At 43.5% G+C, this 144,179-nt stretch overlaps 2 protein-coding genes and 2 non-coding genes across 4 annotated transcripts in view; 2 read left to right on the top strand and 2 right to left on the bottom strand.

Moving 5' to 3' along the window:
- The window catches only part of Fam186a (family with sequence similarity 186 member A), a 71,660-nt gene extending 28,140 nt beyond the window's left edge, over positions 1-43,520 (top strand). The window contains exons 8-12 of the mRNA XM_051190158.1: positions 1-147; positions 3,510-3,702; positions 4,835-4,983; positions 6,139-6,321; positions 43,379-43,520. The exon at positions 1-147 is cut by the window's left edge and continues 960 nt beyond it. Coding sequence (XP_051046115.1) covers positions 1-147; positions 3,510-3,702; positions 4,835-4,983; positions 6,139-6,321; positions 43,379-43,520 — 814 coding nt within the window. The remainder of the gene's footprint in view (positions 148-3,509; positions 3,703-4,834; positions 4,984-6,138; positions 6,322-43,378) is intronic.
- LOC127226259 (U6atac minor spliceosomal RNA) lies at positions 21,508-21,632 on the bottom strand. Its single transcript, XR_007834870.1, has one exon. It is a non-coding gene; the product is annotated as a U6atac minor spliceosomal RNA (small nuclear RNA).
- A 5,557-nt stretch (positions 43,521-49,077) lies between the features above and the next one.
- Lima1 (LIM domain and actin binding 1) lies at positions 49,078-141,026 on the top strand. The gene is made up of 11 exons (XM_051189893.1): positions 49,078-49,179; positions 80,657-80,798; positions 96,041-96,086; positions 102,405-102,875; positions 113,772-113,856; positions 114,866-115,014; positions 119,046-119,153; positions 124,054-124,111; positions 126,317-126,426; positions 135,592-135,725; positions 138,225-141,026. Exons 2-11 carry the CDS (start codon positions 80,680-80,682, stop codon positions 139,228-139,230), a joined length of 2,286 nt encoding a protein of 761 aa, XP_051045850.1. The 5' UTR covers positions 49,078-49,179; positions 80,657-80,679; the 3' UTR covers positions 139,231-141,026.
- LOC127226246 (U6 spliceosomal RNA) lies at positions 106,828-106,929 on the bottom strand. The gene has a single exon (XR_007834860.1). It is a non-coding gene; the product is annotated as a U6 spliceosomal RNA (small nuclear RNA).
- Positions 141,027-144,179: the final 3,153 nt, after the last annotated feature.

Below are 144,179 nucleotides of genomic sequence, written 5' to 3'. Positions count from 1 at the left end.
ATTAAATCAGGCACAAACTTCTGGACTCCCTTCACAGTACCACACCATTGCCAGGAATCTCATAATTGAATTGCTCCATTTGAATACAGTTCGCCTGGGGTATCTGTTCCGCAAGTATGTTGCCTATAGGCTGATCCAGCTTGCCAGGTAAATATAATTATTATACATACAACTTTCTGGTACAGTCCTGATAGTTAAACACCTTCCATCACTGCCTACAATTCTAGTTCATGTTTGTCAGGCCACATGCTCTAAATTGTTTTAGTTTTTATTTTATGTGTATGGGTATTTTGTTTGCATGCATATCTTTGTGTGTGTGTGTGTGTGTGTGCTCAAGGAGGGTGCTGGATCTCCCGAAACAGGGGTTAGTTGTGAGCTATGATGTGAGTGCTAGGAACCAAACCTGAGTCCTCTGGAAGAGCAGCCACTGCTCTTAACCACTGAGCCATCTTTCTAGTCCCAGATCACACACTGTAATTTTCTCATTAAGGATCTGCAAGGTGGAGGTTTAAGATCATAAAAGGAAATCAGCTGTGGTGGCACCAGCTTGTAATTCTACTACCTGGGAGCTGGAGGCAGGAGTGTGTGTGTTTAGCATTCAGGGCTTAGAGGGCATGTGTGGGGGAGTATATGTGTATGTGTTACATGGGGAAGCTAGAGGAGATGGGATTCCAGATGTCTTCCTCTGTCATCCTACACTTACTCTCTCCACCGCATCTCTCACGAAATGGTCACACTAGGCTGGCATGGATGACCCGACCCCTTTCCCTACCAAACTCCACCAATACTGGGATTACAGGCGTGCACAGTATGCCTGGCCTGGTTTACCTATTTATCCTTTTTTTTTTTTTTTTTTTTTTTTTTTTGAGATAAGGCTCACCCTGAAGCCTATGCTGGCATGAAATTCACTGTATAGCCCAGGCTGGCCTCCAACTCTCAGCCTTTTTGCCTCAGCCTCCAGTTGAGTAGGAGCACAGACATGGGCCATCAGACTCAACTCTGCATAAATTCTGAAGTGGGAAATGGCAGGTTATAGACAAGGTGTTACCATAACAACTCTATTGGTTTTTTTTTTAATATCAGAAAAGGCCAGGTCTAGTGGTCTATACCTGCTATTACAACCACTTTAGAAGTAGAGGCAGAAGGACCAGGAATTCAAGGACAATTGTCAGCTACTTAGTGAGTTCAAGGTCATCCTGGACTACATGAGACTGTCTCTAAATTTATCAGTCGATCAATGAATTAAAAGTAGGGGTCTGGTATGGTGGTGCGTGCCTTTAATCTGAGAACTTGGGGTGCAGAATCAAGTAGAACTGAGTTGGAAGCCAGGCTGGTCTACATAGTGAGTTCTAGGACAGCCAGGAGATCTTGTCACAAAACAGAAAACCTTTCTTTGTTTTCCTTGCACATAAGTCTTTGGTTCACATCTTTCTACTATGAGATCTGGGTCTTAGGTTCTGTTTTGTTTTGTTTTTAACCTACCTAGTTACTTGGTCACTACTTATAAAATAATCCACCTAATCTACTGAGGGAATTTCAATATATATCTACTATAAATTCTTTGAGTTTTTTGGTTGTTGAGACAAGATCTTGTGTAATCAGGATGACATATACTCACTATGTAGTCCATGCTGGCTTCAAATTCATGACAACCCTCCTGCCTGAGTGCTGCGGTAACAGCTACCATGCCCAGCTAGCCCTCTTACCTCCCAATTTTTAGAAAATACTTTTAATAGTTTCTGTAATCAAACCCAGATAGATAAACTTTACATATTTACTGTTACCCCTGTACAAGTGGAAAAAAGTTAAATCTAACATTTCTAGATCAATAACACCCAGGCTTTAAAAATGTTTTAGTTTTGTTAAGGCTAAGCTAGTGTTGTCTGCCATCACATTAACATCCCAGCCCTTCTTTTCCTTCAACTTTAATTTATTCTATGAGTATGGATGTTTTGCTTGCATTTACATCCTTGTCCCATGTGCATACCTGGTGCCCACAGAGCTCAGAAGAGGGCATTGGATCCTCTGCAACTGGAGTGACAGATGGTTGTGAGCTGCCATGTGGGTGCTGGGAATCAAACCCATGTCCTGTGCCAGAGTGCTCTTGTCCACTGAGCATCTCCCCAGCCCCTTTCGTATTTAAGGTCTTCTAAATTGTCCAAGCTAGTGTCTTGCTGCTTGTTTCCAAAGCAGCTGAGACTGTTTAAGGTTAATTGCTGGGATTACAGGCATGTCACTAAACTGAGCTGCTGCTGTCCCAGAAAAACTCCTCTTAGTCCTAGTCACCTTCCTCTTCGTGTGTGTGTGTGTGTGTGTGTGTGTGTGTGTGTGTGTGTGTGTGTGTGTGTGTACTGGGATTCCCCCCTTTATTTTAAAGCTTAATTGTCACAACCCAGGCTTCTAATAGCAGATTTCTACAAATGATACACATTTGCAATCACAGCACTCCAGAGGCTAACACAAGAGTTTGGGGCCAGCCTGGTCAACATAGTAAGACCTGTCTTATACAGACAAAATGCCTTAAACTTATTGGTAAGGAAAATAATGGTTTGGGGTGATGCCTGAGTCCTCATTGCAGAGGTGAGTGGTAAAAGGGTGTCCTGCCTGCTTAGGGAGGTGCCTGGGTGTAAGGATCTGTCTGACTTTCTCATAGAACTAAAAAACCAGAAAGAAAACACAAACCATACTCCTAAAAGTAGCTGGAATTATAGGTGAGTGTGAGATTTTGTAGTTATCAAACACTAAAACCTTGATTATCTCCACTAAAAATATAATTTCCCCATCTAAGTATAGTACATGATATCTTTAAATTTTTATCTATATATCTACTTATTCACTAATATGTATGAGTGTTTTACCTACATATTTCTGCATTGTGTGCATACCTGGTACCTATGGAGGCCAGAAGTGGGCACTGGATCCCCTGGAATTGGAATTACAACCAGTTGTGAGATACCATGTGGGTGCTGGGATTCAAACCCAGATCCTCTACAAGAAATCTCTCCAGCCCCAAAGATTTTCTAACTTTTAAACATTCGATGTTTGTGTCTTACCTATGAATTGGTTATTACCTCCAGAACTATGTTTACAAATATTCTGAGGCAAAGCTCAGTGGTAGAACATATGTGTAGCATGTGTGAGGTCCTGGGTTCCATCCCTACACAGCACCACAATTTTTGTTTGTTTGTTCTCCAGACACAGCTTCTCTGTAACAGCCCTGGCTGTCCTGGACTCACACTGTAGACCAGGCTGGCCTTGAACTCACAGAGATCCACCTGCCTCTGCCTCCTGAATGCTGGGATTAAAGGCAAACACCACCACTACCTAGCTCAGAAATTTATTTTTACATGGGAATTAGATAAAGGTTTCATTAAACAAGTCCCCTGCCCCCTCTCATACCTCCTAGTAACTCAGAATGATATAGGAATGGAAAGAAATGGAAGTCAGGTTTGCCAAGGTAAGTTTGGGAACTGTATGGATCTAATTCTTGACTTTTTTTTTCTCTCAAGAATCAACATAACCAAACGATTAAAAAACATCAGAAATACTGGGAAAGGGTATGAGACTCAGAACCTCTACATCATGCTGGACAGAATTGATAACTACCAGAAGAAGGTGATGTGGTTCTGGAGCGAAAAGCAGAAGCAGCTAGAGCAGAGGCGGAAACAGTGCCTATTGTACATGACACAGTTCTTCAGCCAGGTAACTCACCCTCCACACCTGCTCTCCAGCCGAGACAAAAACAAGGTGGTTCTACTTTGTTTGAGACATGATCTCTCTACTACGCAGCTCTGGCTGCCCTGGAACCCACTATGTAGACCAGGCTGTGAAGCATAAACAATAAAAATCCAGAGACGTATACTGGGGCTCAAGTGGAAGAAAAGCAAAGCAGACAAGGCACTAGAGAGCTCTCACCTCTACCAGAGCTAAGACCGAAGGGGGGGGGGGTGATCCTGTCCTCAAAGTGAGTGCAGACTGCAATGCTCCCCACCAAACCTCAGACTGCCCTGAGACTGCACTAAGTTCCTGTCTTATATCCTCTCTAGTGCCGAGTTTAAAAGTGTGTCATCCCAAGTGCTGGGATCACATCACCATCTTCTGGAAGTGAAGTAGCCCAGGTTGGCCTTGAACTCACAGTGATATATCTGCCTCTGTTTCCCAAGTGCTGGGATTAAGGGTGTGGCCACCAGTGCCTGTCCTCTACAGTTAACTAGAGGTGTGTAGCTAACTAGTGGTTTAGCTCTGCACTCTTATCTCCAGGCAAGCTTTATTTATTAGATTACAAATAAAATATCACTACATGGCTGGCCTCTAGACCTCATGAGTGCTGGGAGGTACATGCATGGGTCACCTTTGACCATTGGAAAATACAGATATTTACATTATGGTTCATAACATAACAGTAGCAACATTATAGTTATGAAGTAGAAATTAAAATAATTTTATGGTTGGGGTGTTACCACAATTCAAGGAGCTGTCTTAAAGGTTAGCATCATTAGGAAGGTTGAAAACCACTGGGCTAAAGTCAGGGAAGTCAGAATCCAGGTGTGAAGTATGGGTGTTCAAGGACACAGAAGGGCTGTGGTCACGGTGGAGAAGCAAGTTCAAGGCCACACACAGAGTTTCAGGCCATGGTCTCAGCTCCCAGATCCTCTGAAAGGAGGTGGGTGTGGGCACAGAGCTCTGCTATTGTCTGGAGCAGAGCAGACTTTCCTAATGTTCCTGGCTTTTCCTCTCTTTTTCACACTTGACTTGGTCCAGAAGCCTGAGAAATGATACTGTGCTTTCTCTTCTGTGTCTATTAACTTGTTTTTGTTGTTGGTTTTGTTTCTAGCTTGAAAAAGTGTTTAAACTAAATCTTAGCCACCCTGTGCCGGTGGTCTCCAGCTTTAAGAAGATGCCTGATTTTACCAAATTTCAAAAGCCAGTCTTGGACTTATTAACTGAAGACAACAAAAAAACTGACATTTTCAGAACATTAGGGTATGTAGTAGAACAATCTTTCAATGATAAGTGGTACCTGATGCTTTATTATTTTTTAATTAAAAATATTTTAGTTCTGCCAGGCAGTGGTGGCCCTCACCTTTAATCCCAGGACTCGGGAGGCAGAGGCAGGTGGATCTCTGAGAGTTAGAAGTCAACCTGGTCTACAAAGCTACACAGAGAAACCCTGTCTCAAAAAAAACATGATTTTTTTTTTTTTAGTTCTACCCAAGAGCTTTCCTTTCCCCACAAGAAGAGTGTGGATGTACTTATTTCCTTGGTTAATTCATCAAGGTTTATTGTTTTGTTTGTTTTGAGACAAGATCTCACTGTGTCGTTCTGACTGGCCTGGAATATACAAAGATCCACCTGCCTCTGTCTTCTGAGTGCTAGAATTAAAGCTATTGCCATCATGCCTGGCTTAGCAAGGTTTATTTACACATATTTCTACTTAAATATTTAGCATTTAATTTTGAGTTCCTTTTTTTAAAACGAAGCAAGATGACTTAGCAGATAAATGTGCTCACTGGGCATGTCTTTGTGTCTGAGCTCAAGCTCCAGGACCCACAAAGAGGTGGAAAGAGACAGCCATACTACAGAGTTGTCCTCTGCCCATCTCTCCCTCACCTCTACCCCTTTCTCTTAATAAAATAAAGGTGGGTTTTTGTTTGTTTGTTTGCTCGTTTTATTTGTTTGTTTTTCTGGTTTTTTGAGACAGTGTTTCTCTGTGTAGCTTTGGAAGCTTTCCTGGAACTCACTTTGTAGACAAGGCTGGCCTCTAACTAGATCCTCCGGCCTCTGTCTCTTGAATGCTGGTATTAAAGGTGTATGCCACCACCTGCTGGCTCTATCTCTTTTTTTTAAGAAGGCAAAAGCTTTGGAGGGAAAAGATAAACATGGTCTGTGTACTTTAGGAGGCTAAGAAGGTAGTTTGAAAATGGATGGCTAGGTCACAGTAGTGTTTTGGTAATTACATCAGCAAGTTCTGCTTTTCCCTTATCTCTGTCCAGTGGCATCAGCTAAGGCTCCCTGGGGCATGGACAGGAAAGGAAGCTCATGGGTGTAGAAGAGGAAAGGGAAGAAACATGTGTGTCTCCACTGGCTGTGGAGCTCAGAGGAACTTCATCCTTTACCTTATGCCCTTTGACTCTATAGACAGCAAGCTCAGATGGAGGCTATCTGGAATGCTGACCTGTCCACTTCAAGCTACCCAATAACAGAGAAGACATCCTTGAACACACTCTGGGCCCAGCTGGGTGGGTACCCGGATATTCCCAAGCTGCTGCAGTTAGACATTCAGTGGACCTTCAGAAAATCTCTTGCTTCCATTCAGTCACAGTGAGTAAAGATTTGGGTACTCTGGTAACCAGGTCTCTGGTCCTATCTTCTGTGGTCCTAACTTAACTTTCTCTGCAGCACCGAGGAATAATCAAAGTAAGTATATGATGTGAGTTTAGTTTATACTCACAAAATAGTCCAAACAAATTCAACATTGGTCAATGTTTCCCTTTATAGACCTACAGATGTCATCATTTAATGTCAAACAATGCTAGGGAAGGAGATCAGCTTAGAATTCTGTCCTCTTATTTGTTATTGCTGGTACCAGGCAAAGCATGGGGAGGGGTGCTTTTTAACGTTATGATTCAATAACACTACCTTAAATGCAGCTGGTGGTATCTGCCTGCTTCCCTGGATACTGGGAGGCTGAGGTGGTAAGATCAACTGAGCCCATGAGTTTGACACCAGCCTTGGGCAACACAGTAAAGCCAAGTAAAAAAAAAAAAAAAAAAAAAAAAAAAAAAAAAAAAACATATATATATATGCCAGGAATGGTGGTATAACCTTTAATTCCAGCACTTGGGAGGCAGAGGCAGGAGGATCTCTGAGTTTAAGGCCAACTTGGTCTACAAAGCAAATTCTAGGACAGCCAGGGCTACAAGGTGAGACCTCCTCTCAAAAAACAGACAGAAAACACACAGAGAGCTTAGTGTGGTGGCACGTGTATAGCTCCCACACTGGTGACTTGTGCAGCGTAGGGGTGAGGCACTTTTACGGCTCCATAGTTTGAATTCTGTTGAATCACATTCCCATTTAAACCCTAGGAAATTTCCCAGTTTTGGAGTTTGCATTACCCTTTTTCAAGACAGAGAATAATTTAACATTCTAAATGAAGAATTCAGAAAATTGAACTTCTTTCCCTAAAGTAGTTCCTAAGGGGAGTATAACACAAATTCTAGTTGGTATTAATAATAAAAACCCAGAGACAGATATCAGGGTTAAAGCTGAAGATTGGAGAAGCAAAGCAGCCAGCCACTAGAGAGTCCTCACCTCTCCCAAACCTCAGACTGCATCCGACTGCACTGCTCCTCAGACTCACTGAGCTCCTGTCTCCTCCTGCCTTATATTCTTCCCTAGTGATGGGATTAAAGGCGCAGGATCCCAAGTGCTGACTTCACCTTTGTGTGAGTTCTGCTTCTCTTTTAGACTCTATCAATTTCATGTAGCTCAGGATGACCTTGAACTCACAGAGATTTGTTTGCCTCTGACTTCTGAGTGCTGGGATTAAGGGTGTGCCACCAGTGCCTGGCCTCTATAGCTAACTAGTGTGGCTAGTTTTGCACTCTGATCTTCAGGCAAGCTTTGTTAGATCATAAACAAAATATCACCCCAGGGGAGTTTAATTTGTTTTGGTAAAATCCAGGTCCTGAAGTTCAGATGGCTGTCACCATAAAATAAGACATTTACACCTGGGTATCACTCTATAATCTCAGCATTTGGGAAGCTGAGGCAGGAGAATTTACATAAATTTAGCACTGGTCTAGGCTCAATAGCAAGGCCTTGGCTCCAGAAAAATGAAATGACAGAGTTGGGGATGAAGTGCTTGCCCAGCCTATGTGAGGCCCTGGTTTCAACCCTCAGTGCTGGGAAAGAAAAAAAGATTCTCTAATACAAGGCCGGAGATGTGTCTTAATGGCAGAGTGCTTGCTAGTGTGCCCTGGGCCTGGGGTTCCATCTACAGCCCAGCAAAACAATAACAACAATAAATTATGTATGCAATATAAAAACACAGATCATAGCACATGTCTATTATTCCAATACTCAGTAGACTGAGGTAGGTGGACTAAAACTCTGAGGCCAGCTTTGGCTTCACAGTGAAATCCTGTCTCAAAGGCAAACACGGAGACTGGAGAAATGATTTAGTTGATACAGTGCCTGCCACACCAATAGAGAACCTAAGTTTGTATGGTTAGCCTACTGTTTAATAAATTTGCCTTCTGAAATAAAAATTTGCCTTCTCTCACTAGAATGACAAGATATGAGTGCTGACTGGTCCTGGTGAAATAAACATCCAAAAAGGATGTATAACCTACATTGCTACTCGATTGTTTTGACAAAAATAAAATAAAATAAAGGGAATTCCTAACCTAGTTTAGGTCCCTAGCACACATATAAAAAAGCTGGGCATGGCACCAAATGTTTGTAACCCCAGCATTGAGAGGGAGGGTGAGGAGACAAACAGATCTCTGAATCACTTTAACCAGCCAGCCCATGAATCACCGAGCTCCAGGCTCAGTGACAGATGCTGCATCAAATAACATGTTGAGGAAAGTTTCTTTCCCGCCCAGTCCCACAGCTGTTTAGTCCCAAATAAACACACAGAAGCTTATATTAACTATAAATTGTTTGGCCGATGGCTCAGACTTCTTATTGGCTAGTGCTCTCTTAATTATTAACCTATAGCTATTAATCTATGTATCTCCACATAGCCTTATCTTACTGGAGAATGCCTGGCTATCCTACCTTCCTGGTAGCTACATGGCGTCTCTCAAGACTCACTTTCTGCATCCCTCTCCCAGAATTCTCCTAGTCTGGTAGCCCTGCTAATACTTCCTGCCTGGCTACATCCTGCATGTCCATTGGCCAAAACAGCTTTATTCATCAACCAGTAAGAGAAGCATATATTTACAGAATTCAAAAGGACATCCCACATTAGGTGAGTGATCAAGGAAGACACCTGATCATCAGACTCTGGCTCCACTTATCACACAAAACAAAAATTAAAAACTTTTAAAAAGCAAAACCAGATCATATCTATGACAAATACGTGTGTGTTGTGTGTGTGTGTGTGTACAGAGTACACATGTATGTTAGAGCATATATATGTGAAGAAAAGGAGTTGGCTAGACATGATGACACATGTCCATAGTTCCATTATTTAGGGGTAGAGACAGCATGATCAGTACTCAATGCCATCCTTTGCTACATAGTAAGTTCAATGCCAGCCAGTCTTGAATTTAGAATCCCCTAGGAGGTGTTGGGGCGCATCTTTGGGTGTGTCTGTGTGTGAGGCATTGCCAGAAAGAATTTGATGAGGAGAAACGCCCCCTCACTCACGGGGTCGCCACAGAGCGCCCTCAGCACTCTTTTACCCCTGCTTCCTGGCTCATCACAATGTGAGCCCTGGGAGTTTGTCACTCCCTCCTGGCCCTGATGAACCAAACCTTCTAGAACCACAAGCTAAAGAATATTTCCTCGCCATATATTTTTTTCTAGGTATTTTGGTTGTAGCCTTGGGAAGTAATAAACTAAAACAAAGTTTTCCCCAGCACTCGAGAGACAGAGGCAAGCAGATCTCTGTGAGTTTGAGGCCAGCTTGATCTACAGAGAGTTCCGGGCCAGTCAGGACTACACAGAGAAACCCTGCCTTGAAAATTAAACAACAACAAAAACCAGACAAAAAATACAATCAAAATGCTTTAGGACAAGACATATAAAATTTTCTTTGATTAACATCTGCCTCACTTCCACAGGTCCTGATTCAAGATGGACTTAGTGTAATTGAAAGACTCGCAGAGCATAAACCTTCACGCTCCCACTCAGGAAAGGCAACACCCCAGATCACTCATGAGAAGCGGTCTTGATGTAAAAGCATGAGGTCTTTTACATTCCAAGTGCACTGGGGTCCACAGTCATGTGCCACACAGGGGTAGAGGACTGAGGACCCTGAGTACAGAATTGAGACAGCTTTTATAGGGTTTACAACAAAGCCCGCACATCTTAAACCAATCATCTCATAGCATCCAGTGCCCGCGTGGTGCAGACCAATCAATTTAAATCATCCAAGCCCGGCTTTATAGACCAATCAGTTTTCTATAGCCCCAGAGGTCTGCATTTCCTGTACTCACAGGTCCTGTCGTAAATAGCAAAGAATGTGACCTTTTGCTTACTTACTGCCAGGGGACAGGGTCTGGAATTTAAGGTGTTTAGGGCTTTTTTAGACTTCTAGTTTCCTGGGGTCATTGGAAAGTTAGGCTGTTTTTTTTTTTTCCATCCTTACAGAATCTGTATGGTTTCCTGTTTAGACAGACTTAAGGAATTTCAATTTCTTTCCTCTTTTCTCCTTTCCTCCTTCCCTCTTCTCCCCTTTCATTCACATAACCACATATAGACACATACATATAATTAAAATTATAAAAGGATCTTGTTGGCTGGGGGGATAGCTTTGTTGTAGAATGTTTGTATCTAGCATGCTCAAGGGCTTGAGTTCGATTTCCAGTACCACAAGAAATTAAAATGCCTTGATTTGGATATAGTGTTTGTCATGGTTTCAATGATAAATGTCCCCCATTGACTCAGTCTAAGGGTTTTATGGCCAAAGAGTACCTAAGGCATGCTGCAAAAAGCACACCAAGCAACGGCCTTTAGTGATGAAGATGATTGAAGGTGGGTAGGGGGAGTACCTGGTTCTGGAATGTGGGTGGTTCTTGGTTGACTGACACTCAGACTTTAGAACATTTATTTCCCAGCTGGTGGTTCTTTGGGGGCAGGTTTAGGAGGTACAGCCATGCTGGCAGAAGTCTGTCACTGGAAATGGGCTTTGAGGTTTTACAGCAGACCCTATTTCCTATTACTCTGCTTCATGTGAAGCCCCCTGCCTCTCGCTGCCATGCCTTCCTACTGGGATGAACTCAGCCCTCTGGGAACATAAACCCTTTATAAGTAAACTCTTCCTTTTATAAGTTGTCTTGATCATAGTGTTTTATCAAGACACATTAAAGTAACACATCCAGAAGAAGCTGGGACCAGAGAGAGGGCTGCTCTGTGAAGAACCTGACCATGTTTATTGGTTTGGTTTTGGTTATTTTGAGGAATGTGTAAGACCTTGGAACTTTGAACTAAAAAAGAAAAAAAAAAATGAATGCTTTAAACACTGTTTAAAGGAACGTTCTAGCAAGATCTTGGAAGACAGTAGTGCTGAGAGCAATGTGGACTTCAGAGGTACAGCTTAAGAGGATTCAGACGGGAACAATATTGTTCCCTGGGAAAGAGGCCATTCCTGTGATATTTTCACAGAGAATATAGGTGCCTTCTGCCCTTGCACTAAGAACTTGCCTGTGGTAAAATTGAAAAGCAATGAACTAATTTCTTTGGCAAAGGAGGAACTTCAAGAAAGTTGAAACTGTAGTATGGTTGTTATTAATTTCCTTTATGCCAGTCTGCACTGAAAAAGAGCAAGCAGAACAGAAAGAAAAATGAGACACACAGTTTGGAAAGAAAGACATGCCAGGAAGACTAAGGTTGCATCCAGGGCTTGTGTTACAGAGACTGTGATTGTTTAGAAGATTGGTGGCATTGAGGAGAGGTCTGCTCTGCCCTGTAACAAAGGAAAGGCTTCATCAGGGGCAAGACCATACCTAGCAAAGCTTTCAATTTATGAAAGAGAGCATAGAAGGAAAGCATAGTTCAAGTTCAAACTGGTCTACAGAATGAGTTCCATGACAGGCTCCAATGCTACACAGAGAAACCCTGTCTTGAAAAACGAGAGAGAGAGAGAGAGGGAAGAGAGTTTCTGCTCTTGGAAAACAATAGAATAAAAAGCTGCTGCTAATGTGGTTCAAGAGGGTGGGAGTCCATTCCCAGCTCCAAGATGAACTTGGCAATGTTGTCCATGTGTGTTGGCTTTAGGCATGAAAATGGAAGAGCTAAGGGCTTGCATACAAGTCACAAACATGCATTCCTCTCCATTAGTTTTTGTTTGTTTATATGGAGACAGGATCTCTGATCCTGTTATTTTACAGGATAAATAACAATAATCCTAGTTATTTTAACTTTGGGGTCTGAGCTGGACCTGGTGCCACTCACATGTATTCCAAGCATTCAAGAGACTGAGGATCATGGGTTTTAAGACAACGCAGTAAGACCAAGCAGTGGGGAAAGTGGGAAGGGAGGGGAAAAGAAGAGAGGAGAGTAAGGGAGGAGACGGTAGAGGAGAAGGAGAGGAGAAGAGAGCAGAGGAGAGGGAGGAGGGAAGGGGAGGGGATGAGAGGGAGAGAGGAGGTCTTGATCTACAGATTGAGAACCACAGCTTTATTAGGCTTAGGCAGGAGGATCACAGGTTCAAGGCCAGTTTCAGCTACATAGAGAGCTTGAGGCCGTCCTGAGCAATGTAATATCCTGTCTCAAGAAAGCAAACAAAAAATAAGATGAAGGAGAAAATGAAGTTTGCTTTCCAGTCTAACAGCTCCTAACCACTGCCATGTCCAACCCATCAGTCTCTTCAAACAGCAGTCTGACTTTTTGAATTGCATGGAATTTATTTTCTGGTCAAAGTCAGACATGACATGGCAAGTGAAAGAAGCACCCGGGAAGACACCCATCCATTGTGGAGATAACGTCGGGGCAGGAAGCCCCCCGGTCCTGAGCCAGCACCCAAACTGTGAACTTCATCATGCTTCACAGTTTGGGGTTTGGTTTTGTTTCTCTGCTAGATGGGACAGGAGACTAGAGGAAGTTGCAGTTTGGGACAGCCTCTCCCTCAGGCAGTCTATGCTTTGGTCAAACAGCTCTTCTGGGGGCAGACCTTGTTAAGAAATGTGCCCTGGCTCATTTTAAACGACTGTTTGTACCCTCCCCTTGGATGCACAAAGGCAGAGAGAAGGTAGCATCATGTTCTGGCCCCCTGGAGCTTCTTCTCTCACTGAGCCTCTAGCAATCCCGTAATTCCAGCTCAGGTTTCCTCTCCCCGCCTTGGTGCCTACTGGTTTCTGTTCTATTAAATTGTGATTTTCCATATCTGCACCTCCATTTCTCCAGTGTGGGGGACAGGCAGCTTGTCCTGTGACCTCCTCATTTCTTTCTCAGATCTCCATCGGTCTTTTCAGTCTTTCAGGTTTTTACCTGTTAGACAGGAGCCCAGACTTTTCAGTTGCATAACACTCACAATGGGCACTTTTTTTTTTAAAGTATCTTTATTGGGCCAGAATTATTGTCTCCTCAGAGACTATCTCTGCCAACTATGCTGCAGTGGGGTGCTGGGAGACTCTCAGTCAGCAATGTTCAAGCCTCAGATCAGCCTTATTGGTTATGGCACTGTCACTGCACAAAGCTATGGGCATGCTTCTAAAGTTGCTTTTGTTTCACTAAACAAACATCTTTGACAGTTTTCTATGTTAATAAACATAGGGCTGGCAAGATGGCCCAGAAGATAAAGGCACTTGCCACTAAGACAGACTACCTACGTTCCATCCCCCAGACTCACATGGAAACCAACTGGCAAAAATTGTCCCCTGGCCTCCACGTAAACACCATGAAATTCTCTAAGTAAATATTTGTTTGTCTCTTTCTTTCTTTCTTTTTTTTTTTTTTTTTTGAGACAGCATTTATCTTTGTGGTCCTGGCTGTTCTGGCTTCAAACTCAGAGATCTGCCTGCCTCTGCCTCTGCCTCTGCCTCTGTTCCTGAGTGCTGGGATTAAAGGTGTGTGCCACCACTGCCTGGCTTATAATTTAAAAATTAAATATGAACATTTGAATCATTCTGATAGAAATTAAGGTGTTTTCCAACATTACAAATTATTCTGCACCGAATATTTGTGTACATGTCTCAATGTTTATATGATTGTTTCCTTGAGGTGATATCTTTAGAACAATAGTTTCTTTTTGATAGGAAATTTGGAAAATGGTGGCAGGTCCATTCCCTGAAGTGATGCCCACTGTCAAGGTTTTAGCTGTGTTCTAGCTTTAGGTATAATAGCACCTGCAATAGGTAATAAAGCTAATGTCAAGCCCTGTTCCTCCTGGATATGTCTCCCCCTGTGACTCATTAAGTCAGCCTCCTTAACGTGACTTTAACGTAATGAATTAGGCCTTGGTTCTCCTGGCTTATCTTATGAGCTCTGCACTGATTTTCTCTATAGCACACCACATACCTCTATTCCTATGAAGGTATTTAAGACCATTTGTAATATAATATAACTAATTATCTTGTCTTCTTTCCAGGTCTAAGAAGATTCCCAAGTGACTACAAAACTACAGACAAGCCCACAGAGAGCAGATGTCTATTTTTCTGTCTTTTGTGGATATAAATTGCTATGTCTACTCTTTGCTTTCTGTGCTGCCTGTAGATCTTGAGAACATTGTCTAGCTGGGTGGTGGTGGTGCATGCCTTTGATCCCAGCACTCAGGAGGCAGAGGCAGACAGGATCTCTGTGAGTTTGGAGGTCAACCTGGTCTACAGAGTGAGTTCCAGGACAGCCAGGGCTGATAACAGAGAAACTCTGTCTTGGAAAAAAAAAACAAAACAAAAAACAAACAAACAAACAAAAAAACCAAAAAAACAAAAGAACATTGTCTAAAGGTAGGCATAGTAATTTAGAGGTAATAGCAAAAGAGCCTGGAGTTCAGTCATTCTTGTCTATTTATTAAATTCAAGGCTTAACCCATGTCCACAAAAGAAAAAAGAAAAGCCAGGTGACTGGAGAGATGGCTCAGAGGTTAGCACTGACTGCTCTTCTAGAGATCCTGAGTTCAATTCCCAGTAACCATGGTGGCTCACAGCCATCTGTAATGAGATCTAGTGTCCTCTTCTGGCCTGCAGACCTAAACGCAGGCAGAACACTCTATACATAATAAATAAATCTTTAAAAAAAAAAAAAAAAGGCAGGAGTATTTGTTGCTCTTGCAGTGGACCCCCATTCAGTTCTTGTATGTCACCTGGTGGCTCACAAGCACCCATAACTCCAGTTCCAGGGAATTAAATGGCTTCTGGCTTCCACAGGCTGCCCGTATACTCACACAGTACAGTACACATACATCCATGCAAGCAAAACACTCATAACCATATAATAAAATAAATTTTAAAAAACTTTAAAGACTGAGGTAGATTTGGCTCAGTGGTATATCACTTGCCTGGCAAAAAAACAAAAGAGATTAGAGCCACAGCTTAGTTGGTGCAGTTGCTTACTCAGCAGCTAAAAAGCACTGGGCTCCATCTCCGGAAGCATCTAAAATCAGGCCTCTTGTAATCGTGGGCAGAGGCAGGAGAGTCATCAGAAGTCTACAGTCATCCTTGGTATGTATCAAATTCATGGCCAGCCTGTGCTATATCAGAACCTGTCCAGAAACAGGTTCTGGAAACAATGACTCAGTACTTCCAGGTACTACTTGCTTTCTCAATTTGCTGAGTACTATTTGGTGGCTATTTGAGAACACAGTGTCTCACAGTCACCTATAACTCCAGATCCCAAGTTCCAGTGGATATGACATCTTCTGGTTTTATTGAGCACTCACATGGTACACATACACACATACAAGCAAAACACTCATATATCCAAAAATAAACAAATATAAAAACTTATGAGAGAAAATAATTTCTGTTCTATGACACTGGAAACACAACTGCACCACTCTGGGAGAGGCTGAGTCATGACAAGAACATGATGGGTCTCTGACAGAAAGCTAATAGTCAATGCCCCACATCCATGCCCAAATATATAAGAAGTGGGGCTGGCAGGTGGCTCAGTGGGCAAGAATGGTTGCTGTGAAAGCAAGAGCACCTGAGTTCAAATCCCCAGTGCTCACATGATTAGCAGGCATGGTTGTGAGTGACTAACCTCAGAACTGGGGAGTAGGGTGGAGAAAGGATGGTCCCAGGAGCTCACTGAGCAGCCAGTCCAACCAGATAGTGAGTTTCAGGATCAATGAGAGACCCTGATTCAAAAACTAAGGAGGGGTCAGACAGAGGAAAACACTGCACATCTATCTCTCTTCTGATCTTCACATGTATGCACACAGACATGTGTACCTGCACACACATGTGTAAGCACACAACACACACGCATCATATCATACACATAAAAAGGGAAAGCTTCAAGAGGGCCAAGGTGGGGAGGCACAGAGGACAGCCAGGCTTCATACATGGGACTAGATTTGAAGAGAAATTTTGAGTTGAGTCCTTTTCTATTTACACACCAGCAAAACAAAAACATACTTCGGAAGAGACAAAAGTAAATCTCATTAGGAGGTATGGCAATGTAAGTGAGGGCCTTCAGAGTTGACCTCTAGCTCATGAGCAGTAGGACCTTGGCTTCTATTCATTCCTTCTCCATCTGTTTCCCATCAAGACAGCTGATACCCCTGAGAGAAAATGATGTCATAGATAAGAATAACAAGACAACTAGAATGACAGCAAGCTGAATAACATAATCTAAGTGACAAGCATGAATAGAGAATAAGCCTTATAAACATGCCCAAAGAAATAAAGTATAGGTAATGAATCAGAAACAATCATAAAGAACCAAGGAAGGGTGGGATGGCACTGTGCACCTGTCACTCCAGCCCTGGGGGACAGGGGCAGAAGAGTCCAGAGCTCAAGGCCAGCCTCTGCTCAAAGCAAGTTTTTTGTCTCAAAACAACAAAACAGTAAATGACACCAGAATAAAAACCTGGAAAGAGGGCTGGAGTTATAGCTCAGTGGTAGACATTTGTTTAGCATGACACCACACACAAGAATACATTACCTATACTTAAAAGGATAGAACTTGTTAAAATAAGGAAGTAAAATACAAACCAAAAGAGAGAAGCATAAACCAAAACTGACTCTGAGGCAAAAGATATTGTTGGGGGAAGGAAGGTAGCAGATCAAAAATAAATTGATACTTGTAATAATACAATTGTGCTATGAAAAGCAGTGACTGAATTAGCTGTGTGTGACTGTGTGAGGTATGTGCAGGTGCCCACAGAGACAGGAGGAGTTGCAGGTGGGTGTGAGCGGACATGGGAGCTGGTCCAACTGCAATCCTAGAAGAGCTGTACATGCCACCAACCATTGAGCCACCTCTCCAGCCGGGATCCAATTTTCTTCCTTGTTCTCTTCCAGTGACTGTCTTCTCTCTAGGCATTCCTCATACTCCGCAAAAAACAAATAAACTTTCTATAATGTTCTAGTTGCTTCATTCTCCCTTTGTAGCCCAGCTTGAATTTCAGGGACATTGGTTATAACCTACCCCTTCCTCACACTTGAAAATCCTGCTCACTCTTCTCTGGCTTTGAACTACCTAGGCTGACCACAGTCCGGCTTAAATACAGTTTTCTCTCTCTCCTGCAGGCCTGCACCCCAAGAGCTGAATACAGCTTTGGGAAAACATTTGAACTTGCTGTCTGGTCTCTGCTTAAATAATCATTAACCCCTGGTGACCCCAGAAAACTACCTGGCGAACATACCCTATTTCTCTAATATACTCACTCTGGCTTTCCTAAACAGTTTTGTGCTTTCTCCTGTTTCTCAAAATCACTGAGATCATCTCCACTTTCACCTGGTTAACTGGCTTCCTTGTTACACTGGGAGCAAACTGTTTTGACTCTTTTAATGTGTGTGTTGTGTATGTAGGTGTTTATGTGGTTGTATGCACGTATGCATGTGTGTGTTCATGTACATGTATGTGCATGTAGAGGACAGAGGTTAGTGTTAGGTATATTCCTCAATTGTTCCCCATCTTAGTTTTTGAGACAGGGTCTCTCACCAGACCTGGAGATCACTGAATCAGCTAGACTGGCTGGCCAGTGATCTCCGGGATCTGTGTGTCTCTGTCTCCTGAGTGCTGTGGTAGCCATACCTAGCTCTTACATGGGTGCTGGGGATTGAGGTCCTCAGACTTATGTGGTAAGTACTTTGCCATCAAGGCCACCTCCCCAGGCTCTTTATTTATTTATTTTCAATTGTTTTTTACATATGTAGGTGTTTGTGTTTGCACGCAGGTATGGGCAGACATCTGCAAAAGTCAGGCTTTGGATTCTCTGAAGCTGGAGTTAAAGATGGCTATCATGTTCCTTATTTATTTTGAGACCCATCTTGTGTAGCCCAGGCTGATCTCAAGCTTTCTATGTAGCTTAGGTTGGCCTTCAACTCCTGATTTGACAGTTCTACCTCCTAAGTGCTGGGATCATAGGCGTAGACCACCATGCTCTCCCACCACCACTCATCTGTGTGTGTCTTTTGCGTGTGTGTCATGTATGTGTGTCTGTCATGTAGTGTGTCGTGTGTATCTGTCATGTATGTGTATGCCTGTTGTGTATCTGTCATATGTGTGTTGTATATATTGTGTGTGTCATATATGTGTGTATGTGTATCTTTTTATGTGTCTGTCTTGTGTCTGTTATGTATGTGTGTGTCTATCTTGTGTGTTTGTCATGAGTATGTCTCATGTATGTATGTGTCTGTTATGTATGTGGGTGCGTGTCATGTATGTGTGTCTGTCATGTGTGTCATGTATGTGTGTCTTTCATGTATGTGTGCACGTCTCATGTGTGTGGGTATGTGTGTGTGTACATATTGAGAGGCTGATGTTGTGAGCCTTCCTTAGTTACTCTCCACCCTCTTTCCCAAGACAAGATCTCTCAGTTGAACCAAGAGCTAGTCAATATGGCTAGTTGGCTAGCCAGGTCCCTCTGAGTGTCTTCTCTCTGCCATCTAGTGCTAAAATTACAGGTGGGCCTTCACACCCACCTGGATTCTGAGAAATCTGCATCTCTTTCCTTATGTGGTCCTGTCTCTCTACCCACTAACCCTCTATTCCAAGACTTCTCAATTTTATCTGTTTATTTTGAAACACAGTTTCATGTAGCCCAGGATGGCCCCCAATTCACTTTGTGGCCAACCTATCTTCACCTTCAAGTGCTAGGATTAGAAACATGCACCACTACATTCAGATTCCCTCTCAATTTTAAAAAGAATGCTAAGCAGAGGCTGGAAGGATGGATCAGTGGTTAGCAGTGATGGCTACAAGAGCATAAGAAAGACCTAAGTTTGATTTCCAGCACTCAACTTGAGATGCCCACAAGCGCTTGTAACTCCAACTCTGACACCCTTGTCTGACCTCTGCAGGCACCCCTACACACACACACACATTGTGTCCTTAATTCAGAAAAAGGAAACTTCTCCTTTTCTTCTGTTGGATCTTGTCAAAGCCTGGACATACTTTGTCAGATACTTGGGGCATCCTGCCCTTTGTCTAAGTTTTTTGCTGCTCCTTCCTCAAAGTAGCTGCTTATAAATAACATGGCCTTCTCCCTTCCTCTTTTGCATCTTCCTCTCTGGGGGAAGGGGTTGCTTTAAACTGTAACAAAATTATCCTCCAGCTTTAAGAAGGAAAGGAAGGAAGAAAGGTAGGGAGGGCAGGAGGGAGGGAGAAAAGGAATAAATGAATGAAAGAATAGATGATAGACAGACAGACAGACAGACAGATCGATCATTTGTGGGCTAGGAAGCTGGCTCAGGGGCTAAGAGTGTTAGCTGCTCTTGCAGAAGACCCAGGTTTGGTTCTGAGCACCATGTGTCGGCTCTCCACTGTTTAAAAACTCCATTTTCGAGGAATCTGACACCCTCTTCTGGCTTCTGCAGGTACCAGGAACTTACATGGTACTCATACATCTGTGAAAGCAAACGCTCATGCACATAAAATAAAAATAAATAGACCTTTGAAAAGAATAATAGCCCGGCATGGTAGCACACACTATTAAGAACAGCACTCAGGAAGCAGAGGCAGTCAGATCTCTATGAAATCAAGGCCAATCTGGTCTACACAGCAAGTGCCAAGCCAATTAGAGCTACACTGTGAGACTCTGTCTCAAAACAAACAATAAATAGAAATGTTCTCTTGGATCCCCTTTCTTTGTTAGGTGATGTTCTGTTGCTCTCCCTCCTTTTATAGCAAAATGTAAATCTCCTTTAAAATGTAAGGCACTGGGCATGGCTGGCACATGTCTGTAACCTTAGCACTCAGGAGGCTAGGACAGGGGTTGAAAGCTTAGGGCCAGCCTGGGCTACATAGAAAGATACCCCCCCATCCTAAAACAAAGCTTCCAGAACTCGGTTATCTTGATTTGCTTTCTACATTTCTGGCAATATTTCCCCGCCCCTATGTGTGTGTGTGTGTGTGTGTGTGTGCATGTGTGCGTGTATGCGTGTGTGTGTGTGTGTGTGTGTGTGTGTGTGTATGATATCTGTAGGCACACATGTGACAGTCAGAGGAGGACATCAGATGTCCTGCTTTGTCACTCCCCTTCTTCCCTTGAGACAGAGTCACTCACTGAAGCAGGACCTACACTGGCAAGCCTGAGATCCCCGGTCTCTCCTCCCACTGGAGTGGGGTTACAGTTGTACATGGCAATGCCCAGCTTTTTTCACAGGTGCTGGTACGTCAGACTCAGGTCCTCACACTGCACTGCAAATGCTGTTGCCCACCGAGCTGCATCTCAGCCCTCTCTATGACTCCCTCATAGGCCCTCTTGTCCTCAAAATACCAGAGAGGGTTACAGTTTACTCCTTGAATGTCTTCTCCTGTATTACCATCACCTTGTATTACCTGGATGGTCTTGGCCAGTCTCATAGCTTTAAACACCACAGATCTACTGAACAATCTAATTTACATCTCAAAGCTGTGGCTTTGACCTTTGTCCCTGAAACTATCTACTTCCTATCTCTGTTTACTGTTTAACTGACAGCACCAGGCCTCGCCCCTCTCCCCCCCCCCCCCCCCCGCTTTCTTCCATTTTCCTCTGTGTCTTACTGTCTGACTTTCGTGTATGTGATATTGGATATTGGGGAGCAACCTTGGCCAGTGCTCTAGAAAAGTGCCCTGTCACAGAGCTTCACCCCAGTCCTTTTCTTTGTTAAAAAGTATTTATTTAAACTTATTTATAAATACTTTTATTTTTGTTTGTGTATGGCTGTTTTGCTTACATGCATATGTTTGTACTATGTGTACAGTGCCTGAGGAGACCAGAAGAGGATGTTGGATTCCCTGGGACCCAAGTTACAGAGATTCCATGAAAATTCTTGGTACAGAATCTAGGTCCTCTAGAGGAGCAGCCTGTGCTCTTAACTGCTGAGCCATCTCTCCAGCTTAATTATTCATGGGTATGTACATGCCATAGTGTGTGTATAAAGGTCAGAGAATTTCTTTCCTTCCAACACGTGTGTCCAACTCAGATCATCAGGCTGAGCAGCACAAACCTTTTGCCTGATTTGGACTACCACTGCCCTCGAATCCTTTTCTTCCCTTCTTTCTTTCTTTCTTTCTTTCTTTCTTCCTTCCTTCCTTTCTTTGTTTTGGCTTTTTAAGAGAGAGTTTCCCTGTGTAGCTTTGAAGCCTGTCCAGGAATTCACTCTATAGACCAGGCTGTCCTTGAACTCACAGAGATCCTCTGCCTCCCAAGTGCTGGGATTAGAGATATGCACCACCACCGCCCGGCAACAGTGGTTAGATGCCACAAAATAGGTGGCAATGCCTTAACCGTATAAGTGTTGTTAGGCCCAAAGGCCTCTTCCATCCTTGTCAAGGGAAGTACTAACCTTCTCTCCTTTCATAAACACCCAACTCTTTTCTCATGCATGTGTTTATATACTTCAGTAGTGGAGACTGAGCCCTCAGGCTTGCATGCTAGGTGAGTACTTTTAGTTATATCTCCTTTGTAACATTGTTTAACTTTACTGAATATGTGTGTATGTGTACACAGTGTGTATGGGTGCTGATGTACCACAGCACACATGTGGGAGCTGGAGGACATCTTAATGGAGTGGCTTCTCTTTCTACCTTAGCCAATTAGCCATCTCACCATCTCACCAGCCCTTACTGTTTTTATGAGATAGAGCCATGATATACAGTTCTGACTTGCCTTGAACTCATGGCGAACCTCCTCCATCAGTCTATACAGGACTGAGATTACAGGCATGCAAGCATTAGACCCTAGTTTTTGAAGAGTTTTATTTTAATATATATTTATTGAAAATTGTACACACATATATATCACATATATATATGTATGTACATGTATCTTTTATATAATATGGGGGAGTCTGTGTGAAGGTATACACACATGTCAGTGAGCATGGAGGCCAGAGATGTCCTGGGATGGAACTGCAGGCAGTTGTGAGCCACCCAACATGGGAATTGAACTCCAGTCCTCTGAAAGAGCAGTACTCACTCCTAACCACTGAGCCTTCTCTCTAGCCAAGACCTCAAGTTTTAACTGCCAGCCTTAGAGCCAACTTGAGCTTCTGCCTTCTCATTGGTATATTTAACTGATTAATGCTTACTATTATCTAATGAGCTGATTAAGAAAAGATAGGTATAATCAAGTTACATGATAAGATCAAGAGGGAAAGTAAGTGCCCTGCAGGGACAGGACAATGTTTGTTTGCTTGTTTGAAACAAGGCCTCTCTGTGCTGTTGGGGCTGGTCTTGAACTCTCTGGATCAGTTGAGATGAGAAGAATAAACCACCATGCTAGATGACCCTGTTTAAGTTGATTGTATAATTACATAATTATGGACTAATGATAATACTGGATGAAGAGAATGGTCCTTTGGAAATTTTAAAATGCCAAAATTGGCAGAGAAAGTACTTATTAACAGACAAAATATCTATAGATAACTTGGTAATTAAAGGCCTTACCAATGAAAAGAGCACCCAGTTTTATAAGCATTTTCAGTGAGTTTTACCAAGCCTTCGAAGAAAGAACAGTGAGCTCCTTTGTGAAATCACCCCAGACAGTTGGAAACTAGGCACATGGAGACAGTGCAAGAATAAAAACAGCCACATGGTGGCGCACCCATGTAGTCCGGCATTCAGATAGACAGTTAAGAAGTGTCACTGAAGGATAGAGGCCAGCCTGATCTAACAAAGTGAGTTCTGGGCCAGCGAGGGCTACACAGAGAGACTCTGTAGCAAAAACAACAAAAACAGGGCTGGAGAGATGGCTGAGTGGATGAAGATAAACTACTTGCTGTGCAGGCAGGGAGACTGGAGTCCAGATCCCCAGGATCCATGTAAAGCCAGGCAGGTGTAGCAGCCACCTGTAACCCCAGCCAGGCAGGTGTAGCAGCCCCCTGTGATCCAGTGCTCAGGGGCAGAATGGCTAGGGAGACCAGCCGGATCCAGCCAGCTCTAGGTTCAGTGAGAGGCCCTGACTCAATAAAAAAGAGTGGAGAGGTACTGAGGAAGACATCCAGTACACATGTACACATGCATCCACACATGACCCCACATGTGTCAATATGTATATTCCTCAAATACAAACAAACCAAGAAATTTTTTGGGAAAAGAAAGTACAAAAGATGATGAATCCAGGTTGCTGATGAAAATAGGTTTAAGAATAAATAAATGTTGTCAGGTCTGGTGGGTCAAGTCTATAATTCCAGGGAGGTAGAGGCAGAGAGATCGGGTATTCAAAGTATTTTTAGCTACAGTAAGAGTTCAAGACCAGCCTTGGCTACGTGAGACCTTATAGACTCTCATATACTACTCTGTGGCAAAACAAACTAGGGATGATAGCACATGCCTATGCAAGTTCAAGGCCAGCCTAGACTACACAATGAAGAGTGAGTTCCTGGACAGCCAGCTATATAAGCAAGACTGAGGCTCGAAAGAAAGAGAAAAAGGCGTGAGCCCCTGTTTTTCCATTGGCTCATTAGTCCATGCCATTGTCAGGATGCTTTCCTTTCCATCTACATATTGTTTAGTTATGAGTGTCAGTGTCCACAGAGAACAGAGGGTGGCAGATCCCTTGGGAACTGACTTCTAAGCAGTTTGAGCTTAGAGTACTTGGAAGCAAACCCAGGTCCTCTGCAAGAGCAGTCTTTTTTTTTTTTTTTTTTTTTTTTTTTTTTTTTTTTGAGTTTTGGTTTTTCAAGACAGGGTTTCTCTGTATTGCTTTGGAGCCTGTCCTGGAACTCTCTCTGTAGACCAAGTTGGCCTCGAACTCATAGAGATTCACCTGCCTCTGACTCCTGAGTGCTGGGATTAAAGGCATGAGCCACCAAAGCCCTGTGCAAAAGCAGTCTTTACCTCTAGGCCATCCCTTTCCCTTTTTAAATAAATAAATCATCTCTGTTTCCATTTCAGGAAAAACAAAAATATGCAAATATATTATCCATTAGTTGAACTCAGACATCACATACATATTCACTATGTAAACTTGACAAGTCAGATTTTCTTTCAAGAATTACAATGTTTTAATGTGAGAAAACTGTATAGATTAAAGGAGAAAACTTACACATCTAGACAGATATCAATTCGTCTTAATTTAACCAATAATTTCAAGTAAACTTGAACTATAGAAAGTGTTTTGAGGCATTACATTTAAGATGTTGACTTAGCTGAGCCAAGCACAGTGGTGTTCATCTGAAACCCTAGCAGTTGGGTGACAGAAACAGAAAGATTTCAAATTCTATGCAAGCCGGAGCTCACAGTGAGATGATGCTGTTTCTATTACAACTAATGCCTGCTGGACCAGAGGTACAGTTGTGCAAATGCTTAGCATTTGAAAGGCCCTGAGTTCAACACAAAAACAACCCCCTTGCGCTCACACAAATAGCAACTGGATTTTTTTTTTTTTTTTTTTTTTTTTTTTTTTTTTAGAAACGCTTCTAGAGTGCTGGGGGCTGGAGAGATGGCTCAACACTTAAGAGCACTGGCTGCTCTTCCAGAGGACCTGAGTTTAATTCCAAGCAACCACAGCTGTCTGTGACTCCAGTTCTAGGAGACCTGACAACCTTACACAAACATACATGCAGGCAAAACACCAATGCACATAAAATAAAAATTAATAAAAAATTAAAATGAGTCCTGGAAAGTGGGTTCCAGGGTTAAAAGTGCTCACTGCTCTTACAGAGGACCCAGGTTTGGTCCATGCGTGGTAGCTCACAACTGCCTCTAACTCCATCTCCAAGGCATGTGATTCTCCAGCCTGATTGGGTACCCCTGTGTACAGAGTACACCTGGAATTAACCAAAACCTAAGCTACTGAATTCCTGTGAACATTTTTCTCAATTGGATTATATTGAAGCAGGAAGACCCATCCTAAATCTGTATAATTTGAGGTTGGAAGATCCACCTTAAACTCGGGCCACACCTTCTGCTGGCAGTCTATGTAAAGGACATGGAAGAAGGAAGGATTTGTTCTTTGCCTGCTTGATCTTTCAACCTGGCAAGTTTATTCCTCCACTGGCATTAGAGCATACTTCAGGATTCCAATGCTCACTGAAGACCAACTGAGATATCCAGGCTCATGGACCAAACAACTGTTGTATTCTTGGGCTTTCCATCAGCAGACAGCATTGTTGGAATAGTCAAATGATTATCTGTAAGTTGCTCTAATAAATCTCATACATATATATTTATATGCACATGCATATCCACATACATACATATATATTCATTCTATCAGTTCTGTTTCTCTAGAAAACCCTAATACACATACACATAAAATATACTTGGGGCAGTAATCTATAAAAAGGGATGTCCATTCTAAACAAAAGCAAAAAGCTAAAGGGGAGACAAAGCACACATATATTTTATTTATATATTCACTTTTGAGAAATGAACTCATGCATCCTGGAATGGCCTCAAACTCCTAATCCTCCTGTGTCTGCCTCCCCAGTGCTAAAATGACAGTCACATACCAGCATGCCCATTCTATGACATCCTGGGGATCCAACCCAGGGCTTCATGCATATTAGGCAAACTCTGAACCAACTACACACCTGGCCCTAACTTCAGAAATTGTTTTAAAAAGGAGAAGGAAGGAAGGAAGGAAGGAAGGAAGGAAGGAAGGAAGGAAGGAAGGAAGTTAGGATTAGGAACAGTCCCAGAGCTTGGCAGACAGAGGCAGGTGATCTCTGTGAGCTTGAGGCCAACCTGGTCTGCATAACAATTTCTAGGTCAGCCAGGGCTGCAGTGAGACCCCTGTTGCAAAAACAAAAAGGAAGAATGAAGTAGGGCCGGGAGGCTGGGGTGTGGCAGAGATAAATATTTGCTAAGCTTGTACTAAGGCTATGGTTGGAGGCTCAAGACAGAACTGAATATCTAACAGACATGAGGACAAACAAACCAACAGAACAGAGAAAACGCTTGGGAATAGAATTGCATGGAACTTTGACATTTGAAAACGGCAATGCCAGGACCGTGGGAAAGATTCCCAGTCCAGCTTGCTGCTTCACAGTTCCTGAGCACTCCGATGTTCCAACGTATTGTTTGTTTGGTTTTGGTTTTTCCAAGACAGGGTTTCTCTATGTATACCTAGATGTCCTGGAACTAGCTCTTGTAGACCAAGCTGGCCTTAAACTCACAGAGATCCACCTGCCTCTGCCTCCTGAGTACTGGGATCAAAGGTGTGTGTCACCACTACCCGGCTTATTTAGAAACTTTGTAGAAAAACTTGTTTCTGAGTGGATGTGGTGGCACACACATAATCTCAGCTAAGGAGGCTGAGGCAGGAGGATTGCCAAGAGTTTTGAGGTGACCATCAGCTACATACTGAGTACCAAGCCAGCCTGGAAAGATTAAGCTAGATCCCTTCCACACTTAACAAGGCAAACTTTCAGTAGATTTAAGGTGTGAATAGAGGAGCCAGGTGATCCCTCAAAGGTAAGAGCACTGGCTGCACCTTCAAGGAGCAGAGTTCAGCTCCTAGCACCCACATCAGGGCGCTCACAGCCACCAGGTTATTAGGTGCCCTCTTCTGGCCCCCATGGGCACCTGCACTCACATTCACATATACAAAACTAAAAAGAAAATATTTTTCCTTTAAAGATATCAGTGGAAAAATAAGGTGTAGGGAGATGGCTCAAAGGGTAAAGGTGCTTGCTTGCCACTAAGATTGAGGAGTTGGTTCTAACCTTGGAACCCATATGACAGAAGTGAACCAACCAACTTTCACAAGTTGTCCTCATGCCAAATAAGCACACCATTATATACATGTAGTAAAAATTACAAAAAGGAAGGCAGAGGGATGGCTCAGTAGTTAAGAGTATACATGCTGTTTTTGAGAATTTGAGTGTGATTTCCAATACCCATACCACACAGCTCATAATCATTTGTAATTCTAGTTCCAAGGGACAAAATAGCCTCTTCTGGCATACGCGCGCGCGCGCGCACACACACACACACACACACACACACACACACACACACACTGAAATAACTTTCAAAAGAAAATCTTTTTGACTTAGGATGGAAAAGGTTTCTGTTTATTTGGCTTGCTCAGTTCTCAACACTGGGGATGGAACCCAGGGCCTTAGGAATGTCAGCAAGAACTCTACCACTGTACTGCATACCCACATTTTGTTTGATTTTGAAAGAGGATCCCAGCAACAACGTCCCCAGGCTGGCCTAGAATTCACTTTGTAGTCAAGCAGGTCTTGAGCCTGTGGCCCTCCTGTCCAGCTGGAGAAAGAATCTTCTAACCAGAACAACACATTTAACAATGAAAATGGGTAGGTTATTTGCCAGAATGACAAAATTTAAGGAGATAATGCCACATCTTGGCATGAATGTATGAGAAGAATAAAAAAGAAAGTAAATAGAGGTGCCTACATGCAACTAAACACAGGAGGGAAAGTTCTGCCATCTCCAGCTTGCCAGAAACTTGGGGAAACAACCCTGGAGACCATGTGGCAGCCACTGGAACGGGGAAGCTAAGGTCATTAGTGTGCAAGAAGGAAGGTCCCAACCCACAATGGGAACGCTGAGAACTGGTCTGAAACCACAGGCAACAAAAATCACAGTTGGAAAATTCATCAGAACCATGGAGGCAGTCTTGAGAAAGTATCTCTTTTAGGAAACTGAAAAGTAAAATAATTGTTCCTAACAATAAATACAAGAATCAGGAGGCACTTGACTGTGAGGAGAACACATCAGGCCAGGTGTGGAGGCCATGCCAGTAATTGCAGCACTCCAGAAGCCAGGGCAGAACGATAACTAAGTGTTCAAGGCCAGTGGGACTACATGGTGAGTCCCCGGTTAGCCAGTGTGAGATCATCTCAATACATACATACATACGTACATACTTACACACACACACACACCTGAGAGAGATAGGAAGGGAAGTGGGGGAGGGGAGGAAGGCGTGTTTGATGGAACACATCTGTAATCCCAGATCTTGGAATCTTGGAGGCAGGTAGATGGGGAACTCAGGAAAGTCATTCTTCACTACATAGAAATTCAAGACCAGCCTAAAACAGAACTAAACAGGACATCAGAATCCAGAAAATGGCAACTCATCGTCATAACAGAAGATGGCACCCTTGAGCTGAAAACAAAAATAGGAAACCAATCCAACTCTTCCTCATTGTCTTCCAAAGGCGAAAATGTTAAAAGCTGATTTGGGAAGAGCACACCAATTTGTTATCCAGTGCAAACGGTCGGCCAAGAAAACACACATACAAGTGACAGGTATCGTGAAGGTAGACACACTAGTTAGTATAACAGTTATATTTTATTATGCTGAGGGCCATCACCCAGGTTCACTTCAGCTTGTGCCAGGTGGCTTAGCTGAAGGCCAGGTCCAGTTTCTAATGTAAGTCTCTGATTTGAGAGTCAGAAGGTGTTTTCTACTATGCTCATTTACAATTATACAGGCTCAGCAGGTTGTATTTATGTATTTAAGAATGTGTGTGTTTATATATGTGTGTGTGTTTGAAGGTATGTACACACATACACTCATACCTAAAAAACAGCTAAAGAAAAAAAGGGGTCATGAATTTGAAAGGAGGAGGGTACACGGGAGGGTTTGAAGGGAGAAAAGGGAAGAGCACATACACAGAACCACAATTTTTTGTTTTTTGTTTTAGTTTGGGTATTTCCAAGACAGAGTGTCATTTATGTAGCCCTGGCTGTCTTGGAACACTATAATAGACTGGGCTGGCCTCGAACTCACAGAGATCCACCTGATTCTGCCTTCCAAGTGCTAGTATTAAAGATGTGTGCCACTATGCCCAGAGAAAACCATAGTTTTTAAGGAAAATGAAATAAAATTACGAGGTACATGACCATGGACTGCTCTGTGTGCCCAGCCACCCTTCTGGGTTAAAGGGCACTGTGTGCTACTGGTAATGTTAGTCCTCCTCTGGGAATTTCCTTTAGGGCAAAAGGAACCCCCTCACCCAAGGTCACCCCTTTTCCTCAGGGTATAATTGGCAACAGTGACTTCCTGGTGTAGGGAATGAAGTCCCTGAAGGGCCAGTCTGATTCAGAGCTCATGTGTGGGCCCAGCTGCTCACTCCTGTGCTCTGAGAACTTGGAACAGGAAGATCAGGGTCGTCACCAGTTACATAGCCAGTTTGGAGCCAGCTTGGGGTACATGTGACCCTGTCTAGACAACTACAGCAACCAAAAGAAACTTTGTTTAAACCCTTCCTTATGGGATCAGCTGAGACCATTGAGATGTGGGGCATCTGCTTCCCACTAGCCTGAGAACCAACTGCTACTTGGACATTCTTGCAAAGAAGCGGTTAAAGCCATCATCAAAACTTAAACGATATAAGATTTAACTTTGTTAAGGCCACAGCTTGCATTGTAGCCCAGGCTGGCCAGAAACTCACTATATACAATCAGCAAGGCTCACTAGGAACTCAAGCCTTCTGCTTCAGTGGCCCAGATGGGCTTACGCTCTACCACACCCAGATATAAAGTCAAATTTAAATAAATGATATTCAAAGCTAGAGTCGCTCAGCAATTTTCTTTCCTTATTACTATACTATGTCTACTGTTATCTATGTTCCAGAGCAATCAGCCAAAGATTCAAGTATTCACATATGAAAGTAGTCAGAGGCTACAGATCAAAGTTTTTGTCCTTCTGAGAGCTGGTGGTTAAACATTAACCACCTGCCGCCTCCCTCCTGCCCTCCTCCTCTCACAAGGGCACTCTCCATCAAGCACCTGGGACATGTCCTAGTCAGAGTCAGTGTCCCTGGGAATGTGACCCAAATCAACAAGAAAGGATAGCTAGGGAAAAACTGTAGTAGACAGAAGAAACAGGAAGACAAATAGAGAATAAGCCCCTCCCCTCCCCTCAGAGAGATCCAACCCAGGGCTAAGTGTGGTTGACAAGCACCCTGCTGCAGAGCCATAATCTCCACCCCAAATCAGAAATTCTAAAGGTCAGAAACAATTCAGGGAACTTGGAGAGCTGGCTTGGCAGTTAGGAGCTGCTGCTCTTCCAGAGAACCTGAGTCTGGTTCCCAGCACGACTGTAACTCTAATTCCTGGGGGTGCTGACACTTCTAGCCTTTGCCAGCTTCTGCACTCATGTGCACAGACACACACTTACACATAATTAAGCATGATATAAATCTTATATTAAAACCATGAAAAAAAACATATTAGACAACAAATTTGGTGCCTAACCGAAGAAATCCAAAATAATGCAATAAAATTAATATTTACAACTATAACTCAAATTCAGTCACACTTTCATGGAGGTAAGAAGACTTGAATTTGTCCTGGAAGGGACCCAGCAGGCTGGCGAGACAGTGAGTGGGTAAGATCACTTGCTGCCAAGGCTGAGGACCTTAGTTCCATCCCTGAGACCCACATGGTACAAGGAGAGAATCAACTCCCACAAGTTATCCTCTGACCACTATAGTCTTGCAGTGGCACATGGGAGTACACACACACACACACACACATACACAAACACACACACACATACACAAACACACACACACACTCCATACACACACACACACACACACACACATTCCATACACAAGCACTATTTTTTTTTTTTTTTTTTTTTGAAGACTGAGTTTCTCTGTGTAGCTTTGGAGCCTGTCCTGAAACTCATTCTGTAGAGCAGGACTCAAATTCACAGAGATCCACCCACCTCTATCTCCTAAGTGTTGGGATTAAAGGAGGGCACCACCACTGCCCGGTCACAAACATAATTTTTATGGTTGTGAGCCTAGCCTTTAACGGCTAAGCTATCCCTCCAGCCTAACACAAACATAATTTTTTTAAAAAGAGCATTCCAAGCTGAGGCTACAGCTTAGTGGTGGAGCACCCATCTAGGATGCACAAGGTCCTAGCTTTGGCCCCAGCAGCCCCTCGAAAGGGAGGACATACCAAGATAATAAGCCCAGACTAGTCAGCTAATTAGTCAATTAGATGAATCCTTATAAAGAAAGTGGTGCCTATGCTTCTGGACAGAGTGTCACTCTCTAAAGATAGCAAACCAATTTGGCATCAGAGTCTCAAAAAGCATTCAAAGCCCAAAAATAATAGAGTGACAGATATGACACAATCAAGGGGCAAGGAAAACACCAAAGACTTAAACACCAATGGACCATCTTCCAGGTACAAAGACTGTGGAAACAGCTTTCAGTAAGACTGAGGAGATGTGGAGAGATGGCCCAGTGCCTAAGAGTACTTGCTACTTTTCCAGAGGACCCGAACTCAATCCCCAGCGCCTGTCAGGTGGCTCACATCCATCTGTGACTCCAGCTCCAGGACATTGGATGCCTCTGGTTTCCATAAACACCTGCACTCACATGCTCATATCCACCTGCTAACACACATATCTATACAGAATTTAAAATAATAGAAATAGCCTGGCAGTGGTGGCACTTAGGAAGCAGAGGCAGACAAATCTCCAAGTTCAAGGCCAGCCTGGTCTACAGAGCTAGTTCAGGACATTCAGGGCTACATAAAGAGAAACTCTGTCTCAAAAAAAAAAAAAAAAAAAAAAAAAAAAAAAAAAACAACAACAACAAAGACAAAAGCTAGGGAGTGATGGCAAATGCCTTTAATCTCAGCACCTGGGAAGCAGAGGCAGGTTGATCTCTGTGAATTCAAAGCCAGCCTGGTCTACAGAGCAAGTTCTAGAACAGCGAAGACTACACAAAGAGAAACCCTATCTCAAAAAAAAAAAAAAAAAAAAAAAAAAAACAAAAGAAAAAAAATAGAAATAAAATCTTATTTTAGAAAAGGTTTAAGTATGCTATTGGTGTTTTGCTGCATGTATCTCTGTGCAAGGATGTGAGATCTTAGAGACAGTTATGAGCTGCCTGCCATGTGGGTGCTGGGAATTGAACCCAGATCATCTGGAAGAGCAGTCAATGTTCTTAACTGCTGAGCTATCTCTCCTACCCCTAGAGCTGTAAGTTTTGATGAAAGCATCAAACTTAACTTTTTTGTTGTTTGTTTTTACAGCTCATGACCTGCACCCAGTTGTTGTTGGGTATCCACCAGAGAAGCCTGCTTGGACAAGGGTTTAAGCCAATAGAATGTCTTCATTAGCTAGCTAGTGACTACCCTGAGTGTTTGTAGTGTAGCCTGGTGTACCCCCAGTATAGACCCAAACTTTTCTCTGGGTGAGTTTTTTCTCTTAGACATGTTTTTTTATTAACTTATTTTTTGCATTCCAATCCAGTTACCCCTCGCTCCTCTCCTCCCGCTCCCCCACTCCCTCTCCCCACCTACCATCTGCTCCTCAGAGAGGGTAAGACCTCCCCTGGGAAGTCTACTAAGTCTGCCCTGGCTTTAGTAATTCAGGTGTTTCTCAATCTAGACAACCAAGATTGAGCACCACAGAGTATAGTAGTTATCGTGGCTGTCTTTGTGTCAGTGTTCCAGGTTAAAAAAAAAAATGGCAGTAGTAATAGCCTGCAATGTCAGTTACAATGAGCAGTTAATGATTTAACACTGGCTTAGCTCATTGTAACAACACAGATTACATGTTCTAGTTAAAGTGTTGATAATCTCTGACCTGTGAACCACATCTTTCCCATGGTCTGTGCTGGGAGGTTCAGGAGCTAAAATATCTCTTGTGTTTCTAAATGATTGTGGAGAGGAGAATGGAGGAGAGGTCTAACACAAACAGGGAAAGGCTAGGACTGGCAGTATATTCCTGTAACTCAGGCCCTCTTGAGGAGTAACAAACAGTTCAAAGTTATCCTAGCCTATGTAGAGAGCTGGAGCCTGATTAATACACACCAAATAAGATACACACTGGTAATGTCTCAGTGAATAGCTAGATCCAAATCTTTCTCTTTTTTTTTCTTTCTGTCTGTTTTTTTTTGGGGGGGTAGGGGTGAGTTAACAGTCTTGTCTGTCCTCACTCTTCATTCTGTAGACCAGGCTGACCTGGAATTCACAGAGATCCGTCTGCCTTTGTCCCCCAAGTGCTGGGATTAAAAGCATGAGCCACCACCACCCTACTGGAATATATTTTTACACTAGATAAAGATGGTACTATTTTTCCAAATAAGTAAGCAATTTTCCAAACATGTTATTGAACATCTCATAAAACTATGATCCAAACTATTATCTTTACTTTTTTATATTCATTTATAACTTAATTATTTTTTTTAAGGGTATTATGTAGTCCAGGCAGCTGAACTCCTTATCCTCCTGCCTCCGCCTCTAAAGTGCTAGAATTAGAGAAATATGCTACCTGGATCTTCTTGGCTTTGTTTTGGTTTGGTTGTTGGTTTTTGGGTTTTGGTTTATTTGTTTGTTTGTTTGTTTTCCGGAGACAGAGTTTCTCTATATTGTTTTGGAGCTTGTCCTAGAACTAGTTCTGTAGATCAGGCTGACCTCCAACTCACAGAGATCTGCCTGCCTCTACCTCCTGAGTGCTGGGATTAAAGGTGGGCGATACCAACACCTGGCTTGGTTGTTGTTGTTGATTTTTAGACAAGGTCTTGTGAATTAATAATGCCAGATATCTTTGAATTCTTGAATCTCCTGCCTCCACCTTCTCAATGCTAGAATTACAGATACTTGACATCACACTCAGTATAAAATGTCATATATAACCCTACACCAAGTTAATCCTTACATGTAGGTGTCTGCTTCTGGGCCCCAGAAACAACAACATCAACAAAACCCTCTCTCTATAAACAGCATATTACCTCATGCACTTCCAGGAATATCCATCTATAAGTCATGTTGCCATCTATAAACTTGTGCCACATTCATAGCTATCTGGGATGCATGTGGCCCATGGGCTATAGACTAGACATTCCTGATAAAGATCTTCAATTATTTCAATAAAATTCTAAAAACTTAGAATGGTTCCTAATAAGTATGTGGTTTTTGTGTGTGTGTGTTTTCTGTTTGCTGGGGTTACAGGCCTGCACCACCATGTCTGATATAGGTATGCGTGACACTCTAACAGAATGTATAAAAACTTGCTCTGCTAGCTGTACAGGCTCAAACTCAAATGATCAAAAGAAGCAGAAAGCCAAGGTGGTAGGTGGTAGCACACACCTCTGGTTCAAGAACTTGGGAGGAAGCAGAGAAGTAGGCAGATCAATATGAGTCTGTAGCCAGCCTGGTCTACATAGCAAGTTCTAGGCCTGCCAGGGCTGCAGAGTGAGACTCTATCTCACAATCTCGATAGATGGGTAGGTAGGTAGGTAGATATATAGATAGATAGCTTTTGTGCCTGGTGTATATGGTACATGCCTGCAGTCCAAGAATTCCTATAATCTTGGTATTTGAGAAGCTCAAGCAGGTGGATGTCAGACTACACAGTGAGAGCTTAGAGGTGGGGGTAGAGAATGAGCTCACACTCTGGGCATGGTGGGGCACATCTGCAATCCAGGTACTAGAGAGGTGAAGCCACAGGATCACTGCATATTCAAGGCCAGGCAGTCTGGAAAACAAAAGAGAATAAAACAAACAAACCCCAAATTAGAAAGTGAGTTCTAATGTGGCTTGCCTTCCTTGAAAACTAGTCATAAGGCTGAGTTTGTAGCTGTGGGGTTAACAGTGCAGTACACATAGTGCATCAACAGTATGCACAGAACAGAATCTTTATTCTATTCATCAGTAGAAGGGGAATGGTGATGTGAACTTTAATGTGTGACTGGTCATGTGACGATGGCTTTATGGTCTACATTTTGAAGGTGGAAATCGACAGCTTCCCACAAGTATATTCAGAAAGCTGAACACAGATGCTATCTGTGTGTTAATGGGATGTGAAGATCTCCCAATAAGCTACCGTGCATTTAGATGTTTTCTTCTGCCTTTTAGAGTTAATAAACATTAACTGTGAAAAGGCAGGTGTGCTGGAGACATGGAGGAGGACCCAGAAGCAACTTACACTAGGTAACATTGCTGTCCCTTCCACGGGGAATAAGATGGGAGGGGCAGAGAGGGGCCAGAATCTGGTAATTTAAGGTGGCAGACACCAATAATAAGTGTCTTTGAATTTAGAAGCTGCAGTAAGAAAGGACATAATTAAATTACACGAGGACAAAGAGGGATAGAGAAAGACTAAAAGGTGTTCTCAGGTCAGCCTTCCACCACAGCCGGGTACTGTTCTCTGAGCCCTCCCTAGAGAGGCGTCCCCCCCTGAGTGACATTTGAGGTATTAAACATGTGAGATGAGATTGGACACCCTGAGCATATGATCCGTAAGGGGCTGATGGTGCGCCCTTCCTGCTGAACTAGTTTCTTATCCCAGAGGCCGGTCCTTGAGCTTGGGTGTTCTCCTGTTCCCAATACTCTGCAGTGTCTATCGTTCTCTGACTGAAAAGAACAGGGATGAACGAACAGATCAGATTCTGCTGCGGGGCATGCAATTTGCCTTCTGAAGATTCAGCGTGGGCGAAGAGGAAGAAATCTGAATTTACTGACGATGGGGCCCAGGTGTCCTTTGAGTTAATCTGCATGAGTATCTACTATTGCTACTGCGAAGAAGAATCTGGGCTTAACGAAACTGAGAATGTTGCCTCATTACTCACGGCCAGGCATGGTGGTGCCCACCTCTGAACCCAGCACTCGGGAGGCAGAAGCAGAACAGTTGCTTTAAATTCTTGGTCAGCCTGGTCAACACAGTGAGTTCCAGGCCAGGTGGGGCCACATAGTAAGGCTCTACCTCAAAAATAAGTGATAAATAGGTGGGTAGAAAGATAGATGGATAGATAGGCAGACAGACAGACAGACAAGACTCATTGCTTTTGGGAAGGAGGGAGTTAAGGGGTAGGAATAGAGGTGTCTGAATGTGATAGAAATACACTGTGTTCATGCATGGAATGTCAAACAATAAAATTTAAAGCATTTTAAAAAGAAACAAAGATGGAATGCAAACAGACTCTGTCTTCAAAGCCTGTGCTCGCCCTGCCTGCCAGTGTGCAAGCATCCTCCTGGATGTCTGTCCCCTTCTCAGTAATGCATCATCTGCCTGATTTCATACCATTCCCACCACAGGACGACGACTTTAGCCTCAAACAATTTACTATTCAGCGTATTCAGAATCCAACAAAAGTCCAAAGGTCTGTCATCTGCTGAAGTACTTGTGTGTGTATTTAAAATCCTAAATAGAGAGCTGGGTGTGGAGGCAAGAGGGTAATTTTAGTTCATTAATTTAAATAAATAAATAAAATCCTAACAGAGTGAAAGGAAGTGTGTTAATCTTGCCAGCAGTGAGTTTTTTCAAAGAGACAATCACTTCCACCTTCATTTATTGGAACTTGCTTGGAAGCGGGAGCCAGGAAATCCCCTTCCTTGACTTGTGGTATTTCTGTGGTTGTTATTTGAAAAGAACAGAATCTATTCTCAAGCGCTGACATTTCCAAGTGGTTTTCTTTTTAATAGAACATAGTTTTAGTTGTTTGTAAAGGTTTCCATACAAGAGGTAATTTTATTTCTATATTCTGGGAAAAGAAACTACACGAGCAAAGAATGCCTAATTCTTCTTGTTACTGTTTTGACACTGCTGTTATGGAACCCAGGTTGGCCTCAAACTCACTGTGCAGAGGATGACCTGGTCTATACAGTGAGCTCCAGGATAGCCAGGACTACATAAGAGGTCATGCCTCCAAATAACCTGAAAACAAAAACAACAAAAGCTGGTTATTTACTTCTCATCAAAAACAAACAAACAAATAAAAAAAAACCAACCAACCAACCAAGCCAAAGAGACTCCAAATTCCAGGAGTTGCATGTAGACTAGGAATAGGTCTCTTCTTTTCTTTCATTTTGAGACAGGGTTTCTCTGTCTCAAGGCACTGCAGAAGGACTTTTTTCAAGTCTTGTTTGGTTAATGACTCAATTCTTTCAGCTACAGGCAGTAAGGAGGAGAGAGCATGGCTAAATGAATCTTTGTCTGGGCTTTGCCCTCTTCCAAGGTAAACAGTATGAACTCCAGAATGTCTGTGTAACAAAGCGGTGTTTGAGACTAAACAGAATTGCAAAGGCTGGTCAGTATATAGACTACAATCAGATGAGTAATTTAATATATGCAATTACTACTAGCCTTTGTGCATTGCTGTGATTTAAAGAGAGAGTTTATTTGGGCTCATATTCAGAGGGTCTGGTCCATCATAGTGGGAGACAGTGGCAGAGCAGATGATGGGAAGCTAGTTCTCTCCTGGCCTTCTCTTCCCGCCTTGTATTCTGTCCAGGGCACTAGCCTATGGGATGGAGTCCCCTCCCCCCATTCAAGGTATGTGTTCCCCCTCTCCAGTTGTTCCTGTTTGAAAATGTCCTCAGTGGTACCCAGGTGTCCTCATTCATTTCTCTCTCTGTTTTTTTAATTAAAAAGTTTCTAAAAATCCCTTATGGGTGTCTATATGGGAGTTATGTGCACATGAGTACAGTTGCACACAGGGGCCAGAAGAGGGCATCAGATTCCCTGGAACTGGAGTTACAGGAAGTGGTGAGCTCTTGATGTGGGGGCTGGGAACCCATCCTGTGTTCTGTTCCTCATCCCTTAAGTGATTCTAAATCAAGCTTACAATAAAGACTAAATACTATATACTGTTTCCAAAAAAATAATAGGAGGCTGTTTATTTGACTCAACTCTTATATTAGCTTGCAACTGACCTCAACAAATCAAGCTGACCATTTTTCCCCCCTAAAGATGTGAGAGTTGAGCTGTAATCAGATTGGAGAAATTTGGTCCAGTGTGGTAGTTCATGCCTTAATCTCAGTACTTGGGAGGCAGAAGCTATGGAGAGTCTGAGTTCCAGGCCAGCCTGGGTAGCTACATATGAGATCCTGTCTCAAAATCAACCAACCAAAGACATTCCCTTTAAAGAAGAGGTAACCCAGCTATGTGTATGTGTGATTGTATGTGTGTGGTTGTGTATGTGTGGTTTGTGTATACAATTGTATGTGTATAATTGTATGTGTGTGTAGGGTGTATGTGTATAATTGTATATGTGTGTAGGGTTTGTGTGCATGTGTGTTGTGAATGTATGTAGGTATGTGGTTGTGTGTATGTAGGTATAGTCATGGTTGTGCGTATGTTTGTGGTTGTGTATGTATGTAGGGTTTGTGTGTGTGTGTGTGTGTGTGTGTGGTATATGTATGTAGGTGTGTGTGTGTGTGTGTGTGGTATATGTATGTAGGTGTGTGTGTGTGTGTGTGGTATATGTATGTAGGTGTGTGTGTGTGTGTGTGTGATAGTATTTGTAGTTGTGTGTTTTGTCTGCATGCACGTCTATGGACCACATGTGTACCTGCTGCCCACAGAGGCCATAAGAGGGCATCAGATCACTTAAAATAGGAGTTAAAGATGGCATGGGAGCCACCATGTGGGTACTGGGAGTGAACCCTGATCTTCTGTAAGAGCACTCGGTGCTCTTAACTACTGAGCCATAGAGAACTAGCCCAGGAACTAGCATTCCCTCCCCCTAATGTTTGATTTCCTTGTTCTTGTAATACTAATTCACCATTTTGCTGTTGTGGTAAAGGTCGTACTCATTCTATTAGAACAATGAAGTTCGTTCTGATTAATGAATTACAAATAAAAGCCAATAAAATTTGTCATAATTTTGACATCACTGCTGATACTTTTTTCTTCTTTCAGTGCTGGTTACCAAATCCAAAGCTAGCAAGGTGTGGTGGTGCACATCTTTAATCTCAGCATTTGGGCCTGTGAGTTTGAGGCCATCCTGGTCTACATAGTGAATTCCAGGACAGCCAGAGCTTCACAGAGAGGCCCTGTCTCAAACACAAAACAAACAAACAAAAAAAAAAAAACCACCAAAGCCTCCCCGTGGTAGGCAAGCACTCTACCTCTGAGATTGCAGACTATTATTTTCAGGGGATTAACAGAGTCCCTGGTGGAAATCTACAGCACGAGATTATCAGGAGACAATGTCATGAATATAGCTAAAATGTGCACTCAAGGAGCAAGATGACAGGCTATGAGGAGGACAGGACAAGTACCAGTGTGATAAGCAGCTCACTGGCTAAATCTGAAATGGCTTCTTTTTCAACTTCACTGTTATTTATAAACCAGACTTGCCAGGTGTGGAGGGCCACACTGATCTCTCTAATGTCCTCCCTTCCTCATCCATGTGTAGTAGTCTGGATAGCTAGTTCCTATGGTAGCAGGGACGGGATTGGCAGGAGAGAAGGAATTCACCCTTGAGGCCAGAATTGCAAAACTAAGTTTATTGTGTACACTGCAAGAGGACAGTGGGCAGGGAAGTAACCAGAGTACTGACAATGGTTTGAAATACTTTCTTCTTAAACCACAATACTCACTGAACACATTTTGAAGTTTCAGGTAAGTATAATAAAAGAATGATACAAAATTACAAACTGCATTTGGTATGGCTAATGTCTACAGAGAAATAATAAATATGACCAGTGACAATCTTAGGTTCAATAGAATAAGTAGAATACCAAGTTATTCTAGAGGCATGACTCAGTGTGGCTAAAGATTGACTGCTGAGTCTGAAGACTTGAGTTCAGTCTCAGGATCACATGGTAGGAGAGAACCAACTCTCTTTTCCAGCCCAGCCCAACTTCCGATCCTTTGTTTCTACCTCCAACTAACAGGTGAGTATCACCATGTCCAACTGTGTGGGTGCTGTAGGTTGATCCAGGTTTGTTCACAGTATTGTGGATTCTCTAAGCTCCATTGGAGCTTCACCCAAATTCCACAGGCATTTTCACTATGTATTTATGCAGAATACTTTCATCTGAAGGTTCTTTTGGCAAGGATGAGTTCCCACAGTAGAACTTTATACTTGAAAGTTGTTACCTCAAAGAGAAACAACAAAAACAGCCAGCTGTAGTAACACACACATTTAATCTCAGTACTTGGGAGGCAGAAACTACCAGATCTTTGTGAGTATGAGGCCAGCCTGGTCTACATAGTGAGACCTTGTCTTAATGCACGCCACCCCCAAAATAACAACCACCACAAAAATCACCTCAGAAGTTAAAAGCACTCAAGCGTGGTGGCACACACCTTTAATCCCAGCAGTGGAGAGGCAGAAGAAGGCAAACATCTGAGTTCAAGGCCAGACTGATCTACAGAGAGAGTCCCAGGACATGAAAGGCTTGACAGAGGAATCCTGTCTCAAAAATAAATAAATAAATAAATAAATAAATAAATAAATGGGAGAGAGAGAAGAAGAAGAGGAAGAGGAGGAGGAAGAAATAATTATGTTGTAGTCTAACATAATTTACTGAAGGACCAATGGCTACTTTCCTTCTCAAAAAGGGAAATAAAAGTCTTGCTGTAGACAAGACATCTCAGCACACAGAGCTTGGATGCTTTTTCTAAGGATAATCTGAGCAGTGCTAAGTCCTGGTGCTGAAACCGCAGACAAACAAAACTTGGAGGAGCTTTCCCATTCTAGACTAGGGTGGCACACAAACAGACAGGACACAGATTCTCCACTGTGTGTTCTTCAGATGGCCTCAGCCAAGATCACTTCAATCTTGGGCAGTATTTCATTCTGTCTTTCTGTAGAATTGTGTTAGTGACAAAGACAGCATTGTTTATTCCAGAAATAGGGGGCTCAGGAAGATCCTATAGATAAGGGTGGCATTAACTGGTGGCACAGTTGAGAGTACCTACAGCATGATGACAGTACACATAAACTGTATCAGCCATTGGGATAACCCTCACCATGCCCATTAAAACCATGGGTTCGCTGTATTTGCTTTCTCTTCACCAATCAAAGCAAATTCTATGTTCAAGCTGTCATGGCCTGTTGGTTTCCCTGCACCCAGGGAAGGGTGGTACAGTTCCTCCACTCAGTGATGTTCCCAGGAATCTACTGTGAAATAGCAGGCTCTTGCAGATATCACCTACAGGATGTAACAAACCCTTGGATCTGAGGCCTGTGGGCCAAGGTGACAATGACAATGTGATTGATCCCGTGACCAATGCTGTGTTAAGTACCAAATCTGAAGCAATCACAGTATGACTCTCCTTTTTAACTTGCAGGGAAGACAGGAGCCTGGGCCACAGCAATGACCCTTCATGGGACAATCTTGCGCGCACTTTGATGATGATGAATGGCTCCTTCGAGCTGTGCTTGGTTTCCCTAAGCCCATTTGGTAATATGCACATTTCCCCTCTCTTGCTTTCTTCCATCATGACAATGGTTTCCTGGTAAACGTCTTAGTGACAACCTTGCCCAATTCCAGGCCAGGATCAGTCATTTGCTGGGACAGGTCCTGGTATAAGCTATCACTCAAGAAGGCAATGCCAGGTACTGTAGATGATTGTTGCAATGGTTTTCTTTGCTAGCCAAGGCTTATTGGATTACACTTTTATTACAAGTTATTTTGTTGTTGTTGTTGTATGACTCAAGATCTCACGCATCCTAAGCTGGCCTCAAACTCCTTATGTAGTAGAGCAGTGGTTCTCACTCTTCCTAAGGCTGAAACCCTTTAATGCAGTTTCTCATGTTGTGGTGATCCCAATCATAATATTATTCTCATTGTTACTTCATAACTATAACTTTGTGACTGTTAAGAATTGTAATGTAAATATCTGTGTTTTCTAATGGTCTTTGGTGATTCCTTTGAAAGGGTCAATCAATCTCAAGAGGGGAAAAGTGCTCGTAACAACCCACAGGTTGAGAACTGCTGTGGTAGAAGATGGCCTTGACTTCTGAGCCTTCTTCCATTTCCCCAGTGGTGAGATCACAGCCTCCACTGCCCTGACAAGCCTTTTTGCTTCTTTGTTTGTTTGTAACAGGGTCACCCTATTTAGTAGGATGGCCTGGAATTCATTTGTAGACCAGGTTGTCCTACATGAAGTCATAGAGATCCACCTGCCTCTGCCCTCGAACTGCTAAGATTCATTCTAAGGAGTAAACTACTACACGCAGACAAGTTCTCACTGGTTGTCCCAGGATGGACTTGAATTTGCAGTCTTCCCTTCCAGCCTTGGCCTCCCAACAGCTGGCATTTTGTTTTGTTTTGTTTTATTTTATTTTCAAGATAGGGTTTCTCTATGTAGCCTGAGCTGTCCTGGAACTTGCTCTATAGACCAGGCTGGTCCTCCAAGTCAAGAGATCCCCCTGCCCCTGCCTTCCAAGAGCTAGCACTAAAGGCATATGACACTATGGCCCAAATCAAGAGATGGGATTTGAACACTGGGAAGTGGTGGTGCATGCCTTTGATCCCAGCACTCGGGAGGCAGAGGCAGGCGGATCTCTGTGAGTTTAAGACCAGTCTGGTCTACAGAGTGAGTTCCAGGACAGGCTCCAAAGAAACCCTGTCTCAAAAAGCAAGCCAAAAAAAAAAAAAAAAAAAAAAAGCAAGAAAGGAAGGAAAAGAAAAAGAGATGGTATTTGATATTTTGATATTTGAGACATGTGTCTTCATGTCTGTCTTAAGAAAACTTTCTTAAAAATTGTTAAGTGTAGGGACAGCCACAGGGACACTCTTAAAGCTGAACAAAACAGAAAGTCTTTATTGCCAGCCAGCGCTTCGTGGGGAACTTTCCAAAAAAGCAGCCCCAATCCTTACAGTTGTCTTTTATGCTAAAAAACAAACAAACAAAACCCTACATCCTGGTTGACACATTTTGGTTAGCATAAACAGACAGGGAGAAGCAGAGCTACAGAAGCCAAACATCGAGGTTAGTATATTTATAGGGGCTTTTCTGGATTTTGAAACCAGGGACCAGGTATTTGATGGATTTTGGCAGGTGTTGGGGTCTATGTGTTGGGTTTTAAGGTCAGAATGGTGCCTCTAACATGGTTAGTTGTGCTAAGGTCTGGAGGCCCATTACATAGTCACTCCAGCATTACCGGTTATTATACACATACCATTAGAACAAATAGAATTAAGTTCACTTTTCAATACTTACAAATTTCAAATATTCGATTTGGTTTGGTTGTTTTATTGAGACAGGGTCTCATGTAGCCAGGCACATCTTAAACTCATCAGGGAGCCAAAATGGCCTATGATCTCCCCCACACACACCTCTGTCTCCTGGGTGTTGGGATTATTGGCTTGTGGCACCATGACTGGCTCAAAGATTCACTATTAAAGCCACATTTTCTTTCCAACTTTCACAGACTATTTTCCATCCCCTCTTCTTTCCATTTTGCTTAAATGTCTGCAGAACAGTTTATGACCACAGTGTTCCAACCCGCTATAATGGCCTGAGCATGGGAGCTGCAGACCAGTGCTCCATGGCTGGCCAGGCTCCCCAGTCTTCACTCAGGAACTTTGAGATAAGCACAGAAGTGGACTTCAGCATCTAAGTGGGCTCCAGCTACAAGGGATCCAGGTGGTCTCCTTCATCTGCAGAACCTCGGGGCTACAGATACTGGGTGAAACTTTCCCTTTGATTAGTACAGGACTCCAGAATGACTCTGTGCCACCTGGCTGGGCAGCCAGAAAGGGCTAAAGCCACTTTGTAAAAGCAGACAATGTGTTCTTCTGCCCTTGTGGCACTTGCAATGTATGTGAACAGCTACCTCTGTCTACTGCATTTTCTTCTTTTAATTCTGTTTCCCCCTTTGCTAGCAGATAAAGGCCTATGGTGATATTAGTATTTTTCTTTAGCTTACACACATTAACTGAAAGTTGTGAGTTGACTTTAGTAGTAACCATTGAATCCTAATAATCTTTCCAAACATCATATTCCCAGGCAGTAGTTCAGTGGTAGCATGCTTGACTAGCATGCAAGAGGTCCTGAAGTCTTGAGTACCATAAAAACAACAACAACAAAAAATGCATTCATGTTCACTGATATTCTTTCTACTTGGCACAGACACATGCATGGGTATCTATCTGTGCCACTGCGATTGGATGAAAATCAAAGGACAAGTTTCAGGAATTGATCCTTCAAGCATGTGGTTCCAGCCATGGAACCCAAGGTATCAGGCTTGGTAGCAAGCACCCTTTCCACTGAGTCATCTTGCAGGTAGAAACTAGGAAGTTTTTGGTTTTGTTTTTAACAAAGACTCACTGTGCAGCCTCAGTTGCCTTGGAGCTCACTATGTAGACCAGCCTGGCCTCAAATTTATAGAGGTCCACTTGCATCTGTCTCCAGGGTGCAGGGACAAAAGGCATATGCCATTACACTTGTGAAAAACAAAAATAAAATAGTTTTGATGCCGGGCATGGGCATACCTTTAATCCCAGCAGTTGAGAGGTAGAGGCAGGAGGATCTCTGTGTTGGAGGTCAGCCTGGTCTATAGAGTAAGTCCAGGACAGCCAAGCTGTCTCAAGAAACCCTGCCTCAAGAAACCAAACCAAAACAACAACCACAACAAAAATTTTTGATAATACTTTTTCTAAAGATGTTTCAAAAAAATCAAGGTGTGAATAAATGTTTGATTACTATTTGCCTCAGCTGAGACAATCCATGCTTTATTACCAAGAAAATAAAGTTCAGATCTGGGTAGTGGCTGACATTTTCATTTTAGTTAGAAAGACAAGAGCCGGGCGTTGGTGGCACACACCATTAGTCCCAGTACTAGGGAGGCAGAGGCAGGCAGATCTCTGTGAGTTCAAGGCCAGCCTGGTCTACAGAGCTAGTTATAGGTCAGGCGCCAAAGCAATACAGAGAAACCCTGTCTCAAAAAAAAAAAAAAAAAAAAAAAAAAAAAAAAAACAATAAGACAAGAGTGAAACAATGAGAAAGTATTTAGAACTCATTCCTCAATGACACATGCTCTTCTCTGCATAATTACTAAGTAGCTCACCAACATCTGCAAGGTCTCTTGGCTTCTTGAAAAGTAATGGCTGCTCCTGCTGCCTTTCTACTCAATTCCATTTCGTTATCATTTTCTCTACCAGCCTACTGCCAAGCAAAGCCCTGAGTTTAGTCCCCATCACTGTGGAAACCACAGCAACTGGGTGTTTTCATGTCCAATGCCCCAGCACTTGTGAGGTAGAAGCAGGAAGACCTGAAGCCAAAGTCATCTCTGGCTACATAGTGAAATCAAGGCTGAATACAGGAGACCTTGTCCCTAAATAAATAAATACTGGATCACAGTGATAAGCATTCTCTATGTATGCCTGTGGTTACTTTTGCAGTGAGAGATGAATAACTGTTACAGAGTCTTTATATTAGAAAAACCTAAAATATTTACTAGTTGTCCTGTTTTGTTTCATTTGTTTGAGACAGTGTTTCACTATGTAGCCCTAGCTAGCCTAGAACTCACTCTGTAGACCATGTTGGCTCAGAATTTAGACAGCTGTCTGCACTGCCTCTGTCTCCCGAGTGCTGGGATTAGAGATGTGCACCACAAAATATTTGCTGACACTTGGTCTAGAAAAATTTTAAAAAACAATAAAGGAAGTCCTGCACATGGTGTGTGTCAGTCTGTCTGTCTGTCTGTCTGTCTTTCTCTGTGTGTGTATGTGTGTGTGTGTGTGTGTGTGTGTGTTATATATATACTGGTACAGAAATGCAAACCTGTGGCAGTCAGAGGACAACTTGCAGGGTTGTTTCTCCGATTCCACCATGGGATAGAATTCAAGTTGTTGGGTAGAAGTGCTTACTCCAGTTGAAGAGAGGGTGGAGGGATTATATGAGCAAAGGGGTGGGTAGGTCTATATCATGACAGGGAAACCCACAGAGACAACTGGCCTAAGCTTGTGGGAGCTCACAGACTCTGGACTCTGGATGGACAGCTATGAAGCCGGCATGGGACCAATCTAGGCCCTCCACATCTGGGTGATAGTTGTGTAGCTTGGTCTTTTGTGGGGCCCCTAGCAGTGGGACCAAGATCTATCCCTGATTCATGAGATGGCTCTTTGGAACCTATTCTCTATGGTGGAATGCCTTGTTCAACCTTGATGCAGGGGATAGAAGGTTGGTCTTACGTCAACTTGACATGCATGCTTTGTTGATTCCCATGGGAGGCCTTACCCCATCTGAACGGGAGGAACAGAGGGTGGAAGAGAGGTTGGGGAAGGGAATGGGAGGTGAAGAGGAAGGGAAAACTGTGGTTGGTATTTTTAAAAACTATGAATTAAATAAAAAAAAAAAAAGTGCTTGCTTTTACCAGCTGAGCCATCATGGGCTTGGAATTTGCTTGTTAAGAATGGTTGTAATAAGCAAGTGGCAGCACTGCACACCTTCAAAGCCAGAATCAGAAGGCAGAGGCAGGGCCAGGGGCAGACTAAGTTTTGAGTCTGAGTTGGAGGCCAGCCTGGTCTACAGAGGGAGTTCCAGGACAGCCAGGGCTACAGAGAAACACTGTATCCAACAAACAAACAAACAAGCATAAAGAATGGTTGTACTAAAAACTGGCTCATAAAATCCTGACACAGCACTGCAAATAAAGACCTCTCGTGCTGTACCACAACCTATGCCTTCTAAATGACCCTTTGGGAATTACTGGTCTACTAGGTGAGTGGCCGAAACAAGATTTGAACCCAACACCCCAACACAGGTTACATCTCGTAGTTGGTTTCTTTTTGTTTGTTTGTTTGTTTTGTTTTGTTTTGTTTGTTTGCTTTGTTTTTTGTTTCTTCTGGAGGGTAGATTCCTTAATGACTTGGTCTTACATTTGTTTAATTTCATTGTTTTGTTTTGTTTTTCAAGAAAGGGTTTCTCTGTAGTTTTGGAACCTGTCTTGGAACTCACTCTGTAGATCAGGCTGGCCTCAAATTCACAGAGATCCTCCTGCCTCTGCTTCCTGAGTGCTGGGATTAAAGGCATTTGCCACCACTACCCGGCTGGTCTTATATTTTTATTGAGGGGGTTCCATATGCAACAGAATCCATTAACTTTAGTACAACCCCATACTCTCTTTAAAAATAATTTATTTCTTTTTATTTTATGTGTATTGGTGTTTTGCCTGCATGAGTGTCTGGGTGACAGTGTCAGATCCTGTGGAGTTACAGACAGCTGTGAGCTGTCATGTGGGTGCTGGGAATTGAACCCAAGTCCTCTGGAAGAGCAGCCACTGCTCTTAACCACTGAGTCACCTCTCTAGCCCTGCTATTACAGACTCTTTAACATTCTTCTTCTTGTTGGGTCCTAGCACCCAAGGCCCTAGTCTTTTCCTGATTTGGTTTTTGACATGGTCTGGTCTTAGTCTACCAAGTGCTGGTGCTTATGGGTTAGGGATTGAGACTGCAGTCTTGTGTATGCTAGGCTAGCACTCTATTGCTGAGCTATAGTCTCAGCTCTTATTCATGCTTGATGGCATTAAAGCAAAATAAGCAGGCCATTAGCCTAAGGTTATTTTTGTACCAGAAAGTCTTTCTAACTGATTAATTCTAAAGTGAGACAGCCATTCACAGATAGCCAACCAGTCAATTGGTTATATAACTAGGGAGCTGCCATGTGACCATATCAAATAAGGCAAAGCCTAGCTGTAGCCAGTATCATTACTTCCTTGTTCAGCTTATAAAGCTTTTTCCCAGGCTGTTAGAGTAGTTTGCTGCTTTTCTATTCAAAAAATATTTATACTACTTTTTAAATGATTCATTTTTATGTGCATTGGTGTTTTGTCTGCATGTGTATTTGTGTGAGGGTGCTGGAGCCCCTGAAACTGGAGTTAGAACATGTGAGCTTCCATGTGGGTGCTGGGAATTGAACTGGGGTCCTGTGGAAGGGCAGCCAGTGCTCTTGACCACTGAGCCATCCCTCCAGCCCCTTTAAAAAAACTTTTAATGCTTGAATAAATTGTTGATTTTCCCTGGAGTTTTTCTTAAATACATTTAACTGAAATTGGCGTAGATATTTAGATATTTGAATTTAGAGACTATTCTGTCATTGGAAATTGTTCATCTCCTTCAAACATACCAACTATGTTCTGTAGTTTTGTTGTTGTTAGTCATTGTCACTCTACAACGCAGGCTGTCCAGGTAACCATTCTACCTCAAACTTACAGCTGCTAGGAGGAAGGTCATGCATCTTTGTGCCCTCTGTCTTTAGGACTATCATACAAATTGTTTTACCATTAGCCCTTGTAAAACATCAATGCTTACACGAAAAGCCTCAGAATTCCCTCCTTTCATTTGACACTTTTTTTTTGGGGGGGGGACAGGATACTTACTATCAAAGGGTTCATCACACAGAGGAATCTGAGGGCTAGATGGCCAAATACTATGTCTCCTCATGGTCTCTACAGCCCCCAATATCCCAAGTGCTCCTGCAAAACACTTTTGAGACGCTCGAGTGCACTCTAGGGCTTGTGCTATGGCCCTTATCTTTTTAAAAAAAGATTTGTTATGTGTGTGTGTGTGTGTGTGTGTGTGTGTGTGTGTGTGTGTGTGTGTGTGCAGGTGTTCACAGAGGCCAGAAGATGGTGTCAGATATCCAGAAGTGGAAGTCATCAGGCAGTTGTGAGCCAATAGCTCGAAGTGATGATCTTCAAGCTACAGAGTGAGTTCCAGGCCAACCTCAGCTACATCAGATGGCCCCCAGTCAGGTCTACTAAGGTGAGGTGACTTAATGCTAGTCCCAGCCAGGCCTCATTCACATAGCTCTGCAGCACAGGCCAAGGCCTCATGTAAAACACCTCTGCACAGAACTTATCCTGACAGCACCAGGAACTTCCCTGCAGTTAAACTTAGACCAGACTTTTGAGTGATTCTCAAATCAAATTGCTGCAATCCCTAATCAGACACAGTTAAGGGTGAGCCAGAGAAGAAACAACAGGGTTGGAGACAGACACAGGAGCCACGCCTCGCGCAACGCCACTGCTGCTACGGTGACGTTAGCAATCACGAGTCGAATGCGCCACCGGGAGCGAGCACGCTCGCCCCAGGCCGCTCGCGAGGCGGGAGGCGTGCGCGCCTCCGCAGCGGGGGTGTGGCTGGGGCGTGGCCATGAGCCGGAAAGGGGCGGGGCTGCCGAACCGTAGGTGCTGCTATCCAGTCGCGACAGGTGCGCTGGACAGAGCGCAGGGTCCGTGTCCGTGCTACGCCGAGCACCGCCGACTTTCTAGTCTGGTAAGATCCTTCTCTCCCCGCATCCTCGGAGCCTGCGTGTGCTCGGAGATCCCGGCTGCACTCCGCACTCTTTCCGCGCCTTTTGAGACTGGGGTGTAGCAGGAGCGGGAACTTCTCCCCTGGGGGTCGGCAATAGAGGAACCTCCCACCTTGCGCTCGCCCTTCTGGGAAGTGCGTCGGGCTGAGCCTTTGCTGCCCCGGCCTAAGATCTTCCACGGGATGGTGGGAAAGTGGCAGTTCAGCAAAAGTCAAAACTCCCTCTCAGGGAGATAATCTAGCAACTCTTTTCTTCTTTCATTCAGCCGTTACCTCTCCAGTTTTTCTCCCTTCCATTCCTCCAGATGAACTCTGATGAAGACTTAACATAGCAGATCCCTACCCGCTGTCCTTCTCAAATCGCTCTCATGTACTTGAGCTGGGACTCGTTGCTCATTCACATCCGTAGGTGTTAATATTAGGTAACTGTACACCCCTGGCCACACACACTAATGCTGAAGTTTTGGGTGCTAGGAGTGAACCATCTGGCGCCCGTCCTAGCCTCCTTATTGGTGTCCAGAACAATGAGTTTAGCTGATCCTGGTGAGAGATATCGACTACTATTGTCTTGCAACTAATTCCAGCTTTCAAAAATCTGCCTAAATGGTTCCATTAACTTTACAAGTTAGCCAAAGGCACTGAGCTTATCACTTTTTAAGACAGTGCCCTTGGAGGAGAGACCATCATTTGCACCTAAGTGGGTAAGTGGAATACTTTTTATCTACATAGTTACTGGTGCAATATACTGTCCAGCTAGTGTCTACAGCAGGTCTTTCGGAGTTGTGTGAATGAAGTGTGATCTTGTTTAGACAACCTTCAAAAAGCTATAAAGTTGGCAGAAAAGTTTTCCTTCTTTCAAGAAACAGCTAATTCTCCTCCTTCCCTCCTTGTCCTTCAGCTTCTTTAAAAAGTTCCTGGCTGGCCCTGAACTGGCTACATGGACCAGGCAGACAGAGATGCCGCTGCCTCTGCCTCTACCTTCCAAAAGCTAGGATTAAAGGCGTGCTCCACTATCCCTGGAGGGGTGTGTGTGTATATGTATGTATGTATATAATATATATGTATATATATATTTGTGTGGTGTGTGTGTGAATGTATGAATACCAGCACAGTGTGCCATGCCAGATTGTGGAGATCAGAGGACAGCTTATAGAAATTGGTTCTCTCCACCTTGGGATTTGAAGATCCAACTCAGGTCATCAGGTTTGTGTAGCAAGTTTTCATATGCTGAGCCACCTTGTCAGCCCGGAAAGGTTTTTCTTTCTTTCTTTTACTATTTTACGTTTATTTGGTGTGTATGTGTATGTGCCATGGCATGCAGGTCAGAGGACAACTATGGGAGTCTGTTCTTCCACCATGTGGGTTCCAAGGATTCAACTCAAGGTATCAGGCTTCGTGGCAAGCACCTTTTACCTGATGAGCCATCTTGCCAGCCTAGAAAAGGGCACCTCTTTTTAAAGGTCTGCACACACATAGAATAACATAACATGTTACTAAATTATGTTAGGAATGGGGGGGAGCAAAACATTTTTTCAGTGAATTTTATGTCAATTCTTTTGTAGATTCAAAGTTCCAAAGCCTAAAAATTCCAAAGTTCTAAAAGAGCCTACAATTAAATAGATTAGGCAACACCACAGATACACCTTATAGTCTTGATGAAATTATTTGCTGTTATTGTTTTGGCATTTCTTCTGTTTGCCCCTCACCCCCAGAAAATCCCCAGGTGTGTTGTGTATCAAATTCTGGGGTATGTGCATGCTAGAAAAGCACACCCAACTGCTGTATATTTTACCACTCATATTTTTTTCCTTGTCTTTGGTCAGTCAACTCTATGGCCTTTTGAAACTGGGATTGGAGATGTTTAATTCTCCAGCAATTCATTAAACAGGTTGGTGGAGATATTTTCACTGTTAATGTGTGTTAGATGTAGAAATAGTGTTATCAGGTAGTCCCCGAACCATGGAGTCTCTGGGCCGAGACTGTGTTGGCATGGCTAGCAAAGCGGTGCCATTTTGTAAAAATTACCTCATTGTGTGACTTTGTTTGACTTGGTACATTCAGGCTTTGTTCCTGACTCTGGTTAAAGGTGGAGCCAAGTTTCAACCTAATAATTCTAGGAAGAGAAAGCTTCAGAAATGAAAACAATTCTATTAACAGCAGAGACACTTTTCACTGCTTAGGTACTCTTTAAATGTCTTGTTTTGACTCTGGGTATAGCTGTGTGGTGGAGTAGGTTTAGCATGTGTGAGAGCCTATGTCCTGTCCCCAGCACATGCGCATGCACAGGGGATATAAAGTAGAGCTTGTCTTAGGTCTGTTAGGGGAAGAGGTTGGAGCCCGTGAGGGTTCTATGGAAAGTTTTGATGATCTGATATCTGAACTTTATGGTAATCTTCAAAAATTCTTTATTTGGAGCTGGAGAGATGGCGGTTAGGGGCACTGGCTGTTCTTCCAAAGGACCCAGGTTCAGTGCTCAGAACCCACGTGATGGCTCACAACTGTCTGTAACTCCAGTTCCAGGGGTTCTGGTGCGCTGACATACATGCAGGCAAAATGACAATGCACATAAAAATAAATAGAATATCAGCATATTTAAAAAATAGAATATTTAAAAAAAAGGAGAACATGCTTCATTTGACACAGGCTTTTTGGTGTTTGGGAGTTTTTAGAGACTTATGTCTCATGAAGTTCATGCTAGCTTCAGACTGCTAAGTCGCAGAGGCTAGATAGACTTCAACTCTTGAATCTCTTGCCTCCACCCTCCATATGCCAGCATTGTATACCATTCCCAGATATGACTGTAGGCTTTTGTTCATTTCCCAACCATTTAACAGTACGCTAACACACAGAGGATGGCCATGATGCGGTCCCCTCCTACAGGGTCTGTTTTCCTTTTTAAAACAAAGGCTTGAGTTAACAGCATGTGTGCTAGTTGTTTCATTTGGTGATTTGAACCGTGGCACTTAGTGGACATATTTCTTTGACCTTGCTTGTCTGACTCCTTTGCTTCGTGAAAAGTGTTTTCTGTTAGAAAGTTTTATAAAAGCATCTAGTTTATTCAAATGTATTATGCATTTTGAATTTCTACAAATGTTTGTTGGAGTGTTTTCAGATATAATTAATATATATAATATAATATATAATATAATCTTAATTTTTCTGAGGGTTTCACACATCGACTGTAATCAGGTATAGTTCACTTTAAAGTTCTATGCCAGAGGTTCATCAAACACATAAACACACAGAGACAAGTGTTGAGTGTGGGAGATCTCTAGGCATTTTCACTGGAAATGACAACCACAAATTGAAGGGGAAAAAAGTCATTATTTAAGTTGAAAATGAAACTAGTTTCCAAGCTCTTTTTCCTTTTAAATTTTAAGTTACATTTATTTATTTTAGTTTGTGTGTGTGTGTGTGTGTGTGTGTGTGTGTGTGTGTGTGTGTGTCTGGGTGTCTGGATGTATGTATGTACGTGTGTGGGCACATGCATGCCATGGCGTGCCTGTGGATATCAAAGGACAACTTTGTCCACAGTGTAGGTCTTGAGGATTGAACTCGGGTTGTCAGGCCTCCTTATGGCAGGTGCCTTTCCCTGCCCAGCCAGGTTCCTGGGCCCCAGTCTCCAGGCTTTCCCCACTCTATATTACTACTGGAGAGATGACACCCATTTAAATGGAATTTGCTCATTCTACAGATAGAAAATGCTTAACTCTGTCCCTAAGATAATTTATGCAAGAAAAGACTAGTTTTTAGAAGGTCTCCATGTCCTTTAACTGTGTAGACTGTGCACAGTGACCTCATAATGTGGTTCAGTCACTTAACACAGACTCTCCAGGTGTTTAGTGACAAATAAGTGGCTTTAAGTAGTTTCTGCTTTACTATCTGGAAGTCGAGGTTCTTGGTAAGTGGTACTTTCAGCAGATCCTTCTGATGTGTTTGTGCTTGTGAATACAGGTGCCCAAAGAGACCAGAAGCATTAGCTTTCCCTGAATCTAGAATTACAGGCTGCAAGCTGCCTGATGAAGGCACTGGGGACTGATCTTGGGTCCTCTAGAAGAACTTACATGTTCTTAACCACTGAGCCATCTCTCCAGCCCATGAGACTCATACTTTTGTTTGAGTGAAGATTTTTTTTTTCACTAAAGGAGGAGGTCTAACCCAACAAGCAGTTGCTAGCCAGCATATCAGATGATCTCTTGTCTCCTTCAAACAATTTTTAGGGGCTGTTCTGTTCCCAGCATCCATACTGGGTGTCTCACAAGCCCTGTAATTCTGGTTTCAGAGGATCTGCTGCCCTCTTCTAGAGGTATCTGTACACAAATGGCATAAACTCTAATAGACACATTCACATAAATAAGAGTTAATGAAAACAATTTTTTAAAAAAGATCATATTTATTATATATATAGTGTTCTGCCTGCATGTATGCCTGCAAGCCAGAATTGGGCACCAGATCTGATTATAGGTGGTTGAGAGCCAACATGTGGTTGCTGGGAGTTGAATTCAGGACCTCTGGAAGAGCAGCCAATGCTCTTAACCTCTGAGCCATCTCTCCAGCCCTAAAACACTTGTTTTTAGTAACTGCACATGTTCACTTACAGTGCAGAAGCATGAGATTTACAGCCTCTTGATTTTCTTTTAAGAATTTGTTTTCCTGAGACAGGCTGTCACTGTAGTCCTTAGTAGCCTGGAACTCACCATGAAGACCAGGCTGAACTTGAACCCAGTGGTCCTCCTGCCTCAGCTTCCCCATGCTTGGATTAAAGCAGTAGTTCTCAATCTGTGGGGTCATGACTTCTTCGGGGGTTGAATGACCCTTTCACAGCAGTCACATATCAGATATCCTGCCTATCAGGTATTTACATTACAATTCATAGCAGTAACAAAACTATAGTTATGAAGTAGCAGTGAAAATAGTTTTATGATTGGGGGGGTCACTATATTAAAAGGTTGCAGCTTTAGGAAGGTTGAGAACCCCTAAGTCAGAAGCTTTCAGAATAGTGCAGGCTGCCTTGGAACTCAGGATCTTCCTGCCTTTTGCCTGGGATGCAGGACTATAATTGTAGTTGGAGAGCTGAGGCAGGGGGGTTACCAGGGGTTGAAGGTAAACCTGAGCTATACAGTGAATTCGGGGCTAGCCTATGCTACATGAGTAAACCTATCTCAGAAGAACCAAAAGCTGAAGAGATAGCTCTGTGGTTAAGAGTTCCCACACAGAGGAAGCGGTTCCTTTCCTAGTACCCACAACTGTTAGTAAGTAACTCTAGTTATAGGTCTCCATCGTCCCATTCTGCCTCTGTGGGCACCAGACACACATGTGGTGTACTTACATGCAGAATACTTACACACATAAAATAAAAATGATATTTTTAAAAAAGAAAGAGCCAAACAGTAAATCTGGGCATGGTGGTATGTGGCTACAATCCCAGTACCACAGGGTGGAGGATGGTCAGAGAGAACCAGTTTCTTTTTTTGTTTGTTTGTTTTCAAGACAGGGTTTCTCTGTATTGCTTTGGAGCCTGTCCTGGAACTTGCTCTGTAGTCTAGGCTGGATCTGCCTGTTTCTGCCTCCTGAGTGCCACCAACGCCTGGCGAAAACCAGTTTCTTAAAGGTGTCCTCTGTGGCACCTCCCCACGTCAAGCCCACACTTCTCCAACTGTTAACTTCTCGATTATAATAAGAGTTTTCCCCCTTATGAAGGCCCCTGTGTTTTCACATGTCCTGTAGAAGATAAAATCGGGTGGACTGTAAGTGTGGAGTAAACAAAGGATAGTTTAGTACTAACAGTACATTGTTGGCTTATGCTTCAAAAGCAGCCCATCTTCCCATGGTGAAGCACCTATAACATCTAAGCAGGATACGAAGTAGGTGCTAAGCTTTGACCCCTGCAGTTCAGTGAATATAATACTTAGTTTGAATTTGTATCCTGTGGATGACTAGTGTCTAAATGTTTATTAGGTATAGTATGCATGCATTGTTTATTTACAGATACATGGTTTATTAAATATAAAAAGAAGAACAAACAACTAGACCGGGCTTGGTAGTACCTGGCTGCAATCCCAGCACCTCAGGGTGGAGGGTGGTCCATCTCCAGTTCAAGGCCATCTTTAGCTACATGTTACGTGTCAAGTTTGAGGCCAGCCTGGGATACATGATACACCTTCACAAAGAAAGAAAAGCCAGCAAATACACAACATTTTGTACTTCTGATAAAGGTGGAGCTTTTACATGTTTTATAACACAGCTCATGGTATGGGGCATTTTACAATCCCTCAAACATATTCTATTTTGTACACAGAAGTATTACCAATTTTATTTCATTTCATTGCCAGTACATTAATAATACTGACATGCTTTTATTTTATATTTCCATAAACTTTCTCTGTGTGAGGAAATACTGGGGATGAAGACTAGGGTCCTGAGCATGCTAGGCAAGCTCTTGGCCACTCAGCTGTGCCCTGTCCCCATATATTCTTCAGAGTCTGAAATTTGATCCTGTCTACTGAGATATAATGCCCTATGATTTTTCTCTAATGCCCTGCACAATCTTCCTTGCTAGCACTTAGCAGCAATAATAGTACTATTAACAATAAAAATTTTTTTAAAAAGTTTTTTTTTTTTTTTTTTTTGAGGCAGGGCCTCATGTAGCCCAGGCTGACGTTGAACTCCTGATTTCTCCTGCCCCCATTTCTCAAGTATGAGAATGCAATAGTACCCTTAGTCAGGGTCACTACTGTTGTGATGACCAAAAAGCAAGTTGGGAAGGACAGGGTTTACTAGGCTTATACTTCCATATCTTAGTCCATCAGTGAAGGAAGTGAAGGGCAGGAACTCAAACAGAGCAGGAACCTGGAAGCAGGAGCTGATGCAGAGGCCATGGAAGGGTGCTCCTTACTGACTTGCTTGCTCCCCTTTGGCTTGCTCAGCCTTTTTTTTTTTTTTTTTTGTGTGTGTGTGTGTGTGTGTGTGTGTGTGTGTGTTTGTTTGTTTGTTTTTCAAGACAAGGTTTTTCTGTGTAGCTTTGGCTATCTTGGAACTCTCTCTGTAGACCAGGCTGGCCTCAAACTCATAGAGATCTGCCAGTCTTTGCCTCCCAAGTGCTGGGATTAAAGGTGTCGGCCATCATCGCCCAGGTTTTATTTGGTCTTTAATGTTAAGCTTTTTTGTTTGTGGTTCTTTAATTTACTTGGAGTGTTGAGGTCATGGGGAAAAAGATGGGCTTTCAAGCCAGACTGAATGAGTGAATTGAAAAGGTAGAAGGTGGCTGGGGCAGTGAAGGTGCACACCTTTAATCCCAGCATTTGGGAGACAGACACAGGCAGATTTGTGTGTTTGAAGCCAGACTGGTCTACAGAGTTTAGTTCCGGACAGCCAGGGCTACATAGTGAAACTGTTCTTGAAAAATAAAAAAAGAAAGAAAGAAAGAGAGAAAGAGTGGACATGTTAGAAGCGGAGGTTGTTTGTGGTACAGTAGTGTCCTGTGGGGACAGAGCTGGTGACCCAGGGAGCAGTAGTACACAGAGGAAAGACAGATTCTTAGAGAAGCACAGCTTAGTGTTGTCACCTGCCCTGTAGGTGAGCTTGGACAAGTCACTCATTGACTCAGAGTCTCAGTGAGATGAAAGGGTGGGGCTGTTGATCTCAAAGTCCACCTGTAGAGCTGCAGTTAGCAAGACATTCTGGAATTACTTCTGGCCCAGTTCCTACTACACTTCCTCTTGTAGCTCCCCAGGAAAGATCCGAGGCAGTAAAGGCCGTTCCCCCTGGATTGGCAGGGCTCAAAGAAACTCTAATATAATCATTTTAGTTTAAATAAAAATAGGTATAGCGCTTTTAGGTACTTCCATCGACTGGCCCTGGGGAACCTCATACAATAAGTTAGAAAAGTCCTGCTGGCTTATTGCATGAACCCTGCCATGTCTGGTGACGATGAATCGGGGCTCACCCTGACTAGGGGATTTATGCTGCCATGTCAGGTTATTGAACAATATCTGCTGTTTCATATACAAGCTGTTCTTAGTGTTTTCTTTGGGATCTGTAGGAGTTCGCTTTTAGCATGCTTGCTCCGAGCTCAGCCTGGTTGCTTATGCCTGAAAACTCTTTCATTTGACGGAGATGAGGAGGATTATGAGTTCAAGGATGCTCAGGGCCCTAAGAAGAATTTATCCCAAAATATAAAAAAGAAACTTGAAAAAGATAGATAAATGTTCATTTTTATTTCCCTCTTAGTTTCAACGTTTTAGAATTTATTTTGTTTTATTGTTTTTGTATGTGTGCAAATGTGCTACAGTGTGCAATGGAGGTAAAACGACAACTTACACAAGTTGGTCCTACCTTCCACCTTGGGATTCAGGGATCCAGTATGGGTCATCGGGCTTGTGTAGCAAGGGCCTTCATCCAGTCTAGGTTTTTTTCTTTCTTTTTCTTTTTCTGTGTGTGTGCACGTGCCCAAGGAAAGTCTGAGAGGTGTTGGCTCCTTGAAGCTGGAGGTCCAGACAGTTGAGAGTTGAGAGCTGCCTACTCTTGGTGCTGGGAACTGAACTCTGGTCCTCTGTAAGAGCAAACATGTGCTCTTAACCACTGAGCCATTCTCCAGCCTCCTACCTTGTTTTTTCTCAGACAAGATCTTACTGCATCCCATGCTGGCCTTGAACTCCCCTGTGTGTAGTCCAGCAGTGATCATGGCATTCATCAGTCTTCTAACAGATTGATTGATTGATGACTGACTGATCGATAGATTGATTTTTGCTAGCACTATTGGATAATTCTCAGAGTTGGCTTCAGACTTTCCCATTTGGTCCAGCAGGGCCATCACAACAACAAACAGAAAAGTCGAGAGCATAGATTTTCAAAGTATGGGTTCCCAGACTATCAGCATGAAAACTGCCCGGGGTTGGTGAAAGGTAGATTGTCGGCTGCCACCTAGACCTCTCTGGGGAATAGGTCTGGGAATGTGAAGTTTTAACAGTACTTCAGGAGTCATATACACATATCAGGGAGCCAGTACCCAAAGAAATGGTCTAAATTTCAGTACATGTCCTTCAAGATGCCCCCAGCATATTTTTCCAGGCTTATCTCTCGACACTACCCACCCTCCTGGCACTGTAGTTGTGTGGTGATTCACTGTTTCCTGGACCCGCCCGGTTCCCTTCCTGCCTCCGTGCCTTTGCTCAGGCAGTTCTCACAGCTTCCAACTACCCCCACCCCATTCCTGATGAACCCCTGTTTCTTAAGAACCCAAGTAAGATGTGACTTTTTAAAACAGTGTTGGGTCAGTGGCTCCCTCTCCAGCCTTCTCTTATTTTATTTTTACTCCCTTTCTTGTCCTTAAACTTGCTGAATTATTGCTTCCTTGTAAGATTACAAGCGTTATAAGCAGGATTTTTTTTCATTGCAGCTATGATGCATATAGCAATCAAACACTAAGAGTATATGATATATATATCTGATCTTGTATCCACAGTGTTATATAACAGTTAAAGTCCTTTACGATTGCGTATAAGGCTGTGTTTGATCTGGCTGCCACTCATCTCTATGTCATTTCATACTTCCCTCTTCTCTCACTCCCCAGCGATTTTGTTCTTGCCCCAGGGCCTTTGCATTTGTTCTTTCCTTTGCCTGGAACATTGTCATCATCTCTTCCCCTGGCTGGCTGCCTGTATCCTGCCCCTCTTTCTGCATTCAGGTCAGACGTCATTCACTGGGAGACTTTTCCCTTGCCACTCTGACTATACCTTCCCATCTCTATGCCATCTCTTTGTGTGCTTTCCTGCACCAATCATATCCCTTATTTGTCTCAATTCCCCAGCAGAATGGAAGTTTCATGAGAAGAGAGATCCTGCCTATCGTTGTTAACTTTTGCCTCAGACCCTGCCCAATGTATTGTAAGAGCTCAGTAAATATTTGCTGAATGAATGAATAAGCATTGAAGATAGACTTCACGTTTTAACAAGTCTTGTTTGGGTTTACAGTCCAAAAAGGTGTGGTGTTATCTTTTAAATGGACAACAGAGTGGTTCCATGTGGGTTCACATCAGGTAGCAATCTCTAAGGATTTCTGTAGGACAAAGGCCTGGGTTCAGTGGCAGCTGGGATTTGGTTCTGTGAGAGTGCAGATTTCCAAGGTGACCCCAGGATCAGGCCACTCACTACTTTGCTCCCACTTGGGCATCTGCTTGCAGAATTGCCACCGCTCTTTCGGCTCTTACTACCCTTTCTTTTTCTTTTCTTTTCTTTTCTTTCTTTCTTTTTTTTTTTTTTCCTTTGTTTGTTTTGTTTTGCTTTCTGAGACAGGGCTTCTCTGTGTAGCCCTGGCTGTCCTGGAACTCACTCTGTAGACCAGGCTGGCCTCAAACTCAAAGATCTTCCAGCCTCTGCCTCCAGGGTGTGGGATTAAAGGTTGCTGCCCCTGTCACCATCACCACCACCTGACTCTCCCATACCATTTAAAACCTGAAATCCAACTGGTAGGTGCCTCAGGGACCAGCAGGCTTCTGCTTTCCCCTGGGGGGAGGGAGGAGAAACTGTCTAGAAGCCTCTAGGAACAATGAAACTATGTTCCTTCTGCTTACTCTATGTCTTAAAATGAGACTGATTAGAAATACTTTTCAACAATAGGATTGAATTGGGTTTGCTTACTTACAACTAATTGAACCAGACATTAATTCCATGCTTTTCTTAATACTGGCTTCAAAGTTTATTTCATAAATGCCCTTCATTGCAACTTAAGTTTTCAAAGTGCTTTTGCTTTCTTCCTTTCACATAATCCTCACAGTATTCTTTGTCATTAAATATCCGGTTTTTAAATGAAGAGATTGAGACAGCCCTTGCCATGCAAGCAAGAGAACCTGAATTTGGATTCCCAGAATGCATATAATGGCAGACTCAGTGTTTCTTTTGTAACTCAATGTCCCTGTGACAACATGAGAAGTAGAGACAAGAGTCTCAGGAAGCTGGGGGCCAGCTAGCCTGGCATAAGCAGTAGAAAAATCAAGAGACCCTGCCTTGGACAGGGTGGAAGGTGAAGACAGACATTTGAGGTTGCTCTCTGACCTCTACGTATATGTTATGGCACATACATGTTTGCAATCACACACACACACACACACACACACACACACACACACACACCACACAGATGTGCATTCTCACACAATACACAGGCAAACATTTAAAAAACAAAACAGAGACTCAATGAAATTGACTTTTCCATACAACTGAAAGACATGCCTATCTGCTTAAGAGACAAACATTAAAAGTTCCATTAGAACATTGATATTGATGCTAAATGTAGCTTAGTCCTGTGCTCCCAGTCCTTGGGAGATAGACAAAAGAGGATCAGGAGTTTAGGGTCATCGTTGTCTACATAGCAAGTTTGAGGCTATCGTGGGTTTTATAAAAAACAAAACTAGAAGCTGGAGAGATGGCTCAGCAGTGAAGAGGATCTGTGCTCCATTCCCAGCACCTACACGGTGGCTCAGAACAGGCTGTAACTCCAGTTCTAGGAGCTCTAATGCCCTCTTCTGACCTCCAATGCGCGTGGTAAACAGAAGTAAATGCAGACAAAACATCCATACCCATTTAAAAAAAAAAAAAAAAAAAGGCTGGGGATTCAGGAGGGGTAGAGAAAAACAAAACACTGATATTAATTGTATCAATCTCTAAGATATAAAGTACATAGCATCATTTCCAGGGAGTTGCCCACTGTTTTTTTTTTTTTTTTTTTTTTTTTTTGATGATTCTTTCTGGGACTACCCTGGCTATTTTGTGTGTGTGGTATTTTTTATTTTACATGTGTTAGTGTTTTGCCTGCTTTCATGTTTGTGTAAAAGTATCAGATCCCATGGAACTAGACTCAATGTGGGCCCTGGGAATTGAACCTGGGTCCTTTAGAAGAACAATCAATATTCTTAACCTCTGAGCCATCCCTTTGGCTCCATCCTAGCTTGTCTTACTCCTGACTAAAGCACTGTTCTGTGCTAGTGTATCTGACTGTCACAGAAAGGCAGAATTCGAGAACTTGCTTGAGAAGAGTCACTTTTCAGTAAGCCTGTTTAATTTTCCTGCTTGGAGGAATTGGCTCAGTTGATCTGAACTGGCTCTTCAGATTGAGCAAGCCCTGAAAAAAAGCCATCTAAAATTTCAGATAAGAATAATTGAAGCCAGGCCTTTCCTGGAAATGGCCCACTGTGAAACTAAGAAGGCTGGTGTTTGGAGGGATCATGAGTTACTGTTAAGGACATGGACTGGGGTAAGGAGGTTCTGTCTTTAGAAGGAGCAGCCTTCCCAAAATGAGGTAGATTTCTCTGCATCAACACTGTGATTTTTTTTTTTTTTTTTTTTTTTTTTTTGGCCTATTTTCCTTCAAGACAGGGTTTCCCTGGCTGTCCTGGAACTCACTGAGATCAGGCTGGCCTGGAACTCAGAGATCTGCCTGCCTTGGACTAAATTTAGGCGCGTGCCATCTCCTCAGGCTGTCTTAATTAACATATGTAACTGGCGAGACCTAAGACAGACACTGAGTCACTGGGGTTTGTGGAGCACTTGGGGGAAAGTGAAAGTGCTAGTGTAGTACGTTTGTTCTATGCTGTGCTACACACTGTGACACACCTCATGGTAACATTTGTAATCGTGCAAAGGTTAAAGAAGAAACAAATCGCTGAGAGAAAAACCTATGTGAGCAGCCTTGTCAACTCTTAATTTCTGTTCTTTTTCTAATCAACTACATTTTCGTTCCACTTCTATCTCAAGTTTGGAACTATTGATGTTATCTGTTTTTCTGGCAATTTCTCTTACTATATATAAAACAGCATTACAAAACCCTGCTGGAAAACCCTCTACTGAGCTTTGTTTGTCCTTACATTGAGTTAATTATCAGTGGAAGTGGAGGGTAACAAACAAATTAGGCTACTTGGGAGAGAGGTGGAGGCAAACACAGATTGGAGCTAGAAATTGTGTAATTTAAATCGGGGAAGGATTGGAAAGGCTCTTGGCTGGCTGGTCCTTTATGACCTACAAAATTTAGGTCAGGCTGAGTTTTTAAAAGTTACAAATGGTAGTTTATATTTAAATAAGATATGTGAGACTACCACAATTATATATCTAACGAGCTAGTTTGGGTTTCCTTTTTCAAAAGCTTTTTAACATTAAGTTATGTATATGTGTGTGGACACAGGTGGGGGCCAAAGAGCCACTTTTGGAGTGACTTCTTCTACCACGTGGGTTCCGGGGCTTGAACTCGGGTCATCAGGCTTGGAGGCAAGTGCCTTTTCCTCCTGAGCCATCTTGCCTGGCCCTGACTGAAGAGCTCTGACCCTCTCTTTTATTGATGATTAAACAGAAATAAGTTGGTCCTACAGCACCCATATACCAAGGCCACTTTTCTGTTGTATTCGTGTTGGCAGCCATCTTGTTTCCAGCCTCCTAAAACAAACCAGAGTTAATTTTATGTAACCTCTCTGAGCCTCAGGTCCTTCCTATACATATTACTCAGCAACTTAAATCCACTTTGACAATATTATTTCTGCATGTGTTATTGTAAGGATTAAATAAATTTAGATGTGGAATTAATTAAAACTTCACATACTTGTAATCCCAGGAATAGGATGAAGATCACAAGTTAAGGACCCTTCTGGGCTGTGCAGTCAGCACAGACTCAGCCAGGCCTACAAAGTGAAGCTGTGTAAGAAAACAGAACAGAAAACTCTGGCCAAGCATGTTGGTATATGTGTGATTGATCGCCACACTCAGGAGGCAGAGGCAGAAGAAGAATTACAACTTTGAGTTTCATGCTGGCTCAGGGAGGTAAAGAGCTCCTGGACAGTCAAGTCTACATAGCAGTAACCTGACTTTAAAAAAAAAAAAAAAAAATGTTCAGTAGATACTAGGTATCTAGAAGTTTTTGTTTGTTTTGAGACAGGCCCTCAAGTAGCTCAGCTTGACCTCAGACTGAAAGACTAGCTAGATGACTAAACGTTTGTTTATTTTGTGTCTGTGGCGGTGGGGGCACACATTTGCAAATATCACAGCATGTGTATGGAGGTCAGAGGACAGCTTTGTGAAGTCTCTTCTTTCCCCTCACCCTTAGGGGGATTCCAGGAATTTCTGGGCTTGTGTCATCAGGCCTCAAGCACCTTAGTATCACCCACTCAGCCATCTCCAGCCACTGTCTCCCAGGTGCTGGGATTGCAGGTGTGTGCCTCTGCCTGATTTTATACAGTGCTAGGGATGGAGACTGCGGTTTTGTGTAGGACAATGCAAGCACTCTATCCTCTAAACTGTACCTCAGCCCCAAAACATGCAGACGCCATTTTTATTAGACACTAAGTTTAGCAATGAGCTAAAAGCTCCAGGAGAATTTCCTTGATGGCGCCCAGAAGTAGACACATTAACCTGAAAGGACGGGACTTCTTAGCAGAGATATAGACCAGGTCGGGGCTTCTGGCCATTATCATTTCTTAAGATCCTTGAAGAAGTCTGTCTCAGACACCAGAGGTGTGATTCTCAACATGTCCTTAACCCTTAGGAATGATTAAGAGTCCATAAGACTCTTTTAAATCCAGGTTCTGTCACTTTTTCTTTTGTCTTGAGACAAGGTCCAACAATCTTCCTGCCTTAGCCTCTTGAATACTGGAATGACAGGTGAGGATTATGAGCTCTGCCTAGTTCTACTACTTTAATATTTATTTATTTATTTATTTATTTATTTATTTGGGGGGGGAGAGCAACTTGTGGGGGCCACTTCCTCCATTTCACCATGTGAATTCCAGGGAATTGAACACAGGTCATCAAGGCTTAGCAGCAAGCAGCTTTACCGCTAAAACATTTCCAGGACCCCGATCATAAAACTCTCTACCTGTGTGACACTGAGAAAAATTGCTTCACTTCTCTGAACTTGTTTATTCCTCTATCTGATGAGAACACTTGCTTCGTGATGTCATAAACATTGAGTGAATGAGGATCAAGTAGAAAAATAAGCCAATATGTGTAAAGCATGTGACATATGGCTAGCATTCGGTAATTGATCCTCAGGCTTAGGGAGTTATAGTGGCTTGGCAGAGGTAGTCTCCCTAGGCAGGTGACTAGGATCTCCTGCGTTTCTCCCTGCTCTGGAAGCAAGCCAAACTAACTTCCAAATCTCTTTTGCACTGGAATCCCAGAGGACCCATTTCAGAATCATGTTTGGATTCCCTATGAGAGATTCCACTTTAGCTCAGTGTCCTTGCATATTTTGTAATCCCAGCACAGGAAGGCTAACCAAGCAGGATCGGGAGTTTGAGGCCTAGATGCAGAGGTGGTACTAGTGACCCACACCTTTAATCCAAATACTCCAGAGGCAGAAGCAGGCAGATCTCTGAGTTTGAGGCCAGCCTGGTCTACAGAGTGAGTTTAAGAACAGCCAAAGCAAAGAAACCCTGTCTTAAAGAAGAGTCTGAGGCCAGCCTAGATCACATAGTGAGAGTCTGTCTCAAAACAAAGCAGCCTCTGAGGCTGATCCTAATATTCAGACATTATTTGGATGGACCCTGCCCGAGTGGGAAGTGCTGAACTGCCTGGAAGAGAGAGTACCTAAAGCATAGCCCCCAACAGTGACCTCTTAAGGCTGGGAGGGCATATAGTACAGTCAGGCTTCTCATTGGGCTGGGCAGGAGAGGGAATATTAATGAGCAGTAAGATGTGGTTACTCTACAGAGACAAGGTTCTCATCTGTGCAGTCAAGCTCCGTTTATACTTGCAAAGAATATTAATGAGGTTGGATAAGAATCAGACACCAGGAAAGGACAGCTGCTGGGAGAGACAGTTCAATTGGACGAGGGGTTGCATGCGATATTCAGACAGTCCTCATGCAATTTAAAAGCGTAATTAAGTTGTAGAGATAATAAACAATTTATACATGACATTTAAAAAATAAATGCCAGTGAGATGGCTCAGCTGGTAAAAGCATGTGTTTTACAAGCCTGATGATCTGAGTTTGATTATCAGAATTCATAGTGGAAGGGAGGAGAAAAACCGGTTCCCAAATGTCCTCTGACCTCCAGATGTGTGCCATAGCATAGACATGACCATCACTCACACACACACACACACACACACACACACACACACACACACACACCACTGAGAGAGAGGGGGAGGATTTTAAAATAAAAGGCCAGGCAGTGGTGGCCCACACCTTTGATCCCAGCACTCAGGAGGCAGAGGCAGTGGATCTCTATGAGTTCAAGGCCAGCCTGGTCTACAACAGCTAGATCTACATAGGGAAACCTTGTGTCAAAAGAAAAAAACGAAAACAACAACAAAAAAACCAGGGTTTCACTACTTAGCGTTAGCTGGCCTGGAACTTACTTTGTAGTTCAGGCTGGCCTTGAACTCTGAGATCCACTTGCCTGGGATTAAAGGAGTGCCCCACCACTCCTGGCTTTTATATTTTTGTTTGTTTAGTTTTTTTGAGCTAAGCCTTATTCTATAGCCCAGGTTGGCCTTGAATTTACCAAAATTCTCCTGCCTCGTTTTACTAAGTGTTGAGATTACAGGCATGAGCTACTGTTCATACACATTTTTTTTTTTTTTTTTTTTATTTGAGACAGGGTTTCCCTGTGTAGCTTTGTAGACTAGGCTGGCCTTGACTTCACAGAGATCTGCCTGCCTCTGCCTCCTGAGTGCTGAGATTAAAGGTGTGCATCAGTACCGTCTGGCTTCATACAAACGTTTTAATAAAGATTTATTTTATTTTAAATTGTGTGTGCAAGTATGCTTGAGTGTGTGTGTGTGTGTGTGTGTGTGTGTGTGTGTGTGTGTGTGTGTGTGTGTGCTCAAGCATATGCAGGTGCCCATAGAGGCAAGAAGAACATGTTCTGTTCCCTGGAACTAGAGTTACATATGGTTGTAACTCAGCATGAGGTGCTGGGAGTTGAACCTGGGTCCTCTAGAAGGTCAGTCAGTGCTGTAACCTCTGAGCTACCTCTCTGGTCCCTGTTATGAATTACTTTTAACTAGAGTCTTATGACAGACACAGATCTTATTTAAGCTAAGAACTAAACCTTACTGTTTATTGCATGTGGCTTTAGACACTGCAGTGTAAAGAGCTGTCAGGAGACCTCAAGCTGTGTGCTACACCCTTTTCTGCATTTATCTTTGTATGTTGACCCCTCTCTGGGCAGGTTATCAACTTGACTTTACATAGAGGAAGGGTGGCCTTGAGCCAGTTTGGTGAACAATGGAATCAGAGAGGGAGGCAGCTGGTGTTTCAGGTGTTTGGTTCTGCCTCCAGGTAACCCTGGTGAGAAGGTAGAGATACATAGGGGTATGGCCCCTCAGTCATCATTGATTACCTGGTAACTTTAAAGAAATAATTTATATTTTATTTTATTTTTGTTGCTGGGATTAAACACAGGCCTTGGTGATGTTCATCATACATATATGTTCTACTACCAACCCACTTCCCAGTCCTACAAACTGTAGTTTTATAGAGTTTATTAAAATATACTTTACACATTTTTTTTTAATATACTCACACAGCTGTGCAGCTGTCACCACAACCAGTTTTACATTTTGTCACCTCCCAGCAAAAACGGCTGTACCACCCTAAGCCGCCAGTCCTGTTTCAGTCTTTCCCCAGTGAGACAAGCGCTAGTCCATTTTCCAGCTCTAGAGATGTAACTATTTGGACCTTTCCTATACATGGAATCATACACCTTGTGGTCTTCTGTGAAGTATTCCCCAGAGCCCATCAGTGCTATAGCATATATCAGGGCTTCATCCCCTTTCATGGCAGTATACTGCTTCATTGCATGGGTATACCACATTCCGTTTCTGCACTGATTGCTGGGTGGACATTTGGATTATATCCAGTTTTTGATTATTGTGAATAATGTTGCTGGGAACTGTCCTGTATGTGTACGTGGGTTTTAATTTGGTCAGTCAGTTGATTGATTAATTGATTGATTGATTTGATTTAGACAGGGCCTCACTATGTAGCCCAGACTAGCCTCCAACTCACAATGCTGTGTAGGCAGAAGTTTCTGTCCCACAAAATAACCATACAGAGGCTTAATAGTAATTATAAATGCTGTGCCACTAGCTCAGGCTTGTTATTAGCTAACCTCTATTTTCAGTTAACCCAAATTTTTATCTGTGCTTTGTCACGTGGCTGGGTGACTTCTCAGTACAGCATGTCCATCTTGCTTCCTCTGCATCTGGTTGAGACTCCTTCCTCTCTCCCCTCCCTTCTTCTCCCAGCAGTCTCAGTTTGGCTCTCCAGCCTAACCTTATCCTGTTCAGCTATTGGCTGGTCAGCTTCTTTATTAAACCAATCACAGCAAAATATATTCACACAGTGTAAAGGAGTATTCCACAATGCTGCTGCCTCAGCCTCCTGGGTGCTAAAATGGTGGGTGTGCTCTATTTTTTTTAATTGACATATAAAACCGTGCATATTGTTAGGTATAGGTGACATGGTAACTTTACCTTTGTATACATTATCTTGAATATTTATATACATGTGTGTACATGGATTCTCTTATATATTTGTATGTGCACACACGCAGGGGAAGCTCGCCGAATCAGTTCTGTATTTAGTCTTCTGAGGAACTGGTGTTCTTTCCAAAGTGACTGTCCCATCGTCCTTCCCTTCCCACAGTGCTTGGCTCCCCACCAGCACTTCTCAGACTACAGCTCCCATCAGCACAGAAAGAAAAGGTTCATCTTCCCATCTTCCCACCCCGCTCACACACACACACACACACACACACGCACACGCACACGCACGCGCAAGCGCACGCGCATGAGTGAATAGCTCAACAAGCGCTTTGCAAGGATGTTTACCTATAGTATGATGAAACACTACTTCATTCTGTTCCTTATAAAAACAAACAGATGGATTGTGGCTGTAACTCAGAGAGCAAGCTTGCCTTTCTCAACAAGTTACTGAACATAGAGCACACAATATTCAGCTCTACAAAAACAATCATGCTGGTTGTGACTCCTGAAACTGATTTTGAAACTCGCTAATTGTGCCCCGGAGTAAGAAAAACACTAGACTGTTGTGAGCCTCTGCCTCTTACACAAGAGGGAGGGCAAGGCTCAGACAGGTGTCTTCCTGGGATCACTCGGCTAATTAGTGACAGAGGCAAGATCAGAGCCCACGCCTGTTGTCTTCCTGATTCAATTTTTAAATTGTAATTTAAAGTCTGTTCCAGCTATAATGCAGATTATTCTGGCTTTCAAGACACATCATAAGGCATGCCCCCGAGTCCTTCCGGAGTCTCTGTTTTGTAGTCTTTGCAACCCCTGGCACCATGGGATCCTATGGGTTTACCTCACATAGCATGGGATAAATGCATTCGAGAAGGTGAGAAATGTTCCAGGAGAACACTGACTTTACAATAACAGCACAAATGCTGCTCATAACTGTTGCTATTTGGATGATCAGTTTTTGTAAGCTCAAGGTTTGAAGGGCTTGTCCATAGGAAAATATGAGTAGCCAAAAAGCACACAGAACCTTGATAGCTGTTCTCATTAGGCTCCGTACTTGTGGCTTGCCAATGAAACACATCATTCCCCATAGAACCTGACAGTGTGCCAGGAGGTCGCAGACCACATCACTGTGTCGCTTTTTAATGTAATTTAATTTTGTTTTATTTTGCAGTGCTGGGGATTGAGCCCTGGGCCTTACAGATACCAGGAAAGCACTCTACTACTAGGCTATAGCCTCAGCCCCTAAAGTATTGTTAACCCTTTCAGAACTGTAGCCTGCTGCTTGCCTGGCTCCTCACTGTGTCAGTGTAAGCACAAAGCTGGCCCAGACAGTCCAGGTGTTGAGGAGGGATTGTCCTGTCCTTTCAAGTTTACTTCTGTGTATTCTTTCCTTTCCCATCCCTCCCTCCCCCAAGTGCTGGGGACCCAAGGCCTGATAAGTGCTCTATTGATAAACCACTCGCCTTTTTAAAGTGAGTATTTTGCTGGGCAGTGGTGGCCCACAACTTTAATCCCAGCACTCAAGAGGCAGAGCCAGGTGGATCTCTGTGAGTTTGAGGCCAGCCTGGTCTACAGAGTGAGTTCCAGGACAGTCAGGGTTACACAGAGAAACCTGATCTCGAAAAACAAAACAAACAAAAATGAATATTTTGTGCGTGGGTGTTGTTTTGTCTTGTTTTCTGAGGTAGTCTCTTAACTATGTATCTCTGGATGACCTGGAACTAGCTATGAAAGACCAGGCTGGCCTCAAACTCACAGAGATCCACCTGCCTCTACCTCCTGGGTGCTGGGAATAAAGGTGTGCACAACCATGCCTGTAAGAAAATTAAATTTTTTACTTTATTACTTGTTTGTGTGATATATGTATGAGTGTGTGTGGATCCAGTGTCCTGCACATGGAGGTCAGAGGGCAGCTCTCATCATTCAATTCTGTCCTTCCACCATAGGTTCTGGGGATCCAACTCAGGCGGTCAAACTTACATGACAAATTTTTTACTCACTGAGCCAACTTGCTGAGCCTAGTTTGCTTTCTCTTTTTATTGAAAAACTTAAAAAAAATTTTTTTTTGTTTCCTATATACTTTAAAAGAATTCTGTGAGTATGGGAGCTTCACCCGCGATTGTCTGCACACCACATTTGTACAGAGCCCCCAGAAGCTAGAAGGATCCCCTGGGACTACAGTTACAGATGATTGTGAGCCCTATGTGGGTGCTGGGGATGGAATCGGTTCTGTGAAAGATCAGCCCATGATCTTAATCACTCCAGCCCCAAAGTTTTACTATTTTTTTTTATGTTATATATTTGTAAGTGTTTTTGTAAGTACTGTTCACTGAGCACAGGTTCCTGGAGGGGCCAGAGGCTTCGGGTCCCTGGAGCTGGAGTTGGCAGCAGTTTGTAAGCTGTCTGACATGGGTGCTGGTAGCAAGCCCAGGCCCTCTGCAAAGGTGGTGCATCCTCTGAGCACTGGTCCATCTCTCCAGCCTTTCTTCTGTATATCTTACTTGCACAGCTTCTCTCGTCTGTATGGCTGACTGGCTTCTGGCCCCAGGCGTGTCCCTCTGTTTCTTCTTCATTCTCTCCTCCTTTTCTCATTCCTTTCAATCCTAGATTTTTCATATTCTCTCTACCTGCCAGCTCTACCTATCTTTCTCCTGCCTAGCTATGGGCCATTCAGATTTTTATTAGACCAATCAGGTTCCTTAGGCAGGCAAGATGAAACAGATGCAAGACACTTTACATAGTTAAACATAGTTTACATAGTTAAACACACATTCTTACATCATTAAACAAATACAGCATAAACAAATGCTAATAAATAACTACAGCTCAACAGATAACAAAGCCTGAGCAGAATCTGAGAAACCAAAAGGAATTAAGATGAGAAATAAAAGAAGTTTCAATTCAGTAGTTCATAAACTTAAATATGCACAAGAATCACCTAGGAAACCCGTTTAAAGTACTGACTTCTCAGGTCCTTTCCCATGATTCATCAAGTTGGAGAAGAGCCCAGGAAGACCTTTAATCAGAACATAGCAATAACTCTAGCATCCAGGGTTCCCCCATTAAAGATGACAACAGAATTAAGAGCTGGAGAAGGATAAGGACTTCTAGAAAATGGGAAAGGGGCATCCTAGAATACTCGAATGTTGTACACTTTGAATATTCTATTGTCACCCAGAAATCTGTCCTTTAAAAGTAACCTGAGCCAGTGTGGTGGCACAGGGCTGCAACCCTTGCACTTGGAGGCCGAGAAAGGAGGACTGACTGCCAGTGGCTCCAACCCCATTTCGACGCACAAGCAAACAAGATAGCAAACAAAACAAAGCGACTGGAGAGCTAGCACTGTGAAACACCCCAGTGATTCCAGTTCTCAGGATCAGGTGTTTGAAGCCAGCCTGGAACAGGGAGCCATCTATTAGAACAACAAAAAATAGCCTTAAACTAAGACACACTGAATGTGCCCTATGTCACCTAGAATTTCCTGGTCCAGACAGCACAAGATCATTGAGCATGTGAATGGATCTTGATAATAAAATCAGGTTTCTTTTCATCTCATCTGGTCTGCCACTTAAAATGATGCTTCAGAAAGACACACAAAAGTATCCCGGTGAGCTGACACACACCTGTAACTTGGGCATTCTGGATATGGAGGCAGGAGGGCTGGGAGCTCAAGCCTTGGTTGCACAGCAAGTTTAAGGTTGGCATGGACTTCATGAGAGCCTGTCTTAAAAGAAACCAAAAGGGCAGGAGAGATGGACCAGTGCTCAGAGGATGCACCACCTTTGCAGAGGGCCTGGGCTTGCTACCAGCACCCATGTCAGACAGCTTACAAACTGCTGCCAACTCCAGCTCCAGGGACCCGAATCCTCTGGCCCCTCCAGGAACCTGTGCTCAGTGAACAGTACTTACACAAACACTTACAAATACATAACATAAAAAAAAAAAAATAGTAAAACTTTGGGGCTGGAGTGATTAAGATCATGGGCCGATCTTTCACAGAACCGATTCCATCCCCAGCACCCACATAGGGCTCACAATCATCTGTAACTGTAGTACCAGGGGATCCTTCACCCTCTTCTAGCTTCTGGGGGCTCTGTACAAATGTAATACTCCACGGGATAAACAAATATAACACATGTTTGCCTAGCTAAAGTAATATTTCACAGTAGGGCTTGATGCTGCTTTTAATGTCAGCACATAGGAGGCAAGGCAGGAAGGCTAACTTGGGCTGCATAGCAAAGCCAAGCGCCCCTCAAGTTTTAAAATTAATGATAATGTCAGAGAAAGCTTGTACATGTATATGTATATAAAAGAAAATAAGGGAAATAGATATAAAAATGATATTTCTTGATTAATAGGAATTATTGAACACATATTAGGTGGTAACTAATGTTATGTGTATACTTGCTGTTTAGTAACTTGTTACATTCTTTTTTGCCCCAAGACAGGGTTTCTGTATGTAGCGCTGGCTGTCTTGGAACTCGATTTGTAAACAGGCTGGCCTTGAAGTCACAGAGATTTGCCTGACTCTGCCTTCAGAATGCTGGGATTAAAGGTGTGTGCCACCACCACCAGGCTGTGGTCCTTGTTTTGACTGTAAGAGCTGTTCAGTGACTGTCAGGAAATGACTGTGAACAGAGCAAGGCCAGAGCAATGGATGAAAGATGACAAATTGAAACATGTGAGGGCTGTAGTTTATGCTATAAAACCAAAGTGAGCGTGAGAGGGAAAAAAGCTTAAGGTTAAAAAGAAAATAAACTTTCAGATATGTATTTCTAGATAGAGAAACATAATCCTCAGGAGTAGCTCACCTCTTAGGTAGAAAACCAGGGACAGAGGTGAGTGGAGGTTGTGGGGAAGATAAATTGTCTTATTGGGACCTGGACCCTGTGGCTCAAAGGTAGAGTGAGCCTTTGCCTAGCATGTTCAAGGCCCTGGGTTCAATCTTTAGGTGGAGAGGTGGAGAAAAGGTCCAGCTGGAAGGTAGAGACACTTATTCTCCCTAATGGAGGCAGAAGTGGGAAAGACTGTCTAAGAGTGCTTGTTTGCTTCCGTATTTTATCCCTAGCATGGTAAAGTGTGACTTAGTCAATGAGTATAAACACTTAGTACAAACTACACAGAGAGTATAACTTTATTCCTTGATCCTTCGGTTAGCAGCTCCACAAGTGTAATTGCTTCTCACTTACACAACCACTTTTCTATACAAAATATCCATAAAAGGAGATGAGAGAGGAATCACGTGTTCCTGAAGGGACTCTCTCCTGATGCAAACATCTACGTCCTCATTGACTCTGGAATTGGAGTTACAATTATCCCATTGTCTAGGTACGTATCTCTACAGACAGCTGGCTGACTCCCAACAACTGTGGCAGTGACTAGCCCGACTTGCCTATAGACTTGTCTGTTGTGTTTCTGAATAACAAAAGACTGAGGCTTTTGTGTATGCTAAGTGAAGTTTCTTATTTGTTGTTTATAGGATTATTGGGTGGGGGGAGCAAGAACTCACTACTTAGAGTAGGCTGTCCTCAAACCAATGATCCTCCTGTCTCTATCTTCTGCAAGTGCCTGTAAAATCAACCTGGCTTCAAGTTACTGTTTTGTTTTTTCATATGATTTGCATTTATGTCAAGAGTTTGAATAAGGGCTGGAAAGTTGGCTCTGTGATTATACACACACACGCACACACACACACACACACACACACACACACACACACACACACATTTCTTTCAACCCTTGCACAATCCAGCGATTGTTCCTCACAGGTAGCATAATATCTGGAAGCCTGAAAATGAGACTCATCTCAGAAAGACTGGATAGGTGAAGAGCAACACCACACCTTTAGTGCAGGCCCACAAAAGCTGAAACCCTGATACAGTGAATAGTATAACCCCTGCTGGCCAGGGATAACTAGGTTTCGCTCAGCCTCCATTAACATACCCTGCAATAAATGCAACTTTTGGTTCTCAGTTGGTTTATTCTACCCATGCAGAATCCAAGTGTGTGTGTGAGGAATCTGTAGTTGTCACTGTTGCTTTTTAACACATTTTAATGACATTCATGGATGTTTGTATGTGTATGCTCATGCACCACGGCACAGGTGTGGAAGTCAGAGGTCAACTTGCTGGAGTCAGTCCTCGCCTTCTAATGTGTAGAACCTGGGGCTTAGACTCAGGTTATCAGGCCTGGTAGCAAACACCATTCATTGCTCACTGAGCTAGCGTGCTGGTCCACTATTCTTACTGAAAAATAATTTGTATAGGTTTGCAGCTAGGTGGGGGAATGGATTGAGGTGATCTTTCTTCTTAGTGATCAACTTTTTGTCTTGGCTAAAAGTAGTTATTTTAAACATCATTTTGACTTTTGATGTAAAGAAAATGGAATTTGGAACCAAATGACATATGAATTTGAATCTAGCTCTGCTGCTTTAAAACTAGATTAACTTTGTAAGGTGAATTTAATAAATCTGACTCCTGCTGGGTGGTGGTGCATGCCTTTAATTCCAGCACTCAGGCGGATCTCTGTGAATTTGAGGTCAGCCTGGTCTACAGAGTGAGTTCCAGGACAGCCAGGACTACACAGAGAAAACCTGTCTCAAATAAATAAATAAACAAACCTGGCTCTCAGTTTCATTACCATAAATTAATAGGGCTGGAGAGCTGGCAGGTTGATCTCTCCAAGGACCTGAGTTTAGTTCCCAGCATCCACATGGCAGTTTACAACTGTCCATAACTTCAGTTCCAGGGACTCTGGCTCTCTCTTCTGACCTCTGCAGGCCAGACATGAACATGGTACACTCACATATATGCAGGCAAACACTAACACATAAAATAAAATATGTAAATCTAATATATATGTACTAATAAAAACCAGTCTTATTTGATTGACCATGGAGCTTAAGTAAGTCTTTGCTTTGTCTAAAGTAGCCATTCCAAATGTTCTGTTTCTCTCAAGAGTTTTGATGACTTTTTTCTCCCTGTGTATTCCAGGCTGTCTGGAGCTCACTATGTAGTCTAGGCTGACTTAAAACTTGGTGGTTTTCCTGTCCTAGCTTCCTAAGTGCTGGGATGCATGAATGAGCTCCTGCTCAGCTCTGAGATCTGATTTCTTTCTTTGTAATTTTTTAGTCGGTGTGTTGCAGGGAATAGTTGTGTAGGTCAAGGGAGAATCATGATGTAAGATTCCACCTTTCACCTTGAGACACAGTCTCTTGTTGCCATTTCTCAGGCCAAGCTTCCTGGCCCTGGCCTGTCTAGAAATGGTTCTTTCTCTGCTTCCCTTATCACCGTGGGGACACTGGGATTGCAGATGCCCACTACTACTCCCGTCTTCCATTCCCACACATGCTACCATAAACTTGGATTACCTCTCACTTCGACAGTTCTAGTGCCTTCCAGGAATCTAGATTTATCTTTGTTGCTCTTAGCAAGTTATACATTGGTGCAAATTTCTTTTTTCTTCTTTTTCCTAAGACAGGGTCTTACGTATCCCAGGCCAGCATCAAGCTTATATTAGTAGAGGTTGACTTCTACTTCTGGTCCTTCTACCCCTTCTCAAGTGGTAGGATTACAGGTGAGTGCCAGCCTGCCTGGCTGTGTGCAGTGCTAGGCGTAAGACCCGGGACATAGGCAAGCAGTAGTTATAACCCAGCACAGATTGACTGTTTTGTGATAGCATCTCACTCTGGAACCCAGGTTGGCCCGGAACTTGCAGTGGTCTTGCTGCCTCAGCATCTACACCACCATACCCAGCTAAAATAAACCTTTAACACATGGTGCTTTTATATTACTTGCCTCTTCAGAAACTGCTCCACCGCAGGCTTCAGTGCGCGGTAGAACTCTTCTGTTATAGAGGTGAATGTTAAAGCTGAGGGGAATCTTTATTTGCTTTAATGGCCTTACATATGAAGATTAGACTCCGCTTCTCTTCACTCATTGGCCAGTTCTTGCCACTGCTGGAATACGGCCCAAATTCCTCAGCGTGGTTTTCACAATCCTTCCCAGCCTGGCCTCACGCTGTTGTCTGTCAGTCTCTGTCTGCCTAGAATCTAATTCACTTTCTCGGATACGAATGCTGCCCTTCCCACCTCAGATGCTTTCCTCCTTCTGCCCTCACTGTCAAATTCTTTCCATTCTGCGAATCCCAAATCACGAATGTCTTTTCCTCCCACTGAGCCTGAGGTATGCAATGCCTCTAACCACATCCTTGCCTTTGTGCAGCAATTGTGTGGATGTCGGCAGAGACAGTAGGTTAGGAGCAGTCTATGGAGAGGGGGCTCTGTGTTCATCATCTAGGTACAGTCTAATCACTGATTATAAGGTGTGTGTCTTCTAACCTTAGACCAATGTGAGGATTACAGATTTCCTCTGCATTTTGGACAGAAGTAATCAAAGCCAAGAACTTGAAAATTGCTTTTTAAAATACCTTTATTATTTCTAATTCCAAAAATGATATATCCAGGCATGGTGGCATATGCTTGTAATCTCAGCGCTTGGAAAGCTGAAGCAGGATGATTGTGAATTTGAGGCCTACTCAGACCCTGATATATGAGTGCCTAGGAGTGTTGCTGCTGCTGCTGGTGGTTGTAGAGATGGTGGTGGTGGTGGTGGTGGTGGTGGTGGTGGTGGTGGTGGTGGTGTGTCGCCCAAGCAAGTCTCAAACATTCCTGCCTCAGCCTTCAATAGACTTGTAGTGCATCTGGTTCTGTTTCTTTTTTGCGAACAGCTTTAAGAACATACTTTATTTTTTCCTTTTATCCATAATTGTTCACTGTAAAAGAGCTGACAACAATTCTAGTCACACCCACACTGGAAGCATAATTTTTCCAAATGTTGCCATAAAGTGTTGGTCAACATTCGCTAGATTTGGCTTGAAGGGGAGCTGCTGTGGTTTCCCACCTTGACGTTCAGTTGCATGTCACTCCCGGGCCTTGTTCCCATTAGAGAAAATGCCACTTGTTGATCTCCTGGCTTCTCCCTCTCCCCAGGTCCTGGGCAACCTGATCCGTTCCTGCTCCAACTCCTCTCCTTCTCCTGCCCTGTGGTTTCTCCTCAGCATCCGCCTGTCACTCACCACCAGCCCTCTCCTGGGCCTGGGCCTTCTCCTTAGGCTTTCCTGGTCGCAGGGCCTCTCTACTCCTTGGGCTTTCTCCCCACCCCGGGCTACCTTCACCCCAGGCTCTTTAACAGGTGATTGTTCCACACTGACGGCTGTCAAAGGTTGCATGGCTGCATAAGGACTCTGCATGCTGAAACCATGTAGAACTGGGGCCACACTGAGCTGGGCCAGTGGCAACTCCATAACTCCAGTTTCAATGGCCCCAAGTCCGTTCACTACATAAGCAAGCGCCTCCTACCTGTTCTCGTTTTCTTTCCACACCTAGCCCTCCCTTTGCTCCCTTTCTCAATAAACTTTATGTGGGTTTGTTGAGTTTGGTGGATGTGTTTCATCACCTGAAGCTGCAGTAAAGAACAGCACCGATGACATTCGCTGAGTCTGTCAGCTACAAGCTGGGATGCAGATACACACGTGTCCCATAAGTCATATGATATATTCAGGTTGAAATCACATGAGTAGCATTACTGTTCTGTCCAGAAAGAGGGGACACTTTTAAAGCTCTCACATTTACTGTTGACTTAGTCTGCATGAGTGTCATTTCCTCTTCATCTTATTCATCCCATTGCTACAAATAAAAAAAAAAAAAATCTAAGTTTGAGAAAAAAACACAAGCTTTAAGTGGTGAGAACAATTATACTTGAATATACCCATCTGCCATGCCAAAGCTCCTTAGCACTACTGTGTATGATGCTACCTTTCAAGGTGAGAATTAAATCATCGAAAGCAAAACTAGTATTTTCAGAGAAGGCTTTTGTTGGAAGGACAGAGCATTGCATGTGGGGAAATAGCATTGTCTCAGAAGGTTGTCTGCCATCTGCTTTGCATTCTGAGGCTTCCGGAGTGCATAGGCATTGTGCTGTTACCAAGGCTGTTGAGGGCAGTTCTGATGGATACATTTTGCAAAGCAGTTCTGCTCTGTGGTTGTCAAGAGAACAGTTCTTTAATCTGTGTATTTTTTTTCCTATTCAAATACAGAAGTGTCGACTTGTTTCTGATCTCACCTCTTCTGGACAAAGGTTGTAACTCCTTTGGTAATTACTAGGGCAAGAAAATCCAACCACCAGCTTAGTGGGTGGAGACCAAGTGATGTCAAGGGTACACTTTGCATGTACTACAACTTGAAGGGATTCCAGAAGAGAATGATAAGTGTAGAGGATTTATCCTCTAAATTTAAATGTATCATACTTTCCCAGGTTGTTAGGAGGCTTTCTAATTATAAGAGCCAACGCTAGTGCATTATACTTAAAATATTCTGCACAGTGTTAAGTAAGTATGCCTAATATTTAAAATATATTATCTCCTTAAATCTACAGTAAAATCCTAGAAAGACAAATGTTATCCTTGGTTTTCATTTGAAGATACTTAAACTAAAGAGATGACATAATTTAAAACATTTTCTCAGTTCTGTACCTGCACACAATATATTGTGGTTCTGTTCACCCCCATTACCTTCACTCTATCCCTGGGCTCCCACTGGTCCTCTGCTTTTCCCCAACAGCTCCTCTTTTATATCTTATTGATCGATTTATCAGTTTTTGTTTGGTTGATTATGTCGGGAAGGGACGTGTGCATGCCATAGCGTGCTCGTGGTTGGCAGAGGACAACTTTCTTTCCTTCCACCATGTAGGTCCTGGAGATGGCACTTAGATTGTCAGGCTTGGTGGCAAATGCCACCAAATCATCTCAATAGCGCCATGTCCTTTCTTTTTTTGTGCGGGTCTTGTACAGGCACCCACAGCTGTTGTGTGTTCAGGATTGCAGTAGCCATGTCATACCCAGAGGACAGCGTTTGATGGCATTGCTGTCTGTCCTCTGCTCTTACATCCCTCCTCCTCTCCAGTAGCATTCCCTGGATTTTGGAGGGTGCAATACATCTGTCCAGTTTAGGGCTGAGGACTACACTGTGTAGTCACTTATGCTCAGCATTGTGACAAGCCTTTGCACTGACTGTTGCCCACTGTAAAAAGATGCTTCTCTGACCCAGTGAGACCACTGTTGGTCTGTGGCAGTTTGTCTTCTTGTCCATTAAGCAAAACATCAGGAATGCATTCCATCTAGAACCATAGGCTTTTGCCTAAGTGTATAATACCAGACATGAATTAATCCAATTAGAAAGCGATTGGTTAAACCCCACCCCCACCTCCAAACAGTCTTGCCCTGTTGCACAAGTGGACATATCTTGCCTGGCGGGTTGGTATTGTACCATAGCTTGGTAAGACAGTTGTTGACATTTCTCACCCAGTGGCCTACATAGCCCCTTCCAGAACTGTGACTACAGCTAACAGGGAGGAAGCTTCCAGCTCAGTTCTAGCTTGATTTCTGTTTCCTGCATCCAAAGTGTACGGTTATCTTCAACAATAGGGTCTTATCATCTAATTCTATTGGGAAACAAAGAACAGTGGCAATAGCCTGTATTGTTTTGGGTGCTTCTCAGAACTCCCTAACCATTATTTCTAGGGAGGTACCCCATACCTGGTACTGGGATCTTCCTTTAAAATCCTATGATTTCTTGGGGCTGGAGAGTTAAGTGCAATTGCTGCTCTTGTGGAGGTACTGGGTTTGATTCACAGCACCCACACTGCAGTTTACAAACATCTGTAACTCTAGTTCCAGGGGATCTGATGCCTTGTCCTAGCTTCCACAGTATCAGGCAAGCACATGTGCACAGACATACAGGTAGGCAAAACACCCACTCATGCATATAAAATAAACATTAAAAACATTTAAATTACCCTACATTTAAATTACCCACCCATATAGGGTACCTCCACTCAAACTATTATTGTATTTTCTAGTTTCTAAAATAGTAGGTTCCCTTTTGGTGGTCCTCCTCAACCCCACATTCTTCTCTCCCAGAAAACTCATCACAATTTAAACCTTTCTATCTGTAGTAACCCTCTCTTTTACTTCCGAGTTACATTTGTTTTACTGTCCACCCACAAAGATTCCCCCCACCACCACCACATCACTCTCATGGCCCCTTTCTTGCCTCCTGGCTACTATAGGTACTCACTCCAACTTAAACACAGAAACCTCCAAATTCCAAGGGAGGACCTACTCATGAGAGGGAACAGAGTTTCTTCTTTCAAGGCCTGAATTACCACACTCCATTTCATGATTTTGTCCCTAAGATACCACCAATTTAAAACATTTTGTATCTGTTTGTCTACTTTGCAGTGCTGGGTTGCATCCCAGAGCCTTGCCGGTGCTAGACAAGCTCTCTACTGCTGAACTGCTGAACCATATCCCAGTCCCAGATAGAACTTGTTCAAAGTAACAAACTTGCAATGGCACCAAAGCCTGCCTTGCTCGCTAGCTCTTTCTCTCATCCTATGCAGTGTCCCTAGCTCTCTCCAGAGTAACAGTTGTCAGTGCTCCCTAGTGTAGGAGAGAAGGTAGGGGAAGAGGGAAAGAGAGAGGGAGGAAGGGAGAGACAGAGAACAAAAAGCCATGTGGACGGAGGCAGAACCTAGTTTGGGCTTGATTAGTGAGATGTTGATTGCATCTCTCCTAGGATGTTATTCTAAAAAGGGGAAGATTTCACTCCGAATGTGACTTTGGAACAGACTGGGTTCAGAATAAGGTCAGCTGATATTTGTACAGTAGGGTCAGTGATAAAATGATGGAACTGAAAAGGGACCTAAGAGATCATCTGTTCTGACCTCCTTTTACAGGAAACTGCACCCCAAAGACACTGACTCATTTGACCGAGGTCACACAAGCTTTGGAAAGCCACAGAGGCGTGTGGCCTGCAGCTTTGGGCTCTCTCCCTTTGCTCATCCTGCTGCCTCCCAGAGTGCTGGGAATCCTGTCCTATGTTGAATAGTCTCCCTTTCTCTATCCCATAGGTGTTTCAGAGTCTGTAGACAAGATGGAATCCACTCCATTTAATAGACGACAATGGACTTCCCTGTCATTGAGAGTAACAGCCAAAGAACTTTCTCTTGTCAACAAGAATAAGTCATCGGCAATTGTGGAAATATTCTCCAAGTAAGTGCTGATCTTGGTCCAAAAGGACCATCTGTCTTGATAATTAGTGAAGCAATGTAAAATGGCTGCATTGAGCACCCCATGGGTGTTAGGCACTGTAGAGAAAAAGAATGTTATCAATCAGAGGACCATTCCTCTGTCTTTGGATGTTTATTTAATCAAGGACAAAAAAAAATGTTACAAAAAGAGACTTATAAAATACTAAAGTGTAGCCAGGTGTTGGTGGTGCATGTCTTTAATCCCAGCACTCAGGAGGCAGAGGCAGGTGGAGACCAGCCTGGTCTACAAGTGCTAGTTCCAGGCTAGCCTCCAAAGCCACAAAGAAACTCTGTCTGGAAAAACAAACAAACAAAAAACCAAAAAAAAAAAAAAAAAAAAACCGAAATGTAAAGCAAACTGTTACTAAATCCAAAGGAATGGACAGAGGATCAGATGAGGGACAAGAGGAGAGAGTCTGTCATGGGCAGGGACCATCAAGGAAGGCAAAGGGCTTTTGTTTTGCTTGTTCCTTGGTTTGCTTGTTTATTTTGAGATGGGGTCTCCTGCAGCCAGGCTGGCCTTGCACCTGTTCCTTAGCTGAGAAGGACGGTGAACCCCCAAACCTCCAGCCTCTGCTTTGCAAATGCTGTCATTATAGGCATGTGCCACCAAGTCCAGTTCTGTTTTTTAGGGTTATTTTCTCCCCATTCTGTAGCCTGGAACACACTAACATATCCCAGACTGGGTTTGCACTCATGAGCAAAACCCTTGCCTTCACCTCCTGAATACTGGATTTCTTGGTGTGAGCCAGCCATCGTGTCCTGTAGGGGGAAAATTGTATCTTAATTTTTCATTGCAAAGGGTCAAACCTGGAGCCCTACACATGCTAGGTATGTGCTCCATCCCTGAGCTACATTCCCTACCTATAAGAGTTCAAATGACATTTAAAATTCAGCTCATCAGTTATGTTTTCAAGTGTCTGATAGGCGGTAGGGTTTAGCAAATGAGGGTTTATTGAAACACAGACATCTATTTTCAGGTTGTCTTTGCTTTCACACTGAGCCAGCAGAGATATTGGCTATAACTGAGACTGTTACCTCAAAAGTCTAAAACATCTGGCCCTTTAAGAAAATGAGAAAACTTTGCCAGCCAGGCTGTCTATAGTAGGTGCTGCCGCACACAGTAGGTGCTGCTGCACACAGTAGGTGCTGCTGTACACTGTAAGTGATGCACACACTGAAGGGATGTTCCACATATATTAGCACATCAGAGATAGCAAACAGATGCATTGATGATGGAGCAAAGCCATGGACAGGTGATAGGCTTGCTGCAACTAGTACTTTATTACCAGGAAACTATTGTACTTATGAGAAGAAGGAGAGTAAAGACATGAAGACAGTGATTCTAGGAGCTGTGTCTAGGATATAGTTAAACATCAACAGGAAGTTTCTGTGACTCACAGTGTCACCTTTCCTTTGATAACAAATCCCAGCTGGGCAGTGGTTGCGCACAACTTTGCTCCCAGCACTTGGGAGGGAGAGACAGGCGGATCTCTGTGAGTTCAGTGAGTTAGAGGCCAGCCTGCTCTACAAAGTGAGTTCTAGACAGGCTCCAATGCTACAGAAAAACCCTGTCTTGAAAAAGAAAAAAGAAAAAGAAATAAAAGAAGAAAGGTGTTGCAGGCTGTCACCTGGGTTCTCAGCTGGAGTCATGGTTGGAAGACCTACACACGGCCAGTCCGTGTGACTGTTTGGCTCAGTGGCTGAGTTCTAAACGCAAGCATCCGGAGAGGAGGGGAGAGCAAGAGGAGGGGGACTACAAGGTACTGCTTTGCCTGGTCATGACTTTAGCCTTGGAAGCTGTTCCCAATCGTGCTCGCCATATTTTCAGATGTGAGTCACGAAGGCTGGCTCATATTCCACAGGAAGGAGGTGTGCAGTTTGGCTCCATCTTCTGGTGGGAGGAATGTCAAAGATATTTTGAACTTTTTTTTGTTTGTTTGTTTTTCAAGACATGGTTTCTCTGGCTTTGGACTCTGTCCTGGAACTCTCACTGTAGGCCAGGATGACCTTGAACTCACAGAGATCCATTTGCCTCTGCTTCTGGAGTGGATTAGAGGTGTGCGTGCAGCAATTGCCGCCACCACCACCACCATCAGGTTTGAACCTGTTTTAAACTATCTTCTGTAGGCTTCCCTGGTCTTTCTAAAGATTCACTTTTGTGTGTCTGCAATGGGGCCCAATAACCTTAGAGGGATTTTTTTCTTGGCACAGTCTCTTCCAGCTCTGCCTGACCTTGAACTTGCTACATAGCTGAGGATAAACCTTGAACTCCTGCTTCTACTTCCTGACTCAAGTGACCCCCCTCCCCCCCGTTTTGGAGAAGAGGTTAGCAATCACTGATAGTAGAGGAGGTGGATTTGGGAAATGAGACTTGAATATAGAGCAAAGTGAGTGAGGAGAGGCGTGTGGAGCCTGACCGTGACAAAGGGAACAGGGAGGCAAGCAATCCTTTATGGCAAAAACCAGAGCAGGAAGGGACTGGTGTAATTAGGTTAGGCCAGGCGGTAGGCTTGAGTGCTGTGCTGCGGTTAGGACTTAGTTAGATTAACAGCAAAGTGCAATGAAAAGTTTCCATGCAGGGAGACTGACACGATGAGACTTGTACATCCCAAAGATGCTTCTGGCAGCAGCATGGAAGGTCTATTAGAAAGGTGAGAGATGGGTGACACGGAGACAACTCATAGGGTTGTCATGGGGACCCAAGTGAAAGCTGTAGGGGTGGGGGATATGAGACAGCTTGGAGCTGTGATTAATGGGCCTTGGAAACCCCCTATGCTGCAGAGACACCACCCCGCATTCTTACCCTTCCACCCACCTCTGCCCCACCTAAACAACTCTCGGCTTTCTCATGACTTAAGTTCTGTGACGCCTGCTCTTTCTGCAAGTTTGTCCCTGAAATACCCTGGGACCAGGAGTCACAGTCACTGCTCTCCCATCCTGTGCCATGTCTGCTTCTGAAGTCCTAAGCCTGTGCTTTGAGGCCTGCATCTGCCTCTCCTGCAGTAGCATGCCATACTCCCAGCCAAGCTCCTGCCCTTCAGTGGAGTCCCTAGCTTCCAGAGTCATTTTTCTTTTTGCTACCCCTCACTGAGAGAATGACAGTGCCGGTGATTCCTCTAGCAACGAGTCTTTCTTTGGTCCACATTGTTGACCCAATACTTCATAATTGCCCATCTCCATGCCCCTCCCTCCATCTCCTAGCTCTCGTTATCCAAAACCCTTCTCAGCAAGGATGTGTTTGGAAAGCCTCTCCTGCCACTTTCTGAAGCTGAGTCGTCTGTCCTTTCTGATCGTGGTCTGTATCTGAGACGCCCTCTTCCTGCGTGCAGTGCTTGAGGCCTGCCACGCGGCTCCCTCTGGACAGCAGCAATGGGGTCTTGCTGGCACTCAGCTTATTTCTAGCTCGGAATCTCTCCAAGCTCCCATCTCTTTCTTATCTGCCACTTCTCATGAGGATTTGACACACATTAGAAAGTCAGAAAAGGCCGTTCATCTTGATAGCTTTTTTAAAAAATGTGTTTATTATTTTGTGTGAATGAATGTTTTACCAGAATCTATGTGTCACATGCATGCCTTGTGTCCTTGGAGGCTTCTAATCCTCTGAAACTGGAATTATGGATGGCTGTGAGCTACCATGGAAGTGCTGAGAATCAAACCAGGGTCCTCTCTGCAGGAACAGGAAGTTCTTAACTGCTGCTCCAGCCCCCCCCCCTTTTTTTTTTTTTTTTTTTTTTTTTTTTTTTTTTTTGAAAACAGTTTCCTGTGTAGCCCCTCAGCTGCCCTGGAAATCAGTTATGTAGGTCAGGCTCACAGAGATCCATCTGCCTCTGCCCCCCCCCCCAGTTTCGGTGGTCTCCTCAATTCTGCAGAAAGGCCCTTAGAGGTCACATGACCTTCTCCATAGAATAGTAGGTAAACTATCTTTTCTATATGAAGGTTATAAGAACAAATTGCACAGATAAAAAGTTGTAAATCCCCAACCCATTTAATCATAACCAATTTACCAGGCTTTTATTGTGTGTGTAGGGGGGCAGGGGTACTCTGGGGATTGGACCTAATGTTGGATGCTTGCTAAGCACACACTCTTCCTTGGAGCTGTGTTCCCAGCTGCTAGACTCTTGGTAGAAATGTACAGTATTTCTAATCCTCACAAAAGCTGCATGGGAGGGGCATTATCCCTGTTCTGTAGTTGAGAAAGCCTCCTTGAGTTAATATTTGAGTTTGTCTGCTTAGTATTTTTCCCTGGGGTGTTTATCTTAACATGTTGAACTGGTTTTGAAAGATGAGTGGAGCTTTATTTGTGGGCTAGGTGTTAGGATTCAGGCATTATGCTGGCCTGCCCCCTGTCACCTAGCAGGATGCACTCAGGCAGTACCCTGGTCAGCCCACGGTTCTATAGTTGCTGTGTCACCACTACATAGTCTGTATGTAAGTGCAAAGGACCCTTTAAAAGAAAAACTCCACCCACTTCTGCTTTCTTTCTCACTGTTTCCCTGGGGCAGACAGGACGTTTCCTGTCTTCCCTTCTGTCCTCTCTGTCTCTGTTTTCTCCCCCCCACTCCCTTTTCTAATCAGACTTCTCACTTAAGCTCTGTCTACCTGGCATGTTTGCCCCTCGACCACCATGGAATCCACCAAGGTACCATACACAATTTTTTTCCTAACACTAGGAACATGGTGGGGACATTCTAGGGGAGCAGAAAATAAAGGCACAGAAATGAGACACCCAAGACTGGAGAGATGGCTTGGGGTTGAGAGCAGGTTGCTCTTCCAGAGGACTGGAGTTTGGTTTCCAACACCCACAGCAGGTGATACCCAACCACCTTTAACTTGAGCTCCAGCTCCAGAGTATACAGTGTCCTCTTCTAGCCTCTCGGTGCACAAGCACAGGCAACACTGTCTAAGGCAGTAAAAATGAAGGGCTCAGCCTGGATTTCTTTTCTAGTTTTCATATTAAATGGAAACATGCTAATATTGCTTAAGTACTTTAGAGCTCACTCACTTTATATTCTCAAAGATGGTCGTGGTTCTATGTTTATTTATTTATTTAAAGATTTACTTTAAAATAAATAAAATTAGAGCATAGCATGGTGGTATATGCCTTTAATACCAGCACTAGGGAAGCAGAGGCAGGCAGATCTCTGTGAGTTTGAGGCCAGCATGGTCTATAGAGCGAGTTCCAGGGCAACCAGGGCTACACAGAGAAACCCTTGTCTGTTGTGAGGAGAGGAATTTTTGTAGTTATATGTACGAAAGAGTAGTTTTCTGGCCACAGAGCCTACGTCTCATGCTCATTATATCTCCGTGCTTACCTCTTTAAACCCTTGCTTTGTAGATCCTTGACCCTGATATAAGAAAGGTCTATTAACAGACCATTTGAAAAGTTATCTTTGGTTTCTTTTTCCTATGGCTTCAGCATCAATATGACCCTTTTCTTGACAAGGGTTAACTGGTAGGGTTTGGTTTCTTTGCCCAAGTTTCCTGTTTGGCTCAATAACTTTCAAGTTAAGGGGAATCTTGAAGTTAAGTTGTTTCCAAGCCATCCTCCCTGAGGTCTTTGGAAGAACTTCCAGAGTCAGTTCTAAAAAGGGCTGAGCCCAGGACCCTGCACTTCAGGCCCTGCACTGGCCACTTTTGTTTTCTAGGTTTTTAGTGGGATAGCCTTGAAATGAAGGTCCTGCAGCTGGAAGTTTGAAACCACACCTGCCTAACCTTTGTTCCACTCAGGCAGATAAGGAACTTGAAGGCTCAGCAATGGCGATTAAAGGTCACTCACCAAGACGTGGAGTTGGTCGATCCAGCACACTGATCCCTCAGCCGCCTCTACTAGTGTTTCCTCCCTTTCATGGCTCCTGCTGAACCTTGTATACTTTTCCTTCTGAATCCCCTTACTAAAGTTAAAGAGGGCACAGGATTAGTGTGTGTGTGTGTGTGTGTCACGCACTCTCCAGTGTGTTCTTTAATAGTGACAATGAAAAAAGGCCTTCAAATCTCCCTGGGTTACTTCCTCTATCGCTTCTCTTTAACATTTTAGTGGTGAAATTGTTCCAGGAGAAAATTGTTGCCTAAACCTTGGGAGTTTCCATTTTTTCTTCTTTTAGCTCAGAGTTCCCTTTGCTCTACTTGAAAGCATACAAGCACAAGCCATAACTCAGGAACTCTGTTTTCTGGCCCTACAAATAATTTGAGACACTGTTGTTACTCCCAAGATAATTTTAGTGTCCTCTGTCAGCTGTCTGCCTCACAGCTGTGCATCAGTGAACAGTTGCAAGATTAAAGTCCATGTGTAAGGGATAGGAGACTGGACCACAGGAAGTCTGGGATGAGATTTTATTACAGAATTTTTTTTTTGAGACAAAGTTTTAATATGTAGCCCAGGCTGGCCTTGAGCTGAGATACTCCTGAGTGCGTAGATTACAAGTATTATCACACTTGGTTTTGTTTAGAGAAATGTCACTGCAAAGTCTTTCTTTTCACAACTTGAGTCTAAAAGTGCCCTCCCCCCCCATCCCAAAATGAAGTCTGAGTCCTGAATTTTGGTACTACTCTTCAAAGATGCTAAGAAAGCCCCATTGTAGAGTACTTGGCCCTGCACAAATGAGGGTGTAGTTTGAATTCTCAAAACCGCAGGAGAGTTGGGTTCTGAGCTTCACCAGCCTGCATGGCAACACATGAAGGGTCACTCGAGCCCAGGAACAGGAGGCTTAGTTTGAGTACCATGGGTTTTTCACCCATCTCAAGAAGCAGGAGGGGGATAGAGAGATGGCTCAGTGGTTAAGAGCACTGGCTGCCCTTCTATTCCCAGCATCCAATTGGCAGCTCACAACCATCTAATGCCAGTCAAAAGTATCTGGTGCCCTCTTCTGGCCTCCTTGGACACCAGGCACTATAAATAATGGATAGCATTTAAAAGAGAAAAGCTAGGCATGGTATGCACAGCTAGCATTTGGGAGGTGGAAGATAAGAGGGGCCCAGCCAGGGCTATATATCAGGTTCAAGGCTATGAAACTTTATCTCAAGAAACAAAACAGAAGAAAAAAACCAAAGTATTTTGGTGTTTTAAGATTTGTACTTCTCTTAGGACAGCAAAGGAAAGGGAACCTCTGGATATTTATTCAACCAAGCTCAATGTAAGAACAATTTCTTAACTTGAAGCCTGTGTACTGATTGCTTCTGGCTTGCTGTACTGTATTTGCTGTAATAAACAGTAGGTGATTGTTCACAGGGTGTGGAAACAAGTTGAAAGCCCATGCTAAGTCAGCTTAACTACCTAGCTAAGGCAGTCTCTTAAGACATAATAGTTTAGTTGGGGGAAAAAACAAATATACAGATAGATTCACCAAGGCACTATTTTAAATGGTGAAAAGTACTGGAAATAATTTAAATAGCCACTGAATAATTGAGGTTGAAGCTGATGGTGTATGCCTATAATCCTAGCACTTGGGTGATGAAGGCAGGAGGATTAGGAGTTTAAGACCTGCCTCCAGTGCATACCAAGTTTCAAGCCAGCCTGGGCTACATGTGTTAGTATTCAGGCATCTGTACTGGTCTGCCCTTGGGGTTCTGAAAGGATATGCTCTCAGCTGCAGCCACTGAGAAAGCACCACCTTTCAAAACAAAAACAAAACAAAGAGAGAGAGAGCACCACCTCTGCACATTCACTACGTTCTCTTTTAAAAGGGCCCTACCCAATCCCTCCCATTTCTCTCTCTCTCTCTCTCTCTCTCTCTCTCTCTCTCTCTCTCTCTCTCTCTCTCTCCTTTTCCCTCTCTCCTCCCTCTGTCTCTCTATGTCATCCCCCCCTTTTCTCTTCTGCTGTTCCTGTCCCCAAAGGCCAGTTTCTCCCCTCTCCTCTCCCCCGCTTTCCCCTAATAACCCCCCTCCACATGAGCTCTGCCTCATGGTGTCTTCTTGTCTTGATCCACTTTTTTTTTAAAATTACAACATGAGGCCTTGTCTCGACAAAGCGAAAAATGGGAACAACTACAGAGGAAGAGGAGGCCGTAGTCATGGTGCCAAGGTTTAGTTCCATTTACCATGGAAGACAATTGCAAAAATTGGGAAAGATGCATGTATTGCCAAGTTGAGGAAATGTTTCTTCCATCTATCTTCCTGTGACCTTTTGCCATTTCTTTCTTCCTTCCCAGATATTTTTCCCTTGGCCTCTCTGGCAGACAGTCTCTTGATTTTCCTGCCTCTCTGTCAACAACTTCTTCCTCTTCAAAGTCCCCAGCACTGGGCATCTTCTTGTACTACGCAGTCTATAAATATCAGACCCCTCTTTTTTTGTTTGTTTGTTTGTTGTTGTTGTTGTTGTTGTTGTTTTTGGAGGCAGGGTTTCTCTGTGGCTTTGGAGCCTGTCCTGGAACTCGCTCTGTAGACCAGGCTGGCCACGAACTCAGAGATCCAACTGCCTCTGCCTCCCAAGTGCTGGGACTAAAGATGTGTGCCACCAGCACCGGGCAGACACCTCAGACAAGGAGTCTTGTGTGGGCAGACCAGATTTGTAACTGTGTTTGTGACTAGCTCCCCTTCTGAGCTTCCCTTCTGAGTTCAGATGTTTATGTCTAACTGCTGTTACCTGAAGCAGCAAGAGGGCTCCGTAGATAAAGGCACTGGCTGCCCAGCCTGATGATCTGAGCTTGACCTCCAGGATCCACATAGTGGGTTGAAAAAAACCAACTCCTGCAAGTTGTCTTGTGACCTCCACATGTATTAATGCGTGCACAAACACACATTAAATGTAATTAATTACTGCTGCCACCCACTAGGCAGTTAACATGGCTGACACTGAACTCTAAACTTTTACTGATCTCTAGTCAGGGTTTCTATTGCTGTTGTAAAACACCCACGACCAAAAGCAAGCTGGGGAGGAAAGCATTTATTTGGCTTACATTCAGCATTGCTGTTCATCACTGAAGGTAGTCAGGACAGGAACTCAAAACAGGGCTGGAACCTGGAGGCAGGAGCTGATCGCAGTGGCCATGGAGGGAGCTACTTACTATCTTGCTCCCCATGGCTTGCTCAGCCTGCTTTCTTGTAGAACCCAAGACCATCAGTCCAGAGATGGCCCCACCCACAGTGAACTGGGCCCTCCCCAATCAATCACTAAGCAAATACTCTACAGCAATGATTCTCAACCTGTGGTTTGCAACTCCTCTGGGGATCAAGCAACCCTTTTACAGGGGTCACCACAGCATGAGGAACTGTCTTAAACGGGCATAGCTTGTCTACAGCCCAATATTATAGAGGCATTTTCTCAATTGGGGTCATCTTCTCAGATAACCCTAGCTGTGTCAAGTTGACATAAAAGTATCCAGCATAGTCCCAAAGTTGATTCCTTCATGGATTTATTGTAAAAATCTGACTTTTTTTTTTTTTTTTGAGACAGGGTCTCTTTATGTAACCCTAGCCCTTCTTGAATTGAATTCACAGTGTAGACCAGGCTGGCCTAGAACTTGGAGATCTGCCTGCCTCTGCCTCTGGGGTGCAAGGATTGAAGGTGTGTGCCTTCATCACTGTTCGTCTCTGAGGTTCATTCTTGACTGACTTTCTGATCTGTCTTCTCCCAGCCTTTCATTAGCAGTCTATACTTTGCTCCTCTGACTCTGCCACCCTGGGCAAGTCAGAAGGGTTGCACACTGGTAACACTCCTGTTTCCAGACCCTACCAGCCTATTCTCTACTTGCTAGAGCACCTTAAGATTTGTTTATGTTTATTTTATGTGTGTATTTTGCCTTCGTGTGTGTGTGTGTGTGTGTGTGTGTGTGTGTGTGTGTGTGCGCGCGCGCGCGCGCTTGGGAAGCCAAAAACACTGGCGTTAAGTATTGCTATGTGCCCACTTTTTAAAAGACAATCAATCAATCAATCAATAAAAAAGATGGAGCTGGTTTGATGGCTAAGTAAGTCAAGACCCTTGTTGCTGGATGATCTTAGTGCAGTTCCAGGGACCCACAGTGTGGAAGGCAAGAACTGGCTCCTAGCAGTTGTCCTCTGACATGCCCCCTCCCAAAAGATGAGTGAATCAATGGCCACTGGTGTACCTACCCCTTTGGAACTCCTTTACACAGCCCACCTCCCCGCCTTACCTCCTTTCCTTCCCCTTGTCCATGTGCCCTGGTAGCTGCCCCTGATATTCTGGGGACACACTGCTGCGTGGAAGGCTTTGCACATGCTGCGTTCGTGCCTCCAATACTTCTGTCACTCCTCTCTCCTGGCTTATTCCTGGTGATCAGCTTTCCAGTTTTAGTAACCCTAGAGATCATTTTTAAAAATTTCTGCCTGCATGCCAGAAGAGGGCACCAGATCTCATTACAGATGGTTGGGAGCCACCATGTGGTTGCTGGGATTTGAACTCAGGACCTGGAGCCAGGGCTCTTAATTGTTGAGCCATCTCTCCAGCCCCCTAAAGATCATTTCTTTAGCAAAGCTTGCCTTTTAATTTTTTTTTTAAAGTTTAATTGGAAAGTTATCAATGAAGCTGGGCAGTGGTGGTGCATGCCTTTAGCCCCAGCACTTCTGAGGCAGAGGCAGGCAGATCTCTGTGAGTTCAAGGCCAACCTGCTATATATCGAAAGTTCCAGGACACTCAGGGCTGTTACACAGAGAGACCCTATCTCAACATCACCACCACTCCCAAGAAAAAGAAAAGGAAAAATTATACGGGTATATACTTGCGGAGTCTGATACATTTCGACACATGAGTACATTGTGAAATGATCAAGTCAGACCAACCAACCTCAGTTTTCCCTTTGTCGGTATTATTCTGTTTTAGGTGGGGTCTCATGTAGCCCAGGTTCAAGGACGACCTTGAACTCAGATCCTCCTGCCTCCACTTCCCCAGTGCTGGAATGACAGGTGTGTGCCCCATGCCTAACTCAATGTGGAGCCAGGAGTCAAAGCTGGGTTTCATACCGGTTAGGCAGAGATTCTCCCTACCAAGCTGTACACCCGCTGCTTGTGTTCCTTCAATGCTTTTACCATTGGTTTGGTTCATTTATTACCTTTTTTAAAAAAATATTTTTAAAGAGAAAAACAGGTTTGTTGAGTACACTGTAGGGGGGTTGGGGCAGTGCACTGGGCAACAAGGAGGTACTGTCTACAAAGTTGTTCATTAACAGTGTTCTTTTTCTTTGAAGAACTCATCACAGTAGGAGTTCTTTTTCTTTCTTAGAGATCATGTGCTAGGTAATTTGTAAACTGAACCACACCCCAGCCCTATATGATGATTTTGTTTGAATTATTTTACAGAACTTTGTTTGTTTGTTTTATTAGACAGGGTTTCTCTGTGTAGCACTGGCTGTCCTGGAACTGCCTCTGTAAACCAGCCGTCCTGGCCTTGAACTCACAAAGATCCGCCTGCCCCTGCCTCCAGAGTGCTAGAATTAAAGGTGTGCACCACCACTGCCCAACCTCAGAACTATCTTTATTACATTATTTGATTAATTTTTGTATGTATTTATTGGGGGCCTGTGTTCCATGGTGCGCATGCCACAACATACATGTGGAGGCTGGAGGACAACCTTTGGGAGTAGGCTCTCTCCTACCGTGTGACACCTGGAGATCGAATTTACATGTCAAGCTTGGTAGCAAGCACCCTTACCTACTGAACCATTCTTTGGGCCAGTCATGGGTGTTTTCATGTATAAATTGCAAGCTCTTTGAAACAGGAATTGTGGCGGCTTTGGCCCTTTATGTCTGTCTGTCTGTCTGCCTTTCTCTCTACCTCCCCCCCCCCCTTGTGTTTTAGATAGGGCCTTTCATTACCCATGCTAGACTTGAACTCGAGACAAATAGAGATTTTAGCTCAGTAGTAGATCATTTGCTTGATTGGCACAGGCCCTGCATTTGGTCCCTGCCTCAGTCTCCCAAGTGCTGGGAATGGTGATTCTGGCTACCACATGCAGCTGGGAAATGCTGATTTGTGCTACCACATGCCACGTGCAGCTAGTTATTTCTTTTCTTCTCCTTTTTTTTTTCTTTTTCTTTTTTTTTCGTTTTTTGCCTTGGTGTTTGGGACATAGTTGACACCAAGAACTATTTCTTTTTTTCCCCTCTCTTCCTCCCTCCCGCCTTCCTTCCCTCTCTTCCTTCTTTTTCTGGTACCAGGAACTGAACCCAGGACCTTGTGTGTGCTAGGCAGGCTATATACACACTTACCTCTCCTAACACACACACACTTTTCATTTTTTTCTTTTAATTTAATGTGTGTGGGTGTTGCCTGTGTGTATGTCTGTGCACCATGTGCATGCAGTGCCCCCAGGAGGCCAGAAGAGGGTGTCACATCCTCTGGGGCAGGAGTTAAAGTCAATGCTAGTGCTCTGGGCCATCTCTTCAACCGCTCAAACTTTTTTTTTTTTTTTTAAAAAAAAGGCCTGCCTTTAAGCCCCCAATCCTTCTGCTTCAGCCTACCCATTGCCTGGCAATACTTACTCCTTGAATGAAAACTTCAACTGTTTTGCATTTGGCACTAAAAAGAATACAGAGCACAGAATTCATTTTGTGTTGTTTGTTTGTTTCTGTTGTGTAATCTGGTTAGTAATCCCTTGTTAGGATGTGAGTTCCAAACATTTAACAGGACTTTTCACTCTGCTGTCACTGTCCTGTCGTGCACATGCATCTTGGATGTTGTTGAAATCCAGTTCATCTACTTTTATTTTGTTGCCTGTTCTTTTGGTATCATATCCAATAGGTCACTGCCAAATCCAATGTCATGGCTGGATTTGGTGGCACAGGACTATACTTGGAAGGCTGAGGCAGGAATGTCTTGGGTTCAAAGATCAAAGCCCATATGGAGTCTATAGTGAATTCCAGGTCAGGGTGAACTATATATCAAGATTCTATCATTTTAAAAAAGGGTTGGAGAGATGAGTTAGCGATTAAGAGTACTTACTGCTCTTGTGGAGGACTGGAGTTTGGTTCCCAGCACCCACAGGGCAGCTCACAACCCTCTGTAATTCCAGTTCCAGGAGCTCTGGCACTCTCTTCTGACTTCTTCTGGTACTGCTTGCACATGATGCACAGACATACCCTCAGGCACACACATGTAAGGTAAAATAGATAGCTATTTTTGAAAAGAAAGGGGGAAAATCCAACCATGAATCTTTTCTCTGTGTCTTTTTCTAAGTTTTGTAGCCTTAGCTTTTGACCTGTTTGGTACAGGGAATTCTGTGAGGACCCAGCTTTATTTTCTTACATATGGATATCTGGTTCCTGAGACTGGGTTGTGGAAATAACCATACTTCTCCTTTGGATGATTGTGGCATGCTTGTCAGAAATTGTTTGACCATATATGTAAGGGTTTGTTTCTGGATTATTCTATTCCATTTTTCTATACATCCATTTTCCCCATACCACTCTGTTCAGTTGTGATAAAATGCATAACGTAAAACTTGCCACTTTTTAAGTATACAGTTGAGTGGCATGAAGGACATTCATATCGTTACCACTTTTCTTTTGTCCATTGTATTCCATTCAGAATATTCCATTGTATGATACACCATTATTCACTTCCTTCCCTCTGCTAAGAGACACTCCAGCTGTTATAGTTAATGCCACGATAAATGAAGTAATTTTAGAAGTCATTTTTTGTCAGGCAGGTGGTGACATACACCTTTATCCCAGCAATTGAGAGGCAGAGGCAGGTGGATCTCTGTGAGTTCAAGGCCAGCCTGGTCTACAGAGTGAGTTCCAAGGCAGCCAGTGCTACACAGACAAGGAACCTGTCTTGAAAACAACAACAAAAATCAAATCATTTTTCTTATGTAAGGGTATCTATGGGATAATTTCTGAGACCAATCTAACATTTGTGTTTTTATAGTTTTGGCAAGACGACAAATGCCTTCCAAAGAGGTTTTACCTCTCCACAAGTAATGTTGGACCTCATTTCCCCATTCCCTCCCAGTGTAGCATATTAGCTTCTGGAAAAAAAAAAAAAAAAAAAAAAAACAACAAAACTCTACTTGATAAGTAAAATATGTTCTACTGGAGATGTAGCTCACTTGGTAGAGTCTAGCATCCCCAGCAGCACATAAGACCAGGTACAGTGGTGCACATCTGTGATCGCAGTGCTTGTGGGGTGAAGGCAGGGTCACAAGTTCAAGGCCAGATTAGACTACAGATGAGACCACGTCTTTAAGAGAGAGATAGGAAGGGGGTTTAATGGGTAAGAGCTCTCACTGCATGAGGGAGGACCTCATGGGATCCCCAGCACCCACATAAAAAGCTGAGCATGTAGGGTAAGCATGGTGGCACACATCTTTCGTCTGAGCACTCAGGAGGCAGAGGCAGGCGGATCTCCATGAACTTGAGGCCAGCCTGGTCTACATAAAGAGACCCTGTGTCAAAACAAAACAAAGAAAGCCAGGCATGACCTATATACCTGTAACCCCAGAATTGAGAAGATGGGTTGGGTTCAGTGAGGGAGCTTTTCCAAGGGAGTGTGGCAGAAAACATTAGAGGAAGACATCCACGTCCTTTCTGTCCTCTGCAAGCTGTCTAGGTTGTATGTACCTCTGCAAGTATGCATACACACACTACCTCTGTCTCTATCTCAAATGAAACAAACATGGAAAAATAACCCCATTTGTATAAATGAGCTGCAATGACTGTATACTTTATATCAATATCTTAGCTCGGTCTAAATTCAGGCATTGCACTCTACTAACAGCAGCTACAGTTTCAGGGATGCTAACGTTTGTGTGTGGAAAATGGAATGTCATTTTTAGTTGACTGATTCCAAAGGTTCTTGCTTTGTTTTGGTTTGTTTCTGTTTTTGTTTTGAGAGAAGGTTTCACCCAGGCTGACCTCAGACTGACAAGTAGCTGAGGATGACCCCAAACACACGATCCTGCTGCCAGGACATCGGGTTTAAATCCAGTTTACATAGTGCTATGGATGGAGTTCAGAGCTTTGTGGGTGCTAAACAAGCTCCATCCTCAGCCCCTTGCCCTGCACCATTGTTTCTCACATTTGACTTCATCCTCACGAATCATCGTTTATATCAGAGCATGTGACTTTATGGCCCCACAAAGTGAGGGCTGCTGTGATCCTCTGCCTCTCCTGGGAGACTAGATTAAAGATAAATCCTGGCAGAAGTAGGTGTGCAAATAGTTTTCTAAAATGGAGAGAGTAAAAAAAGAAAAAAGAAAAAAAAAAAAAAGCTTAATTTGAAGACATCTTTGTTTTCTTCCTTCTCTGAAGGTACCAGAAAGCGGCTGAAGAGGCAAACACAGAAAAGAAGAGAAATGTGAGTACTCAGAGGCGCGGGGCAGGTGGAAGGAACTTAAGCAGTCTGTGTGGCCAAGCCACCTGCCCCTCTGTGGAGCGTGGGCTCCATGTCAGCTGAGCTGGGCATTTGTGCCAGCTGCTCTGATGTGTGAGCCATTTGCTGAGAGAAGTTGGCTTAGGTGCAGGGAATCCTGTTTTCAGGTTATTTTCCTTTTGAACTCCTTTTTTTCTTTCCTGTACTGAGTAAAGGATAGAAGGCCAGGTGTTTTATTTACTAAGGTTGGTAAAATGAGTACCCCATCAGCTCAAATGAGACCAGGTTTCCTGGGTCACCATCCATTTCTCCAAATGGAACAGTCTGCTTAAAACAAAGCAATGCAGCTGGGCTCCTCCCCTAGGCCCTTTCTGGAAGCTGGCTCCTAGACTGGGTCTAGTTAGTAAGTTTCACAGCTTCTGGGTCCCGCCAGCACCCAGTCCGTGCTTTCTCTACTATCCCCAGTCTAACTTCCAGCTGGGCCAGATCATTTTCCCTTTTTTAGGGTGGAAGTTGCTCTCATTGTACACCGAGGCTTACTTTGGATGCACAAACTAGAGACATCCGTGGCTTTTTAGCTTCTAAAGGATTCAATGTCATAAGGAACATAGCTTAGATGGGTGTATAACATTTGCCTGTTGGTTTGTCTCTCTAGGGGAGTGGTATTAACTTGGTCTTGAGCTTAATTTTCCTGTGATCTGAAAACTGAGATCCCTGGTACGTTAATAGAAGAAAAGTATTTGGTCCTGGTGATTCATGCCAGTAATCCTAGCCTCAGAAGTTGAAGCAGGAGGATTGATCCAAGTTTAAGGCCTACCTGAGCTACACAATGAATTCTTGACCGGCCTTGCTTACAATGTAAAACCGTGTCAAAAACAAAACAACAGAAAAGAAGCCCCCACAATCCACCCAGTTGCTGGTTGCCCTCGCCGTCTCTATTCTGTCGGCTTCTTCCACTTTTCTTTTACTTGGTTAGTTACAAGTTTCTATAGGGCACCTGATATGTGCTAAACAGTTTTTAGACACGAACAATACGGACCACATCTTGGGAATTTTCATTCTAGTGGAGGAAATAGCGGCTGTTGCTTTAAAACTTCTTGAAGAAGATAAAAAAAAGGTGTGGTCCTCTCATCTGGTACTTACTTGTTAAATAACCCTATCTGAGGTCATGAGGCAAAGAGAGGAGAGATTGGGACACAAAGAACAGTATGCAAAGGTCCCGAGGACTAGTAAGAGAAAGTTCTGCAGAGTCCAGGGGAAGACTTGGGCTTTAGCTCTGAAGAGAAAGGACTTTGGAGAAATGTGTAAAGGATGGACGTGACCCAACTTAAACAGTTGAGGAACACAAGCAGAAGCATGGGGAGCAATCAAGGAACATTTCTAGGCTTGAAGATAAGCTCGATGGTAGAGAATAAACCAGGTGTAGACATGCCCAAGCCCAGCTCTGTGGAGATAGAAGCAGGAGGATCAGAAATTCAAGATTATTCTCCACTACATAGTGAGTTCAAGGATAACCTGGGCTACATGAGACCCTGACTCAAAAGAAAGAAGGAAGAAAGGAAGCCAGGGAAGAAAGAAAGGAATCAATTACTCGGTTGTAAGATGTGTGTAGTAGAACTCACATCTCAGCACGACTAGGGAGGCTGAGGACAGCTTGAGCTATAGTGAGTTTGAGGGAATGCTAATGGTCGATCGTATTACATAAGGAGATGTATTAGCCATGTGAACCAGTGGTTAGCTCCCCGACGGTCAGAGAAGCACAAATAAACCAGTGAGATATGCACTGTGATACAATCAGCAAATAAATTTGAAAAATGTGAATATTCACTAGTGGGCCGCAAGTACAATTATACAGTGTAGTATTTGTTCTATCTGGTTAAGGTTTATGTGTGTGACATGTAAATGTCACACACCTGTAATCTCAGCACTCAGGCAGAGCAGGAAGAGGTCTGGGCAGTGTATAAAGACCTATCTTAGCTGGGTGGTGATGGCACATGCCTTTAATCCCAGCACTTGGGAGGCAGAGGCAGGTGGATCTCTGAGTTGGAGGTCAGCCTGGTCTACAGAGTGAGTTCCAGAACAGCTAAGGCTACACAAAGAAACCCTGTCTCAAAAACAAAACAAAACTATCTTAAATAGAAAGAAAGATGACTAAAATGTGAGGAAATGAGAATTGTAACAGCACCTTGTACTTTGAGGACCCTTTACTATGCAATGCAAGAGGCAGCACTTAGAGTAACAAGAGATAAAAGAGCCTTTTTTTGAAACTTTTTATTTTGAAATTGTTTTTGAATTAGATGTTTTGAATTAGATTTGAATAAGATGATGCTCTCCTATACCTTCTCCTAAGTGAGTGTGGTGGTGTACATTTGTAGTCCCAGTACTTGGGAAGCTGTAGGACATTGTCTCAAAACAAAAAATCCAGCTGGGAAGATTGATGAGCAATTAAGAGTGTGTATTACTCTTGCTGAGGACGGGGCACACCAGGCAGTTCACAATGACCTCTAACTTCAGATCTAAGACCTCTGTCCTCTGAGGGCACTAGAACACATATACACAAGCTTCTGATTTAACTATACAGAACTCTGAAAACATTTCTCAAAGCTGGGGGCTAGTCAGATGGCTCCACAGTTAATTATAGTTATGGCTGCTCTTCCAGAGGACCCAGGTTCAAATATAGCAGCTCAAAACTGTAACTCCAGCTCCAGGGGTTTTGACACCCTCCTACAGACATACATGCACACAAAATACCAATGCACATAAAATTAAAAGAAAAAAAATTCTCAAAGCCATGGAGTTATGAAGTAAACTATACTTTATTTTTTACCAGTTTTTCACTAATGACAGAGGTCTGCTTTTCCTCTCTCAGGACAGAGGGAAATGTTCACACACATATGTGAAGTGACTGTCCTTGCTTAGCAAGTACTTTACCATGAAGTGAAGCCAGTACATTACCCCTGATAACTGTATAGGGATTGGCTGCATGATAGCCTACATTCCTTTTTACCCAAGGCATGGGGGCACAGACAGTAACCCTATTGTTGCTCACAGTCTCAGGTCCTTCCCAAGCTCAGACTGAACCTTCTTGACATGCGTGCCATGTACACCAAGCTATAGCCGTGCACCCAGATTCTAGTTCCTGCTTTTCTGGAATGCATCAGCCTAGCAATTTCTCCCCTCTTAGAGGTTCATGTGTCTGATTCACTGCTCTACCCAAACATCTTCCCACATTTTCTTTTTTTTTTTCTTTTTTTTCCTTTTGACCTGTATTAGGTCTCAAACCCAGGACAAATGCTAACTGAGGCGCCTATCAAAGCAGACGCTGCCTGCCAGTCTCCACATTGCCAGTGCCTGCCGTACCTCACTTGTGACCCTGAGCTCTCCAGCCCAGGGTCTGCAATGGGTCTTCCTTCCCCTAGCTTCTCTTGTTCCTGTATAACCCAGCCATTTTGGCTCCACCTATCTCGGTTCCTGCTCTCATGGCCTCTTGGTTTCTCCCCTTTCCCCACATGGCCTGGTTCAGTTTTCCAGACATGCCCAGTCTGGACTCTTCCACATGCTCTGCCTCTGTCTGTGCTGTCCCTTCTATCAACCCCCAAGGAGCAGTCACACCCTTCTTTTATTTCCTTTCTTCATTCAACATGAAAATGTACTGTCTAGTCCTGGCCGGAGTTGTTTTATATTGTTTTCAGCAGGGTCTTGCTTGCTACATAGCCCTAATTCTCAGCAAAACTTTTGCTTCGGCCTCCCAATTTCTGGAATCATGGGCAAGTGACCACTATGTCTGGTTCCTCCTCTTGCATCATTCATTGATCTTATTTATTTACTTCTTTTTAGAGATATGACCTCTCTATATAGGTTCCTAGCTTGCTTTGACTCGCAGACTCATAGCTCTCCTTCTCAGCCTCCCAAAGTCTGTGATTACGAGCCTTAACCACCATGCCCAGCTTCATCCTGCTTTGTTTGTTTGTTTTGAAACGATGTGTCTTGTAGCCAAGACTGGCCATAGACTCCCTATGTAGCTTGGGTGACCTCAAAATTTCCCGTTCCTCCTGCCTCAGCCTCACCCTCAGCCTCTGCCTCTGCCTCAGCCTCTGCCAAGTGCTGGTGCTACTACTCTGAACCCTCTGTCTTTTAAAATGACCTCCCTGACAAGATTTCCACAAGACAGCTCACTGACCCTCCTCTTCATGTTACAGGCAGGAGAGGAAGAGAAAGTTGGAAGGGATTGGGTTCTGTCTCATCAAAATCAGATGGTCATGCAGGAGGGACCCTATGTCATACCTCTGTGTGGTCTGGACTCCAGCAGCAGCTATTATCCAGAGGTGCCGTTTGCTAAGTCTCAAGTTTGCAGGGTGTTGTTTGGAGAAAGGAGGCCGAGGAAGTGTAGCAACCACTGTAGCTGTGAAAATACAACGATCCGTGATATGTATCTGAAAAAGTAGTACCCGCTCACCCAGGCAGCTGTAGCTCTCTCTACCTCTCAGCTCCTGTGCAGACCTGGTACAGCAAAGTGAAGGCAGGGCAGGACCTTGATGACGCTCTGTGGCAGGAAGTACTAAGTCTGAGAATGCCACTGGCAGTGGAACACTAGCTTTGAGGGACATTTTCCATTTATTTTTATGTTTTGACACAGGGTCTGTGTTGTGCAGGCAAGTCTTAAACTCCTGGGCTCAAGCAATTATTCCCCTGCCTCAGTCTTCTAAACAAGTACCCAGAAAAATGGGATTTGTGCCATCTTAGCTGGCAGGAGCTGGGCTTTTTTGTTTGTTTGTTTGTTTGTTTTCCCCTTTTTCAACTTATGCCTTTTGTGTTTCCTCTGCCTCTGGTCCATGCTTGCAGCCTCTAGCCAGGGTTTAAACCCGAGGATCCAGCTGTTCCTCTGTAATTCTGTGGCCCAAGCTCTGCTGCTCCTCGGTGAAGTGCTCTCTGTGTGTTCAGAAGAGGAAGAGGGCTAGACCTAATTCCCAATATAGCTGCTAATCCCACTAATTCCCTGAAGTCTTTCAGTCCTAGGTTGCTTGTCCTTTCTTTCCTAGTTGAAATCCTGAGAAGTCACAGGGAACAGGAATGGAGAATGAGAAGGTCCTGGAGGTTTGGATCGTTTAGGACTCTGAAAGCACGGGATATTTAGTTTTCCCTCAACAAACATGTTTCCACAATTTCCCTCAGCATTCCTGACAATTCACAGATAGATTGTTTTTCAGTCTGTGCTATCCTATCATTTTTGACCCAAGTGAAAGTGAGCTCTCTTAGATATGTGTGTAAATGAGTATGTCCTTTGAGTATCAGAGTGTGTTCTCTTTTCTTATGAAGCTTGTATGTTTCTCAACCAAAAGATCTGTAAAATAGTGAATTTTCTAAGATAGCTACAAATTAGATATAGATAAATAGTAGAGAAGAGAAAGATTAGATTATTATACAGAAATAAAATCTGAGAGTTTGCTGAGCAATGGTAGCCCACACCTTTAATACCAGGACTCGGGAAGCGAAGTCAGGCGGATTTCTATGAGTTCTAGGCCAGCCTGGTCTACAGAGCAAGATCCAGGACAGGCTCCAAAGCTACAGAGAAACCCTGTCTCAAAAAACAAAAACAAAACAAACAAACACATTTTTAAAAAAAAAAATCAGAGAGCTGGGTATGCTCAGGGGTAGGATATTTGCCAGACATGAAAAAGGTTCTTCTGTTTGACCCACAAAATGGGAAAGAAAATGTTTATATGCATGTAAATTTTGTCAGCTATATACTAATACTACCCATGCAAAAACTGTAAATCTCTAGATTTTATAGATAGCTCTAGTCCTCCAAGTTGTTCTCCATAATTATAACTGGAATTGCATAGGTACTGCATCTTTGTCTTGTTTTCTTGTAAGAAAAAAATCCTAGCATACATCCTCCTGTACTTTTGTAGCACACTTGGGTGAACTTTTACTCAAGTATAGTTACAATGTTGAAGGTACCTAACAATTTGCTTTTTTCTTGCTTTCCTGGTGAGTCTTGGGAGAAAAAAAAGTCTGTCCAATGCAACTACCATGAGATGTAGGCTGTCCTCACTGCTCACTTTGTCCTTATAAGGCTATCCTGTTTTATCACTTCCTGCTTCAGCTCCTGACTTTTCCCTCTTCCCCCTCGGGGCCCTGGGTGGATGCTTGCTCCTGTGGCAGGGCAGTAACTATTCACAGCTGTCTGAACCAGTGGTGGACCAGGCGCAGTGTGGAGTTTTAACTTTCATTTTACAAAGAAGCATGTTTGGCTGTTGCAGCAGGCAAGTTCTAACTGGTCTTTGCTTCTTGTTCTTCTAGAACACTGAAACCCTCCCCCAGCACTTTAGAAGAGGGACCCTGTCGGTGTTAAAGAAGAAGTGGGAGAACCCTGTGGCTGCAGCAGAGTCCCCCATAGACACACTGCCAGACAGCAGCATCGAGGGCGGGCGCGGGCACAGAGTGGACCACCCTCCTGCCGAAGTGACGGAGGGCTCTGCTTCTGGACCCAGAGCAGACCAGGAAGGGCAAACCCAGCCCAAACTTAGATTTGGATCTCGTCCGGAAGCCGTTATTCACTGTCGGCATTCCCCCTCTGAGGACAGCCTGGATCTTAAAGCCCAGGCCACAGAAAGTCAGAAAATGGAAAATTGTCTAGGAGATTCCAGACATGAAGTAGAGAAATCTGAAATGAGTGAACACACAGATGCTTCGGGCAAGATAGAGAAATACAATGTTCCGCTCAACAGACTAAAGATGATGTTTGAGAGAGGTGAACACACTCAAAACAAGGTAAGAGCCGGGCGGGCTTAGAGCTCACTGTGGAAAACCTGGAGCACTAACCGTCATACTAACCGAGGCTGTTTGTCTGTCTGGTTAGCTGGAGTAGAGTTGAATGTGTGCCCAATATGTCTTTTTATTCGAGTCGCATTAAAAAAAGTCTCAAGTGAGCTATTTACAAGGGTGCTGAGATTTGAGGGTCCCCAGTCCTGTTTCATGTTAAATCTAGCTCATTCTGGGATTCAGGTTGGTACCTAACAACGAAGAGAGTTGGATGCCAATATGATTGTGTGCTCTCATACACTTACCCTTTTAATTTGTCATCCTGTGTCTTTTGTCATTTGTAGCCTTGGGGGTGTAAATTGCTGCGTGAAGGGCTGTGTGCTTGGTCACAGCTGCAGACTGAGAGTTAAGGCCAGAGTGCAGCATTAAGACTGAGGCTCAGTTGTCTCAGTGCTAGCTGAATCCTTCTCTTCTCAACTTCCCCATCTGTGCCTCCCAACAAGTGTTTTTTATCAGCTACACTCCTCTCCCAGGAAAAATCGGTGCTGAGAGTTCCACTAGTGTATCTAGCTTTCAGGAGTTTTGACTTGCAAATGCTCAGGGTTGCATTTTCCTGCATCTGCTAATGAAATTTGATACTTCATGTGGATTGCACACAAGTCCCCAGAGGGAATTACTTAACTAGAAAATGAGTTGCACATGCTGGTGCCTTGTAGCACGCTCCAGGGGCTGCAGAGAGGGTCATTTTTTCCAGTTTTCTCATACTTTCCTACGTATGCGGGGTAGTTTTTTACAACAGCCCTCATAATGAAATAAACATATCTGATGGGTAGCAAAACGATCATATACTCCTGATTCCAGCTACATGGGAAAGCTGTCTTTTCTTAAACCAAATATTTGGCCCGAATTCTGGTATTGGTGAAGTAATAGCATAAGGCATTCCTTCCGAGATAAAGAAAATAGCTCATCCTCCAGTCCTGGGTTATGTCTAGGGTGGTACCGTCGGTTCCTTCCAGTAACTCCCTGCAGCTGCTGCCTCCCTGCCCAGGAAAGGTCGTGACTGGAGACCATCTTTGAATGCTAGGAAGAATTTTTAGGATGTTTTGTTTTGTCTTGGCTAGAACCCTTTTCTGTGTATGCACTTTAGCTCCGCTTTAACCTGGAACCAATTGGCAAGAGATGTAACCACAAAGCAGTTTTACGTCGTTTCCTAAACTCCTCTCCAGTTTTTTAGTTCCCTGGGCCTGCCAACCCCTCTTTCTCCTTTATGGTCTTAATAAAGAAATTTTTTTTTTTTTTTTTTTTTTTTTTTTTTGTTAAATGAGAAGAATTTTAAACTGAAGGAAAAAAATGTCAGATCCTAACGAGAGAGGAAGGGGCCTTGTTGTGTCTCAAAGCCCCTTTGTAAGTCCCCTCACAGACCCGCCGGGGGTGGGATGGCTGACGTCATGCAACACACACACAATGTGGATTCAGTGGAAAGGGCCTGTGCATGTCAGAACTGGCCCCAGGTAGGAGATGACTGGGACAGCAGCAAACAAAAATGCTAATTATGTGTAAGGCTTTGGTGAGAGACTTCTTTCTTGGAAATGTCTAGTGAGAGGTGGGTAAAGACAAATCTATTTAAAAAAATACTTAAGATGGGGGGTAGACACACTATATATAAAGACCCATCGTGACCCATGACTCATCTTTTTTTTTTTTTTTTTTTTTTTTTTTTTTGAGACAGGGTTTCTCTGTGTAGCTTTGGAGCCTGTCCTGGAACTCATTCTTCACTGTGAGCCAGGCTGGCCTTGAACTCTGAGATCCGCCTGCCTGTGCTTCTGGAGTGATGTAATTAAAGACATGAACTACTACTCCCACCACCCAACCCCATGACTCATTTAGCACTCTGGGAGGCTGAGGCTAGGAGGCTAGCAGAGCTACAGTGTGGTAGATAGCCTGTGTGGATCCCCTGACTCTGCAGAAGAAAGGAAAGGAAGGACAGGAGGAGGGCAGGAAAGAGAGAGATCCTGCAGCATCAGCGTAATCTCATGGCTAAACTCATTGGAAGATGGTTCTGAGAGTTACGTTGCCTACATATATGTCTGCATACCATGTACATGCCCAGGGAGGTCAGAAGAAAGCACCAGGTCCAGATACCCCTGGAACTGGAGTTATAGATGGGGTGAGCCACTATGTGGGTGCTAGCAATCAAACCCAGGGGGTTTGTGTTGTTGTGGGCTGGCCTTAGGCTATTTATCCTCCTGCTTCCTTCCAAGTGCTGGGATTATTGGTGTATATACCACACCTGCTTTCATATACCTAATTAATCTAGCTTTTTATTGAGTTACTACATCACTCATGGTTTACACCTTATAAGGTTTGCAAGTGTAGGACTGTTGTAACAAATTTTTCACTGTAGCTGAACATGTCTTGTAAAAGACATATCTGTATAAATCACATTTGATGATTAATGTGTCAGTGTAACCCTTCAGTGAGATTATAATGGTGTCCCTTGAGCAATTCTGATACTCTTCACTTATCCTTGTCTGAATGGCTATTGGTGTATCATGGATCAGTCATCTTCTAATCTGTATCGTGCCAACTAACTGCTTCCTGCTCCAGCCAGTCTGATTTTCGTCAAACATGTTGAAACTCAGTGTCAAGACTGGAACATTACATAAGCATTTGTGGGGCAAACACAGCACCATCTGCGAGCCAGGTACCAATCCGAGTCTGTGCTTCCTGCTGTGGGGCTCACTGCTGACAAGACAGCAGATGCAGGTAGATGCCCATCTCTTCTGGCCTCCAGATGCTGCTATGTAGACCCTTCAGCTACTTGAACTACTTGAATAACCTCTAAGGCTATTTTGTTCATTTTCTTACTCTCAGCTCTCAGTTAGGATATCATAACCCCAGGTCAGCTTTACACATGGAAATAGCTGAAGTTAGAGAAGTTATTTGGGGTGGGGGGAACGCCTAATGTCATGTGACTAATCTCAGAACAAGGGTTGAACTTGTGTAGCCTTCTACCATATAACACAAGCTCCATGGATATTAGAATTAGAATTGGTTACTGTTCAGACACAAATGACTGTAGCCCTGCCTGTCTTTGACATCTGTGGAAACAGATGAACTTAAGATCATATAATAGTGGTATCCTCACAAATAAGCTCTCTAATCTACCCCCATCACACACACACACACACACACACACACACACACACACACACACACACACACACAAGAGTGTTTCTCTGTATATCCCTGGCTGTCCTGGAACTCACTCTGTAGACCAGACTGGCCTCAACTCACAGAGATCCACCTGCCTCTGCTTCCCAAGTGCTGGGATTAAAAGCATGAGCCACCATTGCCCAGCTGCACTTCCCTTTTTGGGGGGCTGTATTTCATAATCTGTGTAATCACTTCCCAAATATTAGATTCTTTTCTATCCCTGAGCAACTTGGCAGCAATGTTTTGTTTTGAGTAACTTCTTTGGGCTATATTCTGTGGTATGTACCATATTTAGAAGATACATTTTTCCTGATGTTCTTCTTACATATTTTCAGCTTGACCTCAAAGATTATACTATGTCAAAACTATCCATTGCCTGAGCACATGACCCCAAAAGCCTCATCTGCTATTGGTTTTTGTAGGATTCTTAACTATTTCATATTTTATGTGGGTACATGTTTTGCCTGCAAGTCTGTGTACCCCATGGGCACCTGGAATCCATGGATATTAGAAGAGGGCATCAGAATCCCTGGAGTTATGGATGATTGTGAGCCACCACGTGCCTGCTAGTAACAGAAACTAGGTCCTAGTTCTTAACTGCTGAGCCATCTCTCCAGCCCCCAGATTTTTAACTACTGAATTAGCTTACTAAATAAAACATTTTTTCCTTTTCCTTTTTCTTTTCTTTCTTTCTTTTTTTTAACTTATGGAACATTTCATGAATTTTTTCTTTCTTTTTTTTTTTTTAACTATGGAACACTTCAGGAATTTTCGTGTTATCCTTTCACAGGGACCATGCTAATCTCTGTCATTTCAATTTTAGTGTATATGCTGCCATGGCAAGCACTTTTCTTTTCTCTCTCTCTCTCTCTCTCTCTCTCATTATTATAAGGCTAGCACAATTTTTATGGAACACTTAGAAATACAGAAAATGTAGAGACATTCTGTGTCTGATGATAACTGCTTCTCTGTATTTATTAGGGTTTCTATTACTGTGATGATACACCAGGACCAAAAGCAACTTAGGGAGGGAAGGGTTTATTTCACTTGCACTTCTAGGTAACCGTCGATCACTGAGCATGACAGGAACCGGGAGGCAAAGCTGAAGTGTAGACCATGGAGGGGAGCTGCTTACTGGCTTGCTCCCTATGGCTTGTTCAGCCTGCTTTCTTATAGAACCCAGGACCAACAGTCCAGGAATAGCCCCACCCATGATGGGCTGGGCCCTCCCACATTAATTACCATTCAAGAACACATACCACAGGCTTTCCCACGGGTCAGTCGGGTGGGGGCATTTTCTCATTTGAGAGTCCCTTTTTTCAGATGACTCTAGTCTGTGTCAAATGACACAAAACTGGCCAGCACAGCCTCCTATGTGCATTTTTCATATGAACAACCTATTTTGTTCGGAGGCCCCGAGGAAGGAAAACTTTTATCACTTAATACTTTGAGAAGTTAAGAGATTTCATGTATACCTCACAATTTCTATACCGAGTTCTGCAAAGTTCCATTTTCCCCAAAACTTACCCTTCCTCATTCTTGATTTTTAGGAAATCAAGAGAGTGTGAAGGGGAAGGGTCCAAATGAGAACGTAGAAGGCAGTGAAGGGGGCTCATAAGGGGCTCCACATAAAGCTCTGAGAGTCATCTTTTGGGGGAGGAGACAGGGCCTCATGTAGCCCACGCTGCTCTCAAAATCTGTCCTTGAACTTCTGCTACTTCTACCTCCACTCCCAGGAACTGCGGTTACAGGTTTGCACCACAACATCTGGCTTGAGAATCAGCTTTGCCAGGTGTAGTGAGTGGCCCATGGCACTCGGGAGGCAGAGGCAGTCGAGTCTCTGTGAGTTCAGTACCGGCTGTCCTACTTAGTGAGTTCCAGGACAGCCAGGGCTGTATAGTGAGACCCTCTCTTCAAAAGAAAAGAAAAAGAAAGAAAGAAATGAGGACGTGGTAGTGCATGCTAGGGTTAAGGCCAGAGTCTCAGCTGTCTACAGAGTGAGTTCTAAGGTTGCCAGGACTGTTACCTGGAGAAACCCTGTGTCAGCAGTCTTCTTTGCTTTTGTTTTGCTTTGCTTTGAGATCAGGTCTCTCGCTGATCTCATGCATCTGGAGCTCGATATTGGCTGGCCGTCTCCAGGGACCCGCCTATCTGTCCACACTAGCTCTGGGGTTACCACTTGCATCGACACACATGGTTTTAACATAGGTGCTGGGGATCCCAACCCAGTCTTTATGATTGTACAGCAAATACTTTCATCTGACTGCACGTGGTGTCTCATGCCTATAACCCCGGCACTTAGGCTGAGGCAGGAGGATTGCCATGAGTTCAGGCACACTTGAGCTATAGAGAAAAAAGAATTTTCCTGAAAATAAGGGCAGATGAGATAGGCTATCTGCCTTGTTAATCATTTGAAACCTAATTTCCTTTTCCTTTTCTTTCTTTCTTTTTTTAATTCTAGAAAAAAAATTATTCTGCAGACTCCTGGCTAAAAGCCCCAAGTGCTTACTCTCTTATTGGTATATGTTAATATATTTGATTGTTGAATTCACAGAAAGTACCCTAAAGGCATTCACACAAGGCATGTCACAGCCAGCTGATAGGGAAGTAGGGTTGGGTAAGCCAAGCCTTGGGAAATTCCACAGAGCCTGAAGATAAAATGTCTTGTCTCTGTTTGGCAGAGTGTAACTCCTGGAGTGTCACAAAGGCTGGAATGATATTTAAATCTGTTGCAGGGGTGTGTCTCTACAGGACACACACACTTTTTTGTTTTGTTCTGTTTGGGCTTTTTCCCCCTTACATCTTCAAGAGATCCTCTTCTTCCTGCTGTGAAATGTACTGTAGTTCTCACATTCTTAGCCCCTCTGGTCTGAAGGTAACTTCCAAGTGATAACCCGAGCCCGCCCTGGGCCCTTGCAGCTGCCTCAGTCACAGCCACAGCCTTCCTCAGAACCAGTCCCATCAACTGATTGCCTAAATTTCCTCTACAACCAGATGCCTTTGCTCATTCTCCCTGCCCCAGGCTAGCCTTGAACTGCTGCCCCAGGTTATCTGTGGCTTCCCAAGGATCTGGATTCTAATCCTACTCCACCAGACCAGTTTGGTTTTTTGTGGTGGTGGGTGGTGGTGGTGGTGGTGGTGGTGGTGGTGGTGGTGGTGGTGGTGGTGGTGGTGGTGGTGGTGGTGGTGGGTGTGTGTGTGTGTGTGTGTGTGTGTTTGGCTTTGTTTTGTTTTGATTTTACAAGACAGGATTTCTCGATGGGGCATTAGTGGCACATGCATTTAATCCCAGCATTCGGGAGGCAGAGAGGCAGGGGGATCTCTGAGTTCAAGCCAGCCTGGTCTACTGAGAGGGAGTTCCAGGACAGGCTCCAAAACAATACAGAGAAACCCTGTCTCGAAAAACAAAAAACAAACAAACAAAAAATGAGACAGGATTCCTCTGTGTAACTGCCTGGTTGTCCTGGAACTCTGTAGATCAAGGTGACCTCCAACTCACAGGCCTGCCTCTGCCTCTGAGTGCTGGGATTAAAGGTGTGCACCACCACTACCTGACCAGACCAGTACTTTTCTTCTTTTATCTTTTTTAAAGCTTTATTTATTTATTATGTACACAGTGTATGTTTGCCTGCAAGCCAGAAAAGGTCACCAGATCTCATTATAGATGATTGTGAGCTACCATGTGTTTGCTGGGAATTGAATTCAGGACCTCTGGAAGCAATTAACTGATGAGCTATCTCTTCAGTCCCACAGATCAGTATTTCTCTGATGAGCTATCTCTCCAGCCTCACAGACCAGTATTTCTAAGGCTCCCAAGTAACTCAGAGTTTTTAGGTTTTGCTGTTTGTGATGTGGGGGTGTTTTGGTTTGGTTTTTGGTTTTGTTGCGAGATAAGGTCACCACATTCCCAGTCTTGCCTCCAGCTGGATCCTTTTGCCTCAGAAGGCAGCCCACTCATTCTTTAGGAGTGGTCTACCTTGTTTAGTTTATTTTGTTTATGGTTTTCATATAATTCTCTGTATGTACCATATCACTGAAAGGACCAGACTCTCACCAAGAGAGTCTGGCTGGAGGAACCCAGTTAACATAGTTAACTCCGTAATAAAAGACACTTTGCTTTTGCATTCGATCGGGTCTCTTGGTGATTTTGAGGTTCAGAATTTGGACACAACATCACCTGTGTGAAAATCAGGGAAAGCTCAAAATAGCCAATTCTCCCCGTCTTCCAAGTTGATCCAACTCTTCATTAGGCCTGGTGGCAAGCACCTTTATGTAGGGAGCCATCTTATTTGGGCCCCCTGGTGAGCTTCCAGGAACCATCTGCCTCCACTTTCTCAGAACTGGGATTACAAAGTGTATATCCCCATGTATACATAGCTTTTAAAAAAAAATGGATTCCCAGCAGAGGCAGGCAGATCTCTGTGAGTTCAAGGCCAGCCTAGTCTACAGAGCTAGTTCCAGGACAGCTCCATAGCTATCCAGGGAAACCTTTGCTCAAAACCAACCAGCCAAACAAAAAACAACAACCCTAAACTTTTATTTTGCCTAAGATAGGGGGTCTCACTGATCCAGGCTTGCTGTGTAGCTGAGGAGTGACCTTGAACACCCAATCCTCCTGCTTTCGCTTCCCATGTGCTGAAAACAGAAACCTGTGCTGCCACACCCATCCTCTTGGATCTCACTGTGTTGCCCTGGCTGGTCTGGAATTGATTGTGTAAGAGAATGACCTCAAACTCAGGATTCCTCCATTCCTTACCTCTAGCGTGCTGAGCTTACAGGTGTAATAGGATACTGAGATCACAGGTACAGGCACAGCCCACGTTTAATCCTAGTGCTTAAGTCAGAAGCTAGCAAAGATGGGAAGGAAGCCTTATTCTTGTGAAATGAAAGGGAAAGCCTCTGCGGTTGCAGGTTTTGTTCCTGCTTATTTACGGTAGAACCTAACACAACGCGTAGACCTAGGACCAAAGGTGAGCCTGACAGTTGTGGCTCAGAACAGTCTTGGATTTGTACTTTGGCAGAGTGTAAATTCCTCTGTGAAGGATGAGAAACCTAGCCATGGCAGTACATACCTTTAATCTCAACATTCAGGAGGCAGAAAGAGCTCTGTGAGTTCAAAGCTATCCTGGTCTTCTTCTTTTTTTTTTTTTTTTTTTTTTAAGATTTATTTCCTTATTATATGTACAGTGTTCCGCCTGCAGACCAGAAGAGGGCATCAGATCTCATTACAGGTGGTTGTGAGCCACGATGTGGTTGCTGGGAATTGAACTCAAGACCTCTAGAAGAGCAGCCAGTGCTCTTAACCACTGAGCCATTCCTCAAGCTCTGCCATCCTGGTCTTTATAGTGAGTTCCAAGCTGCAGTTTATTTTGTTTCTCCTACTTAGAACACCCCCCCCCCTCCAGCACCAAGCTGGGTCCAAGCCTTAACGCTTGACCTCTGCAAGACCAGTGCTGTGGGTGGAGTGTCCTGCCAGACCTTGACTTCTGCCTCTGCTGTCAGTTTTCCTCTTTCCCAGAACCAGAAATATTGAGCCAAAAAAGTTATATAGATGTGGTTGATGTGAGTGGATTTGACCCGAGTATGATGTGGCAACATTAGGGTTTATTTATTTTGGTTTTATGAAACAAGGTCTTTCTTTATAGCCCATTCTGACCCCAGAACCCAGGGGGGCCCCTCTCCCAGAGTCTCCCAGGTGCTGGGATTACAGGTATGAGTCACCACTCCCAGCTTTCTTTTAGTTTTTATTTGAAATATATTAGTACAGGATAATTAGGGCTAGCAAGAATTGTTTTAAATGCATAATAATTTTTTAAAGTCAGATAGCTCATTGTAATTAAGAGCTTAATAACCTTCATTAGTGATTATTAATGAGACCAACAAATGATAAACCCACCACTCATTAAAGGAACACACAGGAACAGGAAGTAGCTCAGCTAGGCAGTTTTTGTAAAGAGGGTGCTTTGGCAGCTAACAGCACACCAGGCCAAGACTCCTGTCTTATCCCTATGGTAGGTGGCCACTGCCTCTCATAACATTGGTGGGAACTCAACTTCACCAGCAGCCAGGATTGGCTAACCACCCTTGCCTGAAGTTTCTTGTGTATTGAACTCAAAACGTTCAGCTGCAGAGCATTTACTGAGGATATTTGAAGCCTTGCATTTGATCCTTAACCTGGAAGGAAGAGCGTGGGGTGGGGAGAAGGAAGGGGGGGAGTAGGGGAGAGGTGGGGAGGAGGGAGGGGGAGTGGGGAAGAGAGAGTGGGAGGAGGGAGGGAGGGGTGTAGGGAAGTGCCTCTTAACTCCTGACACACTTGCTTTCACATAACCCCTACTTCCAGTTGTCTGGAAACAGGCATTTGAATGGGAGGATCTGGCTGGAGGCTGTCATTACAGAGTGAGATGTATTTTGGGTTTTATGTGGCAAGTTCTCTTGTAGCCTCATATATTTGTAGAATCTGGCCTTGAATTCCTGATACCCCTGCCTCTGCCTCCACTCTAGGATTAATTACAGGTGTGTACCACTACACTCAACCTAATTTGTAACTATAATTAAAAGTCTATCCAAAACATAAGACACAAAGTGTTAGGATTTCAAAAATCACGAGATACTTTATTCAAAACAAATCTGTGCCCAGTGTCTGCAGCGTAGGTCAGTGGACAGCACTTGCGTGGTGTGCACAAGCCCCCAGGTTCAGTCCCCAGCACTGAAGTAACAAATCATGCTACAATAGCCAAGCAGTGGTGGCACTCACCTTTAATGCCAGCATCGGGAAGCAGAGGCAGTCAGATCTCTGAGTTCAAGACCAGTCTGGTCTACAGAGAATTCCAGGATACTCAGAGCTGCACAAAGAAATCTGTCTCAAAAATAAATAACAAATGAACAAATAAACAATGCTATAACCTACAAACCCTAGAAGTGTGAGTCACCCTCAGTGGGCTAGCCAGCCAGGGGGAGGACTATTATAGCACCGTACCATGCAATGCAACAAAATATGGCTGGGCACCTTCAGACTCTGGGAAGGAGTAGCTGTATGTATATAGAAGTGACACTGAGTCTTGAAGGAACAGCATTTGCAAGACAGAAGGACAAACATGTGATATGGTTGGAGGGATCCTCATTTATGATGCCACAGTTCTCAGAGCAGTTTGAGTTCCCTGAAGGATAAAGGATGTGTCACGGAATACACGGAGAGGAGGCTGGGTGGGTATTGACCTGCCCAGGAGGGTCGTCTGGAATGTACTGAACACTTGCAGTGATATTCAAGGGCGACTGGGAATTCTGAAAGAATTTTGAATAGGGGAGTTCAGGGAGATACAGATTTAGAATAATTACTTTTTATTAGTTGGGATATTGGCAGCCTCACAAAGCCTGGATTAGAATGTGGGAACGGAACCAATTAAGAAGATAATGGGATTGTTAAGAAGAGCGATGGTGAAGACTGCCAGGCACCCACAGTGGGGCACAGTGAGATGGACGGGTGCTGCCTGTGCCTTGGCAGTTTTAAGGGACACTGACTGTGTAAGCTTGTTGGGCAGTGGTTAATAGCAATGGCTTTGTTCATAGAGTCACTTTTCCGTGAGCACCTGTGAATATATGCTGCTCCATATTTAAAATGTTCTAATCTTTTGGGTTTTGTTAATGAAGGCATTTGGGGTATTACATCAGTTTTTCCCATCCTCTGAACAGATTCTTTGGACCCAAAGCCGAAATGCAGGTGGAAAAAGGATCTCTGAAAACAGCTGTTCCTTGGATGACTTGGAAATAGGTCCTGGTGAGTAAGCAGAAAGCATGAAATCCTCTGAAAAGCTACTCAGTCAGAGTGAAACTTTTGCACTCAGATCCTGTGCTTCTAAGGGAAGAATGGCATGAACACAGGGAAAGTCTGTGTGTCAGCTACCAGCTGCTCCCAACCATTCTGCTCTCCATTAGCTTTCCTGGTTTTTATTTTTGTCTTTTCAGACAAAGTCTAACCAGGATAGCCTAGTTGACCTTGTACTTTTGATCCTCTAGTCTGATTCCCCAGTCCTCCACTGCAGACTTGAGCACAGTATGCCTAGGGTGCTTCCTTTGTATTTTTAATCCATCCTTGGGTACCCCTGAGTAGCAACAGGTGAAGTGCTATAGACACTTGGACTCCACTGTTATTGTGAACTGGGGGACTTCAATAGATGGACTGAATCCCTGGTCAAGATTCAAGGTTGGTTATCCCAGAGCTGGCAGTGTAGCTTAGTATAAATACAACAAAAAAATTTTGTTTGGTTCAGAGCACAAAAAAATAAGTGAATAAAAATATTCAAATTGTATGTGTGTGTGTGTGTGTGTGTGTGAGTGTATGTGTATGAGTGTATATGTGTGTATAAAATGTACATTTATGGTAAAGGTACTCTTAGGAGTGAATTAAAATTACCTTATAAAAGACAAATATATTTCTGATTTTCTTTGTATATGTGTGTGCTTTTGGTGGTTATTGTTTTTTTGGGGGGGTTGTTTGTTTGTCTTTTGGATTTTTTTTGTTTTTGTTTTTTTTTTTGTTTTTGTTTTTGTTTTGTTTTTTTTTGTTTGTTTGTTTTGTTTTGAAACGGGGTCTTACTCTGTAGCCCAGGTTGTCCTTGAATGTGTGGCACTCCTGCCTCAGCCTCCTCAGTGCTGGGACTACAGACAAGAACTACACCTGACCTTTCTTGTACTTCTAATAGAAAAAGTTATGCATTAGATTACAGTCACCCAGGCTTTAGAATCCCCCTTTATCCTCTAACAGCATGTTATTTGCACATTTCCAGGTCATTTGTCATCTTCTGCATTCAATTCTGAGAAGAATGATAGTAAGCGGAGCCTGGAGCTCCCACGCCTCTCAGAAACCTCCATCAAGGATCGAATGGCCAAATACCAGGCTGCTGTGTCCAAGCAGAGCAGCTCAACCAGCTACACAGTATGTGCCCTGCACTGCTTCGTGTGTTGTTTGGTTTGGTGGTTTTTGTTTTTGTTTTTGAAGCAGGGTTTCTCTATTTAGCCTTGGCTGCCCTGGAACTCATTCTGTATATCAGGCTGGCCTCAAACTCACTGAGAACCGCCTATCTCTGCCTCCCTGAGTGCTAGGATTTAAGGTGTGTACCTGCACCATTCTTACTTGCTTCTCCAGACAGCCATCATGAGAGCTGTCTCCTGGGCTCTGCCCCCTTACCCTGGCCTGACCCCTTTCATAAGTCCCTCCTCCCTTTGTTAGCGTACATTTTCTGGTCTTGATTTTGCTCCCCCAGCTTATGCATACATATTCATACCTCACTCATTTTCTGTGATGTTACCAGCTGAGATACCAAGACGAAAGGTCTACTGAACTTCTTCATTGTCGCTGATAAAGAATTGGTATTTTATTAGCTTAATAGGAACAAAGTCTATTCTGAGTTTTTTTGGGTTTTGGGGTGGGTGCTTAGGGTTGAGCTCAGGCCTCTGCATATGCTAGGTAAGCTTTCTACATTGGGTTTACATGTTCAACCTTTATTTCCTTTTTCAAGAGAATCATGGGAAATATAAAAAAACATTAAGCACATTGAACATTAATGTGTTTTTTTACGTTTTGCATTGAACTATTGCTCACATACCATAAAACCACCATTTTGTTGAAGAACATGCTGGCTGAAGATGTATCTTAATGGTTGAGCTTTTGCCTAGCTAGCTTGAGACCCACTTGGAAAAACAGACCAAGTACACATTTAGGTGATTTTTTTTTTCTTTAGTTTATTTACAAGATCGTATAACCATAACTGTCTTAACCCTTTCTGTCATCCTTCAAATAATTCCATATCTGTATAGTCATCCACTGAAGCACTTACATGCTTTCCATCTATGACTCTGCTTGTCCTGGACATTTCATTAAAAGGAATTCTGGGAGAAGCTAGGGGTGTGGCTCCATGGCACAACATTTGCCCAGCATGCCTGAGGCTCTTAATTGAATTCCCAATATAAGAGGAGCTCTATAAGATCTTCTCAATCTCTAACCTGCATGATGTCATAATTTCCTGCAGAGTAAGAATAGTGTGTTAGAAAAGAGGGGGTGTGGAATGATGGGAAGATGACATACTTGATGAATGAAAGCATTTGTTATTCTACACACACGCACATGCACACACGCACACACAGTACTAAGAATTAACAGAATTAAACCAGAATGTCACATATGCTGGGTAAACATGCAACCACACCCCCAGCCCAAAAACCTGTCCTTTTTTTGTTGTTGTTTTGAGACAGGGTTTCACCATGCAATCTTGGTTATCTTAGAACTCGCTCTGTAGACCAGGCTGGCCTGGAATTCATAGAAATCTGCCTACCTGTGTCTCCTTAGTGCCGGGACCAAAGGTGTGCGCCACCATGCCCGGTTGAGATAAGATTTTACTCTGTAACCTAGTCGTAAAGTCACAGGGCTCATCTTGCCTGAGTACTCAGGAGACAGGAGCACAGGATATCATCACATCCTTTTTTTGTCTGTCTGCTGGAAACTGAACCCTCACGCATGCTGGAGAAGTACAGTACCAGTAAGGGGCATCCCTAGCCCAGCTTCTCATAAAAGAGGCTGCATAAATCTGTTCCTTCTGTGACTATTCATGGCCAAAGTTCTTAACAATGTTGGGAGAATAATATTGTTTTATTTGTTCCTGGGCAGATCGAAAACTGTGCAGATTCAAGATCATAGTGTGTGTTCCAGAAGTTAAAACATTTCCCCCACATAATTGTGCATTACCCAGTAGTCCTGCTGATAGAGCTATTCTCTCTTTCCCTCCCTCTCTCTTCCCTCCCCCTTCTCTCTTCTCTCCCTCTCTGTCTCTTTGTCTCTTTCCAGTCCTGAGGATTGAAATCACACCTTTTACACATGCTAGACACGTGCTCAACCACTGAGCTACACCCTCATCCCTTACTCCAATTTTTCACAGTAGTTTTAACGAGAGACAATGTGCATAAATCAATAGAGTGAAATGCACAGAGTTTACAGAGTGTGAAAACCAAGCAGAATGAAACTTCCTCAGAGTGTAGATCCGGAGATGTGGGAGATGGGTGAGGGGCAAAGCTTACTGCTTGCCTGTTACTGGAGGTATCTGTCTGTCTGTGTAAACATTCCTCCCAGATGACTCCTGTAGCTGGGAAAACCTGTTCAGTGACCTTGTTTTTTGTTTTTTTTTTTTTAATTTAGCACAATAGAAAGAGCCTCAGGCCTGGCCCTGACAAAGCATCATCCTGCTGGCTGGTTTTTTTTTTTTTTTTTTTTTTTTTTTTTTGCTCTTCATTTGGAAATAGTCTGGTGTATCCCAGATTGGCCTCAAACTGCCAGTGTAGCCAAGGCTGGTCTTGAACTCCTGATCCTCTTAAGAGCCAGAGTTACAATGCCACCACACATGGTTCCACTTGGAGCTGGGACTAGAAGAACCCAGGGCTTTATGCCTGCTAAGCCAGCTGTGCCAATTGAACTACATCCTTAGCTCAAACAAAAGCAAACCAAATCTCAAGGGGTATAGCAATACAGGATGGCTGAAGTTGAAGTTCCAGGACTGCCAGGCTATAGAGATCCTATCTCTAAATGAATTCTCCTAGTAGAGTTTCTTCCTTAAAGTTCTGCTCTGGAGGCTTCAAGAGTTGAGAAGTCTGTAGAAATTCTTGTGAAAAGTACGTTTTACCTCACCCTCAAAGAATGTCTGAAATCCCTTACAGAACACAATCAGTGGTAACGGGGCACATCCTGGATAGTAGCTTAGGGGAGCTCACAGATAGACAGCAATAGATACTTACTGGGTGTCATGGCGCATTCTGCCATGCTGGCGGCCATTTCCTCCTAGTAGGAGCACTTGCAGACCAGAGACTGCCCACTCTGAAGCCACTGGCCCGAGCGGATCCGCCACACTCAACTTCTATTAGCCTTAGATGGCTTGTTTCTCCCCAAGACTGGAGAATGGCCTAGAGGGACTGGGAGTGTGACTGAGCTAGCAGACAGCTTCCTGATGCAGTCTTGAATTTAACCACCAGTGCCATTCATGGGGTGTGGTGACAAATACCTGCTGCTACAGCCTTTGAGAGGTGAAGGCAGCAGTGGGATCGAAAGCTTAAGGCTGTCCTTGGCTACACAGAGTTTGAAGCCAGCCTGGACTACATGAGAGCCTGTCAGAAGAGGGGGGTGGTCTTAGGAAAGAGAACACAGTAAAGATAGGAAACATCCATCTTCCTCTCCCCCTCTGTTGGTTTTAGATCTAGTAGATGAGTTCATTTTATTTCTACTCCCAGTAGCCTTTACAAGGAAGTAAGATAGGATTATTCTCTTCTGTCCTTATGGCAATGCTAACTCATGGCTTGTTTGTTTGCTTTCTTTTTAATGTTGGGGCTGGGTTATGAAATATAGATTAAGCTATATCTTTATGAATTTTATGTGAAAAAACTTTTTTTTGAAAGTTCCATAGGAAAAGATTGTTTATGGTATCATCCAGTGTAATTTCGGTTTTTATATGTGTCCATCATCCTGTCTTCCTTTCCAGGCCGGGCATTTTTATGTATGGTCAGTATATTTTCTTAATTGTTGGCACTTGGCATCTCCTTTCCCTGCTCCAAAATGGTCTTTTCTGTAAACTCACAAGCTTTGCATTTTCACAAGCTGTGCTGCTAGAAGAGTGAGTCACAGAATGCGGTGTGCTGGGGGTGGCCTGTGTGTATCCATGCTGATGAGTCTGTATTCCTAATGAGCATCCACTTTGAGACAGGCACACAGATATTTAACTGGGAGATGTGTGTCCACACAGCTGCTTATGTCATTTCACTAGTCGATGGGTTTTGCTTGTGACAGGGGGTTGATGAGTTCTGAGAGAAGAGTTGTGTGTTTTTCTTTCTCTCTCTTTTTTTAAACATTCCAAGTTTATTTGAAAGATGTGCTGTGAAGAGAGTGGAATGGTAAGTATTTCAAGTTCACAGGTTAATTTTGTTTTGTAGAATGAGTTGAAAGCCAGTGGTAGTGAGATCAAAACTCATAAACTGGAACAAAAGGAAAATGTGCCCCCGGGTCCCGAGGTCTGCATCTCCCATCAGGAAGGAAAAAAGGTAGGTTGAAAGTCGATGTCCAGTTGCCAAGGAAGCATGTGTTCCAAACGAGGTGCTTAAAATTAGAAAGGATTCTGCCTCTCGGCTGCAGCGTCTAGGAATTTGGTGGCAGCTGCCAGGGCAGATTGTCATTTTTGCAGGTCACATAATTTCAGTTCAGAGGCATTGTAATTTATAGCTGACCAAAGATGAGTCTTCATTGGAAAATTCTTTTGTTCAGCAAATGCTCGGAAGGCGTAAAACTAAAGTCATTTGTAAAATATGCTTATCACAGATAAAATTTTTATCTTTAAAAATTCTTTTAAGGTTTTGCTGTGTGTGTATAAATGTTCTGCCTGAATGCATGTATGTCACTGCGTATGTGACTGGTGCCCGCAGAGTCAGAAGAGGGTGTCGGATTCCCTAGAACTTGAGTTACAGATAGTTGTGAGCCACTGTGCTGTTGCTGGGAATTGAACCCAGATTCTCTGCAAGAGCTGCAAAAGCTCTAAACTGCTGAGCCATTCCTCCAGCCCCAAAATACTGTCTTGAAATAATTCACAATATCCTTCCTAAATATAAGCCTATTTTAAGATTTTCTTTCGTTTAGTTGTTTTGTCTTAATTTTATTTTGAGATGAAGGTCTCACCTTTGTGTCCCAGGCCCACCTTGAACTTGTACATTCAAGCAGTCCTCCTGCCTCAGCCTCTTAAATAACTGAGGCTGCCAGCTCATGACACCACTCTGGCTTAAGACAGTTATGTTTTTCCTTTTTTTGGTTAAAAAAAAATTGTTATTCTTTTACCTGAGGTGGTTTATTTGGTTTTGGTTTTGCTATGCACACACTAGACCAGTGTACTACCACTAAGTTACCTCTCCAACCCTCAAAACATTTTAGCGTCCTAGGTAGTATGTTAAGCATAGGAAATGCTAAGAAACTAAAGGCTGGGCCAACAAGATGGCTGTCCAGGAAAAGGCACTTGCAGGCAAAGCTGAGGCCCTGAGCTCAGTCTACAGGTCTCACATGGTGGAGTGAGAGAGCCAACAACTCCTGCAAGCTGTCCTCTGAATTCTACATGTGTGCCGTGGTATGTCCTCACCCCCACACATATAATAATTACTTAATTACTATAATTGGGGGAGTAAACAATACCAACAATTGCAGAACAATGCGGGAGGCAAAAGCAACAGGGTCATGAGGTTAAGGCCAGTGTGGTGGTGACATAGCATGAGGCCAGCGTGATGATGTAGGAAGTCTGAGGCCAGCAAGACCCTGTTTGAAAACAAAGAAAAACACCACACACGTTCATTCTCATTCATAGCCATCCTCGCTCCCTCCATATTCCTCATCTCCTTGTTTCTTTCCCATGTGGCCTTCATGTGCAAGAAAGCACAGAAACCATTGCCTCCTAACATGCTAGCTGCCAAAAACCATGATGGTGGGTACCATGAAAAAGTGGGGCCATGTGAGTTCAGAACTAGTGTGCCTGCCTTCTTTAGGAAGATGGTGTCTGAGCCCAGGCAGGGATGGGCCAAGTGAGTGGAGAATAGACAGACAGGAAGGTATAGCAGAGTGCAGAAACCTGAGATCAGCTTCGTAGGAGTTGCTGTTTGATTTGGCAAGGTAGTGGTAGTAAATGGGCGGTGCTGAGAGACAGGTAGAGGATCTGAAAGAGCCTTCCAGAATGTCCTCAAGGGCTTCCATATAACCAGACATCTATGGGAAACCATGGAAAGAGTTCCAGAAAAATCACATTTGGGATTTGTGCCTTAATAGAGAGATGGACGGCTTAGTTACAGCAAGTAACACCTGTATGTAAACAGCATACTTGTCTATCATAGACTCATTATTATGGGCACTCACTGGCTGCTCTTCAGAAGATCTGGGTTCAATTCCCAGAACCCACATAGCAACTCAGGATTGTCTGTAACTAAAATTCCAGGGGCTCTTAACACCCTTTTCTGAGCCTCCATGCACACCAATTGTGCATACGATACACATACATACATGCATGCATGTAGACAAAGAACTCATACATACACAAATTTTTTAAAAATCTTAAATAATATTGATAAATTTTGTATATCCTTACGGCAGTAGACTCTTTTTTCTTTCTTCTTTTTTTTTTTTTTTTTTTTTGAGACAGGGTCTTACAGTGTAGACCAGGATGGCCTGAAACTCAGAGAGATCTGCCTGAATCTGCCTGTCCTTGCCTCTTGAACTCTTAAGTGCTGGAATTAAAAGTGTGGGTGAAAGCTGTTTTTCAAATATAACAAGTAAATGTGTTTGGAATTTTCCTTATAGTAAATAATTTTTTTTTTTAAAAAAATCCCAGCATTGGAATCCCCTCATTTTTACCTAAAGATTATAACTGAAGAAATACTCATCTGGAAAACGATGTTCACAGTGTCCCTAGTTCTGTTTTTGTGCTTTAGTTTTGATTGTCTTCATGCCGGTTTGATTTGAAATTAGAACTCCGGGCTGCACGGCAAGATCAGAACATTTTAATTACAGTGCAAAAGAGCACGAGTTGCAAGTGAATTATAAATCAGGGAGTGGGTGGGGAAGGAGGCGATAAAGATGGTAAATGCTTTTCAAGCACATCCTGCCAGTTTGTAGGCTTTTCAGCGCCTGGGCCCTCCTCTGGGCTGCCTGACTGCCTTCTGTTAACCAGTACCTAAGCTCTGTTTGAACTTTGGTCTGCTACAGAAAGATGTTAATGCTACAGAAACATTCTTTTAAAAAAACAAATATAACACACTAACACACACACACACACTTTTATTTATCCTTTGAGAATATAAGAGGGATCTGGATCCCCTAGAACATAACTTACAGGCAGTTGTGAGCCACCATGTGGGTGCTGGGAGTTGAGCCCAGATTCTCTACAGGAGCAGCCTGTGCTCCTAACTGTGGTAAAGTCTCTCCAGCCCCAAGGAAACTTTCTTGAAATGCCATGCTTTGTCAAGCTGTTGCTTTTCCTACAATGAGATGTCTGAGCATAGTCTCTGGTGCTCCTACCTGAAGTTCCTTCAGTGATGACATCTGTCCACCCATGTGCAGTTACATGAAGTCAGCATTGAGTATTCAAGGGGACCAGGTTAAAGAGGAGGGAAGAACATCCCAGGATGGATGCACCTACAGATTCATGAGAGTTGGGAGTCCTTGTTCAGTTTTGGTTTTTTAATGACAGGGTCTCAAATAGCACAGGCTAGCCTCTAATCTGTGTAAGCAAGGATGACCCCGAATTATTGGTCCCTCGTACTTCTATTTCTCGGGTGCTGAGACTGTAGACATGTGCCAACCAGCCAGCCGTGAAGGTCTTTTCATAACCAAGCACAATTTTCATTAGATGAAATATGTTGAGGCAATCGGCCCAATACCAGGCACCCAGATATAGTAAACAGTCAGTAAATGTCAACTATGATCATTCCAGTTTATTCTTTACCAAGGTAGAATTCCTGTAGTGAAAAGAGAGTAATGCTGGCATTCATGTGTGGTCAGCCGACAGCGTAGTCTCCATTGTAAATGCATTCGTTTCTTGAGACATCTTAATGTAGACACTTGGTATTGCCCATTAAATCCAGCGTCATTATTTTAGATATTGGTGATTTATACCAGAAAGGGCTCTGGCTGTATAGAGGAGGGAAAGAGGTAGTCCTTTTATTTAAATTTGATGGTTTCTGAGGAAAAGATACATACCTATGTTTAATATCTACTTCTCAGCCAGGAGATAGTAGTGCACGCCTTTACTCCCAGCACTCAGGAGGCAGAGACAGGCAGATCTCTGTGAGTTCAAGGCCAGCCTGGCCTACAAAGTGAGCTCTAGGACAGGCTTCAAAGGGATATAGGGAAACCCTGTCTTTAAAAACCAATAAAAGAGGGGGGTGGTTTTTGATTCACTGGGACTAGAGTTACAGATGATTGTGAGACACCATGTGGGTGCTGGGAATTGAACCTGGGTCATTCAACAGAGCAACAAATGCTTTTAACAGATAGAATAACTCTTCACCTGTGTCTCCTTTTTTTTTTCTTCTTCTTTTCTTTCTTTCTTTTTCTTTCTTTTTTTTTTTTTTTAACATTTATTTATATATTACATATAGTGTTCTGACTGCATGTATGCCTGCACACCAGAAGAGGGCACCAGATCTCATTACAGATGGTTGGGAGCCACCATGTGGTTGCTAGGAATTGAACTCAGGACCTCAGGAAGAGCAGGGAGTGCTCTTAACCTCTGAGCCATCTCTCCAGCACACCCTTTTCTTTCTTTCTTTCTAATTTTAATTTTTATCTTTATTTTTATTTATTTATTTATTTATTTATTTATTTATTTATTTATTTTGAGACAGGGTATACTGTAGCACAGGCTAACATCAAATTCACAATATAGCAAGGGATCATCTTCAACTCCTGATCCTCCTCCCTTTGCCTCCCAAGCCTCAACTTCTCCACCCCAAACACACACAGAGAAGACCAGGAAAACAAGAGTTATAACTCCTAGGATTAAACATGTTCCTTTCCCTCACTGTGAAGTGTACTTGGTGACAGTGGACATGTGAGGGGTTTGCTCCCGTTGACTTGGGGCGGGGTGGGTCAGGGCGGGGGTGTTGTTTGGCTTTTGCTTCCTGAGATATAGCCTGGAAGTTCTTTATGAGGGAGACGCTGCACACTTGCAGCGGAGTGCAGTCTGTTCTAGTGCTCCCCCAGTAATTGAGAGGCACGTTAATACCCTCGTAAAAGACATTTGCTGCCTCTTGTTTAAATGCTCAGCTGTTCTGAGCCGTTACTTCCCCTCAGGCAGCCAGTGACTAACTGGAGTCAGCAGGTTTTTATGGCATTGGCAGCAGTTTGCTCTTTTATTTTTAATGCACGTCTTAATCCCCTTTAATCTTTTCTTTTTTTTTTTTTTTTTTCTTGTAGGTTTTTGCAACTGAGAATAGTCTGGTGGCCCATTCTAGCCCCGCTGAAGATGATGCCTGTAAGCATTTGTTCTTAGCTCTGTGGTTTGGGGGGGGGGGGTGTCCCTGCTACTGTCTCTTGAGGAAGGGACACAACACACCCAGCCACAGAGCTCATTGAAGTTTCCCCTGGGTTTCCAGGACTGCTGCTTGAACACCCTTCATACTTTCATAGCTCAGGGAAAAGTTAAATTATATATGGTTAACATGGAACACAGGGTCTTTTTAATTTTTGAGATTTTATTTATTTTTATTTTAAGTGTATGGGTGTTTGCCTGAATGTTGTCTGTATATATTGTGCCTGTAATACCTATCACGACAATGGCATCAGATCCCTTGGGACTGGAGTTGCAGACAGGAGTTACCATGTGGGTGCTGGGAATTGAACCTGGGTCCTCTGAAAGAGCAGCCCGTGCTCTTAACTTCTGAGCTATCCCTCCAGCCCTAACTAAAAGAATAACTTTTAGCAACACTTCTCCCATTGAACTCAAACCTTTTGCACTAAACTCTTCCAGGTCTGAAGCTGTGTAAACTGATCTTGAAGTCTTACTTCAATAGTGGGTATTCAAGAAGGACTGTATTAATTATTGGGGAACATTTTAAAGGCCTGAAGTGTTAGATTTTGACGTAATAGTATCCTGTTTTGGAGTAATTGTAAGCCTGGTTTTTCAAAGATTTGGGTTTTACTTTTGCTTTCCCTATTTTTATTTATTTATTTATTGTTCTGACACAGTCTCACTATATACCTACCTACTGGCCTGGAATTTGCTGTATAGAAGAGACTGAACTCTCCTCCTACCTCTGCCTCCTAGGTGCTACAATTCGAGATGTGAGATGTGTGCAGCAATGTTTGGGATACTGTGACCACTGCTGATTTGCAGTGTACTGTTTGGGTTTTTCTTCCCTTCCCTTCCCTTCCCTTCCCTTCCCTTCCCTTCCCTTCCCTTCCCTTCCCTTTCTTTTCTTTTCTTTGAGACAAGGTTTATCTATGTAGCCCTGGCTGTCCCAGAGCTTCCTGAGTAGACCAGGCTGGCCTTGAACTCACAGAGATCTATCTACCTTCCTTTGCCTCCAAGTGGGGATTAAAGGCTTGTGCCACTTGGCCCAGCTCAGTGAGTTGTTCTCAAATATGTATAGATTTCTAGCTTCCCCCACAACAAATCTGGACACAGAAACTCTTAAAAGTGAGTCAGGATCATAAGTCAAGCAGATTTCTAATAAATTGGTTGAATTAAAGGATTTTTTGTTTGTTTGTTTGTTTTGTTTTTTAATTAGGTTTGCAATACATTTCTTCCTTCATTCCCCCCCCCCCAAAACAGACCATAACCTTTAGTGCTTTTCTACTTTGTTGACTCTAGGCTTTAAAAACATTTTGTTTTCATGTGGACTCAGACTAGCTTGCAGGAGTCTGTGCTTTCTTCACTTTGTGCTGGGGATTGAACTCAGGTCCTCAGGCTCAGTGGCAAGTGCTTTTACCTGTAGAGCTATCTTGCCAGCCCAACTCTAAGCCCAGGAATTTTGTTTAAATGGTCCCTTTGCAGCTGTATAAATGGCTTTTCTGTGTCTTCTGAATTTCATCATGAGGTACATAGACTGGCAAGAAATTAATTCATATGCTGTAACTTAAATAATTAGGAAGAAAATCTTTATGTGCTGTTTGCATTATTGATATCTGCCTTTAAAGTAATCCGGGAAAAGCAAGTGGGTCATAGTGGTGCACACCTTCAATCCCCGCTCTTGTGCGGATGAAGCAAAATAGATCTCTGTGAGTTTGAGGCCAGCCTGGTCTACTTAACAAATTCCAGGCCAACCAGAACAAAACCCTGTGTCTACATTTCTTTTTAAAAAATGGCCCACAAAGACCCAACACATATTCCTTCATTTTACCCCATCTTCAGCTGAAGCACACCAGAAGTTATTGAGAGTGCCAACTACCAAAACATCAAAATCTATACACACAGCCTTAAGAAATGGCAAACACTTCAGAGCATAATGTTACATTGGTGGTTTGGTCCCAGCTGTGTGCTGCAGAGTGAGAAAGTCCCTAAGGGACAGCCTGACTCCTGGGGAAGCCCGCACACTTTCAGTTTAGACCCTGTTCAACAGAACAGCATCTTCCTGGTGCTATAAGGACCAGTCCCCCGTGGGAAGTACCCATGCTTTGTTTTCTGAAAGAACCTTGTCCTGAGCTACTCTGAAATGCCTGACTTCTGTGACTCAATCAGGTAACTCCCAGCTGAAGAGTGAGGACCAGCAGCCTGTGCACCCTAAGCCACTAAGTCCTGACGCCAGAACTTCGAGTCTTCCAGAAAGTTCTCCTTCCAAAACAGTGAAGGTATGGTGGCATTTGCACTCTGAGTCTTAGATTCCTGTTTCCAGTTCCATGTTCAGAATTACTTGTTTGGGCTGTTCTAGACATAATGCCAGTGAGGGCATGCTGAAGAGTCGATTTCAGCCTGGGCGGTGGTGGAAGCAGGCAGAGACAGGCAGACCTCTGAGTTCAAGGCCAGCCTGATCTACAGAGTGAATTTCAGGACAGCCAGAGCTGTTAGACAGAGACACCCTGTCTCAAAAAAAAAAAAAAAAAAAAAAAAAAGATAGATAGTCACTTTCAGGGTTGGAGTGATGGCTCATTGGTTAAGAACACCTACTACTCTTCCAGGGGACCCAGGTTCAATTCCCAGTACCCACATGGTGGCTCATGACCATCTGTAATACCCTCTTCTAGCCTCCCGAAACACCAGGAATGCATGTGGTACACATATACACATGCAAGCAAACCAATCATACAAAGAACATTTTATATATACATATATATGTATATGTAATAAATATGTGTGTGTAATTATGTTCATAAATATATATGAGAGAGAGGATCACTTTTAGTCAGATATGGTAGCACATACTTGTAATCTCTCAAAAAGCAGGTAAGCCTGTCTCTCTAAGTTCAAGCCATCCAAGGCTCTTAGTTTGTTTGTCATGGTGGCTCACAGCTGTGGGAGGCTGAAGCAGGAAGACTGCTGTGAGTTCAAAGTGGAGACAAGACTTGCCATTAGTTTAAGGCAAACAAAACAATAATAAAAGGACGGGGGTGCGTACACACCTGCAGAGTTCACTTATTAGATAAGGTGCTTGTAGCACAGACTCCAGGACCTGAATTTGGCTCTCCTAGCACCCATGTAAAAAGCTGGACAGAGGAACCCAGCATTTAAAGGATAGACTAAGAGGACAGGGAGCAAAGAAGAACTGTTTAAATGAGGCAAATCCATGAGTGTGGTTTACGGAAAAAGAACAAAAGCTGAAGGAAGGAACCAGAGAACCAGAGAAGTCAAGTGCAAAAAAAAAAAAAAAAAAAAAAAACGAACTGAGAGGCTAGAGGTGTGGCTGAATGTTCGAGCACAGGGCTTGATTCCATGCCTGGCACCAAAGCAAATAAAAAAGGAAGGAGGAGCAGAGTCACAGAGTTGATGCCTGTGTTCTGCTTGAGTCTGTTCTAGATCTGCTGTCAGTGTTTAGCTTTCCAGGATCTGAAGGCCAACAAAGTGGCCAGTGCTACAGGTTGCCTTCCTCTCCACAACCCTGCCCATGTGTGTGAATGTTTGGGTTGTGGTTCCAGATCAAACACAGATTTTAAAAAAAGTGGTGGGGTAGGTGGCCAAAGAAATGGGTAAGAGCACATAACACTTGTGCACAGGACCAGAGTTCGAGTCTCATCATACACATTAGGCAGGTTACAGCTGCCCTTAATTCCATTTCCAAAGAGATCCAACACTTCTGGTGTCCTTGAACATCAGCACCTACATGCACCTCCACACACAAAAAAACACATACATGTAATTTTAAAAATAATAATAATTTTTTATTAAAAGAGGGGCTGGGCTCCTAGCTCAGTGGTAAAGTGCTTTCCTAACATGTGAGGACCCTAGATCCCATTCATGAGCTCTGCAAGAAAAAGTAGGGCAGAGTGATAAAGAAGACCAGGGCCCTAATTAGGGTTACTGTTGCTGTGATAAAACACCATGACCAAAGGCAAGTTGGGGAGGAAAGGGCTTATTTGACTTATGCCTCTACATCATAGTCCATCATTGAAGGAATCAGGGCAGGAACTTGGAGGCAGGAGCTGAAGCAGAGGCAGTGGAGGGGTGCTGCTTACTGGTTTGCTCATCGTGGCTTGCTCAGTCTACTTTCTTATAGAACACAGGACCATCAGCCTAGGGATGGCCCCACCCACAGTGTGCTGGGTCCTCCCCCATCAATCACTAATTAAGAAAATGCCCTGTAGGCTTGCCTACAGCCCAATCTTATGAAGACATTTTCTCCACTGAGGCACCCTCCTCTCAGATGACTCTAGCCTGTGTCAAATTGACACACAATTTGCCAGCACCATCAGTGAAATGGCTCACAGATAAACCACTTGACAAGCTGTTTAAGCCCACATGAAAGGAAAGAACTCCTGCAAACTGTCCTCTGGATTCCCACACTGTGTTGCACCAGAGAAAGGGAGAGAAGGAGAGAGAGAGAGAGAGAGAGAGAGAGAGAGAGAGAGAGAGAGAGAGAGAGAGAGAGAGAGAGACTTAAAAATCAATGAAGAAAAGGGTAGCAAAAACAGGCATATTGGTGCATGCTGAAGCTGAGGCAGGAGGATAGCAAATTCTAGGCTAGCCTGGACTATGCATTGAGGCTGACCCTATCTAAAAAAGAACAATGACTTAGTATATCAGACCTGGTTATGGATTCTATGTAACTGAAGAATCTGAAACCCTGGTTGATCCGAGAACAAACATGGGCACTGAGAACAGTTGCTTTGTCACCATGGCTCTGCTACTTTCCTTTGCCTGTTTGGCCAGATGACTTAGGGCTTGGTTGTGCTGACCGAATACTGGATTGCCATCCTCCAGGCCTTGAGCCAATGAGTGTTCTGTGAAAGAGCATCCCACAGGTGTTCCTGAGCTGGTCAGAGAGAAAATACATGGGTAGATCTCTCCGTGCTTACCTCAGACCTGTGTGGGCTCGTTTGCCCCTGGTCACTCAGCAGTGGCATTCACAGCCTGCCTTTATGCTCACACACCTCAGGACCTGAAACTCGGGTGAAGACTGGGGTATGCCACCTGGTTCCCTGTGTTTGTGAGTAGTCCGTCCAAAGCTGAAAAGATCCTGTACGGAGCCTGGCATGGAACCTAACTTCATCTCCACTTTCTTTAAGAGCTCTTTGTTTTCTCTCCCTCAAAGTGCCCCGAGAATCTCAAGCAAGGTAAATATGTCAGTAGCTGTGTGCAGAAAGGCCTGCCGGCATATCTGCTTTTGTAGCCCTGGACTGTGCAGTAGAAGTTATTCCTCTACTTTGGGAAATTACATGCAGCTAAGAATACATTTGTTCACTCAAAATAGATTTTTGAGTCCCACGCATCCTGAGAGGGGAAAGAGATCCATTCTTAGTGCCTGTTACTGAAAAATAGGGCATCCTAGGCAGGGAACTCAAATAATTTCAAAGTTTAAATTCCTAAGGTAAAAAACTGCAGGTGGCTGGAGAGATGGCTCAGAGCACTGGCTGTTCTTGCAAAGCATCTGAGTTCGACTCCCAGCCACCCACATGGTGGCTCACAACTGTCTGTAACTCCAGCTCCAGTGGATCCAGTGGCCTCTCTGTCCTCCTGGAGCACCAGGCACACATGCAGTGCATGTAATATACATGTAGACAAAACACTCATGCACACAGAAGCAAATAGTGTCAGGCACGGTGTATCACTTCTTTAATCCCAGCATGCTGGAGACAGAAGGAGGAGGGTTGTCTCTCTGGGTCTACAGAATGAGTTCCAAGACAGCCAAGTCCACATAGAGAGATCCTGTCTCAAATAATTGAACAGATATTTTTAAAATATATGTGTGAAGAAAGCAAGAACATTGCGGTATTTTGAACACTGGCCACTGAGCTTATTCTGTGAGGTGTGATGCTGATTAAGTTCAAGTTGCAAGTTCAGAACTGGGTGGGCTGGGACAAAGGTCAGACCTGTTCTACTTCAGGAAACTCTGGGGACTTTTAAAACATTTTATTATATCTTCATTTATTTTTATTGTATGTTTTACCTGCATGTATGTTTGCCATGTGTATTCCTGGTCCCTGTGAAGGTCATAAAAAGGCATTAGACCCCCTGGAACTGGAGTTGCAGGTGACTGTGAGCCACTGTTTGGTGCTGGGAATGGAACCTGAGTCCCCTGCTAGAATAGCCAGTACTCTTTACCCACTGAGCCAACTCTCCAGCCCCAACCCTGGGGATTTTTTGTTTGTTTTGAGGCAGTCTCTCTACATAGTTCTGGCTGTCCTGAAACTCACTCTGTAGACCAGGCCAGCCTTAAACTCACAGAGATCCACCTGCTTCTGCCTTCTGAGTGCTGGGACAGAAGGTATGTGCCAACCTTGGGGATTTTTAACAACTTCTCAAAAGTTGTTTGAGACAAGATTTCACTATTCAGCCCAGGTTGACCTCTATTCACTGCATAGTTCAGGTTAGCCCCAGTCTCGCCTCCCAAGTACAAAGATACAAGCATTTACCACCATGCCTGGCTTCTGGGGTCTCAGTTAAAAATGATAGGGTAGGGGAGAGAGTCCAAGATCCAGGAGGGAGGAAAAGGCAAGAGGATGTGACCAGCCCTGAAGGTCACCAACTTGTCCTCATTGTGCCAAGACAGCCCAGCCCCAGATTTCCTCTAGTGCTCCTGCTGATAGAGGTGGGAAGAAAGTGCCACATGATGCTTGCAGGACCTGTCTAGCTGTCCCCTGTGCACAGGGAGAAGAGGCTTTGTGGTTTCATTGTATGGTGTTGGGGGATGTGCAGCCTTGAGCATGATAAGCAAGCTCTTTCCACTGAGCTACCCTCCCCCCAGCCTGGTTTTATGCTCTTTCACAGAGCTATTAGAATTATGATCAAGGGTCACTAGACTCTTGTCACTGATTTCCCAGCATCCTCCCCCCACCTCCCATAGACAGTCTATTAGAGGCATTTCTATCTGGGGTCTGAATGGTCTTGAGAATGAGCTCACGGAGAGTTTTGCTCAAAAGAAGCTGCAGGCTACACAGAGCTGCCTCAACCGTTTACTGCGTGGTGAAGAATGTCAGTTTTATTACCTAGCTATTTTGCACAAACTGGAAGGAAGGAATGAATGGCATTTGTGGTATTCATCTGATGAATAGAGGTCTGGCATCGGTGCCGAATTTTTTTCCAATTTCATTATGTCTAAAGGCCTAGTTTTTCTGCCCATGGCCAGCTGCTTCCCTTTCTCCCTCATTCACAGACACACCGCTACTGGAGCCTTCATTAGACTGAAAAATATGTGTAAGGCAAAACGTTGAAAGACTATAGATGAAGCCATGTAGATTCATTGGAAACTAGCTTCAAGTAGATAGACGCCCATCAGCAGAAAGCCTGTAATATTCCTCATATGAGAAAGGCTGTATTGATTAATATTCATGTATGTGTTACCCCATGCATTCTAGAACATTGTGAAGATAATATCTACATGTTTTTAATCTGAAGTCAAGTGAAAACTACAGCTTGTTTCATGTGTGAGGGCTAGCATCTGGTCTTGTCTCCAAAGAGTTGCCTTTACTTGTGGAAACTGAACAACAGCCCTGCACAGTGTAGAAAACACTGTCCGTCTGAGTTAGGAGTTCCAGGATGTAATTCTAATTCTGTAACCTTGGTCAGGCATCTAACACCCCTCATGCTTCACTATCTACGTGTCAGAAAGGGGGTGGAGGGAAAGAAATGAAAAAAAAAAAAAAAAGTCCACTTAACTCAAAGGGAAAATGTATTGTAAAGATAAAGCATGTCTAACATTCCCATGTTGGCAGACTTCTGAACACGGCTGTGCCGAGTCTGAACCTACCATGGAGGCATGGGCAGGATGCATGCCAGGCGTCTGATAATAGGAGAGTTTTAGGCACTGACTGTGCTTCCTGTTGCCTGAATAGACATGGGGGAAATTACAGAAACATGGCTGAGAGCCCAGGACTGAGAATTAAAGGGAAGGCACAGCACAGCCACTGTGAGTTGGCATGTTACCACACTGGGAGCCTCTTCTGTTGTTTTTATGACAGTATAAGGTCCCTTGGGCAGCTGCTGCACAAACCTTAAATAATAGCAAGAGATTGGGAGACAGGAATAGAAGTAGCGGAAACCTGGTTAGTCTGGCCAACCAGAATTTGTGGAAGGTCAGTTGTTTGAGGCAGCAGCCTGTCAAGTTACTGTTGAGGAGGGTGACTTCAGTTTGGCTTCATTGAAGAGAGTGTGGGTCAGGTGTGGGAGGCAATAAAAGGCTGAAGAATTACTAGTGAGACACTCCTTGTGTGGGTGAAGTTTCATAAAAGCCTTCTCTCTCCTGAGGCTGAATGTGTCCCAGGTAGATCTGAGAGGAGCTGGGTTTTGCCTCCTATAACAGAGTTACTTGAAAGAGAATGTGGTCTTATACTTGGATCCGAGTCTGAGTTTCGGCTCAGCTGCAATCAAGTGCTCTAGGGCACACCAAATGTCGTGTATTCACTGAAGGTTCCTGTTCGTCTCTTCCAGCTTCTGCGTCCTGCTCCTGGCTCCTAATTTCTGCTCCTGCCTTCCACTTCCCTCCTAATGTGAGCAAAACCTTCACTGTCTCTCAGGTTCTCCCTTCTATCCCCTGGGCTGTATCCTTCCATGATGTGTTCTCTGTGTGCGTGCATGTGTGTGTGCACATGTGTGTGTGGTGAGTATGTGTATGTATGGTGAATGTGTGGTGTGTGTGTGTGGTATATGTGTGTGTGTATATATGTGGTGACTGTGTGTGGTGGTGTGTCTGTGTGTGTATGCATGGTGTGTGTGTGTGTGTGTGTGTGTGTGTGTGTGTGTTTCTGAGCTCTGTATCCTTTCCTCCTTGTTCTCCCAAATCTATTTCAGCTGTTAAAAATGCATGATCTGCTCTTTGCAACTGAAAAAGACTCTCAATCTGATAAACTCATTTATCCTATCACTTACACAGTTTGATTTATGGTTTGGACAGGTTCTCTCCAGTAGCTTCACTGGTGCCGTTACTCTCAAATTTTATCCTGCAATTTAATTTAGGTCATGCTAACTGAGCAAGAGAACACCTAATCCTTGTAGTGAAAAACCTTATTAAAAATGAGGCAGCAATATCTCCCTTTAAATCCAATCCTGTCAGAATGTCTGTAAAAGAAAAGAAAATCCTGTTCTTCAAATAACGCCTCAGTGACTGCCGGCAGCACTCACTGCAGTAACTTGGGTCACCTTTAAGCACCTCCCTGTGCCTGGTAAACTAAGTGAACCACTGGCCCTGTTCCACTTTTTCTTTTTAAAGCTCTGCCCCTACAGTGAAAGGGATTGCTGTTAACTAGCCACATCCACTCCAGTTTGTTCATATTCTTTTTTCTTTTTTTTTTTCCTTTTTTTTTTTAATCTGTTTTTAAGACTGACTTACTTTTTTAGGTATATGAGTGCTCTATTGACTTTATGCCTGAAGAAGGCACTAGATCTCATTATAAATGGTTGTGAGCCACCATGTGGGTGCTGGGAATTGAACTCAGGTCCTCTGGAAGAAAGAACAGCCAGTGCTCCTAACCTCATCTCTCCAGTGCCTCCCCCCTTTGTTTGTTGTTGTTGTTTTTGGTTTGTCTGGTAGCTTTGGAGCCTCTCCTGGAACTCACTCTGTAGACCAGGCTGGCCTCAAACTCACAGAGATCCGCCTGCCTCTGCCTCCTGAGTGCTGGGATTAAAGACGTGCGCCACCGCCACCACCACCGCCACCACCAAGCTTGCTCTTCTTAAATCCTTAGTCTGTTCTGCCTACCTATATCCTGGTCCTTTTGGGCTTAATTAAGTTCTGGTCCTGGGCTTAGGGATTCATTTGCATTATTTACCATTTTATTTTTTTCTGCTGAGAACCCAAGCTCATCAAAGCCCCACAGGGGGCACCTCCTTCCTCTATTGGCAGAGATGTCTGTCAACTCCATGACATCATACTCAGAGGAGCAACTTCTGGCCCTGCCACCCTCAGTAGCCACATAGGCATTTACAGCATGTAAATGCTCATAGTATGTGTTAGAATTCTGGCTTTTATCAATGCTACAGTAGCAAACGTGTGTGTGTGTGTGTGTGTGTGTGTGTGTGTGTGTGTGTGTGTGTGTGTGTGTTAGGGTCTCATGAAGTGTAGGCTTGCCTCAGACATGATGTGTAGCTGAGGATGATCTTGAACTTATGACTCTCCTGCTTCTGTCTCCCAAGTGCTGGGATTATAGGCATGTGCAACCTTGCCCAGTTTTATTCTGTGTTGAGCAATGAACCCAGAGTTTTGTACAAGCTAGGCAGACTCTACCAATTGAGCAAAATCCCCAGTCCCCAGCTCTCATGTTTTTAGAAAATGGAACAACACGACAGCTCTTAATCCACAGTTTGCAAGTATTTCATGAATTTGTAGTCATTAATTAGAACATTTCCCGGGACATTACTTCTATTCTCTGTTAGTTTTCAGACATGTTATAAGCAATACTTCCTTCTGGAATCCTAATAATGTAGTTTGTTTCTCTTACAAATTATTGCATCTGTGTGTCAATTTAGACTTGTTTAAAAAATATGCCTAACTTGGGGCTGGAGAGATGGTTTAGCAGGTGAAGGCACTTAATAACAACCCTAAGGACCTAAGTTCAATTCTCAGAACCCATATGGCAGAGGGGAAACCAAACTCCCCAGAGTTGTCTCTGGACCGCCACATATCCATTGTGATGTGTGCACATATACACTAATAAAATAAATAATAAATGTAAAAAAAGCTTTTTAAAATATGCAACAGTTAGATGCAGTAGTGTATACATATAATCTTGGTCCTTGGGAAGCAGAGGCAGAAGATAAAGTCATGCCTGGAACTGTGATGAGTTTGAAGGCCTCTTGGGCTACATACAAATCTGTCTTAAAAAGTAAAATTAAACTTGACCAGAGAGTAATAAAAGATGTTCTGCTGAAATTGGAATGCCTTTACCTAATTCCCAAAGCTTAATGTTTTTTCCCTGTCTTGAGTATTAGTGTCCCCCACCCTCCAGGTTGTTACAATGGTCTTCTTTTACTTGCCTCATGACTTGAACTTCTTTCTTGTGTTATGATTTTTATTTTCTCTTACTCCCTGCCCTTCTAACTACAGATCTCTATTCTTAATGTTTTCTGTAGAGGGGTGTGTGTGTGTGTGTGTGTGTGTGTGTGTGTGTGTGTGTGTGTGTTAGCTTGTCTACACCTTGCTCTGCAACCCAACCCAAACCCACCTGGCCTAGAAAGCTTCTACACTCAGGGCAGCCACACAGTTTGGTACAGAAATTCAAGAGAGCCTCCTAATTCAAACAAGTCAGCCGCTAGAACCTGAGCAGGTGTAGTGCCTATCAGAATGGCCCTTAGACTAACCCTACGCCTATCTCAGCAGAGTGCCCAGTCATTGCTGCAGATTGCTCAAATTGTCCTGCTTCCTTCTCTAGAAATTTCAGGCTCCTGCAAAAGAGAGCTGTGTGGGGTGTCAGAAGACAGTGTACCCCATGGAGCGTCTCCTGGCCAACCAGCAGGTGTTCCACATCAGCTGTTTCAGATGCTCCTACTGCAACAACAAACTTAGGTAAGTCAGTCCCAAACAGGCCCCCCCTGCATAGTGAGCGTTCAAAGGGACTCTGGCTTTTAGCATACTGGAACTAAAAGTGCTGATGGTACTCTGAGTGGAGTGAAAACCAGTTTAGTGACAACTCCTTCAAACAGGATGGTGATGGTGTGTGAGGACTGAAGCCTAAAATCCTACCAGCTGCTCATGAAGCCCCTCACCCATGATCCCATTTAGTAGAATGTCTTCTTGTGATATCTTAGAACCATAAACTTAAACCCTAAGGCATGGCCTGGGCCTGGATGGAATCCCAGCTACAGTGGGACATTGGGGCAGGAAAATCTCAAGTGAAACCATGTCTCAAAAAGGAAAAAGAGGGTCAAGGATGTAGTCCAGTGTAGAATGTCGAGCATATATAAATACCTGGGTTCTGTTCCCACACTGAAGAAAAGTGGGAGAAGAGACTCAAAACTACCAATGTGGAGAAATATTTGATAGTAATTAATTTCAAATTGCATCCTTTCAAAGGAGAAAATATCCAAGATGTTACTTTCTCCGTCTTTCCTTCCCAGGGAAGTGTCCTAGAACACTCTTGAAAGATGGACTTTGTACCTCAGCACAGCTAGACCTGGTGGTAGCTCTGTCTAGATAATGCTCTTTATATTGTACCAAAATCTGCCTCTGGGATCTCCACTCTTCAGTTCTTTTTCTGTCCACTGAATTAACTTTTTAAATTAATTTGTTTATTGGTGTTTCAAGACAGGGTTTCTCTATGTAGCTCTGGCTGCCCTGGAACTCACTCTGTAGACCAGGCTGGCCTCCAGCCTCCTGAGTGCTGGGATTAACGATGTACCCCACCACCAACCAGCTATGAATTAATTTTTTCAATAAAACATTTATCTCTTTTGGGGGATGCTGTCATTGCTGTGATCCTTTAATTTTTGTATGTATATGAGTGTTTTCTCTGCAGGTATGTGTGCACCACATGAATGCCTAGTATCTCCAAAGGCTAAAAGAGGGCATCAAACACCCTGGAACTGGAGTTACAAATGGTTGCAAACTGCCATGTGGCTGCTGGGTCCTCTGGAAGAGTAGCCAGTGCTTAACCTCCTAAGCCATCTTTTGAGCCCCTGTTGTGATTCTTTAAAAGCCATTACAGTGGGCAGAGCATAGTGGCACACCTTTAATTCCAGCACTCAAGAAGCAGAGGCTGACGGATCTCTGTGACTTCAAATCTAGCCTAGTCTACATAGTGTGAGATTCTATCTTCTTTAAAAAAAAAAAAAAAAAGTTAAAATGGGTAAGGCATATCTCCTGGCTCTTTCTCCTATCAGCCATAGCTTGCTTTTATGCAAAATATTTTATGCTAAATATTTGCAGTACATTGTATCCATTCTTACAGTATGTTAAGAGCAGGTTGTTCCCCTCCCCCCCACAACCTGGCCCCAGGCTGCACTAGCCCCAAATAACACACAGAGACATTGTATTAGATATAAATCTGTTAGCCTGTTACTAGCATTTCTTATTGGCTAGCTCTTTCTTAAATATTAACCCATTTCTATTAATCTAAGTATTTCCACATGGTCTCATCTTACCAGAGAGAGGGCCCAGATCTCTGTTCTCTCTCGTCTCTACATCTTGACTCTCCTCCCTACTACTTCCAGAATCCTCCTTGTTTTCTAGTCCCACCTATCTTCCTTTCCTATGGGCCAACAGTGCTTTATTCATTAACCAAGATGAGAAACATTACAGAATGACATCTCCCATCATTACAGAGCTGTGCTTTTAAAGTTAGCACAAGTGAGAAACTAGGAAGAACAAAACAGGAGTTACAGGTTACAAATACTAAGGAAACATATGAGTGATCAGAACCTAATCGGATTACCTAGGGAAGACTTACAGGAGAAGTAATTTTGAAACATTTTGACAGAGGAGAATGATATCATTTGGAAATGAGGAATTATATATCAGTAAGGTAAAAACAACTAGTAGTGGTACACACCTGTGATCTCAGCACTTGGGAGACTGAAGCAGAAGGATTTCAAGTTCAAGGCCAGCCTGGGCTATGTAGTGCATTCAGGCCCTCCCACACCCCCCCCAATAAATAAATAAATAAATAAATAAATAAATACTCTTAAAAGAGGGTAAGGTATGCTGGGAGTGGTGGCACACACTTTCAATCACAGCTCTTGGAAGACAGAGGCAGGTGGATCTCTTGAATTCACGGCCAACTTGGCCTACATAGTGAGTTCCAAAGACAGCCAGGGCTACACAGAGAAACCCTGTCTTGGACCAGGGCTGGAGAGGAGGGGGTATTATGATAGGTCATTTATGTGCTTTTAAAGATGTTTTCCTGGTATGTACAAGACCCTGTACATTCACAGCTATCCCCAAGATGGTGGTGGTGGGGGGCTAATCTCACCATTTGTTAAATACTGGAAATACTGGATGGAAGCCTACTGATAGAAATGAGAGATAACAGAAAATGCACTAACTTTATGTTTTCTCTCTTGGTGACAGTCTAGGAACATATGCATCTTTACATGGACAAATCTATTGTAAGCCTCACTTCAATCAACTCTTTAAGTCTAAAGGCAATTACGACGAAGGCTTCGGCCACAGACCACATAAGGATCTTTGGGCAAACAAAAGTGAAAATGAAGAAATCTTAGAGAGACCGGCCCAGACTCCAAATACAGGGGAGACCCCCCATAGCCCCAGGGTAGAAGATGCCCCCATTGCTAAGGTGGGTGTTCTGGCTGCAAATATGGAAGCTAAGGTCTCCTCTCAGAGGGAGAAGGAAGATAAGCCAGCTGAGACCAAGAAACTGAGGATTGCTTGGCCGCCCCCAGCTGAACTGGGCAGTTCAGGGAGTTCCATGGAGGAAGGGTTCAAGGTCTCTAAGCCCAAGTGGCCTCCTGAGGATGAAACTAGCAAGACGGAGGCTCCAGAGGATGTAGACCTGGACCTGAAGAAGCTGAGGCGATCTTCCTCGCTGAAGGAGAGGAGCCGCCCATTCACGGTAGCTGCTTCATTTCGAACCTCTTCCATCAAGAGCCCCAAGATGCTATCACCTGTCAGGAAAGGTTGGAGCATGTCTGAGCAGAATGAGGAGTTTGGAGGAGGGATAGTAATGGAAGGGAAACAAACGGAAAATGCCAAAGCCTCTGAGAAGAACGGGAATGTGGGGAAATCACGCTGGCAGAGCAAGGATTCCGCCAGGGAGGAAGTGGTGAGGAGGAGCAAGGACAGTCATGATTTTGAGCTGGAGAGTGAGAATTTCATAGAAAATGGAGCGAACATCGATGAAGATGATAGCAATGACCTCGTGCAGCAGTCTCCACTAGAACCCGAGTCTCCAAGTTGGTCCGGCTTTGTAGACACCACTCCTACAAAAGAGTTTACAACCCAGAATCAAAAATCTCAAGATGTGGGGTTCTGGGAGGGGGAAGTGGTCAGAGAGTTATCAGTGGAGGAACAGATAAAGAGAAACCGGTACTACGATGAGGATGAAGATGAAGAATAACAGGCCGCCATGGTGCTGGCCTTAAATTCCTGTCAGCACTAGTACTTACTGCCCTTTATCAAGTGGTGCCCAGAGACAGGCAGGGAGGTGCCAGCTGTCATTTATGTGGGTGCCACTTCGGAAAGGAATTCCTGCTACCAAAACAGAAAACAAACAAAAGAGAATCAATTCTAAGTGCGTTATTGGAACTCTATTTGAAACCTGGTGTGGTGGCACTTGGGAGGCAGAGACAGCGGATCTCTGAGTTCCAGGCCAGCCTGGTCTACAGAGTGAGTTCCAGGACAGCCAGGGATACACAGAGAAACCCTGTCTTGAAAAACAAAAAGAAAAAGTGCATTTTAACAGTGAAGATATGCATAAGGACTAACTAAGCAAGAAAGGCTTTCATTGGTATAGCTCAGTGTCCACTGCAGTCCCAAACGTCAATATTAAAGTGTCTAGACTGCCACATTTTTACACTACAAATACCACTGTGGAATTGGAGACAAACAACAGATTTAGGTGCCTACATATCATGACCAGAAGCACTTTAGTATAAAGGGCACAGTGTAGATATTTTTACCAATTTCATTTTTTAGTACTCAGCTGTTTAAATCAAATATTTAGTCTTTCAAATTTTTCTTATGCTTTTTATCCCTCTGGTAGATATGGGATCTTATTGCTCTGGGCCCTACACTTGGCATGTTTACTCATTGAGGTATAATACAACAACCTCTATCCCAGTGAGATGGCTCACTGAGTAAAGGCACTTGCTACACAAACCTGACCACCTGAGTTCGATCCCCAGCACCCACGTATCAAGATGAGAGAACCAATTCCACAAGGTTATCCTCTGACAGACATGCCCTGTGGCACATATGCCCATAAAAATAATAATAAACAATTAAAAAAAATAAGCCACTCTTCTGAGATACCTGTGAGAACAAAGAACCAACCTGTATGCTTTGGTGCTTGGAGAGGCCCACTGGAGCATTTGCCAGTGTGTTTATCTGGACTCTAGGTGATTGCTTCCTCTGTTTGGTGGCTTCTCACAATTTACAGAAAGCTTGCACTGTTTTTACAAGACCTTCTGGATCAGGGTTCACCATGCTATGGGCAAAACAAAATAAAGACTCTGAAGGAGGGAAAACAAAGAGGAACTGCCTAGGCTCCGATCTCCACAGCCACCCTGAGGCAAATCTTGTCAAAACCTATCAGCTCTGAAATGTATTGACTTTTGTGGCAGATATATCTCCAGGGGTTAAATTCAATCAGTTTTAGGTCTTTCTTCTTGGATGGTGTCCTAGCTTGATTCACTGTTGGTGTAATGAAACACTGAGCAGAAAGTGACTGAGAGGAAGAAGTTCATTTCCATCACAGGTCACACTGGTTGTCAAGGAAGTGAGGCAGGAACATGGCTCCTTGGCTCCTTCTCCATGGCTTACTCAGGTTGCTTTCTTATACAACCAGGGCTGCCTGCCAAGGTGTGGCTCTGCTCACAACAGTAACAACAAAAAGCTCTACAGACAATGCCCACAGACTAATCTGTTAGAGAGAGTTCCTCAATTGAGATCCCCAGGCAATCTCTTTGTCAAATTGGCAAAAACCAGCACAGGCGGTTTTCTCTAGCATTAAGACTTTAGAACATTATACACACACACAGGGATCACGTATGGGCAACGGGTGTTTTTAAGGTAGAGGCCTTTTTGCATTTGTAGAGATTTAGCTCTACTTTAGAGACGTAAAATAATGTTTCTTTATAGTCTTGGTTAGTCTAAAACATTTTTATTCAATAAAGCTTTTAATTTACATTTTAACTTTCCAACGTTCTTTTTTCCATTGTTTCCGTTGTTAGTCAGGGTCTCTTGGGACCTTCTTTTACTAGAGCAGTTTGAAGGGGAATGTGCTGGGAATTCATTTCACCACTAGATGGTGATGTTGAGCTGGCTTATGGCCTTTCATCTACCCTGAAGGAAGACAAAATTTTTTCTGGAAAATTGCAAGTAATTTGGCAAGAGAATTATTAGTATGTGCATGCAGAATGAGCTGTTTATTTTACCAATTCAAAGTCCAGTGGTGGTTTTACTACTTATTGTATTCAACATTTAGTAATTCACCTATTATACCTAACACAATTATACCTAACACAAAAAATAGACTTTCCCACCTTCTCTGCTGAAAATTCGTGTTTTTCACTCTGGGTGTAAGCATGCTTGGTTGTTGGTTTCTTCTGTAGAATCAACTTCCAAGCGTTTGCTGCTGTTGTTGGTCTGTTGTTTTATAATAGCCTGGAAAGCCAGATGTAGTGGTCCATATCTGTAATCCTAGGATTTAGGAAGCTGAGGCAGGAGAATTACTGTGAGTTGGAGGACAGCCTAAGCCACAAAGTAAGACCCTGACTCAGCAAAACAAAAGAAAACAAGCCTGGCCAAGTGTTGGTGGTGCATGCCTTGAATCCCAGCCCTCAGGAGGCAGAGGCAGACAAATCTCTGTGAGGTCTAGGCCAGCCTGGTCTACAGAGTGAGTTCCAGGACAGGCTCCAAAGCTACACAGAACCAGAAAAAATAAAACAAGAGCCTGAAGAGATGAGTCAGCATTTTAGAGCACTTGCTGTTCTTTGGAAGGGTACAGTTTGGTTCCCAGCACCCACACACTGGCTCACAACCAAGTTAAGTCCAGTTTAGAGAGCCCAACACCCTCTACTGACATCCACAGATATATAGGCAAGCAAAATATACACTTAAATGAAGATTTAAAAAGGAACAAGCTGGAGTGGCGACTCATATCTGTAATCCCAGCATGCAGAAGGCTAAGGCAGATGGGTGACCAGAAGTTCAAGGCCAGCTTGGACCACAAGGAAGACCCTATACAAAAAAATTAATTTTAGAAATTATGTTTAGTTTTCTATGATTAGGTTTCTTTGGAGATAATTTGTTATATGTGTTGTAATTTAAGAAGTGGTGCATGAGAAAGAAAGAGGATGTATGACAGCTCACACAGAGGGATTTTTTAATCAAGGGAAAGGGGATGGGAAAGGGGGGAGGGGAGACAAGTCTCTGGGGACAGGAGCAGAAGAGAAAAGGTGGTGGTGTGGGGGAGACTGAGAAGGGCAGGAAGAGAAAGGAACAGAGATGGGAGGTGGGCAGGGCCCTTTTGAAAGAGGACATAGTGAATGCGCACAGGTGGTACTCTTAGTGGCTGCAGCTGAAGGGCAGGCCAGTTCAGATGTCTGAATACTAACAATATCATCCTGTATCTTCTCTAGTCTGTTGTTTGTTTTTTTTCTTTTTCTTTTCTTTTTCAATACAGGATTTCTCTGTGTAGCTTTAGAGCCTGTCCTAGAACTCACTCTATAGACCAGGCTGGCCTCCAACTCACAAATATCTGCCTTGTAGCTTTAGAGCCTGTCCTAGAACTCACTCTATAGACCAGGCTGGCCTCCAACTCACAAATATCTGCCTGCCTCTGCTTCTCAAGTGCTCAGATTAAATAAAGGCATACACCACCATGCCTGGCTGAATTTTCATTTTTATATGTATGAGACTTTGCCTGTGTGTGTATCTGTGCATCACAAGAGTGGCTGATGCCCATGGAGGCCAGGAGAGGAAACTGATCCCTTACTGGAATTACTGATGGTGGTGATCTGTTATGTGGGTACTGGGAATTGAACTTGGATCTTCTGAAAGAACAGCCAATGCTCCCATAAGCCATCTCTCTAGCACAAATTATTTATTTTAAAACAATTCTTTGCTATACATATAATTTTACCCTTTATGAAAGAAGAAAGTAAATTTGCATACTAATTAAATGGATTTCTTATTTTCACATAAAGAATTAAATCTCAAATATTTGCAATTAAATCTTGTTTACTTTTAGATGTATTTATGTGTGTGACTGTTTGCTTGCATGCATATATATGCACCACCAATTGGGGCTTTTTACTGAGTCACTGGAGAGATGCTTTCCCTCCCCTTTCTCCCCTATGCTGAGAGAGAATTTCTGCAAGGTAAGTAGAGTCATCTAGAATTTAGAGGGTTATCTTGGTTAGAAGGGAACTCTCCAAAGCCAATACAAGATGCTTGTCACAGTCATGACTGGAGTGAGGTCACTTGAGCAGGTCATGGCCATAATCAACCAGGTTGCAATGGTCCTGGAAGCTAGAGTGCACTTCCTTCAAGGTGTCCACCAAGTATTCAGAGTAGCTAGGATGTCATGCTGACAGTTCAGCTGGCCATCAATAGATGGGTGGCTTGGTTAACAGCTCTTGGTTAAATCAAGGCAGGTAGGCACAAGTGGAGGTTCTGACAGCTGTCAATCAAAGGGTAAATTTGGCTGGTTCTCTAGTGTTCAGCTTATTTGCAGTAATTATTAAAGGGTATTTAAAATGAGGCCTATTATTAAAGCTATTTAACAAGGTTTAACTCCTAGCCAGACACTCTTGGGGAACATTAGATCCTTCTGATTTGTCTCCCTTCACCAGATGCTTTCTAATAAACTCAGTGAGGATGACACAAGCACCTTTGGGGAGGCATACCATCCTAGAACAAGACCAGTTCCTCTGTGCTCAACTGGCACATTTTCTGTTTTTTGGTGTTCTGATTTGAAATCCCATGGAATCAGAATCGTGTTTGTTCACTTCCTTTTGAAGTTGCTACAAACAGAATATTATTTTTGTTGTTGTTGTTGTTTTTGTTTTTCCACACAAGGTTTCTCTGTATTGCTTTGGAGCCTGTCCTGGAACTAGCTCTGTAGAGCAGGCTGGCCTGAAACTCACAGAGATCCACCAGCCTCTGCCTCCCGAGTGCTGGGACTAAAAGTTTACGACACCAGCACCTGGCTAACAGAATAATCTTGATGTCACACAATAGAACATAGGAACAAAGAAAAAGTAACTTGGCAAGGCAATTCCTTTCTGTAGAAATGTTACACAAGAACCCAAACAGGGCCTGGGCCTGGTGACGGGTGGTGGT

Source organism: Phodopus roborovskii, unplaced genomic scaffold, assembly GCF_943737965.1.
Source record: "Phodopus roborovskii unplaced genomic scaffold, PHOROB, whole genome shotgun sequence".
NCBI classification, from domain to species: Eukaryota; Metazoa; Chordata; class Mammalia; order Rodentia; family Cricetidae; genus Phodopus; species Phodopus roborovskii.
This window is presented reverse-complemented; position numbering and strand designations above follow the sequence as displayed.

What these genes read in the sequence shown, in the direction of transcription:
- Lima1 (XM_051189893.1), top strand. Translation starts at nt 80,680, where the DNA reads ATGGAATCCACTCCATTTAATAGACGACAATGGACTTCCCTGTCATTG. An exon ending in GTGAACACACTCAAAACAAG is followed by an intron (nt 102,876 to 113,771) that starts GTAAGAGCCGGG and finishes TCCTCTGAACAG; the next exon opens with ATTCTTTGGACCCAAAGCCG. An exon ending in CCCATCAGGAAGGAAAAAAG is followed by an intron (nt 119,154 to 124,053) that starts GTAGGTTGAAAG and finishes TTTTTCTTGTAG; the next exon opens with GTTTTTGCAACTGAGAATAG.